The 142,503-nt window shown below is 41.3% G+C and overlaps 9 protein-coding genes across 17 annotated transcripts in view; 2 read left to right on the top strand and 7 right to left on the bottom strand.

Moving 5' to 3' along the window:
- Positions 1–22,099, top strand: part of LOC115368039 (myocyte-specific enhancer factor 2D homolog) — a 34,199-nt gene extending 12,100 nt beyond the window's left edge. Inside the window, exons 3-12 of one of the 3 annotated variants that reach the window (XM_030063998.1) lie at positions 1,019–1,222; positions 3,582–3,719; positions 4,828–5,044; positions 6,297–6,353; positions 7,295–7,476; positions 11,818–11,947; positions 12,710–12,896; positions 15,162–15,230; positions 17,218–17,268; positions 17,831–22,099. In XM_030063998.1, the coding sequence (XP_029919858.1) occupies positions 1,019–1,222; positions 3,582–3,719; positions 4,828–5,044; positions 6,297–6,353; positions 7,295–7,476; positions 11,818–11,947; positions 12,710–12,896; positions 15,162–15,230; positions 17,218–17,268; positions 17,831–18,317 (1,722 nt within the window). In that variant the 3' untranslated portion in view covers positions 18,318–22,099. The remainder of the gene's footprint in view (positions 1–1,018; positions 1,223–3,581; positions 3,720–4,827; positions 5,045–6,296; positions 6,354–7,294; positions 7,477–11,817; positions 11,948–12,709; positions 12,897–15,161; positions 15,231–17,217; positions 17,269–17,830) is intronic. The other 2 variants (XM_030063999.1, XM_030064001.1) reach the window with 2 other exon arrangements.
- On the bottom strand, positions 22,100–31,096 carry tmem79a (transmembrane protein 79a). Its single transcript, XM_030064003.1, has 5 exons — positions 30,380–31,096; positions 28,105–28,921; positions 26,781–26,975; positions 25,117–25,339; positions 22,100–24,445 (listed from the first exon to the last, which is right to left on the bottom strand). Exons 2-5 carry the CDS (start codon positions 28,784–28,786, stop codon positions 24,253–24,255), a joined length of 1,293 nt encoding a protein of 430 aa, XP_029919863.1. The 5' UTR covers positions 28,787–28,921; positions 30,380–31,096; the 3' UTR covers positions 22,100–24,252.
- Positions 31,097–31,211: 115 nt separating this feature from the next.
- LOC115368040 (serine/arginine repetitive matrix protein 2) lies at positions 31,212–35,241 on the bottom strand. The gene is made up of 2 exons (XM_030064002.1): positions 35,090–35,241; positions 31,212–34,117 (listed from the first exon to the last, which is right to left on the bottom strand). Exon 2 carries the CDS (start codon positions 34,066–34,068, stop codon positions 32,635–32,637), a length of 1,434 nt encoding a protein of 477 aa, XP_029919862.1. The 5' UTR covers positions 34,069–34,117; positions 35,090–35,241; the 3' UTR covers positions 31,212–32,634.
- Positions 35,242–71,309: 36,068 nt separating this feature from the next.
- LOC115367832 (40S ribosomal protein S19-like) lies at positions 71,310–74,856 on the top strand. The gene is made up of 6 exons (XM_030063779.1): positions 71,310–71,425; positions 71,689–71,759; positions 72,552–72,652; positions 73,825–74,008; positions 74,096–74,150; positions 74,286–74,856. Exons 2-6 carry the CDS (start codon positions 71,689–71,691, stop codon positions 74,310–74,312), a joined length of 438 nt encoding a protein of 145 aa, XP_029919639.1. The 5' UTR covers positions 71,310–71,425; the 3' UTR covers positions 74,313–74,856.
- Positions 74,857–74,926: 70 nt separating this feature from the next.
- LOC115368186 (trypsin-like) lies at positions 74,927–79,249 on the bottom strand. Of its 3 annotated transcripts, none has more exons than XM_030064203.1 (5): positions 79,231–79,249; positions 78,653–78,809; positions 76,929–77,182; positions 75,862–75,998; positions 74,927–75,076 (listed from the first exon to the last, which is right to left on the bottom strand). In XM_030064203.1, the coding sequence occupies exons 1-5, from the start codon at positions 79,247–79,249 to the stop codon at positions 74,927–74,929; spliced, it is 717 nt and encodes a 238-aa protein (XP_029920063.1). The 3 variants fall into 3 exon arrangements, with proteins under 3 accessions (XP_029920063.1, XP_029920064.1, XP_029920062.1); XM_030064204.1 differs by lacking the exon at positions 79,231–79,249 and adding an exon at positions 78,986–79,025 and having other exon boundaries at positions 75,862–75,982; positions 76,925–77,182; XM_030064202.1 differs by lacking the exon at positions 79,231–79,249 and adding an exon at positions 78,986–79,025.
- A 1,697-nt stretch (positions 79,250–80,946) lies between these two features.
- On the bottom strand, positions 80,947–113,370 carry kmt2ba (lysine (K)-specific methyltransferase 2Ba). Of its 3 annotated transcripts, none has more exons than XM_030064196.1 (36): positions 113,016–113,370; positions 108,467–110,045; positions 107,151–107,365; positions 106,688–106,774; positions 105,732–105,888; positions 104,664–104,928; positions 103,008–103,069; positions 102,575–102,802; positions 101,584–101,693; positions 97,834–98,673; positions 96,975–97,088; positions 96,548–96,694; positions 95,975–96,067; positions 95,462–95,579; positions 95,015–95,128; positions 94,209–94,399; positions 93,812–93,907; positions 93,554–93,664; positions 93,185–93,258; positions 92,705–92,898; positions 92,440–92,525; positions 92,077–92,211; positions 91,718–91,876; positions 91,198–91,315; positions 90,982–91,060; positions 90,551–90,711; positions 90,219–90,377; positions 86,921–89,273; positions 86,085–86,207; positions 85,162–85,280; positions 84,931–85,056; positions 84,369–84,621; positions 83,988–84,098; positions 83,745–83,828; positions 83,524–83,653; positions 80,947–83,188 (listed from the first exon to the last, which is right to left on the bottom strand). In XM_030064196.1, exons 1-36 carry the CDS (start codon positions 113,316–113,318, stop codon positions 82,913–82,915), a joined length of 9,570 nt encoding a protein of 3,189 aa, XP_029920056.1. In that variant the 5' UTR covers positions 113,319–113,370; the 3' UTR covers positions 80,947–82,912. The 3 variants fall into 3 exon arrangements, with proteins under 3 accessions (XP_029920056.1, XP_029920057.1, XP_029920058.1); XM_030064197.1 differs by having other exon boundaries at positions 92,705–92,874; XM_030064198.1 differs by having other exon boundaries at positions 97,834–97,938.
- An 823-nt stretch (positions 113,371–114,193) lies between these two features.
- On the bottom strand, positions 114,194–117,605 carry LOC115368185 (zinc finger protein 184-like). Of its 3 annotated transcripts, none has more exons than XM_030064199.1 (5): positions 117,495–117,605; positions 116,844–116,978; positions 116,515–116,630; positions 116,004–116,150; positions 114,194–115,760 (listed from the first exon to the last, which is right to left on the bottom strand). In XM_030064199.1, exons 2-5 carry the CDS (start codon positions 116,941–116,943, stop codon positions 115,038–115,040), a joined length of 1,086 nt encoding a protein of 361 aa, XP_029920059.1. In that variant the 5' UTR covers positions 116,944–116,978; positions 117,495–117,605; the 3' UTR covers positions 114,194–115,037. The 3 variants fall into 3 exon arrangements, with proteins under 3 accessions (XP_029920059.1, XP_029920061.1, XP_029920060.1); XM_030064201.1 differs by having other exon boundaries at positions 116,004–116,147; XM_030064200.1 differs by lacking the exon at positions 117,495–117,605 and adding an exon at positions 117,272–117,332.
- A 714-nt stretch (positions 117,606–118,319) lies between these two features.
- Positions 118,320–124,577, bottom strand: ndufv1 (NADH:ubiquinone oxidoreductase core subunit V1). The gene is made up of 11 exons (XM_030063121.1): positions 124,340–124,577; positions 123,565–123,674; positions 122,385–122,467; positions 122,000–122,170; positions 121,158–121,341; positions 120,619–120,808; positions 120,046–120,258; positions 119,470–119,636; positions 119,291–119,372; positions 118,838–118,983; positions 118,320–118,584 (listed from the first exon to the last, which is right to left on the bottom strand). The coding sequence occupies exons 2-11, from the start codon at positions 123,667–123,669 to the stop codon at positions 118,507–118,509; spliced, it is 1,419 nt and encodes a 472-aa protein (XP_029918981.1). The 5' UTR covers positions 123,670–123,674; positions 124,340–124,577; the 3' UTR covers positions 118,320–118,506.
- Positions 124,578–124,854: 277 nt separating this feature from the next.
- hcn3 (hyperpolarization activated cyclic nucleotide-gated potassium channel 3) lies at positions 124,855–132,954 on the bottom strand. Its single transcript, XM_030063120.1, has 7 exons — positions 131,983–132,954; positions 128,954–129,383; positions 128,511–128,672; positions 128,003–128,221; positions 127,309–127,455; positions 126,914–127,154; positions 124,855–126,704 (listed from the first exon to the last, which is right to left on the bottom strand). Exons 1-7 carry the CDS (start codon positions 132,426–132,428, stop codon positions 126,469–126,471), a joined length of 1,881 nt encoding a protein of 626 aa, XP_029918980.1. The 5' UTR covers positions 132,429–132,954; the 3' UTR covers positions 124,855–126,468.
- Between the last annotated feature and the right edge of the window lie 9,549 nt (positions 132,955–142,503).

Raw genomic sequence — 142,503 nt, 5'->3', positions numbered from 1 at the left:
TACTCGTACCAATATGCATATTTGTAAAAATTATAATACAAATGGTGCAAAGCAGGGGTTTTCATATGTGCCTATCTGAAGGTAATTACGTGTCTTGAACAAAATACTGTTTTATTTTGTTGCGTTGTACAACAGTTGTACTTAGTGACACACTCCTAGAAAGTCACAGATCAGATATATACATATCAGTTCCACAATCAGCCAAATATTGCCAGTATGACTAATATTGGACTGATACCATCAGTGCTTCTTAACGTTGATATTGCTTCCCTGTGCACCCAGTGGTGGCTGTGCCGTTCTGGCTGGCATAATGAAATGGTGATAAGTATGCTACTGCCACTGGACATTTCTCAGTGAACAATAATTAAACAATACATTGCGTGAAAAGGCCAAAGAATGAAACACTGTAGTTTAAAATGAACATTTGGCTACTTGAGCTACCCACCACAAACCACTTAAAATGTTTTGGCTACAGCAAATACAGCACAAAGACAGGTACTGTGCCCATTGGCAGCAGGCACTGCTTCAGATATGTCTGCATTTTAAATTTGTCTCAGAAGTAAATATTAATATTTAGTGCCACTCAGTAATACATGAGAAGTGATAAATTATAACTCTGTCTCCCTGTGAGGAGAGATAGCACTGAACGCTGTAGGTCCTTGGCCCAGAGGTGAGATCCAGGTTTGTACATTTACATGTAGAAAGGACATTCGGATCTTTTTTATGCAACACAATAATGATCTTGTTAGCATCCTGTTCAATCTGAGAAGGAACCTGCATGGAGAGAAACAGGGAGACATTGAAGTATTGTGTTTAGTATTGCACTGAAAGTCATAATCTGGTATACTCCTTTTTCATCTTGATGTTTTTCTGTATTTTTCAGAAAGTTAGCATCTGGAATTGCTGATATAAATTGTCAGGATGTACAACTGCTTTGAGTGAGTCTGTAGTCTTTATCAGACCCACATGTTCATGTGTCTTCCTCTCTCTACTTCCTCTCTTGTTCTCCCCGTCCTAGGTGACGTTCACCAAGCGAAAGTTTGGCTTGATGAAGAAGGCGTACGAGCTGAGTGTGTTATGTGACTGCGAGATTGCCCTGATCATCTTCAACCACTCTAACAAGCTGTTCCAGTATGCCAGCACTGACATGGACAAGGTCCTGCTCAAATATACAGAGTACAACGAGCCTCACGAGAGCCGGACCAATGCCGACATCATCGAGGTAAATGAGTCACGGCAGCCGGGTTTCCATCCAAGTGTTTTATGTGACTTTGAAAGTACCAAATTAGAAAGGCTGAATGGAAAGGGCAAATGTGAAACTGTCTTTAATGTTCACTTGAGGAGGGAAAAGTGTTTGTTGTCACTGAATAATTACATGATAAATAGCAACGGAAATAAATAATGACAGCATTTTTTGTCTGGATTTGTTGGATGGACTCTTTCTTGGTGAAATCTGTCATTTCCCAAATGTCCAGACAGGAGCTAGCCAGCCTCAGTTTTTGTCTTAGTCTTTGTTTATCCAAAATTTAAAGTGTAATTATGTTCCCAGTTTCTCCTTTTGGCCCTTTTTTATGGGTGACTCGTACATATAATCTTCCAACACAGTTTCTGAAAGCTTTTAATTTATAATTTTGTTGCCGGAGAGTGAAAATGGGTTCTTTGATACTTGATAAGGAGCCTGAATGATGATGATGGTAAACACACTTCGCGTTTTTGATATTTTTTTGATTAACTAGCAACAAACTGCATCTATCCATTAAATCAGACAAAATCATGTTATATCAGACTGATTTTTCTCGTACAGTACTCATGGAAAATAAGAACCTTTCCAGTTTTCCTTTAGTATCAAACAGCATAAAAGTTGCAGTATGATGTGTTTGAGTTAATTTGCCTGTCTTGACCTCGTGCGTCTGGCAGTGTAACTACTGCACGTGCACACATCGCAGTGTCGATGCTGAAATGATGGATCGTGCAGCCCGAACTCAGTCTGATTGCCTGTCACAATGTTTTGGAAAATATATTTTTTTGTGAAGTCCCATTAGTTTTTAGAGGAACACCCCACTCTAAAACATATTCCTTATTCATAGGATCCTAAGGTCATTTCATTTTATTACAAAATGTAATTAACTGTGCTAAAATAAATATTTTACTGTACAAACGTAATATAAATATAATCAGTTAAATAGTTAAAGGTTGTTCTTTAGTCATGCTAATATAATCACATTATGACAGGTAACTGAATGTACCTTAAAAAAAAAAAAAATCCAAGGATAAAACTGAAATGTACGCCTTGGTGCAACAGGAGAGAAAACTATTTTGTGTCAGTTTCACTTGACTATAAAGTCTGACGGCAGCTTACAATTCTTGATGACAAATTTACAGCAGTATTACTGATGGATTACATCAAAATAAAATGCCGTGAGCCCACTTGTTTCTTGGTCGCCTGGTTAGTTAGATTGGACATTACTCACGAGGAAAACAAGCAGACTTGTCTATGTATATTGTTTGCTGTGACTCCCATTTGGAAAGAAATAATTGTCATGGTTAAAAAGTAAGACGGGATTTATTTGTAATGGAGGCGAGTCATTATTTGATAAAGGGTTTAACTTGGATGACTTATTTATAGAGGAAATGAATAAGAGGAAAGGGGAAAAAATAGGAATTGAGGTGATGATAAGTGCAATTTAGGCTAAGAGCAGACAAAATAACTAAAGCTTTCCCTAATATAATAAACACTACACCACTAGCTTTGTGTCTTGGTTTATGTAGTTGGGTCATTCTTTGGCAGTCCCAGTCTGCTAAAGTCTCATCAGTGTTAAAGTCTTAATGACAGTTTCTGGTTTCAATTAATCTTGTTCCATTAGACAAAGTGGAGGAGTTCAATCAAACATCACACCCCATGAAAAAAAAAAAGTCCAGTATAATCAGCCTGAACTTAACACTCTCATGTGTGACTTCATCAGCTGGTTGGGCAACTCAAATATTTAACTATCATTTGACATTTGGGAACACAGATATAAACTATCTGAACTGTTCAAACACACAATTAATGTCACAGCTGTTAATTCACATGCATGCACGGCTCTCTTCACTTAATATTCTGCTGCTGGATGTGTGTGTGTGTGTGTGTGTGTGTGTGTGTGTATGTGTGTGTTTTTGTTACATAGGTGCAAAAATCCCAGAAAAAAAGAGAAAAATTGCAGTGGCCAGTAGCCTATTTGCACATGATTTATATTGCATGTTAAGGAAAATCTTTCAAATTGTTCAGACTGAGCGTTGGCATCTCATTTTCCACTCTCAAAACCTATTGGAACATTTTTAATTTGGAAAAACACACTATATGTGGGAAAGTTAGTTTTTAAGTTGTACTGTAAACCGCCTTCTTCAGACACAAAAAAAATCCCTTTAAGGATTTGTTGCCTGTCATGCAGCTGTTGTACATATTTTGAATTGTGTGTATGAATTATAAATTGTCTTGCCTTTCTTTTCACTGTATTTAGACCGCAAGACACAAAGTCTCCGCGGCAAGATTAACAACCAGACTTTAGTTTACTCTTTATTCATTTCTGTTGCCTTCACAGACGTTGAGAAAGAAAGGTTTCAACGGTTGTGACAGTCCAGAGCCCGATGGGGAAGACTCGATCGACCAGAGCCCCCTAAACGACGACAAGTTCCGCAAGACCACCGAGGACCTGGACATTCTCTTCAAACGCTACGGAGTAAGTCACCTAATCCTCAGTACATCTGATAATCCTTAATCCACCAAATAACCCTCATTACACTAAATAATCCTCACTCCGCCAAATAACCATCACTACACCTCATAACCCTCACTTTACCAGATAATCTTTACTCCACAAGATAACCCTCACTCTACCAGATAATCCTCACTGTACCAAATAATCCTTACTCCACCAAATAGTCCTTACTTTACCAAATAACGGAGTAGTACAAAGCATGTGCGCATTTAATCTGTTACATGAACTAAAAAATGTGTTTGATAATATGTACTGCTGCTGTAGATTAGTTAGTTTGGTTTTTGCACAGAGAAGCTGGACAGGAGATTTCATTTCGATTTTGAGCGCTGCCCCGGTGCTCACGTGACACAAAAGGACACGCAGATGTTGATAATTCTTGCACTGATGTTGATTTCTGCTTTTAGCAAGCAGCCACAGGCAACATCCTCAGAAAACACAAGCTAAATTGCATCAGCTTTTTCACATCGTCTCTTGGTCTGCTAATCCAGCTTCATCCATCAGTTTAAACCCCCTAAACGCTGCTTTAAAAAAAAAGAGAAAAAAGAAAGAAAGGAAAATGTGGTTATTCCTTTTGGCAGATATTCCAGTTTCACATTTTAATAGGCTACCACTGCCAAGTGAATTCAAAATTTGATTGACCGTTACTTAAAATACTGCTTTTTCATTTTGTTAATTATGGGCTGGAATTTTCACTGGGTGCACTGACGTGGCAGATTTGGACGGGACTGAAATGACAGATTTTCCTTTTTTTTTTGTAAATCTCAGAAACACATTTTTATGGATTTTTAAGTAAATACGATAAAGTTTTTTTTTTTTTTGTAGTATTAACTTTGTTTCTTAAGGCCCAGCAATTTATTCTTCTTTGCAGGCTGTTTTTAAATAAAGCTAAATGCAAATGAAATCAAGTCAATTAAAGACAACCAGACTCATTAGTATTAAACTTTTAAGTTCACTGTGATTCACCATTTAAACGAAAACAATCATTGTTTTTGACCCTGAATTTGAGGTTGTCAAGCGGAGATTTGTGCGATGAAGACTGAAGTGAAATTTGCTCTTCCTCATTCTCCAGCAGTCCACAGCCCCGCCCCCGACGTTCTCCATGCCAGTCACAGTCCAGGCGTCCAATCAGAACACACTGCAATTCAGTAACCCCGGCAACGCCCTGGTAACCACCTCCTATGTGACATCGTCATCGCTCTCTGATCCCCACCTCCTGTCGCCACAGCAACCGGCTCTTCAGAGAAACACAGTGTCTCCTGGGTTGCCACAGCGACCAGCCAGTGCAGGTGAGCAAGTGTGGTAAAACTGAAGTCATGTAATCAGACGGCGAACCGTCACTGAGTCTCCTCTCTCCTCTTTGGTTTTTCTTCTCCGTTTATTCAGTTTGACAAACCAGCGAGTAAAGTTGTGTCTGGCTACAATCTTTTTGGCCTTAAACATAATTTTGACCTACGATGCGGCGACTTTTCACTTTCTGTCAGAAAAGCAAACAAACAGTAAAACATTATAAGTGAAGCTCATAAAATAAAGTATTTAAAATTTGCTCATTTGTCTGCCAAGAGTTGACAGTGGGGAAACTCATAATAACAATAATCATAATTCAGCCGGGGTTGGTGATTTATGCTCAATCTAATTGTCCATGAATGACATGAAATTATAAATTCAAATTTCTCTGTGGCCAGTGTCTGAATGTGGTTTAAACGGGTGATTTAGATACTGCATGAATATTATGATTATCCTTTATTTCTGGCTAAATGTCTTTCGTTGGCTCAGATCTGGCAGTCATATTCTGACATGAATTTTGCTTTCATGCCAGCAGTCCATTTGTCAGAACAGGGTTTTTCTTTTCTTTTAAATGACACGCATCCTTGGAAACTCACATTCAACACACACAGCAGAGTGGACTGTGCAGGCCGGCGCTAAAATACCGTCTGTGTACAAAATATAAGGGAAGGAGCTGAAATCTGTCCTCCTGCTCTACACCTTAGGGGATGAATTTATCTGTATTCATCGTTCAGATAATCATAGGCCCAGATTTATAACTCCAGATTATAATTTGTGCATGTAAATGTGTCAGTGCACCTCCAGCTACTCTGTTCCCAAAGGAGTAACTTGCATTCCTTCACTTTGGATTAATCTTCCTGACATTTCCTGTACTGTTCCTCCCAATTGGACATATTTTATGTTCTAATCTAATTATCTAACTTCAGGCAATCCTTTGGTTCTTCTGTTTTAAATACACAAGTGCAATGGCTTTCCATTGACAGACAGATTGAAAAAATCTGCAAGTCTTTGTTGTTGGTTTTTTCTAACCAGAACTGTATTATTTGGCATTGCAATGTTTAACACTCCAGCTGCTTCCTCATTTTTCAGATTTAAATACAAGATAAATACAATGCAGATATGTTATGCTTTTATAAAATGTGTTAACATATGTCTTTTTGTGTCTCCCTAAAGTGCTGATTTTTCTCAGCTGCGCTGTCGCCTAATTCTTTTTTTGTTGTTGTTGTTTTTTTCCCCATTTCATCTTTTCAATAGGCGCTCTTCTCGGAGGCGACCTGAATAATTCAAATGGAGGATGCCCAAGTCCAGTCCGTGAGTATTATTGTATTTGCTCAAAACTTGGACATGCTTTTGAATTATTTTAAAAGTATTGCTTCTTTCCTGCTTTTATCTGGTCTGTGTTGGAGTCGATCACAAATCCTTTTCAAGGTAAATTCCTGTTTCCTGAGTCTGCGCCTTTGAGGGATCAGGGATTTAGCGCCAATAACATTAGGCATGAACTTCCCAACACTTCCCTTGGGACATTTAGTTAAATTTACAGGTTGTATTATTATTATTATCATTGCATCAGTTTTGTTAATATGTCAAAAAGCATGACATTTTTCTCAAAGGGAATTTTACTTTTGTGTTTTGACTTAAAAAAAAACAAAAAAAAAAAAACACTACCCCAATAATTACTCAAGTTCTGCTCATTTTCCAATCATTTTTCAAAAAATTTGACCAAAAATCCCAGTTGATAACTTTATTTTTAAGATATTTCTGTAGGCTGCCAACTTCAATTTATTATTTTGAATTGTTTCTATATCAACTGTTGATATTTTTAGCTAATTGTGTAAACATGAAATGATAGGTATAGTCTGTACACACAGTTTGTAGTGGTAGGTTTTAATCGCTGTGGCCTCAGAATCACATTCCTTCCCAAATTTGTCGTAGACATCTTGCAAATGACGATAGAGATCAGGTTGTATAAAAGGTAGCAGGTTTGTCTTGACACTTTGCACAATGTCACTTACAAAAAGACTTTAACATCATCTGTTCAGACTCTTGATGTTGACAAGTCTTTTTACATTAGGGACACTCAGAATATAAAAATATAAAAAAGAGAACTTGTAAAGATAATTTTGACTCGACTTTGACTGTACTCAGATCGAGCTTTTGCTGAAAGCGCCGTCTGCGTGCGTATCCTGCTGATTTAATTCACCTGGTTAAATTTGCTCTTGATTTCTGTCCATTCTCACCTTTTTTCCCTGCAGCAAATGGTTACACTAGTGCCAGGGCCTCCCCAGGCCTCCTCACGGTTTCCAATGGCAACAGTCTGGGGAAAGTAGTTCCGGCCAAGTCTCCACCCCCACCTCCCAGCCCCCAGATGGTCAACAGCCGCAAGCCAGACCTCCGAGTCATCACCTCACAGGGCGGAAAGAGCCTCATGCAGATGGTGAGCTTAACCGGGCCCGACTTGTCCTAACTGGGACCCACTGGCCCGACTGGACCCTCTTAACATCCTGAACCTCTAACAATTAAAGAAAGTAATTCCATACGGCGGACTTGGTCTGTCTCTGAGGAAGCTGCTCTCACCTCTGTTGGCCAGTTTACTTACTTGGAATAACAAAACAAAAATGTCAGTGTGGCTTACAACACACTGCAATCTGAAACTTTGAAGCGTTATTCTGAAAAGACATAGAAATGATTTTCATTCTTTCGCCACAAAAGTATCCCATCACTGTCCAACGAATGAAAAGGAACCACACAGGAACAAAGCAAATTCGTGTCAGTGTTATCAAATGCAAAATTGAAATGTGAAGTGAAGGTAGCCAGACAAGGCTCTTATTCAAGGTTTCTGCCATCATTTGGCTTCTTTTAACTAATGAATCTGGGGAAAATTCAGTGATCTGTGCTCGACACTCAAGGTTCAGTCCTACATTTCAGCGTTTACTCTGGCAAATGTAGAAAAGACTTTGGAGAAATTTGCCAATGCTCACTTCCATACTGATGAGGCAGGTATTGATTTGCATTATAACAAACAATGGCTGGAGACCATTAAAAGCTGAACAGACAGATCCGCACACGGAAAAGCTCCCGTTGAAAAGATTTTTATTTTTTGCTGTGGGTCTCCTCCTGAGACTTCTGATGAATAGAAGAGACGCCATGCTAAATACCCAGAATCCTCCCAACACCTCCCTACAAACACATGTGGACCTAACACACGTTGCATGTTGCCATTAGTCAGATTATAGGAAACAATAAATTTCATACATTTATGTAGCTTTTTGATATATGTATGCAGCCCATTTGTATATATGAGCTATTCTGTGTGCAGATCCATCTGTTTAAAGCTATTTTTTTGATCCAGCACCACATCCAATTGGGCATTTGGGATGTGCATGTTTTTTTTTTTTTTTTGTTTGTTTGTTTTTTTTTTTATCATTTCTTATTGGAGAGAATTATATGCAGTTTTCAGTTGCAAAAAAGTAGAGCCATTACCTATGAAATGCCTCAGATTTTTTTCAACGTTTGATGTATTTTATAGTTCAGTTTCCTCAAAAACATAAGGTTGCCAGTCAACAGCGTAGCGGCCTAATGAAGGAGTTTTTAGTTTAGTTTTTTAGATTTCTGTTTCCATACGTTTTTCATGCCTATATTTCTTGAACGGTAATAATCTGGGTTCAGAGTTGTAACCCTCTCTGTTGCCACCCTTTGCAGACAGAGGATGAGCTGGAATTGGTAAACGAGGTGAATTTCCCCATGTCAATCACTCGCATGAGTCGATGGCTATCAGTTGCCCGCACATTAGCATGGTTACAACGCCCTCATGCGTGCGCCTGAGAAAATAGTTGTTTATTGTTTTGGTCTTGTTCCGCTGGCATTTCTTGGGATGGTCCTCAGTTTGTGGTTACCTCCTGACTGCATGTGGTTCAAGTTGTCTTGTTCAGCATTCTCGTACACAGTCCTGGGATCATACTTGTATGATCTCGCTGGTGAAAATCTACTTCTCCATTTGCAACACAGACATCCACGGTAACCAGTGCACAATGTGTTGGCAACACTTACAGAATGCATTGTGCTTGAATAATCCTGTTATATTTGACCCGGGCCCATTTACTTCATCATATGACACCACTTGAAAGCATGGATGTCTTTTCATGTAGCAGCGTGCTGCAAGCACTCAGGAGCATGTTCCTTGTTCACTTGAAACCCACACAGACTTTTCATTTTCACCCACCACCAGGAATGCAAAGAAGGGATGCAAAAAAAAACAAACAAAAAAACAGGCATTACATTAAAGGCATTTCACTCAAATGTGTTTTCCTCAGCCACTTTACTAAGTATACTATATTAGCTCAAAATATTTCGCAAAAACAAAAAACGTGCGTTGTTTAATATTTCAGAAAAAAAAAATTCACCCCGTTGACAATATGATGTATAATAAAAATGATATATAATAATATATAGTGCCAAAAATATTTTTTTTGATTGTTTATGACACAAATAGCAACCACTTGCTGAAAAAGAAAACTCAGTATCATGTAAAATCTCATTTTAATTTACATAAAATTGACTCCAGGAGAGGGATGGCCACTGCTGTCTGCTGCTGATTCTGCTCGTCATTTGCCCTCACAACTCCACTGAAAGTTGACAGGCGGCTGTCTCATTTTCCAGAAGATAGCGAGTCATTTTCATCACTCGCACTTCTCTGCCCCTCATTGCTTCTCCTCATAGGCAACAAATTAAATCTGGCCTCTCTCCTCAGCCAGTCCTTTCTTCGTGCAAAAACAGCGTCATCGTGTAACTTGGGGAAAATGTCTCAAGACAGATGAGAAATTCTGGACCATAATTGTTTTGTCTTTGGCTTTTTGTGTTTGTAGCCTGTGTGTGAGTGTTGTTTAGCATCGATTCTCAGTTGGTTCAGCCTGTGACGTGATTCAGCTGAACAAGACTCTGCGGTGTTACGGATGCTGTTGTTTCCCCAGAGGTTTTTTCACAGCTTTGGTACAGCGCTGCCACCATGAGGTTTTGGACCATAATCCGCTATGAAGGAGAAACACTGAAGTCTTTATAGGACAAGGAACTTTCCTTGAGAACGGACGTGACCTGAAAATATTTAGCTGGCAGCCGTGACAAGGAGCATCCAAATTGTCTTTTTCATGAGGGAAAGGAGACAGTTCGGTTCTTCATTGCTTCCTTGCAGCAGGGAAACTCAGGACCAACCTTGGAGGAAAGGACGATCAGTTATGGACCAAAGTCCTTTGCAGCTTTTTGAAAGTGAGATTGTGCCCTCAAAACAAGCAAACAGGCGTTAAGAACTGTTCACGTTATTGGTGTTTAATTAATTAATATGTAGGCTGTACACAGTCCATGTAGCTGCCTTGAGTTTGTTGAAAAGTACTGAGATTTAACAAGGGGAAGCCACTGTAGATCATTATCTTTTTTATTTTATACAAATGTTTGCTTATGGCTTATAAGATAGACCTACAATAATCACATTTTTGCAATTCCTGCCCTTTTCTTTTCTATCATATCGTGGCGCTATTTGTTTTAGATTGCGGGCGATGGAGCATGCGTGCTGCTTCTGGGCTGCATATGGATTTTGGATGTGCATTGGCTTTATATTGCTTCAAAATGATATGTGAGGTGTTATTGAAAGTGTGCTTTATGTAGCCACGTTATTGGTGAAGTTGGATTTTTTCCTGTTGGAACAGTCACATCATTATCAATAGTCATTGACTTCATTCAAGTAAAGGACATCCAAATTTTTCCAAAACATGTCCAAAGGTAACTTTCCATTCTCCTTGTATGTTTTCCTTGACCTGTGTGTTTTCAAGCGAGGTCAAAGAAATGTGAACAAGAAAGGAAGAAGGCTGCATGTTTAAGGGAACACGGATGCAAGCTGAATATTTTATCATTGTAATGATTAACTCAATGTACAAGTCCTGAGCAAGCAATACATTTGCACCTCAGTGGCCTCATTTATGAGTCCATGAAACAGAAATGTGTGCTTCACCATTGTGGAGAGCTTTTAGGTGGCACGGGGCCTCTGCTGACGTCCGCTGGGGAAGACTGATGGGAGCAGTGCATGAAATAAAGCCAAAGTTGAAACTAGATCTGGGTCACAATAGTTGCAAATATCAGCTCATGCCTGTTTTATAATGCTTGCACTACAGCTTGAGTGTATTTTAGTGCACCAAGCCAGTCTAGATTATGTCTGCAAAGATGTCAGTCACAGAAAAACAGTCTGCAGTGTCTCAGTTCTTTGACACTGATGGTACTGCGTAGCCGTTTAAAATATTTGCAGCGTTTTGGAGCCAGGTGTTATGGTCCAGAATTCCTCACATGCATCATAGGAGACCCTTAAATGTCATGTATGACTGTTAAACAAAATTGAATTTTAATAATCTGATAGCTGATTTATAGCAAAATATCACAAAGATCTAAATTTGAATAGGATGCGACTTGAAAAGAAAAAAAACCTCAAATCACTAATTATGTAATACTTTAACTTGGTGTAAATTGCCTTTAATGTAATATGCCTCTTGAAGGCTCACTCACAACAGGGACACACTGTTTTAATGCATGTCAACAATCCTGATCATAAATCCACTCAATTCCTGAGGTTTACTCGACCCAGTTTGTCAGCCACATGCACATTGTCATTTCCAGCATGTCAAAAGTTACATTCATTGAAATAACTGGATTTTTAAAGTTTTAAATCCACACCACATTTGAAATCTGTGGCCACTTGTGTTTGCTGTGACTCACCTCTTGTTGTCCTCTCTGGCAGAACGCCCAGCGATTGGCAGCAGGAGCCCAGGTGGCACAAACCCTCACCACGCCTGTGGTATCAGTAGCCACACCCAGCCTCCTGGCACAGGGGCTGCCCTTCTCTGCCATGCCCACCGCTTACAACACAGGTGATTTAAAAACACACAGGCAGGAACATGTAGGACTGAGGCGCTTTAGAAGGGCAGCAAAGTAAGTTTTTAGTTTATGGGGAAATAGAGAAAATCAAACAGGCTATGTGACTGCCTAAGGGGGGCAGCACAAAGACCTGGGGAGACCACCACTCCCACCAAAATTTTATTTAATACTGCCACTGCACTCCTACCTGTGCTGTTTATCAGATAAATATCGCACTGTCATCTGAGCCTAAATGACATTTAGGATAGAGTCACCGTGTTAAAGAACTGTTTGACGAAATCATTTAAATATTGAATACAGGCCCTAGCTCTTCCTTGCTATTTTTTTTTTAATTTTGCAAGGTTTCATACTTGCAGGTGAATCCCCTTTAAATTGATTTTCTGACAGCCTCTCTTGTAATTACTGTTCATTACCCAAACATTTGATGGTACATATTGGCTTGTTTTTTTTTTTTTGAAAAAGAGAAAAGTTGCTAAAAGTTGTGTTGCCAAAACTGTTTCTTTACAAAGAAATACTGTGGTTCCGACAGCTTTACCACTTCAAAACTCGTTTTATCTTAATTTTGGGGGGAAATGACTGCAATGTTTCCCTCTAATGTGAAAGCTATTGTCTGCATTATTTTACCAACATGGTGGGTGTGATGATAGGACAGATTAGATCAAGGTTGAAAGTTGTGTTGAAAGATGTCTGAGTCATTTAAACACGGAAATGATGAGCTTTGAGTTGTGACTTCCTTTACCTCTGGCCTCTCTCAGAGTATCAGCTGACGAGCGCTGACATCACTGCTTTACATGCCCTGGCGTCACCCGGTGGCTTGTTGCCAACCAACGTGTCCACATGGCAACAGCAGCAGGCCGTTTCCCAGCAACCACAGCAGCAACAGCAGCAGCAACAACAGCAGCAACAGCAACAACTTAATCTTGCGTCACTCAGCAACTTGGTGTAAGTCTTTTCTTCACTTTCTTATCGCTGCTGAATGTTTCTCCAGTGTGTGGGCGGGGGTTTTCAAACAGCTGCCATCACTCATAGCCCGGGAATGAGACAACTTAAACAATCCAGCAGCCTCAGTGCAGTAGCTATCAGTCCACTGGATATTTTTTATTTATGTTAAAATACTATGCTGTTGACCCTCCATGTCAGCTTGCATGGTATCTCATACCATGACTCTATATGCAAGCAATTCACATTCCTTAAGTAGTGAATTGGTCTCTCACCAGCATCTCACCATCTCAGTTTCCTCATGACTTCACCTTAAACAGTATTCAGTTATTTTTCACCCGGAGCAGATTCACTTCGATAGCGTGAACCTTTGTGCAGTGCTTGGAGGGAGCAGATACAGATGAAATAATGTTTATAATTCTGAGAGAAAACTGTCTTGGACTCATAATTCTACTATAATATAAAAATAAATCTGATCATACAAATATAAAAGCTGCATAATAGACAAACAATATACACCTACCAAACACTATATACATACACTGTTTACAGATCCTGTATAGTGAATGTTGATGTGAAATAGGGCTGGGCAATATATATCAATATTATATCGATAATATCGATAATTAGATATCGTCTTTTCCTGGTTCTAAAAAAGGATGAATTAAAGTGAAGAGATGCAGTTTTCTGAACTCAGTTGTAGATGTTCTATACTTTTTTTCTCTACCCGCTTGGTCTTCATATCTACGTTACTGATGATTGTTTTTCAAAAATATCATTGTGCAAGTTTTGCAAAAGCACCAGTAGTCATCCCCACGATATTGTCACAATATTGATATTAAGGTATCCGGTCAAAAATATTGTGATATTTGATTTGTTTTCATATCGCCCAGCCCTAACGTTAAATGACAATGATTATTAGCTCTAATTTGAGGGTATTTTTAATGTACTGGTCCCGTCTGCTTTCATGGTGCTGAAAGCATTTGGTTCTTATTTTATTGGAAAATAATGACTCCATGTTCTCATGGAGTCACTTTTAATTGTTTTTAAAAGTCTGCAACTCAGAAAAATCACTGTGCTTCACTGCCTCGTTTCACCATCACAGATAAGATAAGATGATATGGTGCCTATAGGGGAATTTGACTGCGAAATTTTCTTTATTGAAATTAAGTCCTCTCAGGAAGGTCGGAGTTCAAGGACCAAAGCAGAGCAGCACTCCTTGGCGGGGATGCGATGTCTTAATGAGACACACTTAAACAGACAAGAGGGCTTGAAGCGCGGCCCTCTAATTGTTGATGTGTGTGTGAAGTCTCAGCTTTGATTCTGCTGGGTTGTGTTTGCTCTGCCTTAGTGCAGCAGGTGATTGGGCTAAATGGCTGCAGTTAATTAAAGGTTTAAGTTATCAGCAGAGCTTTATACCACTTAATTAAGTACTAATTAAGTTAATTTATGCTTTAACCACCATGGAATGTGGGACCATGTACAAAGCTGCTACTGCTCATCCAGTGCGGCTCAAGATACCTTCAAATTACAGCCTGCGTGTCATTTCACATCCAATGTAACAAGAGTATGGAGCCGTGTTATTAAGCACTGTGTCCCTCACAGTTCTCACACTGGTGAGACACACCCACACATATTTCTACACACACACACACACACACACACACACACACACACACAGTAGATGCTGTATCTTGACCTTGTCTCCTGTTTCTTTCACAGTTAGCAGCCTTATCTAAATGGCTACTTTGCAATTCATTGCAAACAGTACAGTTCCCACTGCTGGCACACACACACACGCTCAAAAATGCCCATCTTAACATTTCGTTTATTGAGTCATGAAATCTTATATGTTTAAAAGAAGTGAAATATATTGTGAGAGAATTCCACCTGGCTTCTGATTCCAGTGCATTCTCATGTGTTGCTGGAAACAAGATTGTAACAAGGCAGAGAAAAAGCAGATTACTCCTCAAATATTAAGACAATTGTGCTTGATAAAATAAAACGCAAGTTCAAGTTTAGTTACAGTGGAAACTCCATATCCCATGGGGAGATATTTCCCTCTTGTTCCCCCAAAGAAAAATGAAAATGAGATTTTAAGACTCGACACCAGATGAAACGACTTGTTAAGATGGGACCCGTTTTTGCCGTGCAGCTGCAATGTGACAAAAGGGAGAGGAGGGTGACCGTACTGCGGCACGAGTCGGGCTGGGGGATGTTAGCATGGACACCAGATCCTTGAAGTGTGTTCTCTCCTCTTGTCCACAGCATGTGGGGCGTGGACAAACAGAACAGCGAGCTGTCTAGCCAGGTGTCCAGTCTGGCTGCCAATCTGAGGTGAACAGCCACTAGTGTGTGCGTGTGTGAAATGTCATGACCTTGTCTGATCTGTGGTCCGCCTTGCATTTGAAAGGGGTCCCTTATTGCGTCTAACTTTGACGCTGGTGTTTCACATTAAAAACTTGCATCTGTCCTACACACACTGTCTGCATTTGTGTTGCTGTAAAGGTAGCCGGGAAACACTTTTTTTTTAATCAACTGTTACGAAGGACATTTACTAGAAAGACCTGGCCTCGAGGAGTTAAATATTATCCATCTCTAAGCAAGATGTAAGCAAAATGGAACGCATGCGCCATGACATTTATTAAATATCACTTGACTCTTCTGCAAATGTGAAGGTCATTATTAATTTTGTTGACAAAGATCAGCAGAATGTAAGGTTTCAGTAAGCCACCGTTGAAAAAGATTCACCCTTGTAAGGATGATGGAAATTGGACAAATGAGATGCCATGAAATTTATTTGACTGGAATAAAATGAGACCAGTAAAAAAAAAGAAATCTATTAACAGACCAGGAGCGCTGAATTTGCTGAGGCTGTTTTACATGAAATTGCACTGACTGTGTTTTTTGCCGCAAGTCTGACTGAGACGTTTATGTGTAGAAATCGAGAGCCTCTTTTTTTTTTGCTGCCCTCTTCACAGCCACATTGGCCGGGTTTACATGCGTGGAGTAAGCTGGCTCAGGGCCTGACTCCAGTGAAGGTGTTATTCAGGTTAAGCTGTTCACATGAACCCTTGATGCTTTGCGAGTCCTACCCCCTTCCTCTTTGACTGAGCGAGTGCAGGTTCCCTCTAAGACACAGGAAATAAATGACGATCCATTAGAAGTACCAGCATTTTTGTTGACATCATAATGTGGCCATAATGTGTTTACACGGTGCAATAACCCAGCAGTAATATTGTATTAAGCAAAGCATTTTAACCACATTATTCATAGTCAAGAGGATGAAAGTATTGATTCAAAAACCGGTCACTTGAGTAAACAACATTGTTTGTGTAAATACAGCCAAAGCAAGTTTCTGAATTGGGCTTTTTACAGATGTACAACTTATTGATGTGCTTTCTTGTTTGGCACAACAGTTTTCATGTTGCCTTGTTGTTGCAACAAGGTCAGCATGAACTTGCCGTTCCCACTGTTGTGCCTGTTTCCTCTGCAGCTTTAAGTCGTTTTACTGTCTGTATGGAAACTGTACATCCGTTATTATGGATGCACAGTTAGTCTATTCAAGTGCACTGCAGACAACTACAGCTTTACAGTTGTTAATGGGTTTACTCAAGAGCACAAATGACAGATAAAGACCTTTTCAATGTAGATTTTTCCCACGGTGCACGCCGTATTGCCGCTGTGCGTGGCAAATTGGACCCTTACTCACTCAGGGACGTTTAGCAGGGACGTTTGGCGAGGGATTTTAGTAGGACACGTGCAGTACGCACCGCGGGTCTGCACGGTTTTGTGCTTGTTTTTTTGTTTTTTTTTCCCACAGTTAAAACACCCCAAATATAACAGCGTAACATTGCAGCCAAGGTTGCCTGTAAACAGAGTTTTATGGCTTGCCTTTCCAAGCTGTGTGCAGTCGACAGATAATGGTGAGCCTCTGGTGTTAATAAATTACATCCACTGCCAATTTCCATAATTCCCTCCTTGTATTTTGACTCCAGCCTTGGATCACTCACAAATACATATACAATAAGGCAGAAGTTCAAAGAACATTGCTTCCCTGATTGACCCATTTATTCAGCAGCAAATCTTCTGTGCGCTGTGTTAGTGTTAGTGCATCAGAAAACACGATTTTTGTGTCTATCTGATTTGCCTTTGAACAATAGTTTAGATCAGGGCCTGTATGTTTCAGATGCTTATGATAACAACATTATTGCTGTTGATAGACTCTTTGCTTGCAATAATGTTTGACAGATCTCCCACACATGCCTTCTAATTCACCTCTTCTCTTTGGTTTGGGCTCCAACATTTTCTTTTCTCCCCACAGTGTTGGCTCTCCGTCCAACCTGCTCTTGGGTAGAGATGAATGGTTGGGCCGGTACTGTATCACACTTCCTTTTTCCTGTGTGTCTGTGCGCTTTTGGCTGCGTCCCCTGAGCATGTATGGTTCTGTCTGCAGTCAAACAGGAAAGAGACATAGTTCCGGTTTCTACCATGTTCTCTAACCCGAGATTTCTTTGGTTTGGTTTTGTTTTGTTTTGTTATCAGTAGTTTCTTCACATCATAGCTGACTCATTGCGAACCACCCTGTCACACAAACCATTTCATGCTTCCTGGGCTGTTTTGTGGATTTTTTTTGGGAGCAGTGGGATGTTACCTATGCTTTGAAAATGCTCGGTATGAATTGGATTCTTGAATAATCAGGTGTGGCTTTTCCTTGTTGGTGCAATGCCTTGTAATGTGGGTTATTTTTTTTGTCTGACACCTTAGTGACCTGCCAGTTTCTTGTCTTTGTAAAGTGACTAATCAGTTGTTTGACCTGTTTTTTTCCTTGCCTTTCCTCTGTTTTTTCCCCTCTTATGTTCTCTCTCTCTCTTCATCTTCCATTTTCGTCCCGTCTCTTTCTCCTTTTCTCCATCTGTCTGTGACCCCACTCTCAGGCCCGTGACCCATATACCTCAAGGCGCCATGTTGACTGTCAACACAAACTCCAGTGTGAGCATTAAGTCGGAGCCTGTCTCGCCTGGCCGAGATCGCAGCACCCCTTGCCCTCCGCCCTCTTCCACCACGCCGTCCTCGACCTCGGGAGGCGCCATCTTGACCGCGCCGCCCCAGTACCCCGGCTCCCTGCTCTGCTTGGAGCCGCCGACCGGCCGCTCCCCCGCAGACAGTGTAAGCAGCAACGCCAGTTCCTTTGAAGGCAGCGATCGCGACGACGCCGGGGCGGTCGGTGGCGGCGGCAGCACGGGTGGTGGCGGCGGCAACGGCAGCGTCGCAGCAGCAGGCGCCACAGGAAGCGTGAGCGCTGCCAGCCGGTCCCTGCCTCCCGACTTCAGCCCCTCCGCCGAGCTCCTCAGGGTGCAGAACGAACCGGAGCAGGAGGGAGGAAACATCAAGCGCATGAGATTGGACACCTGGGTCACATAGAGGCAGCAGCGAGGATTCTCAGCACCCCGAGTGAAATCTCGGTGACACTTAACCACCCACCTGTCACCCACGACACACAAACGCACCCACACTCATCCCCTGAACCTCCACTGCCCCGACCCCCACTGCCATGTGACACTACCATCACACATCTGCCTCTGTCCAAAATTACACAACTGTCCACTCAGCTGCTTTACCCAGACTTAAAAGGCATTGCCAAAAAAATTACTCTGGGGATCACGCTCTGAGTGAAGGAAGGATGGCTTAAAGCTCAGCTGGATATTTTGTCCACGATAGGCCACTGAATAGACACAAAGTAGAATCTCAAAGCCTTCTTGCTTGAATGGACTCCCGTATAGTCATTTCTTTTTGGTAGACTTGAGGCTTAAGACATTTTGCAATCTGAGGAAACCTTAAGAAAACATTTATCTCTCACGTGGTTTCAGCGTTTAAAGCCGATGTGAAACCAAATCTACACAGGTAGATCATAGTCAGCAGCATCACCTTCATGTATTTACATCCAGCTCGGCGGTGTGGTCGGTGCCGCTCAGGCTGGTTGTCAACATTCATGGGACTTGACGCCATATTGACTGTCCACTCCTGCTCTGCGAAAATTCAATGTCATTTGCGACGTGCGCTGTCCATTCTTCCATAAAATCACTTCCAAAAAAGCACTTTTGGAAATAACTTTATTTGGACAAGCGAAGACTGATCATATATTATCTGGCACTGAGCAAAGACACCCCGACAGGCTCTTCTAGGTAAGGATAATTCACCACGAATGGATCTTTTCCGCTGCCACAATTACCAACCTCGTACCCTCGCCCAGCCCTCAGGTGGCACTCTGTCGTCAACTTGTGCTGCCAGCCAAGGCTAAGGAGTCGAGCACCTTGCCAGAGTGCCAATATCAACCTCTTCAAGAAAAAAAAAAAAATGCCAAATGCCTCTCACACACACGGTGCAGGGACGCTGAAGAATATCACTCGCACTGTCACAGCGACAAACAAACAACAACAAAAAAAAAAAAAAGAAAAGAAAAAAATACTATATGAAACTGTTAATGCTTTTCAGGCTTTGAATTTGCCATCGCTCTCTCTCCTCAGTTTGGGTGCTCCTCCCGTCCTCTCACCTCATCACCTTTGGAACTTGGATGGAAATTGTTGCACCAGAAATCCAGCCAGTCGTTCAGCTTAATAACAGGAAGTAGATGCCATCCAGTTTAATGCATAGTACGAGTTTTTTGAGCCTCTGGTGGCTTTTGTTAGGGAAAGTATTTGGTTCTTTCAGTCCAAGTGTTCTTTATCTGTTGGTATTTTAAATCTGTTTTGAAGGTCTGTTAGTTGTCCAGAAGTAGGAATTCTGACTTTGTACAAAATCACTCCTTATACAAAAAAGCTTTGATGTCCTCTTTAGCTCTCTCTAGCTCTCCTTAGCTCTTTGCGGTGTTTCAAAAAGTGAAAGGAAAAGACATTTTCTATATTTCTACAGCTTCAGTTGGCAACAAAGTAAAATAGCTTTTCAGCTTAAACAATGTGTATGTACATATGAGTATATTTGCATAGACTTTGCTAGGTATCCCTAAAACAAGCAATGTGTTGATTCTCAGTGGATCTGTTTGCATATATGAGTGTGAATTTGATATGTTTCGAGCTACGGTGCAGGGGTTACGCCACACTAGGTAGTGCTGGTGAATCGGACTCTTTCAGTAACCTATTGTATGCTAGTGTTGATGGTGTGTGCACTTTCTGTCTCTCACTCACAGAGGCCTGCTTGGTCGTGGTGTCATCCTAGTCTCCCGCCACACATTTTCCACCCCACGGTCAAAGTCCAATCAGCTGTTGTCCAAAACCACCATCACACGAAATATGGAAGAGATTCATTTGGCCACTGGCGCTCATGTAAAGGATTGTCAAGAGATACAACAGCTAGTTTCCTCATGGTAGCATGGTTGATAATGAAATCGTGTAAAACCGTTTTCACAATAAGCGAACATTCAGATCACGCCTCTCACTTTGTACAGCATGAAATTCAGTCAAGAAACTGACTGCAAAGTCGTGTGTTATGTTTTTCTTTGTACGTTTTTATAGTACAAGTTTGTTTTGATTGAACCATTTCAAGTTTTGTGTGGGTGTACACACATCAGTTTCTAAGATGAAGCTCATTATACAGATACTAAGTTTTCCCTGGTTGGGTGCCGTTGAGTTTGTTTTGAGACGATGCTCAAAGTGCAGACGTGTCCGACAACAGCTATTCATCGCCTGATGTTTGTATCCTCTTGCAACAATCCTCTGCGTTTGAAGCTTGTGTCGGTGAAACGGCGGAGCAGACGGGCCAGATAGCAGCCTTATGAATCGATGCCATTTGGTGCGACTCGTCCCGGCCCGCCTCACCGCGCGATGTGAAGCCACTGTTCGCTCTGCTTCTTCCTCAGCATCAAGCCGTCAGGAGCAGATGCTGACATTTGCACGCGTCGTGCTGTGGGAGGGTGCCGGGTGTGCGGCGAGGCAAAAAAAAAAATAACATCATGCTGTATGATCATTTCAACTTAGTATGTGCGCAGCATACTGAGGCCCCAAGGCACACACTTGTCTAGCATTTTAGTGCTGTTTGGGTCAGTTTTTATCACTCACAACTGTGATAAAATACGAATTTCATCGTAGTGTTTTCTTGTTTACTCAGTCAAACCTGATAAACAGTTTAACTGATGTTGGGGAAATAATTATTAAAACCTTAAGCGCCCGCTGATGAATGACAGACATCAGACGGGGCTTCAAACTTGACACTTTGACAGCCATCATCTCCATGCATCTGCTCAGTAACTTCCCCCACAACACGCAGTCGTTTGCTTTTTACAAAATTCATTTCCATGGATCGTGGGCGCTGATGGTTGACTGAAACTTGACACCACACCGATTGGCTTCGGCACCCTGCCGCACGCAGGTTCGTTCATGTACAAAAGGTTCTCTGTCCAATCTAGCAATGTAGTCTCAAGACAATCTATATGAGAAATGAAAACCTGCACCCCTGTTACTTGTTGTGTACAATGTTTTTTAGAATCTCACTATTTTTGGATTGTTAATTTGTGCTGGTGACAGTTCCATTGTCTATTATTATAATGATATTATTATGGAGCTTTTATTTTATTGCTATTTTGTGTAGAATAGCCAACTGTTTTTTTTTTATTATTATTATTATTTTATCTTCCTTATCATAAACATATAGTACTGGTTTCCTTTTTTGAAACAACTTGCTGAAAATTGCACGATCAGTTATTGTGGTATTAGCAAATGCAATGAAGGAAATACCAGTTAAATGCTGCAATTTTAATTAAGATATAGAATATATTTATAAAACGGGAAACAACTGAAATTACTAATTCATGAAATTTGAAACATGTAAATGCATGGGATACAAGTAACAGCAAAAGTTATGTTACATACAGTAATGATAAAGGACATGCATCACAAATGAGTTTAAAACAACTCAGAATAATGTAGCATATGAAATACTAAAGATGAAATTTATAGCTAATATATTGTGTTGAGCTAGTCTGCTTTGGGTTTTGATGTAAAGAAATATTTCTTTTTGTTGTTTTTTTGAGAATGATATACAGTTTGTGTATATTTTCATATACAAAGTATGCACTGATATGTTATTAAAATTCTATACCGCTTTTACAAAAAAGTGTTTGTTGTACCAAAGTATCCAAGTCCCTTGAAACCTTATCCTTTTTGCGTATGTTTTACCGTATTTTATATATTAAATAGACAAACTGAGTGAAATGGATTTGAATCTGTGGTTTATTCTCTAACCTGTCAGAAAAAAGCACAAAGGGGCATCATCATGTTTTGTTTTTTTCCAGTGACAACAGTTTAAAGGCATTTTATTGGAAAAGGCAAAAGCCTTTTAATATAATTACTAAAAATAAAGTCACATGCCAGGAGCCTCTCCAGTGGGACGCTGCAGACAAGAGAGATGAGCGAAACGTCCAAACATCTTTCCAAACAGATTGAAAACCCCAGCGGGACGGATGATTCCAGAGTGCCCTCTTCCTCAATTTGTCATCTTTTTTTTCCCACCATCCATTCCTTTTAATTGTCACACATGCCCACCATGACATGAGAGGTAAGAGGCAAATTTGTCCATGTGAGCAGGTCAACAGATAACAATCAGTCTGTCCTGTTGAAATGACAGCATACTCCAGCACTATAGCAATAAAAATGGTGTTTACCGAGTGTGAATTTCAGCCGGCTGTCTTGCTCTTTCACATACATTTCTTACCACTTCTCAACTTTGATTGCTGTAACTAGATGATATCTCAAAGCCAAAAAGCGTCATATCAGCCAATAAATGCAAACGTGACATCTGTGGCTTTTCTAGCTTTTGCCTGTGCCTTTGATATTCTGCAGAAAGTCAGTTTGTTTCCATTTAAAGTATTTGAGGCATGCCACTGTGCGTCACACTGCAGTGGATCATACTCTGATCTGTGGCAGCGGTGTACGCACGTGTGATCGAAGAATGGAAAAAAATGAATATGCTGGGCCAAATGTTTCCAAAAGCAGTTGTGCCATAAGCTGTAGCTCTGAGTTTGACTGCAGCACTTTCCAATCGGAGTGGATGATGTGAAATTCTCTGATCAGGTATGCACATCCAGCCGGAGCAGCCATATGTCTGGAGGCAGCTAGCTATATGAATATCAAGCACCAAATGATAAGTAAGGCCACTTAGTCCCACACTGGAGTGAGACATTGCACATTTCTTCAAGAAGGAAATCCTCCAGTTCTCTGAGAGCTGAAAGATATGGAAATTTATATTGCACTGTGCTCTCCAAAACGTCCTTTACAGCTTTACTGACGTATAGATCAGTGATCAAACCTTAGCTGGTGCTCCCAGTAAAGCACGTCTCTGTTTATTTAGCAGTACACACAGGGGGCATCATCCTCCTGGAACATTGGGAAGCTCATGCCTTATACTCGTGTGTAATCCCACATGCATGCACAGCAATCCCGGTCTTAATCAACCGCTGCACACTGCTCAATGTCAGATTTGGAAATCTAGCTTTATTCAACTCAACCAAGGCTCCAAACATTGATCAAATGTACTCTCAGTAATCATTCATACAAATAAGATCCTCAATAAGAAAAAGTAACTGTCCAAAAATAGTACAGCCATTAATGCTGTTGTAGACAAAGAAAGAAAGAAAAGCCTTTGATCAATATAATGCAATGTAAATTAATTCAACAGTGTACACTGTAAACATGTTATCAAAATACCATTTCTAGGACATGATAAAAACTGCAGAAATCCATTTGTAAGAGCTTAAGCTTAGTAACAATTTAAACTCAAAGCTTTGTACAATATTACCTGTTCATTATGCTAAAATATTTTTATTACAAAAAATGTTTTGCACAATGCAACCCTGAAATACTTACTCAGTACCCGACATTCAGAGTCACTGCAGGTTAGCTTGGATTAAGTCCATATAAATGACAGCTTTCTGATTTTAATGCAACACAATGAATGTGTTAATATTGGAGTTCCCTGGCACTCGGTGTCCCTCTGACAAGGACCTATGTTAGTTTAAATGCTTGTAATGGAAGCAAAGTGCCATCAAGGTTGTTAAGTGAAAAAGAAGCTTTCCTCACACTTCATCTGCCTTTTCATTTTAGCACGCACCATGTTTATCTGTTTAAGTCTTCCTTTCTCTTCTAGCATGTAAATAACGTAGGATGTCTGCATGTTTTTTTAAGACTAAGTTTCAAGTGCAGACAGAAATGTTGCACGATGCCCTTCACTGCTTTCGGATAAAGGCCAAAGAAACAGAGGTACAGAGAACAACCACAATAAAATGTCTTTGAGTTTTACCGTGTGTGAACTTAAAGCTACACAGGTGTCTCTCTCTCTCTCAGCTCCTCACCCGTTTGGACGCCGACCTTTAGAACCACCAGCGCTGCCTGGGAGCAGGAGGGGTTGTGGGCGGCGCCACGCTGAAGACCACCCCTTCCCCAAGTGACATGCAGATGAAGTACAGGTTGGTTCCCAGCATGACCAGTATGGGGAAGAAAGAGAGGCCGAAGCCCAGCGCCCTCACGCTGCTGTCCAGAGACAGGCACACCCAGTAGATCAGCCTGTGGCACAGAGACAAACAGGACAAGGTGGGTGTCTGGAATAAATAAATATAAATAAAAGCAGATCATATGGATGTGCCCAGTCACAGATCACATCCAGGCCACAGATGGGATGCTGCAGACTTAAAGGGCACACGTGTTGGAACGTCTGTTTGTGGTTTTAAAGTATGACAGCTCGTGTCAGGGTTCATGCGACAAACTGAGCACTGAACATTTCCACCCTACTCTTTTTTCTGTATATTTGAAACCAGCATGATGTTGACTGATGGACAGCTGGACAGAAAAAATAATCAGGATCACCCTCATTATGAGTGGGAGAATTAAAGCACAAATATACTCTATCTGCTACATTAGTTCATGAATGTCTGCAGTAGGTGCACGATGACTTAAAGCTGGATTAATAACTATAATGCTTATTAACTTGTCTAACATGTACGCCATAGTGCCTCATGGTCAGTTTTTTGAGCCAGGTGCACTCATATCTGAATCATCTCATAAACCTGCTGAGATGCAAAAAGGTTATCAAGCGACTGCTGGTGCTTATACACCTCAAACTTGACCGACTGCATATAGAACTATGCAGTTTGGTCAAAATGCTATTGACTAAAATGGTAGGTGGGTAGACTGGCTTGAAGTGTAAAAGTCGAACACTGTGTTGCAGAGGTGCACACCTGCCGAAAACGAACACGATGGTGAGCAGGGGCACGAGTTTCAGCAGGTCCTGCTCGATGTAGGTGGACATGACGGCGAGTTGCAGGAAGTGGAAGAGGAAGAGGGCCAGTGATTCGTTGACGTAGTGCCAGTGGACAGAAACCTCCTGGCTCTCGGGTTTACCGTGACTGAGGGGCTTCAGTGCACTGTAGCGCAGCCTCGCCACGCCCTGCACCACCACACCTGTACACACACACACAAATGACACATAGCAGACGGACACGTGAGAAGACATAATTTACAGTGGCGTACATATTTGTGTCATTTTTGATGATTAACACCGGAAAAAATCCCCATCGCAACAATGCATTTATAATAAATAATAATAATAAATTTTATTTAAAAGGCGCCTTTCTTGGCACTCAAGGTCACCGTACAGGACACATTTAAAAACATCAGAACACATTTAAAAACATCAGGACATATTTAAAGAAAACAGCAGCAATAAGAATTAAGAATAAAACACCAGAAAGAGGCAGAGAAATTAACATCAGGTGAGGTAAGCAGTTTTGAACAGATGCGTTTTGAGTTGTGATTTGAAATGGATGAATGAGTCAATGTCTCTGAGTTGGGGTGGTAATGAATTCCAGAGACGGGGAGCATATGCAGTGTTAAATCTTGTTTTTCCAAACCCTCCTGTTACCTTTACATTTACAAACATTTGTGTTGGGGTCAGTTTGACACCAATAATTTAAACCCCCAGAAAATGATTATGATAAAAATTGTTACCCATGTTTGTGTGTCGGGTAGTTTATGTGTCTCGAGGATTACCTAAACAGGTTTAGGGTCAGGTGAGGGAAGTTTTTTGAAGATTATAAATGGCATGTTATAGTATGGTTATAGTTGCTCCAACAACTAAAATGTTAATCTTTCTTATTGACCCCAAAGATAACAGAAGGGTTAAAACAAGTGAAAAAATCTGTTAGTAAGATGAGATAATCCTGCTCATTTCCAATACATTTTCACTTTAAGTATGAATATGTTCAAACCGGGCAGAATAAGGCAGATCAGCCCACTAGTATCAAGAAAAATGCACACGATTCAATAAAATCATTTTTTCCGACATGACTATAGAAAAGACCGATTTTAACACTGAATCTGAGACTGAATTATGTGTAAAGATGGAGATTTCTTGCAGTGTGGTGGACTATTTATATGGCTTGTGTTATTTTACAAAGTGAGTAATGCGTGGAGAGAGTTAACAGGACAACAAGCAGGACTTTTTCTCCATTCATCATCATTCAAGGCAAATGCTTGTAAATAGCTAGTTCCTGAGAGGCTGGGCAGGTTTTCATTAAGAATAAATCAACACTAAATCGCCTGACTAATGCTGACATCTTAAAAGCATGTTGCATTTTGGGCCACGCCCCAATCAGTAATGCCAAAGCAGGTATTTTGGGTGAGGTGAGTTTCAACCAACAGAGAGCCACTCACTGAGTCATTTGGTGCATATTTTGGTGTTGTATATTAATGTACAATTCATTATTGTTTCTGTTTTTTTTTTTTTTTTTTTTTTTAATTACCTTAGAAAGAGCAAGAATGTGTTTGGTTTTAGGGCTGTGCATAAAGAAAAAAGAAAAAACGGAACATCCTCTTTGGTAAAATGGTAGGGTTTGGGTCTTACCAAGAATGACGGGGACCATGGCAAAGAAAGAGCAGCGTAGTGTGTACACCAGCCTGAGGGGGGCGTCCAGAAGCAGCGGTGCATCAAAGGGGAGGAGGGCATAGCCTCCCCACACCAGGAGGGGGAAGAGAACAGCTGCAGCCGCTGTGGCCAGACCCAGTTTGATTTTCTCACTGCACCCGTTGTCGCACACATCTGAGAAAGAAGAAAACGAGGGTTCACTTTCTGCCGACACTTGTGTACTTTTTGTTGTTGTGTATATAAGAAAGTGGCATGTCAGCATCCTTATTTATCATTTAATTGGGACAGGACGGTGACAGGGAGCCAAACACACACGATGAGAGTGAGACAGAAGTCCCAGCACGAGTCGCGATTCATCTCCAGGCTGGTATGTGATTAAAGAGAAAAGGGATGAATGTGCTTATAGTCCCTTTATTCTGTCAGGAGAACTGAAGCATGGCCTGCCAGGCAACATCAGAGCCCCTTTTTCCCTGAAACCGTGCTTCAGTAGATGGTCTACCCTCCATAAATAAGAATAAAAACCAAACCATGTATTTTTCCACATCCTGCAAGTCACCCATCGAGCATTAAAGCCTGGAAGCTGTTTGTTCGTCATCATTTAGCACAAAGGATCAAGATTAAAAAAGGCGACTTGAAGCATGAAGATAAAATGACCATGGATCCACTTTTCCTCCCCATAAAGAGACACAGGACTTAAATATTTTAATGCAATCCAGAGATACACACTGACTGCTTCCTTTAAATTAATTTATTTATATGGAAGATTAATCCCACAGCTATGAAAATGTAAACACCATGAAAAGTTATCATCTGTCCTTACTGCTCATTCTCTTGAAAAACAGACAGGTGATGAACTAAAATGAAAAACCAACATAAAGGTGTTGGGCCACCATGAGCCACCTGAACAGCTTCAGTGCTCCATGGCAGAGATTCTCAAAATCTCTAAAACTGTTCTGGTGGCTCATGGTGATCCAACAACTTACTAAGACACTTTATGTCGGTTTTTCCTTAAATTAATCACCTATCTGTGAGTATATGTTAAGCCTCAGTAAATGACCTCAGTAACTTTGTAATTTCAATCTCATTTTCATATTTTATTCTGTTTTTAGGGTGACTCTGTAACATCTGTCCAGGGACTACAGATGAAAAATAGCTTCTTGGCTAACTCTGGCGCATTTACAGTAATGTTTATTAATGTGCACTGTCCCTGTCAAATAAACAAATAAATAAAAATAAATAAAATAAATAAAAATAAGCCTACAGCAGCACAGATCATACAGGTTCGTTCAGAGATGCTACTTACAGGTGTAGTTGTCGTCCTGCTCGGTCCACTCTGGGTAGTAGTGGACAGGCTCTGTCAGCGGCTCCTTCTCCAGCTCCTTCTCAATGTAGAGTGTGCTCTCCTCTGGAAGCTCTTTGCTGGATGGATGTACAATCTTGACCTCCGGAGTGAAAACCCGAGCAGCTTTCTCTGGCATCCAATTCACCGGACTGTCTTCCCTTTTCTCCTCCTCTTCGTCATCTGCGAGTGACCCATCCCCTTTATCCGCCCGTTCCAGCTCTACTTCGTCCTCCCTCCACCTCTCGCCCTCAGGCATGCTCTCCCTCCATTTGGCTTTTTGCTTTCTGTCACTTTCTGCTTGGCTCCGGTCCTCCGACAGGTCTTGGCTTCCTCCGCTTGTCCCCCTGTCCCTCTCATCTTCCTCTGAAACTCCTTTTTCTGACGATGCTCCATCGCCACTGGCCTCCAGCCTCTTCTCTTTATCTCCTGGCCATGGCAAAGTGCTTGGCTCTAAAAGGGCAGAGCCAGGTGCCTCCTCCTGCGCTGACTCTTCTTCAGTATTTTCCTGTTTCTTCTCTTCTATGCCATTGTTCTCAAGGCCTTGTTGATTTTTGCCTCCTGATATTTGGGGCTCAGCCACAGTGCCACTGGTTGCTGCAGCTGAGATTTCTGATTCTGGGATTAAATCACTTTGCCCTGACATTCTTGTCAAAAATTTCTGATTCAAGTTTCTGTCTTCTGTCGATGTCACTGTCAGTCTAACTGTTACTGAGGCCTCTTCCTGTTATAAAAACTCATTTTAGCCCATCTCTGTTCATTGGCCAATTTGAATCTGATTCTGAAAAGAAAAAAAAATACAGTCATTTTCAAGACTTCAGCCTTTAGTTTGAAAACATTCAAAGTTCATTGTTTATTATGGGTGTGTTGCTCTATTACTCATTATACCCTTGACTAGACCTGCACATGCAGCAGATTACTGCTGCACTCACTTACATTAAGGACAGTCTGATCAAATATTAAATAACAGCATTCTCCCAAAATAAGTCCTCTGTGTGTGATGCCGTCAGTACAAACATCTACAGCTGTTCCTTAAAAAAATATGTAAGGTTGGCAAAATAACAACAACAACAAACACTTCAAAAGGAAGAAGGAACATTTTACGGCTCAGAACTGATAACGCTACGGACTGAAGCTGACTTATGTGTGCTAAAACATTTAAATCACATTTACCAGCATTACAGAAACTTCTAATAAAATCTAAAATCATACCTAAATTAAAAGTATAATTAGTGATTTTACCATTACAAATATGCTTTTTAATGTATTTAGGATGTGGTAAGGATCTTATCCACAGCTTAGAGTTTAAAGGAGCATCTTCTATAATTTGTAAATGGAGAAAGAAACCAACCTTGAGATTTCAAGCAGTCAATTTTAGGCCAAGCACCAACATAAAATGCTTTTACATTTAAGCTGTTGTGTGAGTGATAAACCCTATAAATAGCATGTCTGCAGCACTACACTCTCTCAGCTCAGTGCTGAAATACACCAAGCAGTAAACACACTGTAAGAACAGAAGTTTGAGAATCCTAAAAAGTAAGATAATTAAGATAATGATAGAAAAAGTATCTTAAATTAAGGAGGCCATGCTGAATTTAGGATGCTTCTGTAATGGCAAAGCAAGACTTTGACCAGAGTTTGATTTTTGAGATCAATTCTCAGATTTTAAAATTTCCTCAAATCAATCGGTCAAACAATTAACATGTATCTTGGTGCTGCAAAAGGTTTAGGTGACAAACCTCGGCCCCCCCCTGGTTGGGAGAGAGTAGTTCCTGTTCATAAATATTTCCTGTCCTGTAACTACAGGCCTTCAGTAAGTGTTAATGTCCCTGCTTTATACTTTTGACAGGATATCGGTCTTAAAATAATGTGATATTGTGGTGCTTCATTACCAAACCAAAAGGCCGTAAATGAGAATGCGATTAAAGCAAGAGCTTCACCCCTAAATAGGGAGAGCACCGTGTCAGGTGAGCTTAATGAAGGCTGCAGCTCTTCAGATTTGAGTTATCAGCAGTCCAAAAGCAGCCAGTTTACGGTGCGTCGTTTGTTTGGCCAGGGTGTTGGCCTGTACAGCTTCTAGAGAGGTATTTCAGTCCGGCCTGGTGTCGGAGATCAGACACGGTGAGGAATGTAGGTTCAAGTTGGAGCTGGAACTTGTTTGGCGAGTCTCCCCTAAGCCGAGACCAAACCGTGTGCTACTTTTAAGAAACATAATGAATTCAAGATGAGATCGACTCACCTGTGGTCTCCTCTGCCGCACCAACGACTCAAACAAATCGTGGCAGGCCTACGAGATGGGTCCTCTGAGTTTGTGGAGTTGTTTCTCTGTCAAGGAAGTTACAGTGGAGGCGGTGGAGTTGCTCGGCAGGTGTGACCAGGTGCCGGGGCCGGTCCTCAGCCAGAGAGGAGGAGAAGGCGAAGAGCTGCACTCCGCCTCGGGTTTCCCGCACTGCAAACACCGTCTGAAGCTCGGCCTCAGTCTGCTCTGGGTGTGATATGGAAATACTGCCATACCTTACATTATACATACATCCACTAAATGGAGGACTATCCATGACTAATGACCTAATAGAACATTTTTTATTTGCTAAATATTTAATACTTAATTAAATAGCCTTTTTATATAGCTGCAGTAGAAAAAACTAATTTAAAAAACAATTTCTAAGAAGGAATTGCCTTCAACAAAGATTATGATTATCTTATTAATCACCACACACTACACAAAAAAGATGCTGTCTTTTTTTTTTCCCAGGACAAAATTAGGAGGTTAAGCCGCTGATCGCGTTATCAGACCCCATGAAGGGTTTATACTTCTGCTGGAGTAATTCATCTTCCAAAACATAAAAGATCTTTGGTTGAACGTAGTCAGGCGGAGTGACCGAACAGGACTGGTGAGAGGAGAGACCGCTCACTCCAAGTCAAAAACTATGAATCATGGCCAAGTGCAGCCTAAAAACAAAAAACAAAAGGGGCACCCTGTGACAGCTAGCTGCCCAAAACAGCCCCGGCTACTCTGAGTGAAGAGACAGTGAGCAGATCTGAACAAAATCCAAACATCACACCACACCATGGAAAATAAAACGGCAAGATCGACATTTTATTTCAAGACCATTAACTCACAAATTGGCTTTTTCGTTCAAAACACACAAAACCAAAATATGTTTATTCCAAATGGTTTGACTTCACAGAGCCAGATTGAATTTCTACAACTTTTGAAGCACAGTCTCGTACGCATTTCCATCTCATTTTCTTTAAGAAATTATACCTGGACACAGAGTAGCACATTTTGGCATTTAGTAATTTTTAACAAAAGTTTGACTCAAACAACTCAAACGTGTTATCTGTAATAACAATGACATACTGGATGTACAAAAAAATATACCTATAAACCAGCAACATGTCACACTCAAATTACACAAATAGGTATTCACAAACAAGTCAATCTGTGTTTTGTGAAATCAAACCACCCAAACCACTTGAATTTAATCTCATGACTTTCCAAGTTATAAAAAAAGAAAAGGCTAAAAACTTCACAGCTACACATAAACATTTAGAGAAAAAGAGTGAAGTTAAAATTACAGCTATAACTGGCTAACGGCTAAAAAGAAGGGAAAAAAGAGACAAAAGTAAATGGTGTATCTCGAGGAGCAAATCTTCAGGGCATGACTGTAATCATAAACTGGAGATTAACACAGAGTTGAGCGGCCCGCAACGCCTTTCGTTCTGTCAAGGAATGCATCTGACAAAGATGTGAGTCCAATCTGTGTGGAGAACTGGTTGATCTAGGAATGGTAACCGAACAGTACATTCAAAGCTTTGGCAATTAAGGCAAAATAAATGATGAAGACGTATTCAACTGTGAAATGACATTTAGAGAGATTAAAATGCATGACATCATTTAGACAGTGTCATATGCCCCTCATACCCAACCAACATCACTCAATATTTTAACTGTGTGTTTATTGTTAAGATTATTGTTTTGACATTTTTTTCCCCTCCAGAAGTCGTCCCCTAGTAACCGAGGGATTTGACTCAAAAGTTCAAATGTTATTACAGTAAAAGTGATGACTAAATTAAAATGGGACAGATCAGTGATCATCTATACATGCTTGTTCTTTATCTCCAGTAAAAGTTTTCACATCGGTTACCCAGATGATGAGACAAAGTACTAACAATTAAAAAAAAAAAAAAGAAAAAAGAAAGAAAAAAATCAGTTTCAATGAAGGCATCAAAGACATCCAAAGCACATTAAAAGAAAGTGAACAAGTTAGTCAGGAAAACAAAAGAGGAGCTGCAGAATATCTAGGCTACCCAAATGACAAAATGTTAAAAACATGTCTTTTCATTTAACAAGATTGTATTCTATGTTTTAAACAGCAACTAGGTGTTGTATTTTTTTCTTTTTTTGTTCGTGCTGTGTCCAATTTACTGCGCCCTTTTTGGTTGAGCCAGATTCCATGCCACTATCTCTGGGACCCTTACCAAGCCTACTTACTAACCTTCATTTATCGCTGTTTCAGTGCTTTCTGGCAAGTCATTACCATCAAGATGCCCAAAGCTTCTGCCATGATCCATGAATGTGTTTTCTGCGTCTTCTTCAGGCACAGCCTCCCCATCCTGCTCCACTTCCTGTTCCACTCGTTCTTCATATTCCTCCTGCTCACCTGTCGCACTCTCCAACTCTGTCTCACCTTCTGCTTTTGATTTCTTGCCAGAGCCTTTGGGGCGACCCCTTTTTCGTGGGGTGCCATCTTCACTTTTTACAGTACCTGCAGGACGGCCTCTCTTTCTCGGGAACCCATCGCTGGGGGAACGCGGGGATGATGAAGTAGTCACTGGCAAATGCTTGCGAAAGTGAGCGCCTTTTCTTGACTCTGACTTGCGAGGGCGGCCTCGGCCTCTGCGTGGGGTTGGTGTGACTCCCTCTGGAGGATCAACACGCGGGTATTTTCTCGGCCTTCCCAGCGGCTTCCATATTTTTGGTTTTTTTACCTCATCAGCTGATGGTAAAGGGTGCTTCCTCGGCCTTCCCCTTTTAGCCGTATGCTGTGCGTCTTTCCTCGGTCGCCCGCGCTTCCTTCGCGGAGTGGCCACGTCTAATATTATGGAATCCACTTTCCGTGGACGGCCTACCTTGCCACGGCCAGTCTTCTTGTTCAAGGAGCCTTTTGGCCGACCGCGTGCTCTCTTTCGTGGCGGGGAACCATCTGTGGCTTGGTCACTTTTGGCAACTTTTCTTGGCCTACCTCTCCCTCTGCGAGACAGTCTGGAGATACCATTCGTAATATCTTCTTTCGACTCGCCGCTTGCATCTCTCAGCTGGGTTTTCTTATTGAGAGAGCCCTTTGGCCGACCCCTTTTCCTAGGTGGAGCAGAACTGCCGTCGTTCTCTTCCTCGCTTTCTGCCTTGCGCTTCCCTGACCCTTTTGGCCGACCTCTTCCTTTTTTTGGTGGACCGGCCCCACCATTAGATAAGTCTGCTCCTGATTCATCTTCACTGGCAATGGACTTGTTGAGGGTTTTTTTGTTGGTCGAGCCCTTTGGCCGACCTCTTTTCTTAGGGGACTGGTCTTCGTTACTGGCCTGTTTCTTTACCCCTGACCCTTTTGGCCTCCCTCGTCCCCTCTGTGGTTTTGGAGTATTATCAGCGTTGTCGTCTCCTGATTCTTGCTCACTTTGCTGCTCTGTGTTTTTCTTGCCTTTTGGTCTCCCTCTTCTCCTCGCAGGCTGTGTGGACCCGCCGTTTGAAATCTCCGACCCCAGCTCCAGGTTAACATCTGTAACCCACACCTGCAACTTCTTGGATCCTTTCGGCCTCCCCCTTCCTCTTTTTGCAGGGCTGTCGTTGGCCATGTCCACCCCCGACTCCTCCTCGCTGCTTCCAGCGTCCGCCTGTCCCTTCTCGGTCATTACCATTTCTTCCTCCATACCTGCACGTTGATTTAGTTCAGCTTGGAAAAAAATTCTACGGCTGCACCTGTAAAAATCACAAGTTTACAAAAATATAATTAATAAGTAGCAATCACTAGAAACAAGAATCTTAACATAATTAAAGTAAACAAAATGTCACTCTGTGTAATTTATAATGTGGTTATGGAATTACTTAAATTTACTGAAATTCATATTTTCCTTAATTTAAATGCAACTAATTTGTTAACATGAATAAAAATTTTAGTGGGAGTTTTTAAATTATTTAAAACCTAACTTTGTTATTACTTATTATTTTGGTGGGCTACAAGTTATCTATAAGTTAGATGATAGTTTTATTTATTAGTAGAATTATTGCAGCAAGAATAATTTAAATGACAGCATAAAATATTTCTGTCCATTTCACGAATATGAATATTTTACCTTTTTCCTTTAAATCCAGCGTGATGTTGCTGAAACCTGGTTTATGGCCTGCATTTTTTTTTCCCCCTCTCCATATTAAAACTGAGCGGACTCAAATGAACTACACCAACAGGCTAACCTGCACAATAACAAGGCGTGCACGTAGGCATTAAATTGCACAATGTTATTTTAAATGCAATTAGCACGCATTTAGGTACAAAAATATTTCTACACATTTTTTAAGGCGAGACAAATAATATGGCTGTGTGTATTTGCTGGAGTAAAGCGCGGCAACAGAGGGAAGGAGGGTGCACTGTTAGCTAGCCAGCGTGCACTGTTTTATAGCTGCAAATTAATGCTGTGTATTTCGTGGTGTTTAATAGTTATTTTACGGTTACTAATGGATGCAACTGAGAGGAAGGCGTGGAGAAACTAATGCAATCTCAAACGTAACTGGAATATGACAAATTTCCAACAGTTTTCGTGGAGCCCTAAGCAGACGGCACAGTGTAGTTATGGTTTCCCAGGTGATAGTCGGTGACGAGTAGATGGCGGTAGAATAAGTACCTGGCGGCCCGGGAGAGAGAAAATATTACACTCGCCGGAGTGCACATCTTACCTTTAAATTTTCCTCTGCATGATTTTGGATTAATTTTTTCGAATCATGTTCTTTTATCAGATATCAGAATGACTGAAAGACCGTGTTTATTGTTGCCGTGATGGCGGTTTAAATTTGCGACCGTTTCCGGGCGTCCGTGACGTTTAGGAAGCTCTGACAGAAACCAGGAACGCTGAATTTCAGTTCCGCCTCATCACCCACTCCAGCCTGACTCTGGATGGCAACGCTGTAACGATGAAAGAGTGGATAGTTTTGGGGAGACGGGAAAACAAACAAACAAACAAACAATGTAACAGTGCGGTCCATGTGGTAGGCTGCGCGTATTAGTCCAGTAATTTTAGGCCAAAATTGGGGTCAACCTAGGACAAATTGCAAGAGAAGCAAACTCAACTGATTTTGTATCCTCAGTTTGTCCTGAGTGAGGGAAAAAAAGTCCCAAGAAATCTCATTGGTGGAAAGTTTTGAAAATCACCTATTTATGACTACATATTAGCAAAAAACACTGTTTTTAACACACGGGAAAGGGGTTCAAAATTTGACTTTCAGATATCACTATAAAAATTCACAAGATGATTACACACACAAAGACAAGAAAAAAAGTCAATTACAAGTTCTTTGAATTATTCTGTTTACACATGCATATCACACATTATCTGATTTGATATGTGCTAATAAGGAATATGAGGAATAAATGCCAGAAGAGACATTTAAACAGTGAATTAAAAAGTTACTATATATAAAGTAACCTTGAATTAAAACGTTACTATATAACAGTGAATTAAAAGGTTACTATATGTATAGTAACTTTTTAATTCACTGTTTAAATGTCTCTTCTGGCATTTATTCCTTATATTCCTTATTAGCGCATATCAAATCAGATAATGTGTGATATGCATGTGTAAACATAATAATTCAAAGAACTTGTAATTGGCTTTTTTTCTTGTCTTTGTGTGTGTAATCATCTTGTGAATTTTTATAGTGATATCTGAAAGTAAAATTTTGAACCCCTTTCCCCGTGTGTTAAAAACAGTGTTTTTTGGTAATATGTGGTCATAAATAGGTGATTTTCAAAACTTTCCACCAATGGGATTTCTTGGGACTTTTTTTTCCCTCACTCAGGACATACTGAGGATACAAAATCAGTTGAGTTTGTTTCTCTTGCAATTTGTCCTAGGTTTTTTCATAAAATGACTGGACTATATGCCGCCTTTTCGCGTTTGTCTTTCCACTTAATAAAAAAAATAATAATAAGCCACTCGTATTATTTTTTGATTTACAGTTAATTATCACAAATAACAACGAGCTAGGTAGTCCGTTACTCCTAAATATGCATTGTTTATTTAGTCTGGGATTTGTCCTCGACGTGTGTCTTTGCTATGAAGTCCTACAACCAGAAACACTAAGACAATTACTCATTACTATACAGTAGTATAGTATTGTATTGTGTGTGTGTGTGTGTGTGTGTGTGTGTGTGTGTGTGTGTGTTCTCCAAGTCCACAAACTGTTAGGTAGTCAATAAGACACATGAAGGACCTCAGTAACTTTTTATTATCATCATTCTTTGAAGGTTTAAATCACTGGGGTCAAATTGACTAGAAATGATTTTAAAAATGTTAGTAAATTTGAAGGTAACAGGAGGGGTAAAATAAAAAAAAAAAACTCCATACGAGCCAGAAAGCCAGGTAACATAAGCCTCTTGAGCGTGACGTCACTAGACATCTGTGTGTTACTTGGTACATGTTGCTCAGATTATAGAATATTATAACATCTCTTGCCATAATTCCCTGCCTTACATTCACTCAACACATGCACTGAATAAATTAATGAGTGGTTGTGCCAGAATGTTCTACAATTGAGCACAGAAAAAAATAATCAAAAGTCAGTGTTCACCTTGAATACATGACACTAAAATCAACAATAACCCTTAATGTATCTGTATGTCTCTGAAAAGCACCTTGAATTGCTTTGTGTATGAATAGTGCTATACAAAATACAAGAAGACAAAAAGCCTAAAGCCTAAAAGACATTGAACATCAGCAGAGGCAAGTGCAAGTAGATTTATGATTCCATGTCTGTCTGTAGCTGTAACACAGTTGCAATTATAGTTTTGCCTGAAAACACTACATGGCGGTGTTGAATTTTAATTCCAGAGTAACAAAGCTCACATGGATATAGGTGGAAATAATCGTGTTTACGTCCTCCCAAACAGCTTGGGCACATTTTGTGGAATCCTTGGGGATGTTTACAAATCTCCTCAGCTCATCTATCTTCTACTGGCTCCATGTTGTCTTCACTCCATCAGCCAGAAACATGTGAGGTGGGGGTTTGCAAAGCAGCCAAATGGACAAATGAGATTTCTCGCAGTCTTGCAAGGTATGACAGGTATGACAGGGTTCAGGTTAGGGCAAAGGATCAGCTTGTTTCCATGCTTTGCCCAAGGTTGTGGTATCATTTACATTAACAGCATGGCCTATAACACAGGAGTCTCAGTGGTGGCTGTCGGTATCTTGAAACACTCAAAGTTGAAATATTGAACTCCTGAGTGCAGCACAAAGTGGAAAATCTGAACTGTGTGTGCCGCCCGAGCTGTGCAGACCAGGCGACTCCACCCTCTCCACAGGACATAGGAGTGTGTGTGTTTGTCAGTATTTACATGTACTCTAGTGCCTCTAGTTGCATGTTGTAAAATTGCAAAATATGCTAGTATTGCGATTCAAAATTTAAACTTTTATACAGGAACCTGAGACATGTGAGACACGCTATTTGTATTGTTGTCTGTATTTCTTTGTCTTTACAATATGGGCCTAATTCGAAAATTTATACAGGAAAATTAATGCCAATAAGTAGTCTAATGATGACACCTCTTATTACAAATTTCTCATTTTGTTGAGGTAGATTTCAATGTGTTTTAAAGCTGCAATGAAAAACAAATAAATGAGTCAATAAATTTGCCAGCCACATGTAGCGTAGCATTATCCAGCAAGGATAACGGACTGGGAGCTGATAGATAAAGCACAACATTCACTGTATGGTTATTAACAAAGTTACTGTTAAAATTGATGGTAAATATGCTAACATATGCACTAACTTCATTATACATCTTATAGTTCAATTACGCATAACTTCACCAATTTTAAGAAAAAAAAAAAAAAAAGAACATCTGATCAAATCTTAATCCCAAAATGGCTTTTGTGCACTCAAAAAAGAGACAGGTGACTACAATCTGATTTGACTGAATCTGTCATTTGACAAGTTGACAGATTCAGAGACACTTAAAAACTTTTGTGTTATTTTAAATTGTAGAGACAGGGTTAAGATTTACTGATCTGCAGCAATCTTTAAAAGGTCTGCGTCACAGATGCAAATAAAACTCCTCGTAGTTGCTGATTGGTTATTGATCTTACAACACGAGTCCTAAGGGTTGTGACTTATTATTGAAGAGATTTGCAAATTCTGTGTATTTTTCTGCCCAGGCTTAGATTATGTGAGAAGCGGGGAAAAAATTTAGTAGTTGGTTGAAAACAATTTTCTTGAGTTGCGGCCATTCTCAGGAGTGATTTTTAAGAAACAGGCTCTTGAGGTGCATACAACATTGTTATATGCAGCTACATGTTCTTACAGACGTCCAGTGTGTACCACATGTCAGGGCTGGGTCCGGGTCCAAGCCCTTTGCTGCATGCTGTCCCATCTCCTGCCTCTCCTGTCTCTCTCTGCTGTCACAATCCAAATAAAGCACTTGACCAAAAAATCTTAGAAAAAGAAAAGAAAAAAAAGACAGAATGCCTGCTCTGCTGAGACATCTACGAACCACTTTCAAGCTGTGACCTCGTCTGCGTTCCTGGTTACAGCTAAATGAGCACTGAACGATACGCGGAAATGACCAGAAACATGGATCGATGCTCAACCCTTGTGGCATTACCAAAGTCAAGTGTATCACCATGGTTACGGGCGGGTTCAGTGACATGTTGAGTAAATTCCAGGCACTCTTGAAGGCACTTGAATTCCATGTCTTTCAGATGAGGGTTACTGTGGATATGAATGTTCACATCTCCGTTGAAAATGATTTGATCTCATGTGGTACTAAAAAGGGTGATCAGCTCAGGAAGTTCAGGGAGGAACAGTGAGGCTGGCTTAGGTGGTCTTTATCGTGCCCCACACAGACACACACACACACACACACACACACACACACACTGCCTCCCCCACATTACAACACTCATTTGCAGCACACAGTTCCATGCCCTTTCCTTTCTGTTTTATCTCTATACAAGACATCACTGATGATATCTCCATAATAATGTTCTGCATATGTGGTTTTCTTTTTAATAATAATTGTAAGTAGCACTATAGTCAGCATTGTATGTGCAGTGCTAACAATAGATGGACAGACAGTGCTGTTTTTCAAGGTAGGCTATTAACCGTTTGTATGATTCTGTAGCTGTTGCTGTTAAAAATAGTATTTTCTAGGGGCGCCCCGGTGGCTCACCTGGTAGAGAGTGTGCCATACACAATCAAGGCTAAAGAAGTCATTACAGCCTGAGTTTGAGCATTTTGCTGCATGTCATTCCCTCTCTCTCTCCACAGTCCTGTCTCTCTCTGCTGTACCTGCAATAAAGCAGAAACGCCCAAGAAAAAAACTTTTAAAAAAAATTGTACTGTCTGTCCTAAATGTTCAAAACAGAATATGGAAGTGGAGCTGCCAGATTTTTTTTTCTTCTCGTGGAGTGACATGCTGACAACACCATGCTACACATTTAGCATTTAAAAAAATGCTGTCTTGATTTAGACAATGGATTGTGTAACAATGGATTGTGTAACTGTGATGAGGTGAGTTACGATGACTGGGCATCTTCAGCAGGAGCCTGAACCTCCACCTGCAGCTGCCACGCTGTGTTGTGCAGATGTGGAGAACGAGCAAACCAGTTTTTTCAGCTCAGTGTGAGTGACAAGACAAAGCAGTGAAGTTATGTTAACTTATAGACACAAACACTTGTCATTGCCATTTTCCTTGGAAAATTTCTCGTCTGGCAAGCTAACACATTCATTCATCTTTGTAACGGAAATCATTAAGAGTCTAAAGTTTACTTGCTAACATGAATAGCAAGGAGAGTGACAGAACCATAGAATATATATCACTGAGTTTAACATTATATAAACAACAATGTCGCAGTGGTGTGTCATATGCTGAAGAAATGTCTCTGTATTTCTTGAAAAAAAAATCCTTGAGAAAAAAAAGAAAAAATTCTACTTTGGCCAATGAAGATAACCTTAAATAAATAAATGGATAAACAAAGAAACAAATAAATATATACAAGATGCAAGAAAACGTCAGAGGAAAAGTGTTGCTATTATCATTTTGTAATCTTTAAAAATAGTTTTTAGATGTGAATCTGCCCTTTCATCTTCACAAGCCAAAGTAGTGATGTTTAAAAATATTTATGAAAGGATAAAGGGATTTTCTTTCTGCAGGGGGTTAAATAAGGCTTTTCAAAATAAAAGCTCACGGGTTCCACAGATTTAAAGGCACCTACAGACATGCATCATTCCCTTACTGTTACTGAACCAGACCAAACGAGGACCAAATGCAGAGAGTTATTCAAGCTTAATTATTGTACTCCTGGTTCAAAGACAAGGTAAAGCGGTCATAAACATGGTGCAGAGGCAGCTCTGAACTCCACAAATTAAAGGTAGTCAAGAGCTAGTTTCATTCATGTCAGGTGTGAGTATCTTTAAGTAATCTTTAAGAAATGTTATTTCCTAGAGACAACAAAGGAGTTGGAGAGGAAATAAGTTACATTTTATTTTTTGGCTATAAGTGACCAGTGATTGCTGCTTTCCACCGGAGGAACAACAGACATCAACATTACAGTGCTACCTCATCAGATAGATAAACAAAACAATGATAACCCACAAACTATGCTAAATGTAAAATACATTTGCACTCTCAACTGCAACTAAACATAACTTTGTGTTTATTTTCTACCATAAAATAATGCATATCAAAGAGGAAACCTTTATTATAAAATACATGACACAGAAAAACCCTTTGTCATACCCTAACGAGTTAACACAAGCAGTAAACATGATGATGGAGATCTATGAACTTTGTGTTGTGGCTCAGCACTGCCTCCCATTGACTAATATGCTCAGTGTAGATTGCATCTCACTGTCTGATTCAACAATAACACAGAAAAGAGGTTGAACTCGGGGGGAAAATTGTTGCAGAATAAAGTTGGACATTTATATGAGAGGAGCAGTCAGAGGGAATCACTGATCAGCACAACTTGTGGGATCACTTTATCAGTCCCGCATCAGACGTGGTTTATTATTGTTAGTTTTAGCTGGTCTTTTCTCACTATCATCCTTCCCTCTTCGCTCTTGTCTTTATTGTGCCTGTCCACAGAGGAGAAAAACAATGACTACAGAGGAAAAGATGTGAGAAAAGGTTAGAAAGGGGGGAAAAAAGGCAAATTAGAAAGAAGCAGATCATGTTGCGGAGGGTGGGAGGATAAGGGGGTGGAGTATGAGGTAAGGGTAGAGTGATGAGGTCAGCCTCAATAAGTGCAGGAAGAATGCAAGAGCAGAGAAAGAAATATGCAAATTGTGTTAGTGTGTGAGACATAGAGAGCAAAGAGAGAGAAAGAGATAGAGAGAGAAGTTGTCAGTTGAAGAGAGAGAGAGAAGCTGAGAGAAAATGACAGACGTGGCCGGAGGAGAGGAAAGGAGCTCAAGAGAGACAACTCCAGAGAGACTGCGCGCTGAACCCGCTGCCCCGTATCAACCCACCGCTCCCCTCCTCCTCTCCCTCCCTGTGTGCTTTGCCATGGTTACCAGACAGGGCTCCCGATGCAGCCGGTTAATGTGTTTTTCAGCGGCAGGGGCGAGCTGGGTACTAATGTGTCTTAGTCTGTCTCCTGCACAATCAATGTCAACTGTCCTGGGATGCACAAACACATGGAGGCAGAGAGCCAGGGGACACCGAGCCACCCTGGCTGCATGTCAGGCCAAGGATTTGAAAGAAGGCCAGATCATTTTCATTTATTTGCTCGGAAAGTCCAAGTTCTGGTGATTTGTTAGGTGGTCATAAATAAAAGAGTTTAAAGCATGTGAGATACACAGGATGATGATAAAGTCCAATAGTTTTTTTTTTTTTTTTTTTTTTAGTAGACTGTTGTGTGCTTATTATTTTCAGTGGCAGTCGAATATCACAGGTTGCTGCTTATGTTTTGCCAAATTTAACAGTGAAAATCCTTACCCCGATATCGTGTGCAAAGAAGCGCACAATTAACAGCAAGGCATATAAACAATAAAAAATAATGCTATTCAACACAAATCATTACAAACTGACAAAGTGTTTAACCTTTTTTCGAAGAGGATTTATTATCACATTTTCAGAGCCTCGGGTGAATGCTCAAGATGAAAGCAATCTTGAACAAGGTGAAAAAAAGTACAGACAAATACACTATATTTTGTGTGGTTCATATTTTGACTAGTCTTTCATCAGGGTTATTTTCAGCACCTGCAAGCAGTGTTAAAAATTCCATACATGAATACGCATCAAGGTCATGACTCTCGGCTGTCTTTCTACTAAACGACAATCAAAGCTCTCCCCTGTCCTTGACTAGAAGACTTTTATGGTGAAAGTTTGAGTGCCTGTGAGGAGGTTTCAAAATCCCAGGTGGAATATTCATCGGGGTCACAACTCTTGGCTGTCTTTTTATTGAACCGTGTCAGTGTTCGGGACACAAAGCCGGCCAAAAGATCCTGCCCCCTCTGGTGAAAAGCACGCTGTCATTGGCTGTTCATGATGTCATGAAATTTGTACGCATTCTCTCCAGATGTATTCATACAGTCGCAACTTCAAACTCCAAGAGTCATTTCACATTTATTCTTCCCTGAAGCTAGAAAAAGATTATTACATCTATTGATATTCATCAATCTCAAAAGGTAAAAATCAAACATCTATAACTTATCTTTTCATATGATAGCAGCTAATCCATTTTGATGTGGTTTCTCTCAGTCTAATAACAGACACAGCTGTGGCCTCCAGATGCAAAAGTATGCAGCTTTGTTCCCAAGGACCTCACCTGTGACCTTTCATATCATCACAGGTTAAGGGTCTCAGGGACAATGATGCACACCTAGAGATACTGCTGGTTTGAAAAGGGAGTAGCTGTGGGTCTCCTCTTGAATCAAAATTTTACATAAGTTAAATTATACTCAGCATTTGGAATACCATGGGTAGCAGAAACTCAAGGTGAAATTAAATTTTAACATTAAGCATGCACTACAGTGACAGAGTACATTTATTAAGCTCACTGAAATGTAATTTTTATATTAAACTTGCTCTATGAATAGAATTTTAATTTACTGATTGATATACATCATCCCACACCGTGTACTAAATATATTACAGTGAAATATATCCAAAAATGAGAGACAGTTTATACATCATCTTATACGGCTAGATGACTGATTTTTACCGATGCGGATGCAGTCCAGCATTTTCTCGAAATCTTCCGTCCTCAAACCTCTGTACAGACTGGACTCGATCTCGTCCTGTGAAAAGAGGAAAAGCTTAGACAAATAAATGTCTTCTCTGAAAGCATTATTTATCCACATTTCATTTTCAGGGCCCTTTCACTGTTTGTCCTCATGACTTAGCCAGTGCCTGTTGTTCAGTCTGTGCAGGAAAGCATTCAAACAGAATGCCCCCTGCTGGCAGACAGACAGACAAAGCATCTGAAGAAAAGCAGACAGACTCAGAGACAAAGCGTCATATTTTATATGTAAATCAGAATTGACGTATGGGATGAACATACAGTTGCCAGGCCTGACCTGAGCTGAGCAAAACGTGTGAGCGGCAAACTCTGACATGGTGGCCAGTGGTCATACAGCACACAAACGCACAAGACTCTTGTTTGTGCACATGCATGAAACATCCATAGACAGCTGTGCCTAGAGACGCAGACAACACTGTCTTCTTATATTTCCTACAGGCCTTGTGATCTCATAGGATTATGCAATCACACCCCCATGACAAAGACGTTCAGCCTTGAGGGAGTAACACTGATTTACTCTTCCCCAGACAAATAAATGTCACACAAGCCTGACACTACAGATGCCTCATGAGGAAGATGAGCAAGGGTTTAAAAAACTGGTACACAGTTCAAGAGCTCAATTTGCATCACATAGCATATCGTTTGTCAGTGATCCAGAGCAAGTCCCTAATTCACAAATCCGACCACAAAAATATGTGTGCACAGGTGCAAACACATGCAGACAAACATGCGACTCAACAAAGGCACACAGAACATGGAGCAAGTGCTGCCTGTGTGAGAAATTATCTTTCTCTCTCTCACTCTCTCTCTCTCTCTCTCTCTCTGTATCCTCTTTGTCTCTCTGAGATATTTTTCTCTGTCCCAGTTTTATGAGCTCCTCTGTTGCTCTCAAAAGCTCGAGAGAGACAAAGAATGGAGGATGAAAACCAGAGGTGAGAGGGAGAATGAACATAAATTTTACTCATAAAAAAAAAACACTTTGTCAAAAACAATGAACATGAAGGTGGACACAAATGAGGGAAGATGGCGGGTAGAGGTGGTCAGTCAGAATACTTGTCTAAATTTGTTTGCTGGCCCGCTTAAGTAATTTCGAACTCACCATTCCGGCTTTGCCTGGTGTAGAATGTGTTCCTTACATGTGAGCACACACACACACACACACACACGCAGCCACATACACACACATTTTTACTCATGACCGTGTGCACATGCATACATACACAAGTGCATGCACCTAGCATGGGTCGGTACACACACACACACACACGACACAACACACTCTTACGATGAGTTATTGATCCGTTTTCCCCCTGAGAAAATCAACAATTAATCCACTGGTAAAGAAAACAACGCATGATAAAACCTATCCTGCCCCAATCTGCACAGTCTTCCTCTTTCTGAGCCGTAAGCGGTGGCAAACGAAAAAGCTGCCCGCACTGTTCCCCTTTCGCTACCCCTCCATCTCTCGCTCTCCTCTTCTTCTATCCCTCTCTCAGGCGCTGTCCCTGGCTCTGTTTGTGCCTGTCTCCCTCTGCCAAGTCACATCACTAATTCTCCAGGCAATTAGAGTCCGAGCAGGCAATGTCTATGAAGCAGGTAGGCTACAGACACACACACACACAGACACACACACACACACATACACATACACAAACACACGCATGCACACACAGACAATTGCATTGATTCCATTATCTGGTGCTGTACCAACACCCCCACTTCCCCCAACCCCCAACAACCAGCAGCGCCTCCATCTATGACCCCCTCCTTTCATAAATCTGTGTCACCTACATACATTACACTCACACACACACAAACACATGCATGTTCACACACACACGCATGCGCGCACACTTACACACACACACACAGACACTTATGCAAGCATGCAGTATCTCTCCCCATCGCTCTTTCTTCTTCTCTTGCCTGCACACTCTCTCTATCACTCTGTCCCCGCCTCCCCCTGCTCTGTCTCAGCCCTTCCCCTCATTTTCATCTTTTCCTTCTCGTCTCTCTCTCTCTCGCTCTCTCTCTCTCTCTCTCTCTCTCTCTCATACACACACACTCTCCCTCTCACTCTCTCTCCTAGTCTAACCCTTACATTTTTTCCAGGCGTGACGTCCCGTCTCGCCCATCTTGCAGTCTACGTTCACGCGCCCCTGTGTGTCTACACATGCATGTCTGTCTGTATTTCGGCATGTATGCGTGCATGTGTGTGTGTGTGTGTGTGAGAGAGAGAGAGAGAGCGTACACATGTGTTTGTGCACTGCTGCGCTCATGCATCTGGAAGAGAGCGTGAATGTGTGCGTGTGACACAGACAGAGGGAGGTGCGTGTGTGTGCATGTCCTCATGCACCACTGTGCTCATGCATCTGTTAGAGTGTGTGTGTGTGTGTGTGTGTGTGTGTGTGTGAGAGAGAGAGATACACGGAGAGGGAGGGAGGGAGGGAATGGGGGAAAGAGGCGGTGGAGGGAGCACACAGAGAGAGGCTGTGGATTTCACACAGCATGAGGATCAAAGCCACAGCAAGCCCAAAGGTGATTAACCTCCCAGCCATTCTGACCACAACACAACTGCTCCTCCTCCATCTTTCATTAACACACACTGTTATCTCTGCAAAATTTATTACACATTAATGTATCCTCCTTTGCAGTAAATATCAGATTTCCAGTATTGCATGTTGTGATAATTAAGCCAGAAGGAATGTGAAATAATGTACCTCAACTTTACACCTTTGAATGAAGAATTCTCACAATTACTTTCTATTGAATTTGATTTTTAAAAAATTCTTGACGCACATTTGAATGTCTAATGATTCCAAAAAATGTTCATATAAAAAGCAGCTGTGCAATGTGCAAATGCAATAAAACAAGATAAACCCAAACAATAAATGTGGTGAGAAAATGTAAAGCTGATTCAAAAATTAAGGGGAAAAACAGCAAAGGTCATTGTAAGAAGTGACACAGTAACTGGCTAAAAATTTTAAAATAGCAGGTGGCAGGCCTCTCTAATCGTGATGGTTATATTTCTTCTTGAGCAGGAACATGCCAGGGAGTCTTTTCTTTGTGTGCGTACAGAAAAGAGCAGCACTAGGCAGAGATTGCTGATATATGCTCTTTTTTCCCTCCTCACTAGAGCACTGCAACGCAATGCGGATACTGACTGTCTGAGCCACTAGCCAGACACACTGGGGGACTAGGGGGGGTGGGGTGGGGTGTGAGTGTGTGTGTGCGTGTGTGTGTGTTGGTGGGGAGGGTTGTGGGGGGTGGGGGGTGTTGGTTGGAGTGCTGGGAGGAGATGGAGGACAGGGAGGAGGCGGAGGCGGTAAGCAAGTTCACATACAGCCCCGGCGTCAGGACATACTGATACTAATGGCTGAGTGTTTGTCATACTCGGACATGCACTTTGAAATTTTTACATGCACAGCAGCAGAGTCTGTTAAGAGTCTATTAATTTAACACTTAGACGTGAATAACAGTTTAACATTGTACATTTCAAGAAATGAGTGAAATCCAGGAACTGACCCAGGAAGAAAAGAATATTTGTTACTAAATATAAAATTATAATAAAATGCCTATGTAACGTAGTCAGTGATCAGCTAATCATACTTGGGGATTTAAAAAAACATCTTATTAGGATGTTAGTTTTCTAATGGGAGATTTTCCTGTTTTGCTGCTTTCGGTCGTTCATTCCTAATCACATTCCCGCATAACGTTGTACAGGGAGATGTTCTCGGCATGCTAAGAAAGTGCAGAAACACACAGTTATTGATAGTTGACTCTGGACCCTATTGGACTTCACCAAATACTAAATCAAAGAGCACTGCAGAGAAAGGTGGGTATATTGATGTCTGGATTAGCGGAGCCTTGACAGCAAAATCAGATTAGTATTTCAGATTGATTAGATTTGGAGTCAATGAACAAATAGTTCTGTTCTTTGTGTTCATGTCATTAGGATGCTGGGAATAAAATCAAATTTTTTAAAGAGAAAAATGTATAATAATATTAGATTTGATATCAGCTGTGATCCCTGAGATATTAACTCTTAATGCATTTAATTAGGATTATACTTCAACATTTTTCCTTTAGTAACTCAGAACATGCATTGGAAAAACGTGAAAGAAAAGAGGTACATACCTAATAAATTTCAATAACTACACATTCAAATAGAGTATATGGTGTGTTACATTTAGTACACAAAATATACTATTGTAACACCCTCATAATACTGAGTTGCACCTTCTTTTACACAATCTGTCTAAAGGCTTAAAAGCTCCTTGTCCTCATCCTTGTCTTCATCACTTTTTCATAACCACCAAAATGGTTCGAGAAGAAGGTGTTACTAATATTTTTGTACAGAGTCCTTTGAAGAACTTTCTGTCTAAATGCTCTTTTTCTTGCCCGTCTTCATACTTACGACTTCACAGGGGATTTGTCTGAAGTTTGGGTGACACCGCAGGGAAAGCTAGAAGGTTGTACAGTTATCTCCAGGCTGTTTATTATGCGAAACCATACAACCAACTACCTCACACTGCAGAGCACTGGAGCAGGGTCATCACTGGAATCTCCTCCAACACGCCAGATACTTGTCCTTTTCCGTTGTCTGTCTGTCGCTCTGTCTGCTATCTGTCTGTGTGTGTGTCTGTCTTTATATTCCCCATCACCGCTTGTATCCTTGCTCCCACCTTCTATCCCGTATCTCATACATTCATTTTACAGCTTTTCTATTTCTCAGAATCAGAAATCCGAGAGCTAGTATACATTTCATTTGAATCATGTAATATTTATCCATATCACTTAAATCACACTGTGGTCAGCTCCACATGAACTCAAACATAGCAATGAGTCAGAAAAAAGATGATGAAATAAAAAAAAAAATTGCCACAGGATTAAAGACATTTACACGGTTTAAAGAATGCTGTAAGGCCAGGATAGTTGCAATATACAGCTGAAATTGGCTAACTAACCAGACATCCAATGTATTTTTGTGGACTTGTCTCCCTCTTGTGGGGAGACACAGAACATAGAAATGCCCCCCCTTCCCTCCCCCACCAGGGGCCAAGGCAGACCTTCACTGTCTCTGAACACAAAGGCAAGCACTTAACCTGCAGTTGCTTACTGTAGGCGTCAGCCTGACCTACTTCGGCAATTGAAGTGCAGCTTGTGGAATCTTCCATATCCTTGAACGCTCAATTCAGCACTACCATTATGTATTACTATTCTGAGGTTAAAGTCTAATAATCCTGCTGTGATATCATTCACTGAAACATTAGGTACATTCCAGTACAGTCACAGTGTTTTTCCTGAAGGTCTTTGTTAGATATCACATTCTCAGCTCTGTCAAGGTAAAATATTTTTGGTTTACTTGACAGTTCTGAGATTCTTCACTCACCTATGTCAGCTTATCATCTCGAGATATTGGACCACAATCCTTCCTCCAATTATTTGACAAAGGTATGTGATGTCATGTGCTTACAGCAACAGTCATGTACAAAAGAATGCCTGGATAAAGAGTGCGTCAATGTATTTTGGACACCAGGGTGTTCAAGTGCGTGCCAAATAATATGCACCTCAAGTTTAAGTATTCAGTTCAAATATACAGTATACTTTGGCTTGGCATGTGGCTCAGTGCTGTTTTTAATAACTGATGGTCACTGCTAAATACAGACCAGAATCATATAGTCACTTAGTGTTACCTAACAAAAAAATGACAATATTGAGCAGTAAAATGTTTCCTCTTGGTCATTGTCATGCAAAAACATTGTACATTCAGACAGAAAAGACACACTTATTATTTTGGCTAGATTTCAGAGCAACTTTACAATGCCTTGACTTCTACTTTATCACAATGTCAGGAATGGCACAAGATTTCTCAGTGCACTCGAAAAGGATCGGCTCATTTGCGCTGTCTATTAAGGTGTATTCAGGTTAATGCAGAAATTGGTACATCATAGTACAGCTCTCCGTGTAAGAAAAAGAGGCCCTAATGGGTAAGTAATTGGACGACAATTTGGAGTAACAGCACTATCAAGTCAATCTCCCTCATTATACTCCATAAATAATGGGGCGCACCCAGACATTCGACATCTAACTGAGGTGGAGATCTCTCATTCTCGCAAAAGCAGCAAATTGGCTGTTGTTAGCAGTCAATGGTGGTGTTTTGACACTCCTCCTGTGTGCCTCAAGGACTCATTGATTACTTGATAGCTGCTGCACAGCTGAGTTGCTAGGCCTCCTATTCAGCTTGGTCAATGCACCAAAAATACAACCTTCAAGTCTGAGATGACTGGGGCCTCACTGACAAAGCTGAATTCAAACCCACATAACTGAGAGTGGAATATGCCTTAGTCCTCCACAAATTACTTTCTCTATTGACCAGCAGGTGAAAAGAAAGCACCATAGGTAACTGCATACGAGGAAAGTGTGTGTGTGGGCACGCGCGCGTGTGTGTGTGGCGATGAATGGATGTGCGAGGTCCTGTTCAAGTACAGTAAGGCTATAAATGCCCATCATAATCAGTTTCAACTCGTGATTGCACTGATTTGACACAAAATGAATGAATAGGCAAAGCACTGTATTTCTAATAGACACACAGCAGTATTTTTCTACTTATATTGGACAGGTTCCAAATGCAAACCCATTCACATCGCCTCTATTCCTCTTTTTCGTTGCTCTCTGCCATACTAAAAGCCCAACCTCTGCCTACCCTTCATTTCCTTTCTTTGGCTGTCCTCTTGCTTCTCTAAGTGCCTCTTATTTGTCCTTGATCACCAAACATTTCAGGCCTCAAAATCTTTTACAACTTTTTTTTCCTCAGACAATCTCCCTGTTCATAGAAACTAAGTCTCCCCCCTTCATCCCCTTGATTCCACTCCTCCCCTTTTTAAATCTCTCTCACCGTCTCATTCGCAGTCGGATCACGCATGAATGCGGCATGGTTGTGCCAATGCCAGCTCTTTGCCAGTCTGCCTGGGTGTGTTTGTGTGCCAGTGTGAGTCTGGTGGGAAGCCCCTGCTCTGGATGCCAGGGCGGTGTATAAGCCCAAGCCCCGGTTGGTGTGGGGTCAGGTGAAGCTTTGTGAGAATTACTATTCACCCCCTTGAGTGAGCAAAAACAAATTAATCATCTTGAAACAATAGACATATCTGGGCACAACCAAAATCACCAAGATGTTCAGAAACTTTAAAATTGTAAAAAACAAGTACGTGGTAACAGTGCCTCATGGTTATCCAAAAGATATTACTTCGACTTCATCGAATTTATACACACCATGACGATGTGTGGCCAAAGTCAGGTTAGTTTACTAATGTACTTTTAGCATGTGCACTAATGTTCCCAAACAGTTTTACCAATATTGTCTGAGGTGTAAACAATTATACAGACATGGTTTAGAACAAATTATGGTAGGCTGAACTAGCTAGCTAGTACCAAGGACATCAAGATGAGTAGGATTAGTAATAGGACAAGAAATTGAAAAAAAAAAAAAAAAAATTCAGTGCTAAGCAGGCCTAATTATATGTCTGTAAATTTAGCCAAAATTACTTGATGACAGACTTTCACTAGTGGCTAGTTTCCCAAAAAGCTAATAAAAGGTCAGTTTTTAAAAAGATGCTTACAAACACAATGACTCAAATTAACCTACGTGTTACTAATGGTTATTAAAAGCAATGACTATAAGGCTGTGGATTATCATGCAATACTGTGTTAATCTTGCTTGAGAACTGTCACAATACTGAGCAATAACATCCTGCCTCTCATTATTACTAAAATAGTTACGCTGATTAAAAAATTAATGATACAACTTTAAGGTTTGATCTTTAGAGTTATAAGTATGAAGGTGACAGCAAGGGCTCTTTGGTCAAAGGAGTCTAAATTTGGCATTGCTCAGGACGCAATTAATATGTACAGGCACTTTCTATGCTTTTCAAAAAGTGGGTTTAAGAGGCTCATTCTCATCTTTGTAATCAACAGGTCAGACACGGAGTCACATTCGATAGAGAATGTATTAAATTTTTTGCTTGAAAATTTTAAAAAAGTTCTACTAAAATATATGACAGACATGACAAACGAATTAAGGTATACTGGAGCCTAATAGTCTGGAGAGGAACTAGACATGCAATCCACGGTCGAAAAAAAAAAAAAAAAAAACAGGGCTCAACTGATTGGAAAAATAAAACGTTACATGCCCATTAATATACTGGCAGTGTCATGGACCTTGAATCTTTGACAGCGATGAAAAAAAAATCCTCTCAATTTGAGAGCTAAATATTCTGTTCCTGATTCTTGAAAAACGTATGAATAACTTACATGAAATTCGTCCAATATCAGTGAACAGTCAGGGTGGGAAGCCTTCAAAGATGAAATGACTTGCAAGAATCCTACGGGGAATGTGAACAAATGAGTGCCTTGATTGACTGGAGAAAACCAAATAATTGAAGTGAGAATATTACTGAAATCAAATAAACTTCTGTCTTCCGACAATACATCTTTGTCAATTACAGAAACCCCTTTTCTTTATAAAAGTACAAAAAAAAATGCTCAGGTTCTGCTGTCACAGATACAAGAATATTCTCAGGTTATGGCTTCACCATTCACAGTCTTCAACACGATGACTACTTTGCAGTTTTGGTGCTGCACATAAAACAACGGCACCACCCAAACAGTGAAGGGGCACAGTGTAGCAAAATCTGCCCAGCGACAGCAAATAAACTGTTCAGCAGAGCCTTGAATCCATTGCCAAGTGCCACCTACCTTCAGCAAAGCAGAAAAAACAGACCAGCTTAACTGGAATGCAGGCCTCAGACAGTGGTTCTCAAACACAGGGCCAAGGATTGGTGCTGGTCCATGTGCTTTTATTTTTACTGACCGATATCTGATCAGTGAATGTAAGTAAACTACTTCATTGATTTTCAATGCTGGTGGCGAGACAACTATTTGGTGTGTACACTTGCCACAAGACAGGCATGTGGTTAAGATTACACAAAAAAGAAAAACAAAAGATAAGCAGTAAACCCTATTAGAAATGACTGGGGCCTGTGTATCAAGAAAACCTGAAATTCTGGATAAAAAACATTAATAATTACCTCCAAAACAAAAAGATCTCTAATCTCTGAAACTAAAATGAGCAAGTAATGCTGGTATAGGACATATTTTACTTCACCAGCACCCAGGGCAGATGGGGGCACGAACCATACGGTTAAGAGTATGATCATATCTTCCCCATTAATATTTATGAAGACATATGAGAACCGTGTTCCGTGACTGGAGTTTGGGAAGCAAGATGGAATGCTATTCCACTTTTGTTGCCTGCAAAATTGGGTCTGACTCTCAAGACCACTGAGGATGCTAACTTGCCACTTCAGTAAGATGGTAACTTGTTTCACGACAGGGATAAGTATCTGCAACTCAGAGACAATAAATTATCATTTCTCTCAAGATGGAATGAGATGCCGTAGAACAATTTTTCCCAAACCGCCCTTTTCACTCTCCTCGTATCTTATTTACAAAGGCAGAAAACGTTACCATGGGAACACACTGCCAGGCAACCTCAATGACTTGGCATGATGCCCAATGGTTGCTAGGGCACTGTTGTCAATGGCTATTGGGTTGTGTGGGCCAGTTTCATGGTGAGTGTGTGTATGTGTGTGTGTGTGTGTGTGTGTGTGTGTGTGTGTGCGCGCGCATGTGTGTGCACATATATGTGTGTGAGTAGGAGAAGCATGAAAATGCGCACAATGCAATACTCCTGTTCCATAGAGATTGTTTTTTATTTGAACCAAATATGTAATTATCTTAAATAATGTGTAAGATTCACTTTAAACAGTTTTTTCTGTCAGCTTATTTGACTCTGATTGAGAAGAAATATAAAGTGGGTGATTTGTTGGCAATATAAAATTTTGTCTTAATAGTGTGTGTGTACCTGGGGGGAGAGAGAGAGAGAGAGAGAGAGAGAGAGAGAGAGAGAGAGAGAGAGAGAGAGAGATGGCAATTTTGTATGTGTGTGTTCCATATAGTACATGTAAAAATACATGCTGTAAACACAATGCAGTGTGTGCTCCATAATCATGTAAGCTTTTACGAGGGTGTCCAATATGCAATTATGTTGCATTACATACATGATGGTCTCTGATTTGCTTTTCTTTCAGTGGGTTTAACCATGTGATTGCAACAGATGAGAAGTGTCTCATTTATAGTAGTGGAGATGTAACAATTTTGCCTCAGTACACACAACACAATCAATCAGCGAAACGCTATTTTTTAAGATGAATGAGAATGGGGGAATGAGAGACAGACAGTGAGGCAGGGAGAGAGAGAGAGAGAGGAGAGGGAGAGAGAGAGAGAAGGAGAGGGGGAGAGAGAGAGAGAGAGAGAGAGAGAGAGAGAGAGAGAGAGAGAGAGAGAGAGAGAGAGAGAGAGAGAGAGAGGGAAGTAGCAGAGAGATTTGGTCTATCCCCTAGTCAAAGGTCTGCATCCTTGGCTGAGATGCTTCTCTGATTTGGCTTCCTGTCTCCCTAGCTGAACACCTTCATTTATTAATGTTTTTATTTGTGAGAATGGAAAGAAACAAATGTTGCTGAAGCATTTACCTCACAACTGGGGTCTCGCTGGGAAATTTTTCCCATGGTTCCCTCTTGCTGGGGAGTTTCCAGGGTTGACCACAGCATTCCTGAAATCAGCAGAGCATCATGCAGATTCTTAGCACTCCACAGGATAGGAAATGGAACGTTCAGCCATGAAGTGGGAATAAGTAAACAAATAAAGTGAACCATTCAGACACAACTTTCTCTGGGCTTCTATCCAGGATTTTAGTCTAGTACCGTTTCCAAATAACATCTACTGTGTAATACGTGAGGGACTAAAGTATGTAGTAGTATGACAAGATAATTAAAACATGATGGACCAATTCCTGATCAGAGACATTTATGAAGGAGGAAGCATCAGACTGTCTGCAGAGTATAAAATAGATAAGCGGGTGTTAAGGGTGAAAGTGAATGCCATCAACAAAGAATGAATGAAGGTTGGTACCGAATTACATGCAGAGTAGAAATGATTAAAGACAATGGTGATGAGTAATACATTAATAATATTGAACAATACAATGCAATGTCATAAATTAAACAGCAGCTTGCCAAACAAATGCAATAATTACGACACGGCGGCACAATTAAAGACAGTGATGGAGATGGATAAAGTGTGTGCTGGTCTGAGCTCTTTAATTCCTGCATGTGTACGTATATGTCGTATATGTCGGCCTTGGTATTCCTGTCTGCCTGCACTTGGGGAAAGCATTGCCTGCGGAGCATCTTATCTAACGTTATCGGGAGGAAGCACGGCCACTCCCCCCTGCTTCTGTATCCAACCCCTTTGAACTGAAGCCACTGCTGGAGATGCAGTCTGAGCACAGCACGTCCTCAAAGGAGGTCAGAGGGCAGGACAAACAGTCTGGTGTCATGGCAACTTGATGCCACCAACCAAAAATTTGGGGTGGGTGATGAGGCCATAGGAAAGGTTGGCCAACCTGTCAGGGCTTGCTATAACCAGAGAGTCATCACTCTTGCAGCCAAAGCAAACACTGAGCCCTCAATTCACTCATCTGCTCATACATCATCACATTTCATTTTGGCATAAAAATGTTTAATGAATTGGGTTTGGCTCTGAGCTTTAATGTATCGTATTTTTAAACTTCTTAGTATTCTTTAATGATAGTTGGATAGTAGTCTATAAAGTGCATCAATGAACACAGCCCAGCCTTTTTGCGCCTGTTTGTGCTAAGTTATTGAAGGCTTTGGCTGAAATACACAAATAGCAGGATAAATTATACCATATCTTGCCTTCTCTCTCAATAAATGCCAACAATACACATTTATAACTGACATTTGGACAAAAATACAAAAGTCTTTGGGGACAATAAAGTTGATCTTAATTGTAAAAGACCTCCAATGCATTTACTTCACTAATGATTCTATGTTGGACTTTTCAGCAAACCTGACAAATGAACTGCAACTGTAAGTGTCGCCTGCCAGTGCCAGCTGTGGACTGACAGTTTTCATGTCACTCCTGAAGTGTCGGATCAGTATGGAATCCAGGCTCCTTTCTATGTCATTGGCTTGTCTGATGATTGAGGAGAGACTTCTCTAAACCTTCAGGTCTTCAACCTTGGACTGCAGATGAAGAGTGTGTTTACAGGCTTGTCTGCCTGGGTGGTTGTGTCAGTAAATGTGCGTGTTGACGATTGAGATGTATAACAGGTGTGCAAAAGGATGCTTCTCCCTCTCAATCAGTTTCTGTGTGTGTATGTGTGTGTCTGTGCATGTAGCGTACGTGTGCAAGGCTTGTGTGCACGCAGTGTGTGTCCTTGTGTTTGTTCAATGCGGCAGAGGGTGGAGTGGCAGATCAATAGGAAACAAATGAATTCAGATCAATATTAAGCCAGGGAGTGAAGGAGAGAGAAGGAGAGATTGAAAGCGAGGGAGTGGGGTGATGCACGACAGAGGAGGAGGGGCGATGGGCAGGAGGGCTGATGTGCTACCAGTAGCACACTGGCTAAAGCTGCATTCAGACCAAATCCGGCAATGCGGGTAAAACTCCAGTCATCCCAGTCAGTTGAATGGGGGTAGTGCGTTTAGGCTGTGGGAGTGTGTACTGCATGGGGTTTGGAAAAAAACACAGCAGCTGTCCAGCAAGAAGTTGAACCAGAATCAACTTTTACCAGAACGCATCACGACATAACATTGCAGTGGCTAATCACATAAACCGGTGATCAGACCTAAGACGTCGGATGGAAGAAGAACCTTGTTTACCATGTAGCGTTGTAGCATGAGTGGGTGCAAAGACATTACTAGGACGAGGCGAGTACTTTTCTCTTCATTTGATGACGTAAAAAGTAAAGTTAGACTTTGTTGTCGGCTTCCTAATTTGTTTTAAAAAGATGAGGAAAAAGAGCGAGAGCATGAGTGAGTTGAGAGCACTAGCAAGAGTGAGAGAGAGAGAGGGCAGCAGTGGTCGAGCAAGCAGGAGAGTGAATGAAAAGTGGGAGTGGCGGTAGTGAGAACAGTGAATCAGAGAAATAAAATGTTATATTCTGATTGTTTCATGGCAGTTACATTGTAGAGCATAAATAAACAAAACACCTCTGCACAACTCTGTAGGAAGGTGCCACATTTCTGGTTTTGGTCTAGATGCATGTTAACTGCACCCTTGGGAAAGACCACTCATTTCTACAGCCAAAACCTCAGTGCTTTGACGTCAATGACAGTTAAAATGGATGGTTAAGTTTAGTAGACAGAAAACGAAAAGAAACATGACAGCAGCAGTGCATTCCTGCATTGCTAGCACTATATCTTTCAATAGACTACAGTAATGAATTGACTGGATAGAAAACTATTTTATTTTGATGTATACATTTTTAGAAGATTTTGTAAGCATTTTTTGTCATTTGCTCAGGAAAACCTGGGATTCAAACCTACTGCATATATTGTGTTTTCTGATTTTTTTTCTGGTTGGCACCTTCTGTGCCATTAAGCATTATTTTTTATTGGTGTCAATACTACCACCACTACTACTACTACTACTACTAAGACTATTATCAATAATGATAATAATCTTCATCATATAGAATCATCCTAATCTTGATCATTACAGTATTTTAGCATTACATTGTTATGACAACCGTTTCTTTCGGTATTATATTTTTTATTTCTGCCATAGACTAATTTGCTGATGACTAAGGTGAGCTGGTCACGGCTGCAAGTCACCTCAATCCTCCTCTCCATCTCCTCTCAGGATCTCTGGTCTCAGAGCAGTGACATCTGCCACTGTCTGGAAGAAGCGGACAAACAGCAGCTGTGGGTAAAGTGAACTCTGACCCCATGAAGTACTAATCCATGTCTGCTTAAAGAGTATATCTCCTTCTTCCCCAAAACCTCCGATGGCATGTCGTGAATCAGTTTTGATTAGTAGAGCTTCACAGAGAAAACTCAAGCCTTAAAGGATAAAATTTTGACCTGGCAATTTCAACCCCCTAGAGGAGCTTGACATTTGAGGCCAAACTTGACTCAAACACCTAACCCTAACCCAACTGGACCCAATGGGCTGCAAATGGATTGCGTTAGACCTGATACTTAGCCTACTATTCTCACTGTTACACTCCTCGGTTTGGAATAAACTCAGGTTCAACACTTAACATTATTTATTCTTTGTTATTTAAAAAACAAAAAAATATAAGTTTAATCAGAACTTTGGGTCAAGATTGCGTCAGTCTCTTCACTCAAGCCTTCAGGCCTGAGTGAAGTTTTACTCCTTGCCTACCTAAACAGCACATGTAAGGTCCTATGGGGATAAATGATACGCCAATCTATAGGCGTCTAGACTATGACAGAGAAATTTTGAGTCACCAAAGATTGAGTATCACATTCCTACAGTTTAGAGTATTATATTGAGCTACATAAGCAATGGACTACGTCAGTAATAATATCATCCAGTGAGTGCTTTGTCTTCATGAGCACATTTAAGTGTTCACGGTATTCATACCAATAATGCAGGTCTACAAGTTTTGTTATATTTGCATTCTGTCCATTATCTCAGTTGCAATTACCAAAACTAAGCATCAAGCCTTTTATGGGTGAAATGTATCAGAGCACAGCAGTCATTTCTGTCTATACTGAAAAATATTTGAGATTCTTTTGCCTTAGAGTATCGGCTCAAAATTGCAAACAGGATTACTCGGCTTTGTGTATCTGCTCATCTCTCGGCTGTGAGATCAAAGCATCAAGAGCCATTTGGGAGTCGAAACTGAATGGGACTTTGAAGTGAAAGTGGTGAAAACAAACACATGGGTGCTGAGTGCTTCTGAACGGGCACTCTCCACAACTCAAGGTTCCTCAGCTCTTGAGATGGATTTTAATGACAAATGCCTCAGTTAGCTTGGAGTGCTGTATCTATAGTGCCTTAGAGAGGACATGCACGGTCTGATGTAGCCTAGCTGAAGAGGTTAGCAGCAGCACAGGGGCTCCAAGACTGAAAACAGTTTGGCCTTGCAGGGTTTTCCCTGGCTTCTCGGATGCCTTAAGCGCTTGGGGAGGTGATCCTGTGTGGAGTGAGTGTGCAAGAGAGAAAGAGTGTGTTTGCATGTGTACACATGCATGTGTGTGTCTTACCAGCTCCCCTTTGATCAATAAGGTAAATCTGAAGCCAGAGCAGGTTTTGGAACACTAAAGAATGGTTGTTGCCCTTGGTAGGGGGGTTCGGGTGGGGAGTGGGGGGTAGGAGGGGTTGTTATACTGATAAACTGTAACAAAGTAACAAACATAGCACAAAATTAAATAATCGTGGCTAGGGTTGAGCAAAAATCATTATATTGAGATTTCAACTTCCACAAATAGTGAAACATGTCACCTCTCTTGAAATAGCTACTGTAGTTAAAAATAGTCATATAGCAGTATATTGTGATATACTGCTATCATTGACTGATAAAATCTTATCAGATATGCCACTCCCACCACCATTACACACACACACACACACACACACACACACACACACACACACAGTACATCCAATATAAAATTCCTATATTTCCTATACCAGTTGGGCCCTAGATCAAACATCTTATTGTCTTTTATTTTCTGTATGCTACACAGATAGCTCTACTGCTTTACATGAATCATCAAAAATCACACATTTTGTAGCACCCAGTGGAGCAAGGAAGGGACTGGGTGAGAGGAGTATGCAGCCAGGGACAGCTGCCTTCTGAGTCAATCTATCACACTTATGTGAAAAATAATGTCCGTAGCAGGGAGCTGAGCAGTCCTTCAAACACATCACGGTCACTCATTTCACCCTTGTTCAGCTCACACTATCATTTTCACCTTTGGCAATTTCCCTCAGCGCGAGCAGCTTAGAGAGAGTGACAATGGATACAAAACAAGATAGGGAGAGATACGGCAAGATATATGTTTCAGATTAATTATACTGAGACAAAAAGCGTGTGTTTGAGTGTGTGTGAGAAAGACAAAGAGTGAGAGGAAAAGAGAGAACGCAGACTACAATCCTGAAAAATACATTGGCAACTTTTTTTTTCATGCTGGCCTTTTTTTTTTACTTTTAACTGAACTGCTAGAGGAAGCGAGAGAGAGAGAGAGAGAGACAGAGAGAGAGAGATACAGTGAGAGAGAGCCCAAACTCTTGCAGGTGGGTAATTTCTGAAAAATGAACCTCTACAATGGTCAATATTTATAATTTTTTTCTTTTAATGTGAGAGTCTACACACCAACAAAACGTGAATATAACACTTCATCACAAACGTCTCCTCTCATCTCCTGGTCTCCATTTGTCTGATACTAACCTCATGAATGAGCTAATCTAGCAGTGGCACCACATGTTAACCTGTCCCTGTGACAAATAACATGTAACAAACCTAGTTTGGCTGGCTCAGCAGGACAATCCAGGTGCTGAGACTAGATAATGCTGCTTTTGTGTTTGAGGAGAAACTTTTGTATATCCATGGTTTTGCTTGTTTCTGTGGTGTGTCCTGTCTCTACCTGTCAACTTTGCATATTGCTCACTAGGTAGGGGAGGGGCGATAGTGACAGCAGCAGGCGCCAGGGGTGGGACCAGACCAGATGCGGCTGCAGAGGGGAAAAAAAATTTGGGACTTTAGCCCTGTATGCCCAGGCCAGACAACGCCCCTGAGAGAAAGAAAGAGAAAGACATAACTGAGGCAGTGATGTAGAACTTCAACTGTGACTAGACAATCTGCTCAAAGCATGGAGAGGCTAACATTGCCATGTCTCTCAGCTTTTCTTCCTCTCTCTCTTTTTTAATCTGACAACTCACCCTGCCTGTCTCTCTCTGTCTCTCTGTCTCCCTTTCTCTCTGTCTCTGTCTCTGTCTCTCTCTCTCTCTCTCTCTCTCTCTCTCTCTCTCTCTCTCTCTCTCTCTCTCTCTGTCCCCCTGAGCTGTGTTCTGTGTGTCCCATCCTTGCCTCTCTCGATCTCCCTGCCTCTAATGTGCTTTGGCGTGTGTTACCCACGGGTCCCTGCGCGCCGCTGCCACCACCCTAAAGCCGGGTCAGGGGGCGGTGGAAGCGGCGCGCTGCCGTCTGTGACATCATCAGTCACTGCTATTACTCACGTCTCACCTCCCCTCACTGTCTGAAACTGCCAGGACTGCGGGGGCTTGGTGGCAGGCCGCACGAAACACTACCACATACACACACACACAAATACATTGACATACACACGTTTTCATCAGACCTAAGTGAAATAAAAATTTGGAGAGCTACATTCTAAAATGCTGTGAGGTATAAACATTCATTCATACCGATGGCTACTGCCAGACTAAATGTAGGGATAAAGATATGATGGGGTAACAACAGTGATCGTGATGCTGATGAAGAAAATGATTACAGTTTATGAAAGACTTGGGTACTTTTATCTTGCCGTGATGTCCTGGGTGATGATATTTATGTTCGGCATTTACCTCATGTATTTTGGTATTATGGATGTTTCTTCAATTATCTGGTCATTTGGGAACAATAAAGTAATAAAGTTGAATCTTAACACCATAAATCAGTCTCTGTTCAGTCTAACACAATAATGTCTCACACATATTCAAGACTGCTAGATGACCCTAATGTTAGACACAGCATAGACATAGACATAGGTCTTAACTTAAAACAGTAACCCATAATATGGTTTACTTTTAGCCATTTTATCATAAAAGGTCTACGTTTTTTAAATGGTAAATATTTTTTTGGGATGAAACTCCTCTCTTGCAAATAATTACATGTCTTAGTTTTGAGCTAAAAGGACTACCAGATGGGCAGGGTTCAGTGTGCCAGAGTATTCAGATACATAGTGAAGTATGCTAAATTGACTTTTCATTCATTGTATTGTAGGTGGAAAGCCACTGTAAACTGAAACCACAAATTGTAAAAAAAAAAAAAAAAAAAAAAAAAAAAAGACCTGGATATGCTATAAGCACTGTTCACATGTATAGACACAGAGCACAAAAGAAACAACAGCAGAATCCCCATTGCGGGAAATTGCCTGCTATTTATCGAGACCAATTATGTGCCACTCTATATTAACACTCAACATTAGCCTTTTTAGCCTTAGTGCACAGCTTCACACAAAATGCTCCTAAATTCATACAAATTCTTGACTATACAACTGCTGGCAGCAGTCAATGTGGCCATCCCTGATGAAGTGTCCTTGTGCAAGACACACTGTGTAACACACTGACACTGAGTAGTATGAATTCCAATAAATTCCCACAATTGTGATTGACAACTTCCCCCCTGCATGAGATATGAGACTGTGCATGCCCTACATCTGTGGGTGAGAGAGAAATGTGCTTCCATTCAGTGAGCGTGTGTGTGAGGTTCAGACTGTGTCAAATCGGCCCATCTGCCATGAGCAGAAACAGTCCTGTACCTGGGGGTCTGTCTGTCACTCCCACCGCCAGCCAATCAGGATGTGAGACTCTTTGAATTCCTTCACTCAGGAATACAGATAGCTGGTACGAAGGCCCTCGGCCTGTGTGGGAACGCACCTTATAAATCATACATGATCAGCACCACCAGGCACAATATGCATGCCACTGCACTGCATTAATAACAAGCCATGTCAGTGCCATATTCATGAGCACAGAGATACAATACACAAAATGTCTACATCTTTTCTCTCTAAGCCCCCGCCCCCCTCTTGTCAGCACCTGCGGCACTGAACTCCATGTGCCACAGACAAAAAAAGTGAGGGGGGGGGGGGGGGGGGGGGGGGGGGGGGGGGGGTGCAAAGACAGAGAGAGGGAAGTGATAAGAAGAAAAAAGATAAAGAGGTGAAGGAGTGGAGAATGGACAAAGCAGACATAACAATGGCAAAATAATGACGCTTGGAATATAAATACCTAAAGGCATGAATATTTGAAGAAGAAAAACAAGAACAAAAAGTGCATGAGGACAAAGATGGAATGAAGAGTCAGTGAGGAAAACATGAGGCAAAGTAGGACAGAGAAATAGGCAGCGTGACTGAAAGATAGACAGACAGGGACAGATTAACAAAAAGAGAGGGGAGAGAGACAGAGGGTGAGAGCGAGTGAGAAAGGGAGAGAAATAGACAAAGGGAGAGGAGAGAAAGCAACAGACTTAGGAATATATGGAGGAAAAGTGGGGAGAGAGAAAGAGAGGCAGACACATGTAGAGAAATATAGAGGAAGGCAGCAAGAGCTAGAGGTGCAGGGCGGCAGTGCGCGTGCTAAAATAAGAGGCAGACTCTTGTCAGTGCAGTGACCTACTCACGCAGGACTGAGGAATTCTCCCTGTCGACCCGGACACATTCCTCCGGCCGTCAGACATTAACCCATGCCACACCACCACCATATTGGACTGCGCTGACCATGCTGCACCCATACAAGCTATCTGCAACACGCTGCTTGCAGTACGCAGCGTTAACATTTCCCATGCTGACTGGGTGCTGTAAATCAATCTGGAAATCTAATACGAGACCTGCAGTTTACTCACAATGCACTTCATGACGGTGGAAGGGAAATTTCTGAACAAAGAACGTGTTTATCAGGTAAAGGTCTGTATTGTCCACGATCTGTGCGTCCAAGAGAGAAAATGTGTGTGTATGTGTGCGTACTGCCCTGCAAAAACACATTGTGAAATTATCAGGGCAAGAAGGGCTCTATTGTGTTGCGGTGGCAGAATGTAGCTCTTATTCTCCTGCTGCTGGACCGGGGGCACGGGGGTGACATCAGCACAAAGACAAAAATGTAATGTGAAGCATCTCCAAAGCTAGCTCCGAGGCTAGACCACAGGCCGCTCTTTATACCCACACTCTCTCACTTTTAAACAATGTCTGATAATCAGTATGTGACCAGCAGATGACCTTACCACTTGTTGCTTACTAAGATAAGTCACAGCCAACTGCGTTACACCAAACTGACTCAAATAGGCGTGCTCGCAAAAATGAAAAGATTGTCTGCTTGCTTCTTTTGCGTACACCCACAGCGACCACATATCTGTGAGGTGAATCACGTAGAATGAGTCAGGGAAGAGTAATTCAATTATTCTGATGGTGCATCGGCGTTTCGATCGGTCCAAAGGCTAAAATGGCTGACCAAGTGTTCCTAACTGCTGAGTGCCATTAAACTAAAATCTGGCTGGTAAAGCACTTGATTCCACACAAATCTATACAAATAGTGAATCCCTGAAGAGCCACAGTAAAGGGGGAATCTTCTGCTTAATGTGGATCCTTTTTCAATAAAAGGAAATGTAAATGCCTCCTTACCTCGAAAGACCATAGGTGAAGTCTTCAGTGAGAATTTCTGGTTGTTTGAAGGGTTTAATCTGAAAAAAAAAGAAAAACACATCCTATATTTTTTGCAATATTACTAATTTGAAAACTTCCATTTAATGGTCACATGTAAAAAATACTGTCTGGATACAATTTATGAGCTGACTCTGGCATATTCATCTTTAAGCTGGCCTAGATACAGCCCCATTCTCTATTTTAATTTGCATTTCACTCAGATTCAGCCATGACTATTTGACCTAAGAGATTCTAATTATTAGATGCATATAATGATATAACACGGCTTTATTTCGCTGTACATCTGTCTTCTTTTCAAGATCTTGTTTATTATCCTGTAAATATATCCTGTCTTGCATCCATTTAATTTTACTATTTTTATTTCAAAGATTGACCAGTAGGCTACAATATAGGCAAATATTCACTTGATCAGTTTCCTGTGGGGGGAAAAGCACAAAGTCAAACCTGCTACACACAAATGGCAGCTTGCATGGGAATTCCTGAGGTCTGTACGATCCATTAATGTATGCTGCGGTTGAATGTCATCAATTATGAATGAGAAACACAAGAGATTCACAGAAGAACGGAGCTGGTAGAGGACCATGGGAATGGTGCTTCACTGGAGAGTATTTCTATTCTGTTTTGTATGGAGACAAGGCCGTGTAGATGGATATTAAGCTAGTTCCTTGCCATTCTCAAAAGGCTGCACATAAAAATCAATTATTAGATTAGCGCTGGAATTCTAACTGAGATCAGTAAATAATTGAAAAGTAAGTCCAGACATAGGAGATAGTGTTCATCTTATACTGAAAGGATTAGATGAGACCGACAAATTGACAAATTGCACAAAAATGTCCCTGAAAGTGCAAAAAGAAGCAACACAGCCTATAGAAAACTGTTCCTGCTGTAAGTTAGGCTCCCCTGCTGCCTCCATAATATTCAGCCTATAAGTGTCAGGCATTTAAGGCCATATGTGCGCATACTGTAGTATCCCTATGCAACCGGGGCCTCTTCCCCTTTAAGGCCCAGGTATTCAGGAGTGTGTTGACCCTGCCAGTGAGTTCATACCATAAGCAGACCCATATAGCTTCTCCTTCCGAGCCCCTGATCACGAGCCTGCTGAGCTGCCGCCTCAGTTACGTAAGATTACATAACACCAGGTCTGTCTGAGTAATATTTCATAACCTGGGGGTCCCACTACACTGGCATTACTATCAAATCCCCTCAGGACTGGAATCAAAGGTGCTAGGTAGGTTTGGTAAAAGTCAAATGACCAGGGCGAATTTGAAAGCAAATAAGGGCAGTGGAGGGCACTGGGGAGCGTGAGGGGGAGGGATTTATCTTGCCTAGCCTTCCTGTGTCTTTGGCTGAAAACCCCAGACGTTCAGTTCCCGCAAAATTTGACATCAAAGACTTTTCATTTCTTTCCTTGAGAGCTGCAGTAGAGGTCACAGAAAGGTCAAGTCTGGGACGCCACTAAACAAAAGCGTCCGCCCCCCATGGCCTATCACAGAATGCAGTGATGCGGTCTGCCCAATAAATGTCATATTATTTTATATTAATCAAATCACTGCATGTGAACTCATTCATTCACACATTCAGACACTGAACATTATTACAGAACTAGGCCAGTAACAGTTACCGTAATGACCTCAGCTATACAATTACATGCATTCTTAAATGTATAATTATATGCCATGTATGTAGATTACGGTTCTTAAATATCTTGACACATTGTTGCAGAATGACCTTTTTAAAAAAAAAAAAAAAAAGAAAGAAAGAAAAAGAAACATTTCATAACTCCAATAAACTCATTTCATTCACGGACAAATATATAAACTAGACATCGATGCCAGAATGTAGCACACACAATCCAAAGGTGTTTCAAGGCCTATCTTTTAAAATAACACACACACACACCAGTAAAAAAATATGCACCACAGGACAACACACACCCGTATAGATGCACACACTCCCTTCAGAATGATAACAGTGAACAAACTTAGATATAGATAACAACTGTGGTGAGAACAAACACAGAGTGATATGGAGGAATTGTAGGCAGTGATAATAGGAAGCTGTATAAATAAAAAAGCAGAATATGCTGGTAGATAACACTCAGAAGAGGGTAAAAAGGGAAAGGAAAGAGATGCCCGAAGAGATCTGAATCTGATACTGCAGGAGAAAAGGGTGGACTCCTATACTGGATGTAGCTAGTAGCGGATGGACTGCAAATGGACGATAGAGGATTTGTGTCATATCGTATGCCTCTGCTCTAATTCATTACTGCACAGCATCATGCCCACTGTACTTACAGTACAGCAATGAATTCATTTACCCTACAGCTGTCGACATATTTTCATCAAAAATACACAACATTCGCAATAATTTGCACCAAAGCCTCCATCTTTACCTGTAACTTCTCCACATCAAACAAAAGTCATCTTGCCCGAATGTGCAGGTGATGAAAATGAACAAACTTGATCAAACCGACTTTATTTCCTCACTTAGTCCCAGCCTCTAATCTGTTCACCCCAATCTTTTGTTGATACCGAACCACATCTTGAACTATGGTTTTGTCTGAACAGGCGGACGAGCAGATAGATTGGGGGTACCCGGATGAACGGATGGAAGATGGGATAGAGAGGGGGAGAAGCATGGGAGGAGCGAGTAATGAAATGAGAGAAGGGACGACCCCGTAACACTTATTTCCACTTTTCTATTTCACCTTGTTGTGACACTTTGTCCACGTTTCGTCCGGTATGTAGCTTTTGTTTCTGTGGCTTTAGTAAACACACAGACATTGCACCATCATATCATCAGCATGAAACATGAAACATGATCGCGCAAATCCACGCATGCGTGAGTAGAGTGACCGGCCACCACTGCCGGTTCCCTTAACTCTATATCACACCTCCACATACACATAGATACGTAAGTGTGTATGTATGCTCACACACACACGCACACACGAACACACACACACACACACACACACACACACACACACACACACACACATATACTGTATATACCCATGCACAGATGCACACAGACGAACACACACACATGCACACACCCTGCCTCCTTCTTATGCTAGCTTCCCATGTCTGGGCCCCTAAACCTGGGTGCGCTCAATGGTCTCTTTCCAAAGCCCTCATCTAAATGTGACCAGAGGTAATCCTTCAAGGAGAGGCAAAGAGAACAGCATACGTGATAACTCACGATAAAGAGGAGCTGAAGAAGGAAACAGAGAAAGACACAGAGAGGGAGAGGTGGAGCAAGAGATGGGATAGACGAACAGGATGGGGGGATTAGGAACCAAGGGAACACATTTTTCAAACAAAAAAGCAGAGTTGAAAAATGAAGCCGGCGAAACAAAGGCAGGCCAGGAAGAGGGGAATCTTTAGAGGAAGAAAGCCAGAAAGGATGAGTGTATGAAGTAGGAATAGGACATGTACATATACTCACAGATGAAAAGGAGGGTGATCGAAGGAGTGATGAAAAAACACTGGAAAAAATAGGCAAAAAAGAAAATCTGAGGCGACCGGAAATTGCGAGCCAGAGTTTGGAGAGAAGTCCAATTTCTTGTCATTTTGGAGTTTTGTTTTTTTCTCCCTTTTCCCGCGATTTTTGCCAATTCCTATCCAGCCATCCCTCCTTCCTACTCTCTCCCCTACTGGTCCCCCTTCTCCTCTCCCCCTCCCGTTTTTTTTTTTTTTTTTTTTTTTTTGCTGCTAGTGCCGGTACTCTTTCTCCTACCTCTCTCTCTCTCGCTTTCTTTCGCTTTCCCGCAGAACATGCTCTCCATTTTCCCCTCATTCTTTCTCTCTGCTGTCCCCTTCATCTGTCCATTAAGCAGCCACTCTTTCTCCTTTTCTTCACCCTCAGCTCCAGGTTCAGAATACCGACAAGGTTAAAAAAAATGTAATCTTTGACCTAACAGAGGTCAAAATCTGAATTTAAAAAACTGCAGAAGAATAGAAAAAAATGTTTACAGGAAAGGACAAGCGTTTTGTGGCATGCAGTGTAATGCAGGGACAATCCCCGGCCTGCATTTTTCAGGGGCGCTGCGCAAAGTAGGGGTGAAGCGTCTGAGTCTCATGCCTCTGGTTACATGAGGGTATCACCAAAAGCACGAGCAGCGATAAAGAAAAACAGCAAAAACCCAGAGCTTGTAGCTCGCTGCGGTCTCTGGTGAAAGTGGATAGTAAGCGCGCGTGAGGGGAAGGAGTCGGTCCGGGTGTGTGCATGTGTGTGAAGAGGTGGGAGGGGAGAGAAGAGAGAGCTAGCAAGAGAGAGTGAGTGAGTGAGTGAGAGAGAGAGTGAGAGAGAGAGAGACTGGGGGTTCATGGAGAAATATCGAAGAGGGAGGGATAGAGGAGGAGTGTGTCGGTGGGGAGAGGAAAGGGGAGGGGGCTGGAATACATTTTTTTTTTTTTACGCTCCCAGTATTCGATTTTTGTACTTTCATTTTTTTCCCCCTTCATTCCAAGGCTAATACCTTCTCTCTGTGAGAAGGAAATAGAGAGGGAGTAAGAGAAGGAGAGAATGAGAGAGAGAGAGAGAGAAAGAGAGAGAGAGAGAGAGAGAGAGAGAGAGAGAGAGAGCTGCTGTGCTTTGTCTCCCGCCCCTGCCGTTCCCTTTCCTGGTTTCCTTTCTGCTCCGTCTCTCCTCTATTCAGCCTATTTTCTGCACGTGCACTTGAACTCTAAATCCTGTCTGCTTTCCCCTCCCCTTTCCCTCCCTCTCTCTCTCACTGCGCATCTGTGTGTCTCTGCCTGTCTCTCTCTCCTAGACAGAGGCTTGAAATAGTGCTAGCAGGCAAGAGAGAGTGAGAGGGAGGGAAAAGGAGAGGGCGAGGGGGACAAAAAAGGGGAGAGAGATGTTGAGAGGGGGGAGGGGAAGAAGCTTAGAAGGGCTGATACATAGAGCAGAGGGTGGCTCTGTGTGTGTGTGTGTGTGTGTGTGTCTGCACACATGCCTGTACGTATGTAAACACACATTCATCTACTTTAGCTTTATATGCACTGTTTTGCACACATAAACCATCAGTGATGTTAAACTACATCATGAAAAAGAAACATAACACTGTTTTGCAACTAGGGAAACGTCTAAAACAGCAGTGATTCTCAGTATTTTCAGTAGTTTCTAATTAATGCAAAACTAATGAGTGCAAAAGTGTAATAAGAACACTTTAAGTGCACTTGACTGAAAATTGAACCATGCGGCATAACATGTAACTTACATATTAACTTATGTATTTTTTTTAATTTATTTGTTTTAGGCTTGTGTAATAAGCCTGTAATAAGGGCAAAAGCTATTTCTTTCTTTGTTTATTTACAACTACAACTTGACCTTAGCTGGAACAAGTTTCCAGTTTAGTAGTACATTAGAAGTACAAAACTACAAAAATACCAACAAAATACAGTATCAATAGCCTGCACCAAAATCAAGCACTTTATTTTTTGTAAAGCTGCAGGAAGCATTGTATTTTTCAAGCTAACTGACAAAAAAGCCTAAACACACACCCCATGCACACATACAAATAAGTGAAACAAAGTTCTTTGACCCTGAAAATATGATAACAACTAAGCTACATTGCTGGTATTTGCGTTTCTTGAAATTGGTGTTCACAGTAAAGATGTATTGCACTAAAATGGCCCAGGCTGTTGTTTCATGACACACAACTGATGCATCATGAGGTACACCACATTAAATGTAGGGTAGGAAAAACAATACTCCATTACACACAGTGGAGTCACTCACTCTCAAGTGTGTAAACACATCACACTCAGGTGAGATTGTACTCGTAAATAACTTCTAGTGTTTGTTTTAACCTGCTGGGAGTCCCAGATTTGTGGTTTTATATACGCTCCCTTGTATAAACCAACACTGACTTGAAACACCAAAAGTGTTTCAGATACCGTTTTCTGGAAATTACATTTAGTGTAGACACATGCTGACAGTGTTCCCTCTGTAATGCCATGCAGCTGTGGGTCTTAGGATGATAATTCAGGTTTTGTCCCATATATCCGTTATGTAAATTATGCTTCAAGTTGAGGTTCTGAAGCAAAAAATCTGTTTTAATCATAATGTAGTGATTACTTCTGAAAGATTTTGACTATACTTAAGTTTAAGAAAATAATGAGACTAAATTCAAGTTCAAGTTAGTGTATTTTTTGGTAAATGTCTTTCTCTGGTGGTCCATCACTGATGAATGAATACAGAAAAATATTTATCATGAGGAGCAGTAGACATTGGTGCATGTAGATAGAGGGCAGTAGAAATGAGGATTTGAGATATCATTATCCTTTTTGTTGTTGTTGTTGATGTCGTTGTTTTTAAACTACTACTGAGATGCAATTAGAAAGGGGGAGCGGCGGTAGAGAAAGGAGGAGAGGCAAGACAGTCAGGTCATTGAACGCTGAAAGAAATGTGCTGAATACCCAGTCACCTTGGTTAACAAACCATCTCCATTCTTGCAAGCAGATGTAGCCACATTTCAGGATTAAAAAACCCAGCTCAGAATCAATGTATCCTATGTTGATTTGTCCCCCAAGGACAGTTCGGTTTGACATAAATACAGCCTTTTATACACTGAACATAAAAAGCAAATGACCTCTAATGTAACCAATAAAGCTATTATAGTTAAGAAAAGGATCAATTCATAACTCTCTATTAAATTATCCTTTCCTCATATGGGTTTTATACTGACTACAGTGTTGAGGTATCCTATGAATTTATATCTTAAAGCCTTGATAACCTAAAAAGGGAATAACTTCTATTTTTCAAGTAAAAAAAAAATAGATAAGTTGGCTTTAGGTGGGCGTTTCTTTCATTTTATCACCAGTCAAGGAATTTTTCTGTCACACTGGGTATCTCTTCTTTACCACTGACATGTTGCCTATGTTTTCAGATAGATACTGATGCTGGTAAAGAGAAACAGGGTTTAAAGGGGTTACCAAACCTCCACTGATGTCTTCGACTCAGGTCACTGCAGCACACTCCTTGGTAAGATTTGGGCCTGAAATAAACAGTAAAAAAAAAAAAAAAACAGAAATGTGTAAAAGATGCCACGTAACACTGCCATCTGCTGGTGAGCAACGGGAATGGCGCACATCCAGCGTTACTTTAAGGTGCACAAAACCTCCTTTTCATCCCTGTCTTATTTAGCAGCCAAGCAAAACACGTATCGTTTGTGTTATAAAAATAAAAATTAAGCATAATGTAGCACTGTGGTTGTGTCGGGTTCAACCTGAAAAACTGAAAAAGGTGGTGAATTAAGGTCAGCGTCGGGGTAAAATCAGGCTACAGTACATCCTCTCCAAATGAGGGCAGTCTCCCTCCGACCTCAGCATCCTTCCGCCTGCCGTTTCACCGCATTACCATCATCAAAAACTGGGGCCAAACTAATCCCACCACACACCTCCTGGCTGTCGGTTTTGCTGGCGACGTGCACGGTATATAAAATGCTGGATTTTTATTGTTTTTCGGTAATTTATGAAGGGCTATAAACAATGAATCCCTACCGGAGCTGCCACGGCTTGACCGTTGACTTTGTTTAGCTAGCTAACCGAAATGTCAAGACTTGCACCTCGCTGCATTTTGTCGCATAAAACCACTCCTTTATGGTCATTTAGGTGGTGTCTGTTGATGCTGTAGTGCTTACTCGTTTGTTTTCTTGTTTCTTCGGCTTACCTGTGTGTCACATTTGTGCCGCAAGATGCCCAGTGTCACGGTGAAAGACGTCAACCAGCAGGAGTTTGTCAGAGCCTTGTCGGCTTTCCTCAAGAAGTGAGTTAGCGTCAAGTTCCTCCAGAGCTCTGCATGATTTACTCGCCTCTTTAAAGACTTCCCGTCAATCACAGAGGCTCAACAGCATGCATGACATGGCTTCTGAAAATTATAATTATTTGGTGACCTTCATGAAATAATAAAATGACGCTGTCATCAATTTGCTGCAGTATCTGGGAGCCTCCTTTTGAAAATAAGAAAAGTGGGCAAGTGACTTCCTTCCTAAGGAAAGATGAGGGGCAGATTAGAGAAGGAGGGTTTCCTCTTACACAAAGAAGTTTCACAAATTCTGTAACATATTTTTGTGGTCTGTTTTTTTTTATTCCCCCAAAAATCAAGTCAATTCTAATGATGTAATGATAAATTTAAAAATATCATTTCAGTTTAACTTTTGTTTTATTAGAATGAGATCAATCACCTCTTTTTCAAGGGAGTTGTGGGGAAATTTACCAGCAGCACATGAAGTTTCAGACAAAAACGAGTCCTCACACACACACACACACACACACAAACATGCAAATTACATAGTGAAAAAATATACACCAAGGTAGCCTACAATATATTATCAATAAAACTGATCTAGTTGAAGCAAAGACAGCCTAAAAACTGTCTTTGCTATCTTCTGGATTCTAGTAGACCCTTCACCAATGCAGCAGTCACTGGGAATTCAAATTTCCTCATTGAAATTCATCAACAATACAGATAAAGTATTGCATGAACACCCTTTAATTTAAGTCCTTTGATTAAACTACAGACTAATGTGATCACAGCTACTGATAATTGGTTTTCCAGGTCTGGCAAGCTGAAAGTGCCAGAATGGGTGGACACTGTGAAGTTGGCCAAGCACAAGGAGCTGGCCCCCTGCGATGACAACTGGTTTTACACCAGAGTAGGTGGGTTAGACTGGGAGCACACCTGTTTTCCCCACACATAGATTCAGCTGTAGCTGTCAGTAGAGCTGCACAATAATGGCTGAAATGATAAATGATGTTTATTTTGCTAAATATTGTGCTGGTGACTATTCATCATCATTAGCCTCAGTGATTTGAGGTCCAGGATTATTTCACATCCTGGACCTCATGTGGGATGTTTCATCAGCATTCAGACTATTTTCAAATACATATCACAGTACAAGTGAGAGGAAACGTTCTCATTATTACAAATGAGATGGCACCATTGCAAAATCCTTCGAAAATATAACATGTTTAGTTTTGACAGTTTCATTAAATTCTCCTTCATCAAATTGATTTTTAAATGTGCCAGTGATCGTGCCCCAGCTGCACTCTGCTCGCAGGTGAAAGGGACAGGTAAAACTAGATCTACAAGGGGATCAGTGAATGGCAACTACAAGGTAGCAATGCGCACCACCGCATTTGGTCAATCGTCTTATTCAGTGAAAGGGATACATTTGTGGAATGCCCTACCAACTGAAATAAAAAAAGAAACTGATATAAAAATATTTAATGATAAGGTTAAACTCTGGTTGAAATCCAACCAAATGTGCGAACACTAATTGGCATATTTTAAATTGGTGATGACACAGCTTTAATGACTGTAATCTGGTGTAATTGATCATTTTTAATCATATATTGTAGATATTTGTATAGAAAGGCCCAACCAGGGACTGGGGTCGCAAACTAGCCTTGGCTATAAACCCCATATACAATGCAACGGTTTCATGTTTTATACTTGATACATTGTTTTTTGTATTGTCCCTGTCAAATAAAATAAATAAATAAATAAATAAATATTTCCATTGTGCCACTATTATAAATCACAATATATTATGGTGCACAAGTAATTGCATAATATCAAAGAGGCCTGCCAGAGATTTTCCAAACTGACAAAATATATAAAGTAAAAGCACATGTACACAGTCCTGTCTGCTATTCTGTATGTTATCTACCCAGGTATGTTGACCCCACAATAGTGTAAGAAACGAGCACATATTTGATAAGCTGGAATGTTTGGTTACTGATTGCCTATACATGTCTGGTGGCTGGTCGGTGACTTATTCAAGAGGATGTATTGCAACATATGCGCTGTCTGTATGGCTCAATCCCAGCATCCACGGCCCGTCACCTGTACCTGCGAGGAGGAGTGGGCGTGGGCTCCATGATCAAGATCTACGGAGGGCGTCAGAGGAACGGCGTGTGCCCCGCCCACTTCAGCGTGGGATCCAGGAACGTGGCACGCAAGGTTCTCCAGGCTCTGGAGGGTCTCAAGATGGTGGAGAAGGATCCCAATGGGTAAGAGAGGGGGCGTTTGTGTGGGTTGGACACAGAGCTGTGCATATTTGAATATGTGATGGTTGTTTTGTTAACGTGTGTTTACAGTGGGCGAAGACTTACCCCTCAGGGGCAAAGGGATCTGGACAGGATTGCTGGTCAGGTGGGTTGCTGTTTCTAAGCAAGATCCAAGTAAGCATGCTTTTCTGCTATATATGACTGTAACTCTGACTATCCCTTCTGTTCCCTCTTTTGTTTCTCTCTCTCTCTCTCTCACTCTCTCTCTCCGTATGTTCAGGTTGCTTCAGCAAACAAAAAACAGTGAAGTTTACAAGACGCCATCTGAGGAATGTGTGCAGATAACCCAGTCAAGTGAAGTGCTGTTAGGCCTTTACTGCTCATGCACTCCAGTTTGCCAGGCTCTGATATCACCACTCCCAGCCCCACCAGGCACTCCACAGAGATTCAAGTCAACACTGAGTATAAATTCAGTATCACTACATAATGTGTAGATGTTTCGCCACATTATTAGGTTTGCTCTTTGTCTGAAATTCATTATGACAGCAGTCGCCTTGCAACAACAACACACAATTATAACCTAGGCACACACACACACAAAATACAGGTTACTATCCATGAGCAAGTTGCTGAGATTATTTTCTCAGCAATTCTAGAAGTAATATAAAAAGGGAAATGGAGGAGAAAAATACATTTTGCATGATAAAATATGCCATTTTATTCATTTTATTGTTCAGTATCTTCCCTGAAATCTTGGTCCACATGTTATTACAAACAAATGTGTGTATGAATGCTACACAGTAATATATTAGGAGTCCCAAATCCAAATAAAACAGTTGTGTGATGTACAAGTACCTGAGTATGCTGGCATAATATAACCATGCGCATGTATGTATGGAAGCTATGAAAGTTTGTGTGTATTTAGTTGCTGCTCATGATGTTCCTGATCCAGCTGGTGTAGCGGCACACACGGGCATAGACACTGGGGTGTCCCTTCATGGCACATTCATAACCCCAGGATACCACACCCTGCAGCTGACCGCCACAGACCAGGGGGCCGCCTGAGTCTCCCTGCAAATGCAGATAGAAGAACAAGAGTTGGGGGTTTTATGCCTCTTTACCATGGTGCATAATACACAGGACTTATGTTGTCATAGCAGCATCTGGTGTAGATACACTGTACACAATCATTTAATTTTGGTGCAATGCAAAAACATTTTCTTGAAATCACAGTAATGTTTTACCATTTTCCCATTCAGAGTTCATATTATCATCACACATGTGAAGACAAGTATGTTGGCAGAGAAAGTGTCACTAATTAAAGCATAATCACCTTAATTAATTACCTTATTAGCATAGCTGGTTATGTTTAATAAGTCATGATGATTATGGGGCGACGTTAGGCAGCTCAAGTGCCTTTTTATCTTCATTTACACAGAGAAGACTGACTAAGCACTATTTCCAAGCAGCATCCTGCTACACACACACACACACACATACACACTTGGGAGCTGCCCAACACAGCCAGTTTTTGGCTGCCAGCTTCTGAGCAGCACTGAAAGAGGTGGAGCCTCCTTGGTGATTGTTGCTGATTGACCTGAGAGTGTCAGTCATTCAAAACTCCCGAGCAATTACAATGTTTCAGACCCTTTCCTCTAACCTTCAGGGTAGAATATACTCTGCTGTAAAACAGTAATTAAGTTAGAATGAAGGGAGAAAGAAGGATATGTTCAGATGGTACTGTGTTTCTCTCAAGACGGTCCCTGCAGTCACAGACATTCTGTACTAATGCAGTGGACACACACTCATGTACCACCTGACTCCCCCTGTTTCCTCTGTGAATCAGTCCAACTCACTTGGCAGCTGCTGGCACCTCCGTGCATGAATCCGGAGCAGACCATGTTCTCAGTGAACAGGTGGGGGTAGGCATTCCTGCAGATTCTGTCGTCGATGATGGGCTGCCTCAGGCACTGCAGCCTGTCAGGGAAGTTGTCTAAAGAACAGAAAGAAATCAAAACAGCCACACTCAGTTTAATTAATCATAAGTAAATACATGTGCTTCACATAACACGGCATAGTTTCAGAGATCTGGCGCCACATGTATAGATGGTGTGTGTTTACAAAAAATATGCCTGTGAGTCTTTAAGCACAAAATTTGAGATTTACAAAATTAAACTGTGTGACAATGTGCGTCTTATTTAGGTATATGGCAGTAATGTATTTGAGTAAGTGAAAAATTGGATATACTGGTAGATAAGTAGGTAAGCAAGTAAAGCAAATAAATAGATATAGGAAGAGAGATAGAAAATGGTTGTACAATGCACCTGATTTTCCATTTCAGATGTGTTCATATTTGACCCAATTGAGAAAGCCTATAATTAACATATTCAATGGAATGGGATCACACTTGACTTTGATGTCATTCCTTTGCATAAAATTAAGTGGTAACATTGTTATTTGTGTAAACGGCATTCCTTCTTATGGTGTGGAATATGCATGTTGCTTCAAAGCACCATTGGCTGACCTACATCTTGCAATATTTTATATTCTAACTGGAAATAAACCATCAAGCCTCAGGGATAGCATTGATTAAAGATTTGTTACACAGCTGCCCTGCTGCTTCATAAATAATCTTCACATTACTATATGTTTTTGAAATATTATATAATATATAATGCTCTTAGGAGCTGTTACCGTTACTTATCAAAATTTGAGAATATGTCTTCATTAGCTATGCCTTAAAAAAAAAAAAAATCAAAATAGCCATTGTGTTGCTGAAAAATTGAAAAACTTGAATTACAATCTCCTCCTCATCCTTCCATGAAATTAGTAAAATATCAAGTGCTTCATTTTAAAATGTTCAACTGTGGGAGGCCCCTTCCCGCTCTGCCTTTCAGCCGTAAAGCCCTCATGCTCAACTTACTCCCATTGGCGGCCATGTTGCCCCAGCCGGACACCATACAGTTCTCGTCGGCCACGGGGCACCGAGAGGGCAGGGCCACAGTCTGGACGTAGCTGTTGAGGGTGGCAGGGCGGCTCAGCTTGATCAGCATGATGTCATTGTCCAGGTTGTAGCTGTTGTAGTGTGGGTGCTTGATCAGCTTATTGGAGTCGATCCACTGCTCGGTGCCCTCGTTCACAGTGATGTCGTGCTCCCCCAGACGCACCTGGACACGACTGGCGGTTGTGAGGGAGGCAGATCCAGTTTAACTACTATACTAAGTATTCTGATAAATATATTGTCTCAGGATTTCACATACAGTATAATATAGAAGACTGTATGTAGGTCTGTTGCTACTGATACCAATGCTTTGATATGATGGCATTTAAGGGTGTTTTCACACATATTTGGGTCGACCCAGTGACAAATTTGGGTCGACCCAATATACAATGTATCAATTTTCAACTGGAGCGGCTCGGTTTCACATATGCTTTTTATCGCCGCACCAAGTCCACCGCTCTACAGAATGGAGCGTCATGTATCCATGGCAACCAGACGAAAATGACATGTGTAGCACCATCCCACCCGGAAAAGAAGGTTGAAATGAAGCCTCAAGATGTAAACAAAACACACGTGAACGATGGAGACTCAACAACAACGCCGTCTGATATGCCTAACGTCAGGGACGGTTTTTGCTACGGGCAGTGTGGGCAACCGCCCGGGTCGCAATCTACTTGGGGACGCACGAGAAAAAACAAAATCGCCAGTTTTCTAGATTATTGACCAACACATGCCGCGGCACCGGGGCACCATCAGTCGGCATCAGGCGGGCCGGCCGCGGCACCGGCCGCCCACCCGGTCAGGTCTGCCGGATCTGACAGGTGAGCGGTCGGCTCGCCTGATGCCGACTGATGGTGCCCCGGTGCCACGGCCGACTGGTGCCGCGGGGGCGGGGGGGTTGAAGAAGTAACATGAAAGGGCGCAAGCCAGTAATTTCGCCTAGGGCGGCAACATAGGCAGAAAGTACTGTAAGGCATAAGGTAAACATATCTGTACATACAAACAGTGCAAACCGCTCGCGCTGCGAGTCGTTCCCTCCGACACTTCCGTTTTCTGTCAAAATAAGAGTTGATCGGTCGATTTAAAATTACGGTAGACCCTTTTTGTAACGTTAGCTAGCTCTTATTTTGACAGAAAACGGAGGTGCCGCACAGTTATTGTGTGGCTAACTGTTTACTTCTGCAAAAATGAGGTGAATCGCCTTATTTTGGGTTTACCTCAACATAATGCAAATAATCGCCCTGGCGGTTATTCGGGTGGGCGTTTAATGGGCGTTTGTAGCCCAAACCTGTGGAGTACACCAGGCTTGGGCCGACTCGGGTTCGCTGCGCGTTCACACCACTAGTTTGGTGCGCCGCACCGCACTAAAGGGCTTGGTGCGCCGCTCCGAGACCACCCCTTCCAGCCGCTCTCGGTACGGCTGTTTAGGTCGACCTCGGGTGCGGCTAGTTGTGTTCACACTACTCGCACCGCACCAATTAGGTCGGCCTAGACAGTTAGGTCGACCTAAACACTGTATGTGTGAAAACACCCTAAGAGAATGTCTAATTAGAGTGCATTTAGACCAGATCGCAGTAATGCTTACAGAGAAGACATGAGACTCTGTGACTGAAACGGTCATGTAACACATAATTTCCTGCACTTACGACTTGTAGCAGTGAGCAGCTGAGACAACCCACTGGCTGGAGATGAGGGATCCACCACAGAAATGGTAGCCAGCATTCAGAGACACCTGGTAGGGGACAGAGTGTCTGGGGCACTCATACCCTCCAACAACCTTGTTATCCTCCTCAGGTACAGCAACTGAAACCGTTTTGGATGAGGAGTATAATGTGACATATGGACAAATTACAAATATTTACTCTTAACCAAAAATTGTATGTACACGTTGAAGCATTTTTAACTGTAGAACGATAAAACAAGTGCTAACTGCAGGTCAAGTCAAAACAGAAAACTCATTTTGGTTAGTTTCTCTTTACCTGCTGCTCCGAGCAAAGCCAAGAAAGCCAGCACCTTCATGGTGATGTCGGTCTGAACGACAGGGTGACTCTCACTTAATATGCCAGCACTTTATATACACACCAGTGAAGACTTCTACCTTCCCAGGCCTGTCAAGGTCTCTCAAAGACCAGATCTACAGCAGTTATGGGAAAGAGCCACATGACTGAAGCAAACAGCCAAGACCTTGGATGATGTGGAAACTGACGGGATGAAACCCTTTGGCCAGAGCCTGAGGGTCCCATCAGTTTGACAATTATGTATTTATGTAATTTTTCTTGAGTCTGGAAACAGTGAAGCTGATCTACATACCCAAATATACAGGAAATCATGCCCAAATTGGTAAGTTGGTCATTGAAATATAGAGTTAACTCACTCATTCATTTATTTGGTAGTGAGATATGTCGGCATTGGTTTGGCCCTTTAACCAGAGAGTTATATTTATTATAGAAAGTTCAGAGCATGTTGGAGTAAAAGATTTCATTTTTGAGCTGCTTTATTACTCCTGGAAAAAGTGGCAGTTCAAAAATATGTTTTGCAGACTCATGGTGACTGTACATTTAGAATAATGGATATCACTAACTTAACTTTAATTAACCATATCTTGCTTTGTGTCCCTTGCAGTAGGCCACCTTGCAATATGCCCCTTATGCACAAACAATAAAAATGCGGCAGGATAAGTGTTTGATTTTATTATCAACATTCTGTACAGTGCAGTATGCAAAGCTCTAGTTTCAGCAATGTGTCAGGAAATGTTGTGTCACAGTAAATCCTCATGGGACAGATGTCTTTCCCAAGTGCAATTTCCACAGTGTGATTATTGGTTAGGAAATATGTAGATATGATAGTGGCTCACAGTTTGCAGGTGTCACCTGTCTCAACTCGGCTGTGTGCAGGTGTTCAAGAGGTTTATCACAAATCCATAGGGAACCTGATAAGCTTGTTCCGAAACTGCACCAACAGCACTGGAGAACAGGCCAGGTGATGCAGCATTTTAAAATGACAGAATCTGGAAACATTAAAGATTTGAAAGCAGTGGAATGTGTCTGAAGCCATGAACAATAAAAGACTGTCATCATTCTGATTATCAAATTAAATGCACACCACTCTGTTGGGCTGTAGGAAACACATGCAGCATTCTGCCTTTCCCAGTCAGGTTAGCCACCTTCAAGTGGGTTTTTCTCCCAGACCATCTCGAGAAACAGGGTCACATATTCCAGCGGGACAGAGTCCGGCTCTGCACGGCTTGTAATGAGAGCACTTTGTACCCCTGGACGGAAGAGTGACACAAGTTTCTCATTTCAGTCTGACTCCTATACAGGCCCAGTTTCAGAATGAACAACATAACTAAAATCATCTTTGTCCATCAGCTTACTTTGATGGTAAGGTGCGGTTTTTGAAGCTGACCTTGACTTCAGACTGTCACTTCTTATCCAATCTCTTCCAATTATAAAACATCACAGTGAAGCTGCTGAGGTTTTTATAAATGCAGCACTGTGAAGAGGACTCTTTGGCTAGGGAATCAAATTGCATTCCTTCAAGAATCACCAGGACTGAACTCCAATGTTTAAATAAACCCTACAAGCACCTTAAATCAAGTAAACCCTAATACCTCCTGCATGGGGCTGAGCCACAACCACACTATTATATTCCAAATATTGACAGGCATTAATAATGCACTGTGCATCACAGGTCATCAGATATCATCGCATCCATTTTCTCATGGAAAGGGGAATAACTTAAGTCATGAGCAACACTGTAATTATGCTATATGGTACTGTGCATGCATATAATTAATCTCAATTTTGTGATTAACATTTTGAGGATTGACAGACATGCTAATAAGACAAACTGCTTATAGAGAGCACCATGTATGTAAAAATCTTTCCAGAATTGAGTGTTTACTGGCTTAACTAAATCTTTGGTGAACAAAAGCAAAGTGTTGTTTTTTTCCGGAACATGTCAAATTTTATTGGGCAAAAACTTCATAAATAAAAAAAAAATGTGTAGAAAATGCTTAACAGGTTTACAAATTTTGTATACAACTATATACAGGCAAGGATCCACTGTGAGCCGATAAAAGGAACAAAACTCAAATTAAATTACTAATGAAAATCAAAAGAATAACATCCACTGCATTCAGGACCCAGATAACCATGCCAAACTCTGAGGAAATATATGAAAAATGCTTGGTCAGTGTCCTACTTACATCCATCTGCTGGGTGAAGTGAATACAGCACACACTGAAAAATTTTGTTCCAAAATGAGCATCTGCCATTTAAAAACAAACAAACAAAAAAAACAAAACAAATCAGGGCCAGCTATTCTCATAATTGCACACATTGAAGCCATTGTTGAAAATTGAATATTGACGTTACTGGCTGCCTTTACACCTTTGCTTACAAAATAGTCGCATGTTCAACAGTAGAGTGATTCATGCTTTGCTAAATAGCACAGCAGTGAACTTCAGGAAACATTTAAAACATTTTCCTCAAAAATGTGTAATGAAATTAAACGTTTCAAATGTCATTCATTTCATAATAACTTTGAGGTAGTATCCCTGTGAGAAACAAAAGACAAGGGAGAGGGAACAGTGACATTAAAAAAGTGTAACTTGGGAATCGCTCTGTTAACACCTTCAGCTTCCACACGCACTGCTGTTTCAATTAGTGGGTCTTCATTAGCAAACAGAAAGCAAGGTAAGAGTTCACAACACATTTATTTTCATAAGTATGCTGAATATTCATTTATTGTTCAAATATACAAAAATACAAAACGATTTATTAGGGACTGAACAGAGTGCCATCACTATTTTCATTTTTAACCCTACACCAAAGAACTCCCTCATTAGACCTTAAAATACATGAACAGCACATAGAAACAATATGAAAACAGATAAGTGTAATAACGGGATAAAAACATTTTGGTCACAGCACCTCTGCTGTTACAAATAAAAACAAACTTCCTATTGAGTGAGTGGGAAGGGAGAAATGTTGGGGGTGCTTCCGTCAACTATATAAAAACTACCTTTTGGATAAAAGTCACCAGCACCTTCATAAAAGTAACAGAAAAATATCCAACTCCCTGCTCACGAGACTTGTATCCAGAGTGCGGACACAGTTAAAATATAGCTGCGCTAAAATGTACACAGGAGGTGCCTTGAGTCAAATTGTGTTTATTGTGGTTTTTTGTCTTGTCTGCTATGTGCACCAGTGCTAGCAGAGGTCATGGCAGAGTAAGGTGCTAAATAAATTTTCCTTCTTCCTTCTCCCGTTGTAACCCTGTAGTTACAGAGACACACTTCCGCAGGCATAATAAAGGGTCTCTTTTTTACGCAGAGCAATCCGGGAATAAACTGCAATGAGGTTTTTCAGCTTGCACAGTTTGTAGCAGGTAATAATTTGTCACCCGAGCGCCGGCTGGTGTGTGACCCCGGTTCCAGCAGAGGCCATTCACAACAGATTCCAAAACATTTAAGAATGCGGTGTATGAGATGGTCAACTATTATACAAGTCCAAAAATACTGCAGTGTCGTTAAAAACCTGCACTTCCTCGGAGATCGACAATCCAGTAGTCTCAGCAATTAAATTAAATAGCCTTCATCCCAACATTTGACATATGGCTCTGATTTGGCTTCTGTGACTGAAAACAGCAGTTTGGAGGAACTCAAGGACAGGAGTTAAAAAAAAAAAAAAAAAAAACAAACAACACATGCTGCCCCTGCGCCAGTCCATAAATTACGCTTCAAACAATGTGAAGAATTTCAATGGATCAGTTTGTTGTGTGTCAGCGACCGCTCTCGTATGGCTGCATCTCAACAGTCACCTCATCGTGTTTATTCAAGTCTATCGCGAATTCAAGTACTTTAAACAGGATGGCTGTTGGTACTGGTGTGCGTATTGGTTGCACTAATTCAGGAAGCGACGGCACCGCCTTGCCCCACAGTTGCAGTGCAGCTTATTACTTTCATCCTCGATGGGGAACTTGTAGTCATAGGTCAGCTCTTCGCCCCTGTAGATCTTCCTCAGGGCGAATATCACAATGTGCTTGTGGCCGTCCACATTGATGACACGCGAGTAGCAGTTTGGCTCACATGAGTGGTTGATGAAACGTGCCGCGTTGCCATGCATGGTCGCGTCCACCACGTCAAAATCATCGATGCGGAACATGTAGCACCCAATGCCCTGGTGGACAGCATGGGGAAAAAACAAAAAACAAAAAACAGGATTTAGTGAGAATCCTAATTTTACCACTTCAAGTTATTTCAATATCTTAAAGGAATACTCTAATGTTTTGGACAAAATACCCTTTTTCCAACGTGCCCAGACTGAGACAAGATGTGCAATAGCCAGGAACAGTGGCCTGGAGCAGTTATAGGGTCATTATCTTGCTCAAGGACAATTAAACAAGGATGGTGCTGTTCTATTGTAGCTGCGAGAGTCTCTCACGTCACCAAGCTACCCCACCACCATGATGACAGTGACTTCTCACAACAGTACTGTATGTAAGGTCTACTAACCTTGCTGTCGTAATATTTCTCCCGTTTATCTGTCAGGACAGACCGAATGACGGTACCAGCGTATTCGATCACCATCTCCCCTGACTCGATGTTCCTCTTGCAGAACAGGCCTCGACCGTGAATTAAAGATCTAGGGTAATTGCAAGGGGGAATATGGAAATCAGTTTGAACACAGAACCTTTTAATGTATTTATGTTTATTTACCATTTATTAGCCATTACCTGTAAACTCCTACTGCTTCCTTTGAAGTTTTCTCCAGGTGTCTGAATCGCATCGCCATGGGAAGCTCAGTGCTAGTAGCTCGCCTGTGGGAGCAGGATAAGGAAAACGGTTACAGACATGGCATCTGATGGGCAGTTCCCTTGTAGTACCATTTTCATGTGGTTCTTACGTGTAGTGTGCAGTAGGTTACAAAACAAAAGTTATTTTTTTTAAAAAGGCAGCACAGTTATCAATTTCCTGACCTGGAAGATTTCAGTGGGAAATCGTCATCCTCTTCATCACAGGGGCCTGAGAAGTCAGGGAGCTGTCGGTGTTGTGATGCCAGGAAGTTGAACATGTCAAAGGTTGACTTCCTACATAATGAAACATGAAGAGAGTTTGTCAAAAGATCATATCCAATTATTTCCAAGTGTATCTACTAAAGAATTTTTACCACACACACTACAGACAGAAAATGAGAGCAATAACAAAAGCAAGCACAGAAATTAATGTAACTGTTAACATCTGCCATCATAAAATCATTAGCACCAATGGCTTGGTGTTACTAATCCTTCAAAATCCTCTTCAAAGAAAAATAAATATTTGGTTCATCCTAATTTACTTATGGTAAGTTGTGTCAGTACCGTGTGTAGACCTCAGCACGAGCACAGCCACTTGGGTTGAGGGGCAGCTCTTCCTCCGTGTCGTCACAGCGGTGGAATCGGAAGCGGTGGTGTTTGCAGCTGGCAGCGCCCTGCAGCTGCTCCAGCAGAAAGATGACCGCATCATGGACAACACCCAACACGCGCGGCCCACTCATCCCGCCTAGAGGCAGCTGCTTCAGGTGGAAGCCTGCCCGTGCCTCAAGGACACCGTCAATCACCGCACGCCATGCAACTGGGGGAGGAAAGAAACAGGAAGGGTGTGAGAACCACAAACCCGACATTTTTCATGTGTCACTCATTACGTTCTTGGCAGCAGATACAGAAACCAAGACTGCTGAATGAGGCGTGCGCCTGATCCTTTAGCTACTTGGTTAGCAAAATCTTGGTTAGCATTAGGTTACCAAAGAATGGTAACCTAATGCCCAAATTAAACCTTCCTTTCCTTCATGTAACAAAATGAAGAATGCAGTGTTTCCTACACGTTATACTTGGGTGGGGCATCCAAGTATAAGAGAAAAAAATGCAAACAAGTAACTCGTACCTTCAATGCTATCGGCCTTAATGCTGAAGCCATCGTCACTTGTGATTTCAAAGCGCAGGTGGGGTTGATTCATGTATGTCCTGTTCCTGGGTTTAGGGTCTGGTGTTTCCTCTTCTGAGCTAAAACCTGTAGAATAACAAGGAATAAATAAGTGGAATCACAAACCTAAGTCAAGGCTATACATGCCACAACTATAATAAGGATGGTAATTCAGCTGTTATGGTCACACACCTGAATAAGGGCCCCATTCAGAGAGGTCTCCATGGCGAGCACTGACCCACATGTGTGTTTTACCCTGAGTGTCGCTGTCGTTCTGAGGGCAGGTAGGCGCACTCTCTTCCTGGGGAGACCTGGGCACAAAGTGTAAATGAAGTGAAATATTACCAATCAGCTCCATAGCTCCTGTGAGCTAAATTCAATCAAAAGAACTCGTTTCTAGGACTTGTGTTATTGAGATAGAGGCTTAGCTTGTGTTAGGGAATTTATGGTAGTAATATCAGCAAATACTGTCAAATCTAGTTAATATACAAGAATAGTTTTTACTAAGTCTATATAAATGGTACATCAATTTGTTCTTAGTAGTTTGTTCTTAATAGTTGATTGAATGATTAAATACAGGTCTGTATTTAGGACCTTAACATATCATTGAACTTTGACTCTTAACCCCACGCAATGTCAGTGAGTTATAGCTGAATACAATACAATAGTTTCTAAGATACACTGTACTACAGGGGAAACTTAATCAAGCAAGTAATTTTATACGTTTTAAATATGTGATTAATCGATGATTATCTTGTAATTAATACATTTTTTAAAGCTATCACTTGAAAGCCATACTAAATACATTTAAATCATCATTTGAATCAAAGTTTACTTATATACATATATTTATATTTATTTAGTCATGGATATAGTCATGGAGATTGATATTTTTTATATTTGGATTTATTTGTTATATAGTACAGAGTACTGGAGTAAACAAATCATTGCTCTCTAAATGAATTTCTACCAACAGTGACTGGCATCCAAGAGACCAGGAACATGCCATGCTACTTTAGAGTAAAGTGAATTTGGCATAGCCACACAATGTATCACAAGTAAGATAGTCAAGAAAGAATTTACAGTAAAAGAACAGAACAAAGACACTAACTAACCTGATGGGATTTACAGATGCTGGAGTATTGATCTTTGACTGCTCAACCTCATCAGGTATCTTCTCCTGGTCAAGATCAAGAATGTCCTTCATCGATGGTGCCTTCATTCTCACACCACTTGACCTATGGCCAGAGAGCAAGATGATCATCACACTTTTTCCATCTGGCAAGCTTCAACTGTTCAGTGGCCTAAACTGGACATTTTGTGCATTTATGAACCCAGACCCTTCTGAAATGCCGAACTTGGAGCTCTGTAGACTACTGTTGATTTGAAAGCACAAATCAATTAATTATTCATTCCTGAGACCAGCGACAAAGCAAGTCCCATGAACAAGTGATTCTCTTGCTTTAATATATACAATGTTAATGTTAAAACTTAGCGATTTATACATCCGTCAGACACTATGCATCCTTAGGACACACATTTTTGAATAAAAAAGTGACATCAAAAGGAGTGATTCCACCTCCCCCCTTCCTAAGATTTTTAATTGTGGGCCATACAAAATGTCAAAGCTCCCCACAGGAAGTCAGGTTCTCCTCAAGGTTGAAGCCCAGTAGATCTTCAACCTGGGAACCTTATCCTCAGATGCACTGAAGGAGGAACTTGACTTATTAAGTTGTTCTGTGATCTCCTATGATAATTAACCCAGTTCAAAAATAAATGAATGCAAATGGAACTGAGTTGTGAATATTTTCTCTTGGTCCTTAATTGGTTGACTAAGATTGGACCTTGTTATATTTATCAGAAAACATATTGTCTGAAAACATACTTAACCCCTTACTGTATATAATGCAGTAAGAAAAAGTAAAAAACACCATCTGTAATCTTTCCATACCTGGCTTCAATTAGGCCATCCAGCTCGCCTGAAGGATCCTTCAAGAAGTCCATTTTGCATCTCTTCCTGCCAGGCCTCTCAGTGAGAGATGACACTCTCTTGATGCGCACCTGGGAGCGTGATGAAGCACACACGTTGACATCGGGCTCACTGAGGCCGCTGCCGGACTGATCTGGGAATGCAGCAGGTGACTTCTCCGAGCAGTGTGTGACCTGGGACTGGGATGGACTAAGAATCCTGGTGTTTGGCGGTCGCCGATTGCTGCTCAAGATGATGGGCTGTGTCTTGGTGATCTCTCGGTGGCTAGGCATAGCTCTGTCAATAATAGCTTGGGCTGTGGATCCCTGGATGTTGGAAAGGCCCGGCTCAGAAACCTTCTTGACAGCAGCTGAAGTCTGTCCACTGTTCATGGGCAGCACTTTAATAACGACTTTACCCTCATTTGTTGTCGTGTGGTTGCTGGCAGGGGTGATGTTTGTGCCAGGGAGGCTGTGTCGAGACCTGACTAACACACGGGGGACAGAGTGCTGCAAGACATTGCCACTGTGAATCAATTTGGCAATCTGGCTTATTTTGCTGTAGGCAGGAACATTCACGTCAAGTGACTGGTAAGTGTTCGATCTCGGGTCTTTGATCAGGATCTGACCTTGACGGTTTACCAGCAGGACCTGAGGGGCGGGGGCGGGGGCGGGGGATGGGACAGAGTTGGAGGCACCAGCCTGAGCGGGAACCACCGATGGCTGCTGAGTTCCTGGTTTGGAGTTATCTAAGCGGATGGCAATGGTTCTGCCTCGTGTTGCTCCAGGCTGTATCGGTAAAGAGTTTAAGCCGTTGATCACAATGGGGGACGTGACTGTCCGCGGTACCGTATTAAAACCTGTAGTGGATGTGGAGACATTATTTACAATCTGTACTGATCGAGCTGCCAAGGGCAACTTGGGAAGTTTGCCCGGTGGAATACATGGTTTTGGCGACAGGCGTTTCAGGTTACTTTTTGCTAAAGGTTTCACAATAACAGTTTTCACATTTGTTACGGAAGACTTTTTAGCTCTGGGTTCGGGACAGTAGTCAGGGTCGGCCAAATCATCTTTATATCCACCAACTGAGTCGGAAGATGAACTGTTTTCGTCTTTATCAAGACCTGCATTGTTAGCTAGGTATACAACAGAGCCATCATCGGCAGATATTAAATGCCCTGTAGCTGGATTCAAAGGAACATCTTTTTTGGAGGCTGCTGTATCCAAGTCCATCAGAACCTCTTCTTGAACCGACAAGCTGGTATTTGAGTCACAAGCTTCAGGAACAGGGGTTTGTAAGGCTTCTACTTTCGAGTCTGGCTCACAGTTCATTGCCGTTTCTTGTTCAGCTGAGGATTTTGTCACTGTGTAGATTGATTCCAGTCTCTTCAGAGCAACTGTCAGTTTTTTTGTGTGTGTGTTTTGGTTAGTATGAATTTTAGTGTCCTCACTTCCTCTTCCTGTGTCCTGTGCATCATCATCATCATCCGCATTATCTTCGCTTGCATCAGTCTCTGACCCACTGTCAGCCCCATCTAACTGTGAGATGGATGGTGTTGGAGGAGGGAGCCCTGAGTGCTCCGCGTCGTTAGAGGCCTCACAGACCACCACAGTGCGTGAAAACTGAAAATAATGACCAGAATTTTCATCTGCAGAGCCGTGCTCCTGATTATGTGCCTGTGTTTCCTCGCCTTGCACTTCACTCTCCACCTCCCCTCTCCCTCCTTGTGCTCCACAGTCAAGTGCCACGTTCTCGTTGAGCAGGGCCTCATCAAACTCAAGTTTAGCATTCAGCACAGAAGCCACTGTGTCAGCATCAAACACAGTGTAGGGCAGTTCCTGGGCCATTAGGTGGGCTACTTCCTCCTCGAGGCTATCAGGAGCTAGGGAGATGCCGTTGGTTGTTGCCACTGCTGCATCTTCTGCCTCAGATGATGCTAGGAAGTCTTGGGGAACCTCAGCAGACACTGGTGTAGTGATTTTGAAGAAATGTCTGCCTTTAGGGGAGTGAGTGAGGGCACCTTGCCGAGGTGACAGCCCTGCAGAAATGCTAGAGGGAGATGTGGGTGGGGAGCTCCAAATTGGGGATGCAGAGTTCCGCCCTCGCCGTGATGAAGGAGGTGACGTTGACATAAGTTCAGGTGATCTCACAGGGGAACTAAAAAGGGGAGATCTGGAGTTGAGGGTGCCACCCGAGCGGAGAGTCATAGGTACAGAGGGGTCATTATCTGTGGGGGAGGAGCTGCAGCGGCTCCTTGACGACAGCCTGCGAGGCCGACGGGTGTCCTCCAAGTCCCTCATGGTCAGAATGTGATGTGGTTTGGGAGGAGCAGAACCTGAGAGCAACAAATAGCCTTATTAATCAGAACTGCTCATTAAGATGATAATATAACATGAAGCAAAAAAATCTGTAACAGCTGTAGCTCATCCATAGAGAGTTCAAACTCATGGCCCTTGGAACAAATGTAACATACATGAGTTGATTTTGCAAAAGGATTGTTGATCAAAGCGCCATTTCCTGTGTTTTTGACCCGTTGTCGCTTTCAAACACATGTGGCACTGCAGAAGGGCAAAACTCAACAGCTGGGCATCAGCAGGCGCTGCCATGAGGTGTTAGTGTGTAAAAATGTGCAATGTGACCTCAGGAAAACATCTGAATATGTGATCTGAGGCGAACTTTATAATTTTCCAGGATCACATGATTAGTTCCAGGACATTTCATAAGTTTTTGAATTATCCAGGTATTTTTCATGTCTGGAAAACTAGACTATAAATTTCCAGGATTTCCAGGACACATGGGAACCCCGAATATATCCACCATTTACTAATGAACTTGAAAAGGGGCGTGACATATCACCAATTTGGCCATAGCTCAAAAACAGTTTGCCTGATTATTACGAAATCAGTTGCTGACTCATAGTAAATGCACATAGGGAAACATGCCTGTAATGCATCAAAAATAAATAAATAAATAAATAAATAAATAAATAAATAAATAAATAACACAACAGTCGGTACCCACAACTGCTGAAACTCTCAACATGATCTACTGATTGTCATCAAAGTGGGTCAACTATGTGTTAGTGGGAAAAAAAAAAAATCAGTAACCCAAGAAAATCTGGGATTATGGTTCTAAAACATTAAATATGCATCATGTAAATCTGTTTTATGCATGGACATACTAACTACTGTTTAAATTTACAAGTTTGTCGTTTTCAACTACATGGGATGATGCTCTCCTTAGATAGCCTTTTTCCCCACTGTTGAGTGTTGTACTTTACCTGGAGATGGGAGAGGTCGTGATGATCCTCCTGCTGGTCTCCTGGACTTTGTGTAAACAGGCGTTCTGGCTCCAGTATTGTGCTGTTTTGAGTTGGGTGATGGGGTGCTGGGATTTACCTCCATGGGTGAAGTGCTTAAACATTCTGGAGACTCCATGTCTGGCAAAGAAGAAGCAAGTGTCAACAAACTGTGCCACAGTGCAGCTTTTAATAGCCTTTATCATGATAAGTATTTATTTTAACAATTTTAAAGTGTAGCAGTTAAGTGAGACAGCAGACAGACAGAGAGCTAGACCGACAGGAAGAACAGTATGCTGTTAGTGCTCGCTCACCCTTGTGGTGCTTGGGACTGTGGACGATGGTGTGGTTATCATCTCTGTCCCACCTCGGATCGCGTTCTTCACCTGGGAGAGGGGTGCTCACCTCTGTCACTTTACAGGTGTACTTGCACCGCTTACGGGGATCCACCGTACTCCAGTACAATCGAGAACACCTGAATAATCAAGGCAGGAAAGGTGTGTTCAAAAGACAGGAGATGGAGAGATTGTGTGATGGATAACAGGAAGAGAGAGGAGAAACAAAGGGGAAAAATGCAAATGGTCCCGAGTAACAAATGCTCCAATGTGTTGCTGTAAAATTTACATACTATTATTTCTACTATACTATTATTTCTATACAATAAATGCAATGTATGTATCACACTCTATAGAGTAGTATAGCATTTCCATGATCATCCTATTACACAATGAGAATGATCACTTACTGATAACCAACAGGATAAAGCATCCTTCCATGTGACGACAGCTCTGATAACACACCAAGTTTCTGGATCTGAAGAGAGCCTGGAAAAACGTTTGGCAGATTTCAGCACAATGAAGACAGTCTTCCTGAGCAGTTCACACTCCCCTTCCCTTATGGAGATGTGTGCTCTGTGCAAGAGTCAAATGATTCACACCCACATCACCATGGCGTAACTTACCTATGGTCATGTTTATAGATTCCGGCTCAAGGCCTGTGAGGAACTTCCTTCTCAGTGTGATCCCTTCAAAGTCGACGTAGACCCGCCGAGGAACTTCAAACTCATTCCCAGAAACCATCTGGCAACAGAGATGAAGGGGGTGTGAAGTGTAAATCAATATGCTACACAGAAAATCAGCAGGTGTGAGATACAGAATTAGGTACTGCTGTTAATGAGAAAATTGTGCCCTCTTCTGAATAATGGCGGTGTGAGTGAATGGTAATTGGTTAAAGTGAGTAAGTAATCAGCTCCCCTCCCTCAACAACACCATAAAAACCAAAGTGTTCTGCAGTAAGGCCCTTATTTAGACTTAATTGCTTAATTGACTTGAAATTGAGTTGAGCTCCTAGGTATAAATATACGTTAACAGTGTGAAACAGGACTGTGCTGGGAAAAACATTAAATTAATAAATACATAAAAAAGGTAAAAATAAATAAATAAATAAATAATTTTTTTTTAAAAAAGAGTCTCTAAGCATACCTTTTCACTGACAAGGTCCCTGTGTTTGTAGCAGTACACCTTCCTGTCCTCTTGGAAAACACAGTTCTGTACACGAGCGCACATGAAGTGGAAGTTGCTTTGACAGGTGGAGAGACAGCAGCCCACAGTGGCTCCTGACTGTCCGCAGTGATCACACCGCTAGGGAAAGAAAGGGGGAAAAAAAAAAAAGATTCATTGGTGTGAGAATTATGACATTTTTCACACTGACTTAGCAGAAAAAGATGTGCAGATTGTGTAGCCAGAATTATAGTGGCAAATAAATCAAGTTTCCCATCACATCTTAACTTGCTCTCTTTTCAATGTTTAATTTCCTGTAAATACGTTTACTACTTCCTCACCAGGTGGCGCCCCCTTGAGACGGCGCTGTGTACTTGCAAAAGAGCACTGTTGTCCTCGTACACCTCTGCAGACCAAAGGCAGCAGTTAACATGGGCCCACTCGTTCTGCCCCAAGTACAACAGCCGACCTGCATCCTGTGGGGATGAAAATACACTGTCAGCTGATAGGCACATAAGTGTAGGATTGGTGTCTCTGAATGTATGTGATGCATGAAATAACAAAGGAATATATGGACATTGAGACACCAGTAAAACAAGAATATAAGAGCAGTAACAATGCAAATATCATGCTTCCTGTTGAAATGTTTGATATTATTAAATCTTTCAAATGCAGGAGGGACATAATAGGACAACAGGACTCACATTGGGGGCTGAGTCTCCACAGTGTTGGCACAACGCACACTGCCTTGCATCTTTAGCCCTCGTGGATTCCACATTATTCATTATATCTGTGGGAGGAGGAGTTGATGATGAGATACATTTATGATGCCTATTTAATCAATCATAATATGTATGTGATCAGCAACATAAGGGAAAAAAACAAGAAAACAGTATTTTCCCCATTAGATATCAATTAGGGTTGCGTGTCCAAAATAAATGTAAAATCCTGGCAAAACTGTTTCCATACCATCTGAATGTGCAGCACCAGACTGTTGTGTAGTGACTGAAAATGGAAGAGAGTTGGTGGTCGCCTCACGGATGCCCCCAGACTCCTTGGGAAGCTGGTACGTCCTCTCCAGCCACTGTGCATAGCTGTGCTCCTTCGACGGGGGCACGACTGCCTCAGGAAGCATGTGACTAAAATAGCAAGAGACAAGGCGACTGAAAGACAGGGAAGGACAGGAGAGGACATCTGAGACTGATGTCCAACCTACCACAATGTCCTCTTTCCTGACTGGCATTTTTATGTGCTACAATTCAACTGAATAAAGTTCAATCCATAACATTAGACTTCCTTTAATGCTGTAACTACATGCCTCACTGCTCAAGCACACATAATGAAAATTAAGTAAATTACACCAAGATGAATTCATGTGTTGTAGTTTGTAATGATTTTTGTGCCACAGTTGATAATTGAGCTACAAAATAGGTGAGGGGTGAAGCGTACCTTGGGAATTCTTCTGAGAGTGAGTCCCCTATTTTCAGATGTCTATGGAACCAACTGAAAACCTGCTCCATCACCTGCGACAAAAATCACAATTTGAGTCACATCAAAGGTAAGTTTTCCAAAGAAAGGTATAAGTGCCATGCAGGAAAACCTTTCCTATAGACATCTTTAATTAATTCAGAGAGCTATTTGAGTCAAACAGTACTCTTTCTCTGTGTCCAGTCAATTAATTCTACATTTTCATGGCCCAAAATCTGCCGAGGGAAGTGATCAGGAACACAGAAGCAGGAAAATGTAGGGAAAGGGATCGGCATTTAAAATAAATACAAATAAAATAGTCATTCCTGGGAGTGAAGAAAAAAAACCTACTTTGAGGTAGTGTTCCCTGGCATGACTGGTGGGTCTCCGATCCTCAGGGAGAGCCTCTTCCTCCTCCTGCCATGTCCTCATCACAGAGACGACGTCTTCATGGAAAGCTTTCTGCGTGGGTGAGAAGAAAAGTGAGAGAGTTAGAGTAGCAAGTAATTCTGAGTCCACATAACTTGACCAATCACACTGTCAGGCTAAAATCATCGATTGTATAACAAAGCATACACATAAATTAATAATGGACCAGGTTATACTCACTACTGAGGTGTAATGACCCCCTTCAAATTTTTTGCCCATGGCGTCGAGATCACAGACTGGCAGCTGCTGGTCCCTTACATATTCAGCTTCCTCACACTGAAAGACAAAAACATACAAAACAAGTAAGAACATGAATTCAGCTACTAAGTAGAGAAAAGGAAATAATACAGCCAATGATGACAGACTGAAAGAATAATAATGATAATAATAATAATAATAATACTAATAATAATGGAATAAATGTCAAGTGACTCAGAAGACAATGTAACAGTTACAAACCTATTGGCTTCATTGTGCCATCTTTAATTAAACTGATTAAATTAAGTTCGTAGTTGATAAACATTTCTGAGATATTTTTCAAAACTGAACACGTCACAAATGTATAGGTAGCTCTTACCATTTTACAAGTGATGAGGTGCCGAGTAGCGCTGGAGGAGAGGAGGTCAGACAGCACTTCCTCCAGCCCGGATGTCAGCCTGACTTGCAGCTCGTCTTCCCAGTGGATGGGTTCAGACAGATGTTTGCGGCAGGACGAGCAGGTGAACGCCACTCTGTGTGGTTGAGCTGACATCAGCCCAATCTGCTCCTCTGGAATGACACACAAATCATGGATGTTAGGAATTTGGTTCCAAAATAGGATTTGCACAAAGCGAAAACACGGACTCTGACACATGCTGAATTATAACTGCTGCAATAAAAGCAATATTCACTACAGACTTGAAATCATATTATCGCCTGCCTCAACACTTTTGCTTACAAAACTATGAGCATTAAAGTGTCCAATCCTTTGCAAAATTAGACAATACCTTACAAAATAACGACTATGATGAAAATGACACCTACAAATTTGTAATACCATTTAAGCTGGTAATTGGCCATTTTAGGAAGAAATACCTACTGTACTTACAGCAAGTAACATTCTGAAGGATAAAATCATGTATATTTTCATTTTTTCAATATGCATTTACTGAGGAATGTGCATCAAGCAGCCCTGGAATTACCACCTCACGGTTGTATGCCTCTGCCCACAACACACAACAAACAAATAGATGTTTCATCATAAAATATTTGAGTTATTTACATGTATTAATTAACTCTAACATATTAAATCGTTTAACTTCACTGAGGGCTCCTTTTCCACTTATTTAAATTTGACCTTGCATGTAAATTCTGAAATCTAATTTATGAATAAACATTGCTCACCTGAGAGTCCTTCACATTTTGAATGAACCCAGTGGCTGCACCTGCAACACTGAATCGTCTGCAGGTCATGGCTGTTGTCTTCATAGCACTTGTGGCAGACACTGCAGAAATTGCCTGTGGGGAAAACAAATCAAACGACAGTCATATCAACCATTTAAACAATACGGCTATTCAATCTAGTTGAGGCCACCATTATGAATAAAAACATGTATTCAGATGACCCATTCGTTGCAAAATATGAATACAAATTTAATTTAGAGTCTGGATTCTTCTCAACTCAAAGGTAATATAACATGCAGAGGGCAGAAAAAAAGGAAATAAATCAATTAATCATGTCCTTACTGAGCAGTCACAGTAAACAAGTTCACAGCCGTGACCATAATCCTGATGATGCTGTTGACTCATCTAGACATTCAGTGTGTCTGCCGTGACTGTCAGAGGTCTAACCTTTTTTGTAGAGAGAGGTGCACTCAGGACAGAGGGCCTGCTCGTGGTTCCAGGCCAAATCCCAGGTCTTTCCAGGTGTCACACCACAGCTTTTACACCGAATGCAGGTCATGCACACCTGCAGACACACAGCACGTCGAGTAAATATATTAATCCCAGTGAGTTCTGACCTTGCAACGAGGCTTCAGTTTTCCAAACAAAAAACAAAATTCCATGGCCGTTTCATGGCACCATGCAAGGATGAATAATTGTTAAAAAAAAAAATAAAAATTTCATCGTTGTTAAATAGCTGATTCAAACCAGATTTTGCCAGTGAAAGAAGTTAATACTTAACTAGAATGTAAAAAAATAATAAACAATTTTCAATGTCTCTGGATATAAACCATTCTATCTACATTCTCCTTGAAAGAAGACATTTTCGTAATTCCATGACATTTCAGGTCTTTTGTTGGAAACCTGCATGCCCACCTATATCAATATATAATAATAAAGATTATTAATCCAAGCACTTACCCAGGGTATGGTACAGTTCATGGGCTTTGGGTAGGTTGGTCCCAAGCATGAAGGGTGGTAGCAGTTTTGGCATCTCCTGCACTGCAACACAGGCTAGACATGGACAGACAGGAAACAGAAATACTTCAGAAATCTGATCCTGTTGGCTGAGTTAGCTAAGGCACACACAATGCACTCATGAGGTCCTGGGTTCAAATCTGGTCGCAGACATTTTGTCATCCTTTTTCCAGTCTTTCCTGATTTTACTGGTAACTCATTATAACAAGACTAAATATAAACATGAGGGTGACATTAGTCAACATGTCTGTGAGCCAGGCTCATCCAAACAGAATATAAAACATTGATGTCCCCTATCCCCTACCTGAGTCACTCCCCATCAATATTATTTCTTTTTAATATTCTTCGCAGTGTGGGCAGGCCCAACAGACTGCCAACTAAAGCTTAACATTAGCCATTTTTAAAATATGTCTCTGTATTCATACCATTTATATAACATTTTGTGGCTGTTGTTAAATTAACATGCACGTTAAATAGATCGATGTGATAATAATCAAGCTGAGTTGCGATGCATACCTTTGTGCTCTTGCTTTTGCGGCCACACACATGACAGAATTTGCAGCGCCTGCAGCACCAGTTCTCCTTGTTCTCCTCCTGGGGGCGCTCCTCTGGCAGGAGGCAGAAACTGTGAAAGGGCTCACAGCAAATCTGGCAGTATATCATCTGATGGAAGTGGGAGAGGGTGACACACTTGTTTAGTCATAGAGCACACACGAAAATACAATGTTTACAGTTTCAATGGCTTTCATGCCATTTCATATCTTTATAAAAATCAGTGTTTTTCAGGCTGCTGGTCAGACTAATTCCTTGGGCTCTGATAACTCGTGATAGGCATTTTTTTTTAACATGTTATAGACAAATGATTAAGTAATTACTGGAAAAAATAATTCATGGTTCACCAATAAAAATAATGATTGGTTCCTGTGCAGCAACTCTGCATTACCTCATGCTGCCCTTTACTGGCACAGAGCAGACAGACGGGCTGCGGCGTGGTAGGGACAGAGGTGAGGACGCTGAGGCCGCCCATCAGCCACACGTTCTGGACAGCACAGTCCTCCTGGTTAAAGAAAACCAAACAGACAAAAACAGCAGGGAGAAAGTGAGAAGAGTTTATTCTCTGCTAGTTTGCAGTTAGTCTGTAAATGAGACAGTTTGCTCAGGGCCAAGTGTTTCTCACAAACACGAGCAACTGGGTCATTAACATGTAATCATTTTGAGTCTTTGAATCTTTTCTGACTGAACACTTATGTGTAGGCAGCTTAAGTGGCAGAATCTAATAAGCAGATGTTTCCAAGGTTTTTAAAAGGCTCTTACTTGATCAGGATAAGTAGTCTATTTTTCCATCCACCTCAAAAACCTATGAGCCATTTAGTGGACCCTTATTCTTTTTAGCTTGAATGGTGCTGGTGGGATTTGAAACTCTCTTCCTCAAGCAGTTCTACTACTGCGCTCTATCTACTGAACTACAGGACTAGATTTATATTTGCCTTGCACTGTGTTGCACTGTGACGCAGTCTGCATGAGTGCAGATGTGTCAGGTAAGCTTTTGCTCCTGGAAGAATTTTATGGGACACCTGTGGCTCTTTCATTTCAGAGTTGTGTGAGGGATGGCTTTTAAACAGACACAATGCTCAGAAGTATATTTTAAAATTTAGTGCTGTAGTGGCACTGCTTTCTCTTATAAATGATTCACTGAACAGCTCTGTTTGACGTAGAAGGTAAAGGAGAAAATGTAATGGTGATTATATTTTCTGATTACAGTATAAGTAGTAAAATTATATCATATTTTCTATACAACGCACCTTGAAGTCCACGCGGATCTTGTGCTTGTTCTGCGACAGGCCCTTTTGGGGGAATCCATTAGTGAACCCCACCAGGGTGTTTACTGATGCACACTCTGCAGGATTCTGGGAATGAATGAGATAGTCTGTGTCAGTTCTTGGTTTGCTTTGCAGCTCTTTAACAGAAGTGTCCTCGTCTTCTTCAGACTGATCTCCCTGTTCGTCCTCCTGCTCTTCTTGTGTGCCCTTCTGTACCAGTGAGTCTGGATCAACAGTCTGAGGGTGCACTTGCAGTGCTCTCTGCACCTTCATTCCTCTGTCAACTCTCAGTCTCTGTGACAAATTTTCTAGGTGCTGCACTGCAGACTCAGGCAGTTGTTGCAAACCCAACTGCAGAACTGGCTGTTCTAGCAGCTGAGGCACTGACAGAGCCTTGTGCATAATGGGCTGGGGGGCTTTTGGAGGTGAAGGTACAGACTTGTGCACCTGCAAAGCTGCCTGCACCACAGACTGGGGAAGACGGTGCAAACGCAACTGCAGAGACGGCTGTGGTAAAGACTGGGGCGACTCTGGAGGTGACTGTGACTGTATTATGGAATGTGTTGAGTGTGGGGTAGCAGGCTGTGTGACAGGCTGGGGACATTTTGGAGGTGACTGTGTTATGGAATGTGGTGACTGTGAAGTACATTGCTCCCGACACTGAGGTAACTGCTGAGGGAATGGCAGAGCTGACTGCACCATTAAATCAGGCAGACGGTATAAGTGTATTTGTAGCTGCTGCTGCAGCCTCGGCTTTGGGCTCCTGGGTGGACTGGTTTCTTGGATAGGTTCTCTGGGCTCCCTCACTTCCGTCTCCTGTTCCTGTGGAGGAGGGGACTGCCTAAGCCAACCAGCAAGATAGACTCCAAAGTTACACTAGTACTAGTCACATGCAGAGGCGGCGACCGGCAGCAGCGAAAGCGAAAGAGAAAGAGAGGTGGACTATCAACACAGACACCTTTGAGTATAATCTCTTACTCACAATTAGGGAGTGAGAGAAGGTAAAGGAAGGATTTACCAAACCCACTCATAGCAGCACGGATGCACACAAAGATGTGGGGTGTACATGACACACGTGCTAAGTGCACATTTGTCTCTAAGTCATGGACTGCTACCAAAAACAAGGATTTCAGATCAGTCATCCATATCTAAATACATCATAGAACAGTCATAACTCAGTATTTCCCCCATCACTAAAGAAAAGCAGATACGTATATTTTTTGGGGGGGAAAATACTGCTCTATAATTTGTACTAATGTTCCAATGGTTGCATTATCCACCTACGAAACAGGGGCTGAGTTCATGGTAAGATGCACAGTTTTGTTCTCATTTTGCTAATTGTGTGGTTAGTCCATTTCATGTTTTCAATATACACAAGAAAGGATTCATGTTTGAGTGCTGGCCTTTACATTCTCATTTTTTACATTCTCCAAGCTTGCATATTGAATTCGATATTACCAGACTATCAAGGATCTCTGTACTTCCTTGAGTGAAGTTGTCTTTGGGCTTATTCACACAGGATCAGGCGTTGCAGCAATTTGCCACAATGCCGTCAGACAGGCCGTGTAGCGAAACACTCACACGGCCTGTCTGCCGGCTTTGCCACTGGCCGCTGACGTTGTGCTATGTTGGGGCAGAAACTGATTCGGGCTCAACTTTCTTGCCTGAGGCTGCTGCGTTTTTTTTGGCTAAACCCTTGAAGACATGTACTGCTGCAGCCAAAACGCACAACCCCCATTTAAAATGAACAAAATTCCTTACATTTTTGCCGCAGTGCCTGATCCTGTGTGAATAAGGCCTTTTGGTAATATGTGCTTGATCTGTCTTTATTCCTCAATGTAGTTAGGCCTGTAGTTAGGAGCTGGATATTCAAAAACAGATATTGTGGATATGATACACAATTTAAGTAGGAATGACCATTTTTGCAACAATAATTTTCATTTTCACATAAAGAATACGATTTGTGGGCCAGGGCATCTCTGTTGCAATAATACTTCATTTGTAATGTCACCTGGTCACATATTTTACCTTAAAAAGATGAATGAATGAATGAATAAATAAATAAATAAATAAATAAATAATCAGAAATGATATGGAAAAAATTCCCAGCCAGTTTAATTACACTTTGATCATCATGTGTAAATTTGCAGTAATTATGCATAAATTAGTGATTATGCATTATTTAAACCTCAGTTTCAGTCTCTCCATTTGTAATTTTAATGAACAACTTTGATTGCATTCCATTTTATTTAAGTTTCCATTTATATGTGCTACCAGGTTTTAGTTTGTTTGAAGTAGAAGGAAAGCTTGGAGAAGAGCTGACTAACCTTGGCTATGTGATCATTTTTGATTAAATGGAGACAGAGAAAGAAATGAAAGGAAGATTAATAAAGCCATTCAACAGAGAAGTTCTAGCTCCACAGATAAATAGGCTGATTACACTCACAAACCTACTGGAGCACAAAACTTGACACTATAGATAAACTTTCCAGTATTTATCGCAGCAGAATCCTTGCACTCTTGAATCTTGACGACAGCCTTCACATTTTTGATAATTTTCCAGTGACAAAGGTTGTGCTCAACATGACACACTGTGCCAAGATAACTTTGATCATGAGGCTCTAACAAGTTGTGAAAAGTTTACGTAAGCGGGATTTCTTCTGAAGAACCAGGCTGCATTTTACCATGAACACATCTTAATTCATGCAAAAGGGTTAATGTGAATGGCATAACGTTAAGTTTCTACTGTAAAGGCAGTTTGAATGGAAATGATAGCTAAAGACAGAAGTAAAAGATTAGAGGGCCAAATCAGAGGACAATCAATGTAATAACTGAACATGCCTACACATGTAAGAGAATATTAAAATCAGTAAAACTTTAAACTGAGGCACAAACCTAGACAAATGACTAATTTGTAACTAATTCTTAAAAAGATTTACTTTGATCAAGCTCAGGAATCAGATCGGTGGATGTTTGTTGCATTGTGACTAAGGGGTGTAACAAAGTTCGGTTCATTTAATTCACAAAGTGTTACATTAATGTATAACAAGATATTAGTTACAATTGGTGTTAAGAAGTTAAACAGTTACTTAACATAATAGAGCTTTAATGCCCCAGACTGTAACTCAATGCAACCTCTCTAAACGATGACGAGGAGCCAACAGCAGCACATTGAGACCCGGGTCTCTTATGATCCTCGTCCTTGTTCAGTCTTTTGACTCGGGCTTGTAGGCCGACTCGGGTAAGATGCAGTTCTGTGGTCGTGTTGTGTGATATCTGCGATAATCAGTGCCCACTGCTCACTCTCATTAAACATGTGGAAAAACACGATTCTGACCACATGATACTGACCATTTCCCTGGTCAAGTGAAATGATCGATACCATGAGATCAGAAATCAGAATCGTGTTTTTCATGGGTCTCACATCTCAGTACACAAATCATGGTTTCAATCTTGGTTTCAGAACCGTTACACCCCTAATTGTGACTATTAGACAATATCCAGAAAGCTGTTAAGTACAGAAAAGTAATTTAAAATGACATTTTTTTTAAATTACAAGAATGTTGCTTTCTGGTTCTAACTGTGTTATTTTGTACGACAAACACCACCTATCTGAAAATTTAGTAGACTAAAAACAAACAATAGAGACCATTTTCCAAAAGCATTATGTGATCCGGGCTTGGTTAGGTGCTACAAAGCAGGCGAGTATAAAAATCTGCTGACTGTTATTACCTTGAAAGCTCTGAATCTGCCACCAGCCCCTCTGGGGAGGGGCCGACGATGCTTCACTGTCTCACTGGGAAGGTCGCCTGGAACTGATCCACCATCTTGAGGGGTAAGGTCTCCAAAAGAAGGTAAAAACATCTAAGCAACAGAATTCTACAGCCTACATATGCATTTTAAAGCATGTTTTTGGTGTTGGATGAAGACATAACTACTTCAAATTTTGGTAATATTGAATGCGTTTTTATATGAAGTAAAAGGTTACATAATCCTCCATGGGCTGAGAAAATTTCATGCCCATTGGACTTGTGAAAACCTTGTAGAACAAATTTCTGCTTTATTGAGCAGACTACAATAGAGAAGCAGGAAAGGGGCGGGGAGTGTCTAAGATTCAAGGTCCCGAGCCAGATCTGAACACAGACTGTAGACCCGACTAGAGTGCAGGCCCACAGACTTCAAGCACTACTGTGGGTCCAAGACCAAAAACATGATGGTGGTTCAAGTTTGGGGGGGCTGCACTGTGACAGAGTGAGCCTGTCTTTTCTGGTTTGAAGACAACTGCTTGCCAGCAATTGGTCCACCAATCTGTTACATCTCTGCAGTATCAAATTTCTTGCAAAACAATTAATTCCCAGCAAAAACATAAAATCCTTCATTTCATGTTTATAGCTGAAGTTGCCTGCAGTTCTCCTGTCCATGCCATGATACATTTGCTGACCCAAGCAAAATTGTGACCTATGACTTATTTGAATATTTCAATGGGATCAACCACATACAAGTTGTGTCTGGTCTATATACTGTGCTGTTTTTGCAGGAGAAAACGGTAGCATATTTCATAGGTCATGTTGTCATTAACAATGTTTGCATAGGAAATAAATTTGCCTTAAATCGTCAGCGATAAAGTTCTGAACTGAATGTATAAGTCATATCTGAGTACTAATAGAAACACAGGAGGGGGGTAAAAATGGGAAAAACAAGACAAAACCAAAGCCTTGGTTACCTTGGTTGCTAGGTGTAGCAGCAGCTGGCTTGGCTGCGGACTCGTCGGCAGTGTCCTCGTCTTCAGAGTCGGATTTGAGCAGGTTGCTGTAGGAGCGCGGTGTGATGTTCCGCCGCGACTGCCTCCTGTCTGCAGGCGTTAACGTGGATGGCCCCTCCTCTGCCATTCCAACGCCCCACTCCCCGTCATCATCGCTTGACATGTCGCCCGAGAACCGCCTCGCCTGGACTGAGAAAAAGGAGACCCATGATTAATTGTGAACAGGAACTAAATACTTTGATATCTTGTGCTGAATTGGTTTTGCTCCTGTTTTAACAGAAAGAGAGAATGTATTAGGATGAATCAGTTTGGTGAAACTGTACAAATAAGTTGCTTTGAGGTATAGAAAACGACAAGATAACATCTTAAGCACCAGCTAATCACAGAGACATACGTTTCAATGGTTTGATGATGCGCTCATTTTTCCCCTTCTGAATCCGCTCACACTTCTTATATCTGGTGGTGGGAGAAAAAGAAAATTTTAATTTTGAGACAAGTCTCAGATGGAAAAATGCATGCATACCCCTGTATCAGTCTGTTACACTGAAAGACTTGCTCTGACTTTATTAAGTGGACTGAGTAGTATGTTTTACTGGAAAGAAATTAAATACTTTTCCATATTTCATTATTATACACAAAATGCTTAGCCAAGAAAAACAAAATACCACAGTATTCAGTCCTGGCATATGATTCTTGTTCTATGGCTCCTGCCCATTTCCACTGTAAGATGAGCAAGACTAAAATGGGGCTTACCAGCAAATTCAGACCTTTTAAAACTCAACTTGCACTTCAAGCTGCTTGGCTTAATGGTGAGTCCTTGTGTTAGTGCCAGCCAAGGAAGCCTTTGGTATGTTTTTTTTTTTCCCTCACAGACTAGCCAGCCACTTTATACTGGCTGTCCTTCAACAAATGGCATGAAAATAGAGCTAGCTTTGAGGCAACTCAGAGAGCTGGTTATTCACACTGCACAGGTGACTGGCATTAAAGTTAGATTGTTTATTACAAGGTTCAGCATTAAGAGGTTTTTCCATGGCTTGCACCTGGTGTATTTTGACTGTCATGGCATGAGAAAATTCAAACAAATTCAAGCCATTTATTACTATAAAATAGCAGTCACAGTTCATATTATACAGCAGCAAATCACCTAAAACATAAATAACCGATTGCTGCACTTACTGTATTCAAATAATGAGGCTGGAAAGTCATTTATCCATCTAGTCCACACAGTAATGGTTTCTGATGAGGCTGTCAGCCACCTGCTCTGCCAACATACAAACTAGGTGCTGCTGGCTCCTGTTGTGGGTAGTAAGTGTGTCTGTAGTATCTGTCTGTGCCTTAAAAAGCCAGGCAAAAGAAAACACCCCCAAAAATTATGACAATCCCCTCTTACCATTCATTATTAACAAATGTCATTGTTTCTTTTTACCTGTGATTAAAGACAATCCTTTGAATGAGCAGCATAACTCTGAAATCATTTCATAGAATTTCCCAAAGTTTTGTCAAAATGTGATCAGCAGTGTGAGATATAACATGTGGCACATGGATGAATGAACAAACAATGTTGTGTCCCCTTGGTGTAACTGTTGTAATTTAATGCTGGCATGTATTTGTCACATGCACTCTCACTCACCCCCTGCAAATCAGTAGAGACTGAGATAATGTGTGTGACAATCAGACAGACAAACAAACAGACAAAGAACAATCCAGTGCTCCCGGGTTGGGTATTACTATGCTGATAAGCCTAGGGCCAGTGTTTTTTAGTAGACGCACAGCCCTAGTGCTGCAAAGCAATTTAGCCCTAGTTGTTTAGCTTGAGGCGTGAGCTCCTGAGGTGAAATTTCAGGGTTTTTCGGCTACAGCATAAAGACGTGCTATGGAGAGTATAAAATACCATTTAAAATGAGAACAAAGATTGGCCCAACGGCTAAAGCCTGTCAAACAAAGAAAAGTTGCACAAATTGACCTGCAAGTTCATAAATAATTCACCAGTGTGTCCAAACAACTACAAGAATCTGGATTTGTGGTGCATTTAGCTCATGGTTAAACTTACATGCAGCACTGTCGCTTTGTGTTGGGCCCTCCAAACTTGGGCTTATCACGGCAGTTGATGCACCTGCCACAATCTTCCTCTATCAGGCAGCCCTCGCAGGCTCCACAGCGGCGGGCCCGGACACCTCCAGGTGCATACCGAGTCAGTAATCTCCGCTTTTTAAACCTGTGGCCCTTCCTCCTTCTCCTCTTATGGATGTGTCCCTGAGGGACCACCCACTGAGGCCGATCCCGATCAGACATGTAGTCGTCATCGTCTGCAACGTCTGCAAGTGAGAGAGAAAGAAAGGTTTGAAAGAGCCAGAACAGATTTCTAAAGTCATTAATATCAAGCTGCTTCAGTGTAGTACAATAAAGGACGTTCACATATTGATCAGTTGGGTGCAAAATGGGGCTCAGTATCTTATCGATATTATGATATGAAACTGTAATTGTAATACTGTGATATGGCTTAATGATATGCCATTGTCTTTTCCTGGTTTTAAAGGTTGCATTACAGCTTCTCTTCCAGGTTTGATATTCCAAACAAAACAAAACAAAAAACCTGCACATTAATACAATGTTGTTTTGCAGCTGCCTCTGTACTGCCTGCTGTTGGAGCTTCCCACCAGCACATAGAAGCACAAAAAAAAAAAATCCCAATACTGCAGTATATCCAAACTCAGTGTTTTATTTGTCCTTGCATATTGTACAGAAAAGTCAGGGAAAAAAGAGACAAGAACACAGAGTGTGGGTGTTATTTGAGTTAGTCAGCCACTACACTCTTGACTAACACAAAGTTGGAAATGCTGACAATGAAATGGGGATGCAAACACTGGATCAAAAATAATGCTCAAGATCATTTTAAATTTGGTACATGCTCACCTTTTTTATCTGCACTAGGTGAACTTAAATTATAATTTACAATGTATTAGCACAATTTCCCAATTCCAGATCACGCCCAGCCGTGCTCTGAATGTGTGTGCTTAACACCTACACTGAAAACATAAACAATCATCCTTGCCTAACAGCACAAAGGGTGGTTATATCTTGTGTCCTGGTTCAAAAAATACATGCAGATGGACTGCACCTTCTGCTGCAGGAGAAGGGGTGATGCCCTCTCTCTCATGGAGCGGTAGGGCACTAAGCCTGGGAATATCATCTGGCACCATGGCGCGGGGCTGCCCCAAAACCACCGCCGCCGCTCGACATACATGTTTGATCCTTGGACCACCCAGCGGCTGCTCCTGCTCATACACACGAGAAAGACACAGAAACATTCAGATGAACACTGATTACGTTATTGTAAAATTAGTTGTGATTATGACTAGGTATTGAAACACAATGCCTAGTGATAAAGATTTTTGGTATCCAGATTCATTCAAAAGACTAGCTTCAAATGATTATATGCATCAAGTTCAGTTTTTTCTAGTTTACATGGGTTGTTATTGAACAAACTGATTATGCGTGGCCTTTTACTTTTAGAGCATGTGATGCAGGCCCATAAACGTTTGCCTGAAAGTATTCTACTGTGTAATGAAATATTATTTAATTCAACAGTGGATATAATAAATGTTGTACTGGTACTTAAAAAAAGGCACTAAAAACTATAGCACTAAGCACAGTTAAAAAAAAAAACCACTCCATGACAATGATAACAATTTCTTTATAATTTAGACAATACTGTACACAGTGTGTTTGCTTTTTCTCGGTGCTCAAGGGGATATGCGTAATTGGAGTGAGTAAAACTACAATGACTTGAAAAAAAAAAAAAAAAACAGCTGTTACCATCAACTTGCTGCAGTAGCACCATGTGATATTTAATTCATGTGTTTACATACCGAGTAGTTATCACCGAAATATTTCCTGGTTTGCGGGTGAACACCACAGTGTAGAGCTTGTTCATGCTTCTGTTTTCTACCATAATATGTAGTGTACAGGCACCCGTGTTTCTTCCCTTATGCAGTTTTCTTGGAGCTCTGCACCACCTAAACATACTGTGATACCCCTAAGCATAATGCATGGCAAAAAAAAAAGACATTTTACCTGAGGACTGATAACTTTGAGAGATGCCTCCACTCTTCTTCTCCTCCTCCTCCCACCTGCTGCTGCTCCCAATTCTCTGGATCCCAACTATTCAGAGATAAAAACAGAGATATGTGTAAGAGACAATACCACATCATTATGTTACGATATCTTACAAGGCATCTCATACTAGGCGAAAGAGACAACCCAAATGTTTCAATATACAGTCCTATTCAGGGTTCATGCATATTTCTCTTTTCAATGGATATTGTGGCTGGTGTTTTAATAAGATGTATGCTGACAATAACTGAGCAACAAGGCTGTCAATTAGTTTATATCACTCCTTATCTGGAGAAATGTCACAATACATGAGATTACCATGGACCTGCAGTGTTTCCCCTTCCACTGCCTCGGGGGGGTTGCCAACCCACCAAAAGAAACAAAATATTAAATTTGAGAGCCACAAATTAAATTTTTTTCAGACCTGCACAGGAACTTTGGCTTTGTACTCATGCTGATCTCTGATGCTCACTTGTGACATCTTGAGCTGTTTTTGCTGGTCAATCTTGATGAGCTGGACTTTGGCTTTCTTCAGCAGATGGAGCATCCTCTTATTGGCTCCACTCATGCCAAGTCGCTGGCTGGGGCCGCTGACCTCTAACGCCTCTCTGCTGTCCCCGACTATGGACTCACCTTCATCTGTGCCAGATGACATGAATCAAACAACTCTTGTTAGCTGATGAACAACACAGAAGAACTCTAAAACATAAAATCAAAAAAAAAAAAAAAAAAAAAAAAAAGAAGACCAACACAGCCAAGGCAACCTTTTCAAACTTTGTGGGGCATTGTGCTGACTCAGTTAGCCAAAGGCTGGAAAGAACTAGAAGTCTGTTTTAAATCTTTCCCAACTTAGACAGTTCAGAATAAATGCTTGCCCTCTGGTCAAGAATCTGTTCACACAAGCCGACCACACAGAGATGAAATGTCATGCAAAAAGATGATAGATCACACGCTACGTGAATCTGTCATTTTACAATATTTTCCCATTCCTGAACAGTTAAATGTCCAAATACAATTAGAAAAAGGAGATTCTGCTGTGTCCTGGTGCAAGGTACCAAAGATACAGTTTACATTTACACTATAAATGTATTGCTAAGAAAAAAATCCTCAAAAAAATTTGAGGAATAAGATAAGCAAGAATTCTGTATCGGATTTCAATCAATAAATTTGTAATTGTTTATGTATGTGGACTGATCTTTGAGCATTTCCTTGTTATATGTTACTGTTTTAAAATGAAACTATATAGCAACTAATCAAAAATTGAACAAATGGAGCTGGGAATCTTGCTGATATAAATTATCTACATGAATGGCCACTTGTTAAAAGTGACATCTCTTTCTGCTTTTTGTTCTTTTTCTTCCACCTGAACCCAAATTCCCATTGGCTGGTGCCAGTGTCATTTTAATACACACTAGACAAGCACCAAAAAGTAAACAAACAAACATCAAAAAGCTGCATAATTATTATTCCATTATGAAAATGCAACCTAATCAAATCATAGCTGATTCCAAATTGAGACAAATGGTGAGGTTCCTGCTGGACTCCAAATCCAAATGTTTCTCTATTTTACCTGCACTTAAGAGGGAATTTTTTTTCTAATTAAATAGACCTTTTTCTCCAGGAGAGAACAAGGAAAACAAATGACATCAGGATGAAAGATATCAGCTGCTGACAAAAATGACAAAAGATCAAAGTGGCACCATTATCACGGTTCATAATATGAAAACAAGATGTCCTTACTATTATTTTCCACGCGGTCTGCTCCTTCCTTTACTGTCCTGCCCAGTGCAGTGTGAGAGGATGCTTGTGCACCAGCGTTCACCAGCACAGCGAGTTTCCGCACCACACCGGGAGAGTCCATCTCCTCCATCATGATCTTGGACCTGAGCCTCTTCCTAACTGAAGGCATCAAGCTGGAGCCATCACCTGTAATATCACCCTGAGCTTTCGACTGACCTTTCTTCTTCTCTGCCAGTTTGGAGGTCAGCCTTTTGAGGTTCTTGTAGACCTCCAGATGGCTAGAGCTTGGACTGAGCTTTGATGAGCTCTTCCTTGCGGCAGACGGGCTGCTGACCAGGGATGAAGAGTCACTGTCTGAATGCAATGAGCTGGCAACATAACTTGACTCATTACATGATGGGCTCTGTTTGCCCTCCTCTTTCAGCTGACTCAGCCAAGTTGACGGAGAGCCTTTTGGAAAGGCTATCATTTCCTCATCAAGGAACCTCTTGGGAGCCTTGATGACCCTGGAGGACCTTGCACTCACTACAGGTAAAGAGGATTGGTTGGAGCATGGCTGGACCTGTTCGGAAGACGAGCTAGGCTGATCCGCGGACAGTGTGACATTCTGGCCCTGTGACTGCTGCTGCTCTCCATCCTGTTTCTGTGTCTCCGGAACGAACTCAGGTACGTAGGTGTAAAAGACACGCCTGGTGTGAACACGAGTTATTTTTGGACGTGAAAAAACACCAAGGTTTTGAGATGGAGGCTTCCTTCTGTATCCATATAAAGATTTGCGTTGGCATTTTCTGGGTGACTTTTTCTGGGAAGATTCTCCAGCTTTGCCCTCTAGCGGCATCGCTGCCTCCTGTCCACTCTGGGCACCAGCCTCAGCTCCAGCCTCGGGAGAGGCACCCATATCCTTGGTTGTTCTTCTCCTCTGTTGCTTATTAAAGGATTCAAGGGACAGAGAAACTGCTTGAGATGTGCCACTGGGACCATCATGTTGAGACCCCCTCATGCTTTTAACAGACCTCTGAGGCTGGGCCTGCTCCGTCTCTGAGTTCAACAACTCCCCTGGCTTTTCCACCCTGGAGGCCTTTTCTCTGCCCTTAACCACCGCCGGAGTGGACACCAGTTTATCTTGCTTGGTGCCAACAGCTGAGGTAGTGGTTGTTTGGTTTTGCGTGCTGCCTGTCCTACTTGCTAAAGCTGAGTCCGTCTTTTCTCCTGTCTTTCTAACAGAGCCGTCTTTTGTGCGGCTCTGTGTACCTGAGGCCTGCTGGTCTTCACATGTGGCCCTTGGACTGGGAGCTGGCCCTTTGCCAGGCAGTTTAATTACTATCCTGGGTACTGGTTTGTCTGTTACTGAACTCTCTTTTGCACTCTGGCTGTCTTTAGGTACCCTTTGTACAATTTTTCCAATCAGAGTTGGTTTAGGTGTCTTCGGAACAATTTTTCCAATCAAAGGCTTTGGTGCCAGAGATACGTCTGGAGCTGGGGGAGGCTTTGCTTGGCTGAGTAATGACGACTGAGGAGGATTGCCAGGAGTTTGCTGTGGACGAACCGCTGTGGTCCCAAATCCAGTGAATTCTTCCTCCTGGAGAAAAACAGAGACAACTTATAATTTTTAAAAAAGTAGCATACAGATCTGACAATATTGAGATTTGCTCTACACTGGAAAAGTCCAAATCATTATGAAAATAGTGTGTGCTATTATATGTAATTTATGTATGCATTACTACAGCATATTATTGTTTAGAACGCAGGTGGATTTCTAAAAGACTGATTCTTAAAATAAGACATAAATGGATATGACAAATGGACACAGAAAAAAACATTCAGCAGGCTATAAATGAAACCATGGTATTGGAGTGGTCGTGTGATGCTGGCACAAAATGAAACCATTAACTACTTTGCCCGCACAGTCAATATCTGGTTACAATCAATGATAAAGAATGGGTCACGCAGGTGCTCGCATTTCTGCGGGTGTGGGGGGGGGGTGAACGCTGTCACAATGCTGTCTTAATTATATGCTGAAGCACAACCAAAGTTTTTTTCAGCTCTTTGTAAATTTCCAATTCACACAAGCCTCTGTGGGTATCTGCAATATCTGCTCCAATAAAAACCACAGGAAACACGAGAGACAATATTTTATGTTTTTTCAGCTTTTCAATAAAAATCTTAAATAAGCTCTCATCCAATTCTGTTTGAGTTTAATAATTAGGTACTGTCCTACTGCTTACTCTGTAGACATATGGTACAGCACTGCTCTCGTCTCTTACTAAGTGTTGCATCAGTATACCTGTAGCACTGAGTTTTTGCACCAAATGTAACTTGAATCTATTAGTAAACTATGAATAATAACCCTGGATGTTTTCTGCATGCTTACTTTCCCTCTGCATGTGTCTCAGTTTTGTAGGATACATCACAATAGTCCTCTGTAATCAATGAAAATAAGAGCAGACCTTACAGAGTTAATTTAGCCTAATTTTCCTCTGAAATAAAAAAGGCAAAGAAATATACACCTACATTCTGCTGCTACATGGAGTTCCAGAAGAAAAGCACAACACAATGCCGCCTAACACCTAATTCAGGCACCAATCTATCTAAAATCGAAAGAAAAATTGCACATTACAGCAGCTGAAGTGGAAATTTTAGCAGTTTTTTCTTTTTACTGACCTCCATCTTCAACTAAAATTTACAACCCCTGAGACTCTCCTCATGAAAGCAATGTCACAGCATCCCAGTGCAGGTGAGTGTGTGGCAATAATTGACATAGGATGTATCAGCCGGGTGCTGACGGGCTTAGCATGAGTCTTGTGACTCTGTTACAGTCCACTCTAAAAGATTGCATCAGTGCAGTTCGACTGATGTCAGGCACTAAAGCCCCTGCTGTGGAGATTGAACTGAATTGGGCCTAAACAATCTCATGTCATCCTATTTGGATCATCATGATTGCCATGATTGTAGACGAAGTAAACATGGGAGTCAAAGTGAAAGTGAGTAACTTCCAGTGAACTGGCTGCTATGAAAAAACAGTGACGATAAAAATATAATGGGCTGGATAAAGTCCGTTATTTTATTGTGGGAAAATGATTCCTGTTCTAACCAATGACTGCAAAAAGCACAGCTGTGCACACTGCATCTGCAGCCTGTGAACTACCCAACCACTCATACTGGGAAGTTTATCCATCCCACATACTTCCCTTTCCAAAATGCCATCCATTTTCAATATCCAAGTTGTTGTTGTTTTTTTTTTTTGTTTGTTTTTTTTGTTACTGCATCTTTAGACTTTGGTCAGTGTTCAATATCATGCAAACTGAAAGTCATCACACATTATGACCATCAACTATGCAGTACTACTCTTCAGATAAGATTGTTCTACAGAGACACAAACAAAATGTGCGACAGCAGAGGGTCCCAAACTATTTGCATTATGCTGTTCTGTCTCAGTAGTGAACTATCTTTTTCTACACTCTCATGCTATAAATAAATAAACAAAAGTTATAGTGCTTACAGTGCATATTCATTCCTGTCTACATAGGACAACTACTGTGGAATAATTTACATAAATTTATAATTTGTGTCTAGACATACTTAAACAATATGACTTCACCTGCTGACCTAATGAGGCATTAGGAAAATAAGATGCATGTCCCTTGTAAAACAAAACAAAAACAAAAAAACAAAAAGAGAAGTCTACTGTGAGCAAAATGCATTGTTACCAAGAAAGCACACCTGTTCTTGCCATGAAATAGACCAAGCACGTAGCCTAAATCCAGGTAAAAACGTTTAAGTCCTTATTGATTTTAATCTTTAAATCCACCTTTGTCATGAAAGAAAGACGAGGATGAAGGAGAGGGAAAAGGTTAACAAAACTCAGAGTTGTAGAAGCCCCGGGCAGATTTTGCTATGCATCATATCATGTAAACTTCCTCAGTATAATGTCTGTGCAACCTTTCAGTTCCCTGTGCCGTGAAGTCCCACGTTGGACTGACGTTCAAAACACCGAGCGGTCAGCTGACGAGTGCAACGTAGATAGTAACGTTATCGTCACCCAAGTAGTGGCAACGTTGCAACTACGATAAGATTAGCAGCTCCTTGAGGTACAAACAAAAACCCTCCAAGATCTAAGATGTAACAGTTTTTAAAAAAGCATTTTAAGTGTCTTCCACATAAGCAACCCTTATCTGTGAAAGCTGAACTAGCGGCAAAGTTTCCGTCTATTTTCATACAAACAAATCGCTGGACAGCCACTTAACCACAACTCTGTGCAGGTGTAGCGTTGGTGTGGCCGCTCTGAATAACTAAGTTATGCAGAGGTAACGTTATATACTGGAGGACTAGTCATTGTTGTTCCACTACGCTAAGCCGAGCTAACCCTGCTAGCTACAAAGCGTATTTTGGCGAAATTGTTCCAAGCTAACTGTAGACCAAGTGCCTTTTGCGAAAATGTCCTTTAAATGTCGCCTTTAAAATGTCGCCTTTTGCGCACAAGCTGGGTAAATATGCCTCAGTTAGTGCATTGTTTACTTGTTGTCTGACAAGTTAACGCTAGCTTGTTCACCTCGTCACTGTCGCTCGAGTAGAAGCCAGCATCTTTCTGGCGCCCGTGTTTCTCCGTCACCCCGAGGAGGCGCAGCAGGGACGGATCCTCGCTCAACGCCAGGCCGATGTTTACGGGCCTCGGCCCTCCGACAACCAGCTCTGCGCTGTCGGAGCCCAGCCTTCCGCGTTGAGGACGTTTCTCTCTCCGCAGCCGGCTGCGAGCTGTCCACGGGCGGCCCGGGAAGCGACCCCGGGCCGGAGGCTGGCTGCTGATGCCTGCGACATTAGCGGGCGATGATAATCCGCCTCCCGATGCCGCCATTATTCTCTACAACAAGGACGGTGCGCTGGCTGAGCCTGACTGTAGCGCTGCGAGGCAAGATGGACCGCTCCGCTGGAAAGGCGCGGGATAGGAAGGAAGCCCCATAGCATCATGGGAGAAATACTCGGTGCACTGTTCACCCACAAGTGCTGCATGATTTCTTATAAATAAAAATCATCAATAAATGAATAAATACAACAAGAAAATATCCTTTCCGTCTAAATTTACTTCCCTCTCGCTTTGGGTATTACTCTACATTTTTGTTGAATCTGTTTGTTAAATCTGTTTAATAAAATTGCTTCTTGAAGAAATAGGCCTGTTTCTATTTGGCTCACATAAAGATGCTGCATGATTTTTATCCCTGCTTTTTTTAAAACACGTTCAAAGCTGAAATAAAATGTCCCTCATGTAATATATTTAATGTACTTCTTATTTATTATTTTGGATATTCCTCTACATTTTTTAAACAAGTTAAATGTATTTTTTATTGCTCACAATAAGCTTCTAAGTATAAAATTGTCCAGTTTCTATTGAGTAACACTGGTGCTCAAATGATTGATGATTCCATCAAGAGGCTGTGCCTGTTAAACTTCACATTCATAAATCAAGGCTTAGCCAATCTAAACATTGCATTACTATTGTTAAATATGACCTTTCTATAAATCACTGAATGTCATCACCTCAAATAAAAAAAGGCAGCTAAGATTAAGATTTTGGAAGGGATTCTTTAAAAGACAGAATATTAGGAGCTTTGATTATATTAACTATTTTTTTTAATTCCTTTTTCTTTTTCTAAACATTAACAAGCGTGCATGTTTTGTCCCTTAAAAGCAGAAACACAAATAGGCTGTTAAAAACCATAGGCTATAGACATGTTATAATCGTCTTTGTTGCATAGCGCTCGTATTTATTGATCACACAGCTGGTCAGAGTATGATTCTGCACAATTTACAGCATAGGCACTTTCAGCTGGTCTCATCCTGAGTGACACGGGTTTACAGTGTTTGGCTTATAACTGGCACATTAGATGCTGGTACCTTCAGGTTATGGGCCAGACACTATACGCACACTAGGCCATACTGTCACCAAGACTGACTACAACGACACACAGTAAAATGATAACAAGTTTAATGCAACAATTGTTTACTTTTGGAAGAAAAAAAAAGATCCCCAGATAACAGCAATGAGGTCAAATAGTACAGAATTCTATACATTGGCCCATTTTTGCATTTTATGAGTGACTACAACCGTAATCAATTTGAAATCAAAGACTTCTACTTATTTGACTGCCTAATTTCTGCTTACAGTGACCAGTTCAAAAACAGTCCCACACATTGAGGGAAATAAGCCAGTTACTCTACAATGAATATAAAAAAAGGTTTAAAAGGTGTAATAGAGGTAATATCGAAAGCAAATGGTGCCCTGTGACATGTTCTGAAGGGCCATTACAAATCATAACTATGTACAGATCAGTATAGACTTTTATTTACAATTGTCTTTTTAAAAGCTCAATTGTCTTGTACAATTGTCTTTCTAAAAACAATTTAAAAATAGCCTTCCATAAACAACCTCCATAATGCAAGTGCTTGCATTGCACATCCTCATTATCCCATCATATCCATGTAAAAAAAAATCCCATCTACTCTGAGTAGAATACAGTAATCCATATTCTGACAACTGTTTAGCTGAGTGATGATATTGCAGTCCTTTCCCCACATATTATCTTTTGTCTGTGTCTTCTGCCTCCTCGCCCTCAGTATGGGTCTTCTGGTGGGCCTTGAGGTTGCTCTCCCGACCGAAGCTCTTCCCACAGGTGGGACAGTTGTGTCGGGTGGAGCTGTGAGCTCTGGCCACGTGTGCTTTGAGCTGCTCTGGTCGAGCATAGCTCTCCTCACACTCGTTGCATGGATGAGCCTTGCGAGGGGGTGGGGGAGGCCCATGGTGTACTTTCTTGTGGGCCCGGAGGGCTGCAACAGAAGGGAATATGAGGTCACAATCTGCTTCAGGACAGGGGATCTTGAGCTCCGTCTGAGCCTGCTGCTCCTTGGGGGGCCGTCCCCGTGACTTTGTTGATGATTTATCATTTCCTTCTTCCTCCGCTGCTGCTCCCCCTTCTTCCTTGCTCTTCTTGTTGACGGTCATCTCTTTCTCGGCTGCTTTCTTGGGGGGGCGGCCCCGTTTTCTGAGCGGAGGCTTAACATAGCATTTCTGCTTGCCAGCAAAGGTCTCCTGATGCTGCACGAGTTCCTCCTCTGTCTGGAAGCCACGACTACACTTGCCGCAGCGGTAGGTCTTGGTGTCGTCAGCCTCCTCCTCCTCCTGGGGCTGGGGGTGCGTTGCGATACGATGGGTGCGGAGTCGTGCGGGACTGCGGAACACCATGCTGCAGTCTTTGCAGATATACTGTCGCTCTGTGCATTCCTGCCTCCGGTGTGACGTCAGCTGTGCAAAACAGACAATTACAAAAATGCGGTACATCACATTAAACCAGTCAACTAGTGTGGGTTGACCTTAACATGACCACTTTTTGATAATGGCTTTCTTACTGGCAAACAGCATTATTCGACACATGTATGCTTTAGAGAAGAAGAAGAAGCTGTGGTGTTATCTTACCCAAATACAAGACCAAATACAAGATACAAATCTTAGGTTCTGAGTCTTTTACAGGGTTTACAGGGCGCTCACCTCAGAGAAGGTGCGGAAGGTATCCTGGCAGTAGGTGCAGCGGAAAGGCTTGTCCTCACCGTTGTGGGACGCCTGGTGCTGGGTCAGAGCCTCAGAGCAGGAGAAGCTCCGGTCGCACACGTAGCAAGTGAACACTCGGTCAGATTGCTGAATGACAGAGAGAGAGCAGCGGTTGCTCAAGCAAAACAACGAAAATCCTTATATTGATCACAGGACTTGCACATGACAATTAGTTTAACCAGTGAGAATTATGTGCTAAATGGCAACGTGGAGAAAACTTCTTCCTTATATTCAAACCAATGAAATCCCACCTACAAGAGTCTCATTTTTCACCCTAAAAGGTGTCTTTCACACACTGATTGTAAATAAATAGAAAAAGTTATGGCCACGGTGTACTGCAATTTGTTTATCAGTTAGATGTAGCTCTAGTTGAGGCTTGTGTTGATATGTTTCTTTTCTACTTCAAATCTAACCTTTTTTTTATTATTATTGTTTAGTCTGATCTCCATACCTGCTGCAGTTGCTGCTTGTACTCCTCCCGATGGCTCTTCCTCATGTGCCTCTCCTTGGCCTTGGAGTTGCAGAAGGTAATGAAGCACTGGAAACACTGCAGACTGTCATGCTGATCTGCACCACAAAGAGAAAACGTTCTCAGTTGACGGCCGATGATGCGGTTACACAAGGTGATGCAGTTCATTTGGGGGCAAAAAGAAGACGGAGAATCTCAATGCACCATACTCAGCTAATCTGTGGCAGATACAATGGAAAATGCTGCAACCCTGGAACAGAAAAAAAAAAAACCTTCACAGTATCTCTGCACTTTTTATGCTTAGTGCTTACAAGACGGCAGAGAGGGATTCACAGGTTCAGGCTTGGTCTCTGCTGAGGTGGACATCATCTCACTTCCTACGATGACTTGCTCTATCTTCAACAGTTCCATACTGTTGTCACCAGCAACCACTCAGCCACCCAAACCTGCAACGTAAAAAATAATAAAGCCCATGAGTCTCGGTTTACAAAGCAGTTTGTGCATGCATTATGGATGCAATGGCCAAAGCAGGACCGACTTGGGTTACAGAGGGAGAATCTGCAGTGACTGACGTAACTATATTAACCCGCGTAAGGGGGCATCACCATATTTCATTAGAGGAAGAAACTGTCAAATTATTGTTTAAGACTGTATTCAGGGCAACCACAAATGCATGAAATAAACACACGCATGGGGGAAGTTTGAGTTGGCTCGCTATGGAAATAGAGACAAAACATACTTCACAGTGGAGAGAGGCAGCGGAGATGGAGGAACATGCATTATTAGTGAAAACGTGATCTGATTGTGCGTTAATATAGGCTATTAAAAAAAAAAAATGAACTGGTGCCTGGTGCTGATTTTTGTACAACGTCCATAGACAGAACCGCATACCACATGTAGAGAAATGAGTGTAATTGTAACATGACTCGTTGTAAACAATTCAAAACGCAGCCGTTTCTTACCTTTTCGGGCATCCACTAAAATGAAGCCGTAATGAGTATTTTGCCCACATCACGTGACGTGGGAACGCTTGCTGGATGGCCTTGTTTTTTCCAAGCGTGCCTCTCTGCAGCCTGCAGCCATGGTAAAACACGCCCCCTCAATGCGACACATGACCAATTCAGTACAAGACACGCCCACGGCAGATGAAGACACGCCCTATGCTGGAGGTGCGTGCAGCGGTGGGCGTGTCTTGTACCAGCACTGCAGGCGGCAGCTGCATTCCGCGAAGACCCGCCCACCTCTGCCCCTGATTGGCTAATACTCGTTGCGTCCATTGGTTAAGTTTTGGTTGGGGTTAGCATTAGCCAATCCGAGGCAGCATAGGCGCGGCCGTTCGCGGAATATGGATAGGGAAAAAACCCGCTGCTGCTGGTTGTGCTGTGCAGCCTCTTTATACATCCATGGTGCTGTGGCGCCGCCATTAGATGCAGCCTCGACCCAGTGCCTGGCCAACTAACGCGAGATTAGGGAACAAAGCAAATCTGAGGTTAATTGGAGATTTTCTTGGCCTGCAGCATCGGATTGCTTGTGTCACCATGCTTGTGGTTCATTATCACAAGCCCATACGAGGCATTTTTAAAGACTGAAAAATGTGAATTTAACCACTTTAAAAGAAAAAAAATATATAATTTGTATGTATAAAGAATTTGTATGTGTACTGGTACAATATTCTTCTCAACAGGGATCAATCACCAATAAAAACACAAAACAAAAGTCATTACCATATCCTTTTCCAAGTATGATACAACAAAGATAATAAACACACAACAGCTGAACACTAAATGTAAATTTAAGGTTCATAGAACTTTATTGATAACTTGAGACAAGGCAGACATAGGAAGGCATGAGTTTGTCAACAAGGTGGATAATAGCACATTATCGTTTAAATATCATTTTTTTTTTTTTAATGAGAGGAACATAAGGTAAGGGTGTGTCAGGCAAGGGAACAAGGCCATGGAGTCGATGAACCGTTTAAGCCCTGGCCTGCTGCTGCTGCTGGAATTCAGCAATTCGGCTTTCCATGACAGGCCTGAAGTGCCTGATCAGTCCCTGAAAAAGTGGAGTGAATGGAAGGAGGTGGTTATTCATCTGCACATTGCTTAAAATATAATTTTAAGTAAATTAAATCAGAAAAAGGGGATATTAATACTCTGATTCACTGAGTATTTTGCATGAAGTGAGGTAAATATAGACTTCAGACAGCTGTTTTTGTGGCTTTATCCCAGAATTGGATTGTCCCTATGCGGTGACAATCAGTAATCATTTTAGTATCCGAAGGTAAAATGACTAGGTATGTGTTTACCTGCACTGGCCAAGCAGCACCGTCACCCAGGGCACAGATAGTGTGTCCCTCAATCTGTTTACTGATCTCCCAAATCATGTCGATCTCAGCTGTCCGTGCATCACCCCTCACAAAACGCCACATCATATTGTTCATCCAGTCCACTCCTACAGAGGCAGAGAAAATGAGAGAAACTCAGAATTTAGGGGTTTATTATTGTCTACTGTCATCTGTCAACTACCCATGTTTGTTCTGTCCACCACAGAAAGACCATCGACGAACATGGCTAACAAAACAGAATAATTGCATAATATAAAGAGAAAGATTGAACATTTTTACTACAATACAACAATTGGAAAACATATTTAAAACTGAAAACTGAACTGAATCACGATGGGGACCAAAATGTACCAAATATAAAGTTAACATCGCTGCCTCACAAAGTAGCAGATGAAAGAGAGAAACGGTCCTTACCCTCTCTGCAGGGTGTGCACTGGCCACAGCTCTCATGTTTGTAGAACTCAATCAGACGGGCAATGGCTCTGATAATGTCAGTCTGCAAACACATAGCATTCATTCAATTCAATGTCAGATACTGGTGATTTCTTTAGAGAGTCGGTTAATGCATGATTTTATACAGATGGTAAACTCACAGATTTGTCCATGACGATAATAGCAGCTGTGCCCAAGCCAGTCTGAGCCTGGATGAGGCCATCAAAGTCCATCAGCACCTCTTCACACACATTCTTGGGAATGAGCGGTGTTGAGGAGCCACCGGGGATTACAGCCAGCAGATTATCCCAACCACCACGCACTCCGCCTGAAAGATGGATGTTCATTTCATGTCAATATGGAAAAAAAAATGTAAACATGTTTTTTTCCTGCATGACCCCTGGTGCAAGAATAAACATGCCAGCTCCATTAATTCACAAGGAAAATGCAGATTTCCCCCAATGATTAGGCCTAAACATACTAAAAAATGTGCACAATATAAATACATTTTTGTTTCCGTTCCATGCCAAAACAACCTTAAAAATATTCTCATGCCTCTTAGTCTTGGCCAATCCAAATTCCTAAGTTAAAGGATAAAAATGCTACATATTCATTCATACATATTCATAAATAATGCACACACTTTTTTGTTACAAATTTCTCATGGAAATGTGTTTCTACTCCTTACTTCTTTTTCTATTTCTTATAATTTCATTTTATAATTTCATTTTTTGTACCTGCGTGCCTCTCGATAAGATCTTTCAGGGGGACGGACATCTCCTCCTCCACTGTGCAGGGATGGTTAACATGACCAGAGATGTTGAAGAGCTTGGTGCCTGAGTTCCTCTCTCTGCCAAAGCCCAGGAACCAGGAGCCTCCGCGACGGCAGATGGTGGGTGCCACGGATACAGTTTCCACATTGGCAACAGTTGTTGGGCAACCAAAGACACCTTTGAGACAGAAGCATTATAGAGAAATTAGTACAAGCTATTGCTGACATGACACTGATGTTTCATTTAGCAACCCCAGTAACTATTGTGCTTTTGGATTTAAGTCTCTGAATATAGTAACTAAGCCATAGTAACAGCACTATAGCAGCAGCTGAGGATTAAACTTCCATTTGACTATTGTTACTAAATTTAAAACTGTCTCTCTCTTCATTTTGTGTTGGCACAAGCACTCCACAACTCAATGATGCACAGGTACTCTACATTAAACATGTGCGTGAGTTACAACATGCGTGTTTTGTCTTACAGGTAAGTGGCCATATATTTTAAAGACCCTCCTCTCTTCTGTACGCTGTAACTCACCCACATCAGCGGGAAATGGGGGCTTGAGACGGGGCTTGCCCTGCTTGCCCTCCAAGGACTCAATAAGAGCAGTCTCCTCTCCGCAGATGTAGGCTCCAGCACCACGCATTACAAACACATCAAAGTCGTAACCAGAGCCACAGGCGTTCTTTCCAATGAGCCCGGCATTGTAGGCCTCATTGATCGCTACCTGCAAACAGAGAAAGCAAAGAGCTGCAAACATGATGCTGTAATAGCCTTGATTCATTTGTTGTTTTGAACATTCATAGATAGCTTTAAGTAGACTGTAAATGACCCTAACATCACATTTATAAGAGTACTATCCACAGGAATACTTAGAGCTTACGTTTCAATTTTCAAGACTGATGTCCACAGCTTAACCTTCAAGTAATCCCTTATGTTTGTGTTACTTATTCCAGTAAAAGTTCTAAATATTGCTGACATTTGTTTTTTTTTTCTACCTAATGCACCATTTTTAACTTCCTTGCTCTATAAAGTGCATTTCAGCATTTTTGTTTTTCCCATTCTATCCATTTCACCTGCAGGTTGGAGGACTCATTGTAGAACTCTCCTCTGATGTAGATGTATGCAGCACGGGCCCCCATGGCCCTCCCTGCCACCAGGCAGCCCTCCACCAGCTTGTGTGGGTCATTACGCATGATCTCCCTGTCCTTACAGGTGCCCGGCTCTCCCTCATCAGCATTCACCACCAGATACTTAGGCCTGAGGAATGAGCAATGACAGCATTAGAGCTTGAGGAAAAATGGCACTGAGTGGATCGACCCTACACTCTGAATTTTATTAGACAAAATGAGTGCAAAACTTACTTACAACAGATTGTCAAAAACACTTGCCTTATAACTGATTAAACTGACAAGGGAGTCAGCCTCCAACTAAAATTAATCAGCCTTTGGCTTGGATGGCTGATGTCACAGCTGCACTAGTCAACTTTGCACTTCAGCATTCTCAATTGTCAACAATAAATAACACTTCAGACTTTTGAAAGTTTGCAGGACTTAATTACCAGAAATCATGTAACACAACAGACATCAGTAAACTGCACAGTGAATAGACACAAAGTTTCTCCTTCTCTGTGATGAATAGGGTTGGAGATCATGAAAAACACTTTTCAAAGCAGTTTAAGCCATTATTAGCGAGTCCAGTTTTCTCTGCACTTGTTAGTCACTTAGAGAACAAAACTATTTTTCACCCTTTTGATTCAGCATTTCCTGAGACTCAAGAGGATGCCAAACTAATTAATTTGGGCAATGTATGTTTACATTAAATTCTCACCTAGTGAAGTTTTAATTTCTCACACAGGTTGGAGGACATGAAGACATCAAATGAAATGAGAGGAGACATCTGTGTCTCTCATGCTGACCTGCCGTCACTGGGCTTGTTCATGAAGCTCCACTTCATGCCAGTAGGGAACCCAGCTCCACCTCTTCCTCGCAGGCCGGAAACCTTGATCTCATTGAGGATCCAGTCGACCCCTTTCAGCAGGATCTCCTTTGTCTTGTACCAGTCTCCACGCTTCAATGCCCCCTTCAGCCTGTAACATAACAATGAGTGACAGAAAGTTGTGTTATGTGTCTAAAAATTAACAACTTGTGTAGACGGGTGTATACTTATACTTGGCATTTGTAGTCAATGAAATGCATGTAAGGGTCAAAAGTGTATGCAATCAATGTTTCAGTCTTCTTCTTCTCTATTTTGGCTTTTACAGCTCAGCTTGTCATATTGTACTAAAGGGTATATATTGTTACCTCCAGTCATGACGGCCATAGAGGTTTGTAAAAATGCGGTCCTGATCAGACAGTGGTCCGTATGTAGTTTTCTTAGGTGCATCCTGAAAAGATTAGAAGAAAATCGTATAGTCACAACTTCAAAGTATAATTTTGGTTATTTTACACCTGGGCCTCATTTTCGTAGTTACTGCTATCATGACACTAATGTAAAATACACACACACACACACACACACACACACACACACACACACAGTGATCTCAAACACCTGAATCCAACAAGCAATTGAAATATGTCCTTTCAAACTTGCCAGTGAGCTCGCGATTTTCAAAATAATATATGTAATATCACCATGTAGACATGTTTCAGGTAATAAGTAACTGGACATTGACTGTAGTTACGGAGCTTGAATGGAGCACAACAGACCTTAACGGTTTGCCATGATCATTTCCCTAGTACAGAATAAAATGGCGATTGCGGTTAGTTGCTGCAGTTACAACGCAGTAACGTACAGGCGTGTAAAATGTTCTGAAACCGAAACCGAGATACACTCAACTGAGACACATCCAAACGAACCATGGCTCAGCAATCAAAGTCTGAACTGAGGCGGTGGTTAACTGAATGCACCAACCCTACAATATTCTTTTCTCACTGGTCTTCAGTGGAGTTTATTTATTTATTTATTTATTCATTTACTTTGGTATGATTAGTAAACTTACATAAATTTTAAAAGTTAGTCTATCATCATATTGTTCTTTATGTTCATGATGCTCAAATAATAGCTGAATTAATAGAACACATTTGTAAAGAATTTTTTGTGTGTTTTTCCTGTTCTAACCCTGTGTTTATGTGTGTGTGTGTGTGTATTTTGGCTAGATAGATCGATATAGCCTATTGTCCTGCAGGAAATTTGTTTTCACAGCCGGTACAAACACAGAAACATGCAGATAACTATACTGCAACATACACACATGCATATAGATAACCTTTAACCCTCTCTGTGTCCCAGCTCATGTACATGTATCACACACACACACAGATAAGCCTGGGTCTATCCTGGGTCAGCGAAGCAGTGTATTTGGTGCTGCTATGGCAGAAGCGACATAACTTTGCCCATTTTACTCGCAACTGAACTGAAGGCAACAGAGTGATATATGGGTTGAGAGGTTGACACGCCACCCTGGTTGTTATACTGTACCTGTGCCGTGCTGTTGAACCGGACCACCGCAGTCACCGCACCTTGACTGACAGCCGCTGGCACGCGCGCCACCCCGCACAGCGCCGCTCGCGACAGGGACAGCATCCTCACTGTGTGGATGAAAACATGTCATTACACCTCCTGGATGCAGGAGTCACCATTTATCCCCCAAACACATCTGTTCTTAAAATAGTCAAACTGCCTCACACACGACGTCACGTTACTTCTGTTTACTAACAAGGTATCACCAAAGTAAACAGCGAAATAAACAAGCAGCTGAGTGAACTGAGTGCAACGTAAACTGGCCTTAAGACAGGTTAAATGTCAACTAATGCAGCAGTTTGCAATTTCACTGGAATAGTTTAATAAAAAGGGGTTTGACCCCTTGAATAACAGATGTTATGTATCAGCTGTTATGTCAGCCTCGACAGGTTAGCCTCAGTGCTGGCTAACCTGTCCGCTCGACCTTCAATACTATCAGCCAATACACCACAAATAAACGATGTAATAGACAAATATAGAGCTTTCACTGGCACTGTATTGATAAGAGTATGTGCTGGTTATGTTATATGACCTCCATGCTCACTTCATGCTAACCTGACGTTACATCGGCTAGCTAGCCAGCGGTTAACGGAAAGAGACTTATAAAACACTAGTCAATCAAACTTAGCATCCAAATCCCAATATGACAACTTTTGAATTCATTGTTTAACCCTACTGTATTACAAAACAGAAAAACCGAGTTGTTGATGCGCCCAGTGTTATTGCTTCTTACCCTCTCTCTGTCCGGAGTTTATGAAACACAAAGCGGAAGTGAACGGCGGCACGTCCCGGATGCAGTTGTCAACAACACCGAGGAGGAGTGCCCTATTTAAAAGTTCACGTTACACAATGTTTTCTAATCCGTCCCCTTCTGCATATTGTCTTTCACTGGCATTTCATAAGAAAGGTTACCCCTTACAATGAGCTTAAACTTTTTTTTCCATCGTCAGCAATTATGAATAATTATCAATCTATTTCTACGGTGGCACTAAATAAGATGTGAAATTAATCAATAAATAAATCAAGCTTAAAAAACAAACAAAAAAAAAAAACAGCTGAAGTAACACCTAGTAGCCCCGTGCTTGCAACATTTTATCTTTTTTTTTTTGTAAAGGAGTATCAATATGTAAATTGACATTTAAGACTTCACTGTGTGTATATATGCAGTGCGTATGAATTTAGCCCATATGTACATATATAAGTGTATATGTATGATAATATGTATTGAAATATGTCCGCGAGACAGTGTTGTTAGTTACACAGTACGTTTCTGATTTTTATTTCATGTGGTTGTTTTGTCTGTAATTGTCTTTTCTGTTGTCATGATTTTATGTTTTGTGTTGTGACCCCGAGAAGAGAAGCTGATGTTCTCAATCAGCTAATAAAATCCTGATACTAATTTTAAAAAAAAAAAAAAAATCATTAAAAAAAAAGAAACCTCCTTGAAATAAAACACAAACCAGTTAAACATAGACAAATACAAACATATTTCATTTCAACAGGGTAGAAACAATTGTTTTTACATTACATATTTCATATATGTTGTCACTTGAAGGATCATTTCAAAAATTAAAGTGGGTGAAAGCAATGGAACAATATGGGATATGAGCATTTGACATGTACTTGGGTTAAAATCGAGCATCCTTGACAAAATGATAATCACATTATTGTGACACTGTTCATACAGAGTGGGAGTCTATTCCAAAGTGAATGACATATTTTCAAATATTATAAGGGGTTTCTTTCCCTAAAGTTACCTGAAGAACTGCACTCTAGCAATCTACATAATACTCACGTGGAAAGATACTAAAACAGTAACACACAAAAGCACTGGAAAAGGTGACTATGTTGTGATTGTTTTCCCCTCAATCTGGATTATTGTGCAGATAATTATCAATCTATTGTTGACAAGCCTATTTGAACAGGGAAATCATTTTTTTTATTGTGAAGCAAAAAAAAGTAGAAACCAAGCACTGTGTTACAAAGAAATAACACTACCATCTGTCAGTGCACTGAGCCAGTACTCAAAGTGATGCTGGATTTTTAAGAAAAAAGCAAGATATTCTACTATTCTATTATAAATTAGCAGCAACCTACGAAACATATGCTTGTAAAATTACCAACAGCACAAAAGTAAATCAGTCAAGGAATAGTGAGTGCCTAAAGTATTGATAAACCTGGATCCTATGGTTATTAATAAACTCTTGAACTGGCTATCTTTGTCTAGCAAACAAATCCATGTAGTAGCATCCATACATGTGTTGACATCAGTAAAAATCTGTGTTTGCATAGTTAGATTAACGTAGCTTTACAGCATCTTCCATCACTGTAGCTTATCATCTGCAAACATTGTTATTTCAGCCTCTCCAGACTAGACAGCTGAACTATCATTTGAATCTGTGCTACATAATACTGTATGTGGTATATCTGGTGCTATTATGTCCCTCCACTGTTCTGTAATGATAGAGCAGCCACAGGAAGCATATAGGCCACGTAAACTTAGCAGCAATTGCATCTGGAGAGCCCAGTGCTGGTGTTGGACAACAATCTTTCACTCTTTTTTTGTGAGCACAGGGGTCATGAAACGGTCCTAACACACAAAACAACTACATACGTTTCTTTAGTTTCAGGTAACAAAGTGAAAAACAAGCAACTACAGACTCAAAGATTTCAATCAAGGGCAGCAATAATGTAATGTATGATAATTAATGTTGGGGGGCCTTCATGAAGTTGTCCATCTCTGAACATTAAAGTCAGCAGCAATCTGTGAAATTCCCACCGATGGCTTCTTTGTTAGATGATCAAGTTTGGTTAAAAGTGTGACAAATGAGGTATCCTCCACTGTTCTGGCGCAAGTTAGAATCACCTATTCCCGTCTCTAGATGCTTCGGGAGTGAGTACTTTGAAGTGGGCTTCGTAACTGGGTCTGCGTGAAATCCGGTCCAAGCGGTCCACAGCCACGCTTTCGAAGGCCCTCCTCATCAGAGGATGCTCTTCCAGGACGTCATTGAAGCTGTCCACACTTAGGGAGTATAGACGGCAATAGGTCTCAGCTCTCACCGAGGCCGTGCGTCGCCCTTGTGTCAGCAGGCAGATCTCTGAACCAAGAGGAGAGTGACAGTCGGTTTTGTTTTGACAGTGAGCTTTCCAAGACTTTTGAATGCAACAAAGTGAACAGTGAGGGTGAATGGACTGCAACAGGGGCAAAATAATGCATGGGGGCTCTTAAGAAGGAGAGAAAAGAGTTTACTTGAGGGATTAAAGGAAAGGGAAGTCTATTTCTTGGTTGAAATGGTAAACAACTTACCACCAAAATACGATCCATCACTGAGCTTAACCTCCTTACCGCCACGTGGAAGCACAGTGACACAGCCGTGTTGGATGAAGTACATTTTCCGACCCAGCGTTCCTTCCCGGATAACTAAATCCCCGGGTTGGAAGACTTCAAAATGGAGCTTTGTCAAGATGACTGTGACAAAATGAGGGTCAGTGTTGGCGAACAGTGGCATGTTGGCCACCAGCCCACGGCAGTTATAGCTGACAATCTCCTGGTGGTGAGAAAAAGTGGAGAAGAGCCATTCATCTTTGTCTTTTTAAGTTTATGTACTACATTCATGGACAAGCAAAGATTTGCTTACTTGTGTATGTGTGTGTGAGGAGTACATGTGTCAGTGAAAGAGAAACAGAGTGGTAAAATCCCACCTCCTTGAGTGGATCGCTGAGTTCTCCGAGGATGCTGTCCTCATCGAACATCTTGCCTTGGAATCGCTGCTCATAATAATCATGGATCCTCTGCCTCATGTCTGCTGGCAGTTTGTGGAATGACATGTACTGCTCCACTTGTTTATACTGAAAACGGCGGTGCAGATGCAGAGCACATGGTCATTTGACCACTCTGGGACCCCAGTTTAAAACTACACATATGAGTAATGCCAAATGTCTAATTCGGTCACATTTTGCACCATGTGTTTGGTGAACCTATTACGCCAAAGCACAGTAATTGTACATTCATTATATTTGTTTCACAAGCATTTTGTCTTTTTAAGTAGATTACAGAATTCATTTCTAATGGGCATTAGCAAGCAGTTATCCACAACAAAGGTGCAGCCATTTGTCTATCCATCCTGCTTTATCTTGTGAAAATCCCCTCAAATGGGTGAAAAGAAGGGCACAGAAATCCATTAGATAACGCAGATATTCGCTTGGCGTTCTGACCGATTTTAAGTATAAACATGTACGCAAGCATATGATGTGAAAAAATGTCTATGATATAATGTCATAAAGCCAGAATCACAATCTGTAAGGCTGAGGGACATGCTATATACTGTAAAATGGCATACACAGTTGTTAAGGGTGTTTCATTGTCATCTTTGCAAGTTAGAGTAGATGTGATAACCTTTTCCTGATACTGGCGACGTGATGCATCCAAGGACTGGACCAGGTTGGTTGCATGACCCAGGAACATGGCGTAGCAGGTGGCCCCCACTATCATGCTGGTTATAGTGAGCCAAACATCGCTCATGCCCTCTGGAGGGTGGGCACCATATCCTATACACAGCATGTGGCTCATGGCCATGAATAATGCATAGGAGTACTGTATGTGCCATGTACCATTCTGAAAAACACAGTGTAAACAGGAAATGGGGGATGAGAAAACAAACAATCAGACAACAGACAACACAGATCAAAAATGAAACTGATGGAGAAATATGAAAGGAGTACAGCATAATTGACATAAAATTAAGTGGCTGTTAAAGGGTATTTTACAGGAGGAACAGTAGGAGAGAGATTTAAGCACTATTTTCATTTGTTTCCTCCTCCTCATTTTTCAAATGGTTTTCTACCTCTTAATACATGCAAACTGAAAACAATAAAATAGAAAAAGAGTATTAACTTGCACTCACCACCAAGTTTGTCTTGGATACCCAACATTCTGGGGGGAAGTCTTGCAGCATTGGTACCAGAAAAGTCATACAGCCATCCCAGTGGCACAGCAGCAGCATCATGCCAATCAAGTTGACTATACGCACCACAGCACTGGCCAGGTCATAGGTCATATGGAAAATCTGGCAGGGACCGTTACATGGAGGGAAATTACAATGTGGCCATTATTAAAATGAAGTGGTGAATTATAAAGTGCCCCGCCCAGCTTTATCATTTCTCTCTAAATAAGCTTAACAGCAAGTGATAGGAAACAAAATAGCATCAGTACCAAAATAAACTGCATTTAAGCTTAACCTTTCTTCTAAGAAATGTGTGTCACTGAAATATGTTTACATGCTGTCTCTCCCTTTTATTTCTTCCTCTGTGCCCGTGTGTGCATGCCCTCCTCATCCCTGTCCTTTACCTCTTCCCACTGGTGGATGTAGCGGATGAGACGAGAGAGCCGGAGAAGGCGCAGCAGACTGAGGATCTTAGTGAAGCGTACGATGCGGAGGGCACGGGCCGTGCGGTACACATCAGACGATGCCAGGATGGACTCCAGGTCAACAATGAGAAAGATGTAGTCGACAGGAATGGAGGAAACAAAGTCCACCAGGAACCAGGATTGGAGGTAGTGCATGCGTATCTCCTTGGGGTCCAGGATGACGTGGCTGTCCTCTCCAAGGATACCCGTGCGGAAGTTGAACACCAGGTCCATTAGGAAGAGGGTGTCAGAAATGACGTTGAAGGTGATCCAAGGTGTGGTGTTCTGGTCCTCAAAGAAGGTGATTCCCCAAGGCAGGATAATCAGGTTGCTCATCATCAAGAAGAGCATCACAATGTCCCAATAAAACCTGGAGACAAGAGGGTTGGAGAGGCACTGAAAATGAAAGGCTACATGCATTTCTTTGCATCCTTGTGCATCTTAACTCAAAATTTTTGAATGCTACAGAGACACATATCCAGTTTGCACAATCTGGTGTAGCCCACTGGATAGGACACGATTAAGGCTGGATAATGAACTTAGATACTTTTATGGCACTGCATGAATTGCTTAAGTAATATCGAGTATCAAAAAAATGCCATGGTACCAAACTTCAATACTTCAGGAGTAAATCCCATCAGCGTCACTGAGCCAATAAGCATGCAGCATGCTTGTACCAAGATCCAATAATGCTGACGATTTGATTTCTAACATTACACGTTATAGAGGCATGCAGGGAAAACACTAAGTTACACCCAGAGACATTATAAAATTGATTTATAATGATATTTTATAAAATTAGTATTGAAAAAAGTATTGTCAGTGCCGAAGTATCGAAGTCAAGCTATTGGTACCAGTATCGAAAATTTCTGCACAATACCCAGTTCTAGACATGATACTAACATTATCTGGATTATAGGCTCCATTCTTATAGGAACCATGAAACCCAATGCAAGCACAGTGGGAATGGACCACCCACCCTTGAAGTGTATTTAAGTGTCAAATTATAAAAGGCTTTGGATAAAAATGTCCAATAAATGGCATTTCTTTTTTGGATGAAGTCCATTGTATACGGTATCTTCATACCTTATTTACTAGATAGTGAAAGTCTGCCCAATTGTACACATTAGTCATGTTAAACAGAGTAATTGGCACACTGTCACTTGACATATTTGAACCAAGGTGAGGTGAACCCATTTAATCAGGAGGGCAGTTTGCATTCCGGGAAACGACCCTTACTCTCAAAACAGCCCTTGTCACAGGAGGAACCCCTCTCATTAAAAACGTACGACATCTACCTCCTGTGGCCCAGTTTTTCCTGTCAAGGCCAGACTGTACAGAGGCACACATGACTGTCAGTGGAAATATCTGGCCGGTGATACACACCGTTGGCTGCTTCAGGCTTCAGAACACTGAGTCTCTGGCATCTGCACATAGCTGCTTTGGCCATTGTCTGCCACACGTTACACAAGTCCCATTTTCCTATGGGTCTCAGTGTCTGGGCACACACCATATAGGCACACGGTTAGGGTTTCCTTACAGAGTCAGTCTTTCCAGTTAAGTGTCAATCACTTGTGGGTTTTCTCTCTCTCTCTCTCTCTCTCTCTCTCTCTCTCTCTCTCTCTCTTTGCAGACAGAGGGTCAGAATATGAACCAGCTTTTGTTTTAATTACCTCTACTGTCCAATTGCTGCAATATGAGCCCTGTGAGAAATAACCTTGCTCTGTAGCCAATCAGATTACAGATAAAGGAAGCAATAGATAAGTTATTTTTCTTCCACAGTGATCTTTTTGTCAGTCTCTTGCACCCTTGCCCTCTTTGTTTTCATTCTGGTTTTAATGCTTACTTATCATCTGCTCTCATGCTGCAACAGATTAACAGTGGCTCGCTGCATTTAAGTTCACCAAAGACTCTGGACAGCATTATGACTGTCACTATAAAGTGCTCACATGACTGTGTGTGCACATGTGCGTGTGTGTGAGTGTGTGTGTGTGTGTGTATGAGAGAGAGAGAGAGAGAGAGAGAGAGAGAGAGAGAGACAAAGAGAAAAAGAAAAAAGTATCTGTAGCTCTGTCAAAACCATTATCACAAACAACAGAACATTACCCCATTAAATGGAGACATCCTAAAATGTGTTGTTATTTCTGAGCCATTTTAAAGAGAAGTTGTAACATAAGGTTTAAGGAAAGCGGGCATTCGGTAATCCCCCCTCAGCTGTCTCTGTATTATTGCATAACAGCACAAGATTGGAATTATGGGGATTCTTATGGGAAATAATCCCTCTGCACAGATTTATCCCCACTGTTTCTCATAGGCCTGATGTTTAAAAATGTTTAAATTTGATGACAGCTATTATTAGGGACTAAGCCAACAGATTGCTTGGCATTGCAGCAAAGATATGTTCTATAATGGGTCATTTGGCCCAAAAACGGAATGCATTAACAAATCCTCCTCTAAGTGAAGCAAGATAGAGCAAGAAATTCTTGGATAGCATTACAATGTAACACAGTGGCAGCCTCGGTGTTCAGGATAAAAGTATTTCTCCTTCCTTACAAACAGGGTGAAAGACAGGCACCAAGGGTACTGTTAATCCAGATGATCTAGTCCTATATACTGTATCACTAATCAAATCCCTTCATCGCCTTATCATGTGCTGGGAACCATGACACCAGCTTACGTACTACAGTCTGCCCTTGGAAATATTGGATCCAAGTGGGGTCAGTAACTGTTTGGGTTGAAAACTGTGTGTATTCAACAATGGATCACAGGAGGTCCTTATCCTAGTGGGGAATCTGTGGTTGGCACTGGCATTCGGACATAGACTAGTCTTTTTAATCCCTTCAATTTTGCCCATGCCTATCCAATTTCCAGACTCCTGTGTGCACAATAATAATGCCCAAAACTTCGTAATGAGACAAAGAAGAGACTGAGGTAGGGAAATAACAAGAATAATTCCTCTGCTGTGTTACCTGAAGTCACTGTACGGGTGAATGATCCACACCTTGAAGGACTTAACCCTAGCCTGCTCGGCAGCGACACCCTTATGGCTGCCAAACATGCGTAAGGAGAACTTGTTGACCCCGGGCTGCAGCCAGGAGCCAATCCGCCTGTTGAAAAAGCCGACACTTTCAGCATTCTCAACCAATTCACTGAAGTCGGGGTCATTCAAGCGGTCGGGGTCCGCCGTGTAGTCGTCGTTGTGCGTCTGGACCAGGGAGAAGAGAGTCGAGGTCACATCGCTGACCTGCTCTGGCTTCGAGGAGGGCTCGGAACTGGAGTAGCTTGTCTTCGGGGAGGTGGATCTCCATCCTGAGAAGTGGAGGCCGCTCCAGCTGCGGTTCCTGGATGCATCTGATTTGCAAGGACCCTCCTTACCTCCGTTCTGGTCGTCAGCACTCTTGGAGGGGGAGTTCATCTTTACACCTTGCACTTTCTGCAGAGCAAACTGTCCAGGGCTCTATATTGCTTGATTGGACTTGCTTACAAGGTTTAGCCTACTTATGAATAAAAGATAACTTCAGATGCCATCATCCACTACTTAATTACCTTTACAGCTAAAAACTATCTCGGCGAGCTACTTCACAAAAAGCAAAGCAAAATCACAAAAGATTCTCTAGTATATACCACAGCAGCTAGAAAACACTAAGCACCAGGCAGCTCACTATTAACTCACTACAGAGTACCACAGAAACATTTTAAGTTCGTATAGGAATTGCATATGCATAAATAGTCGCCTATAATGGCTTTTCTTTTCTATAAAGCGTCGCAAAAAGTAAATCCATTAAAAAAAATCACAGTGTCCACTAGTCCCCTATGACGAGGTGAAGTCCAGGTGAGGAAACAGGGGGAAAAATCAGCGATGAACTGTCTCTCCCGCTTGATCCTGCAACCCATGAGAGCACGGAGTGAAATTGACGGAAATGCTTCAGTAGCCTATAATAATCGGCTTGGAGGCATAACGGCGTCCACTCACCTCTCTCCTCCTCCTCCTCTGAGGTGGAAATGCCCTCCCTCAGCTGGGACGGGTGGCGGCGGTGTGGCCAGGTCAAGTTGCTCAGTGCCACCTGGCCGAGGTGCCGACAAAAAGTAATGAATTACTCATTAATTCACCACCGTGTTGGTTATTTCAGTCTGCGAGCAACATGCACGCTTCCTTACCGCAACAAATTATTCAGTTACTGTCACTGAAACTAAATGTCTCTTTATGTCCCCTGGTCTGTCATCCTGTTGCTTCTTAAAATAAAAGTATTAACAGGTGGCCTACGCTTCCTTACTTTCTTTCTTCTTTCATTTCTTTCTTGGATATTTGTTTTTTTATGTATTAATTAATTAATTTGCTTATTTGTTTTGTTTATTTGTTTGTTTGGCCCTTACAATTTAAGAAGAAAATTAATATTTATGCAGACAATAAATCAGGGGATGTGGTGGGAGCTTTCACGCTTTCTCCTAACCTTTATTTGCCCTTGAAACAGGTTCATGTTTTCCTTTCCTTTTTACTTATCCTTGAAAATGTTTTTTTTTCTCATTTATGTTTTCCTTTACTCTTTAATTACCTTTGAAAAAAGTTTTTTTTTTTTAACTGATTCGTGCATTCTTTATTCGTAATTTATTTAGTTGGTGATGTATCCTATTTATTTGCTGGCTTGTAGCTAATGTAAGACAAAAACAAGAAAAATTATTTATGGAGAAAAAAATCAGGGGGTGCGGCGGGAAATAGTTTTTCCGCCCTCTTCTTAACCTTTATCGGGGAATCCATGAAAAATTCACGGCAGTTGTGTTTTTTATGTTTACTTGTCTGTCTGTTTATTGGACCCACTAGTGTGAGAGGAAAGCAATTATTAAAGAGGAGATAAATAGAAAGATGGGGAGGGATATATTTTTCTTCTAAATCTTTATTTGTCCCGGAAATAACGCACTCCAGTTTGATACCTAATTTGTTTGTTTAGATAAGCAATACTAGCATATTTCTAACTTGTAACAACGGCATAATTCCTGGAACTGAAAGAGTAATTTGTCATCCTGCTCCTTAATGGTAAAATGCCAACATGGACAGACAGGTTAGATTAATTGTCTGCTTTAGAATATCTTTAAAATCGAACAATAATGTAGGAATATAAAACTATCATTTTTATAAAAAATACACCTGATATATAGACCATTACAGGTGCGCGCGCGCACCTGTAATGTGTGTGTGTGTGTGTGTGTGTGTGTGTGTGTGTGTGTGTGTGTGTGTGTGTGTGTTAAGACTCATGCAGTCTATTTGTTATTTAATCCCGCCGGCTTGTACAAAGTTGTTCTGAGCTGCTCACCCCTCTCTTGTATGTGAAGTGACCTGGTCAGTCTCTGAAACCCTATACGGACTCCAGACTGCGGATCACATTTCAACATTGTCAGGTATTGTCTGAAGTGGCAGGTGTCATGTTCGCATTTACACCAGTGACTCAGACGCCCTGACACGCACACTTGAGAAGCTGCAATGATAATGAGGCCGTTGCCTTACTGGGTCACTCCTGGACGGCCTTGCTAAATGCACAAGTTTAGTGTTGGCCAAGATCATCGACATAGTCCATTAGTAAGCCTTTATTCATCTTTTTTTTAAATTAATGTGAATTTTATAGATTGAAAATCAGTGGAAGTATTTAAAATATGCATTTCAAGTGAAGGAGCAATGTACAGTAAATTGTTGTCATTCTTCTTGGAAGAGATTCCACACATTTCAGTCTTGCATGTGGCTTTGTTGTGTCAGGGTGATTCACATTGTCATATATAAAGTGTCAATATATCAATATACTGTAGTATACTTGGAGATGTTTTGTCTGCAGCTGTTGACATTTTGGGCACTGATTGCAATCGCCTTTGTGGCAATCCCACTGATCTGGTAGTCCAAGCTGTCTGAGACAAGACACTAATCAGGTAGGGGATCAGGAACACATAAATGTCATGAAACGATCAGCAGAACGGAAATCCTCAATAAGAAATTAATCTGAGTTGATTGTCAAAGTAACCTGGGATGCTGCTGGTGAGAGGAAATATTCCATGTACACTGTAATCAACCAGGGCAGCACATTTTGTAAGTTGAGGCTTCTGTGTGTGTGTGTACATGTATGCAACTTTTAATTTTGATTTGAGTAGTTTTTACTTTTGGGCTACTGCTTTGATATATCCTGCTACAACTTGTTTTTATGTGTCTCTTTGTTTAGCTTCTTTGTGCTGTGACTGACTGTTTACCAGTTCGACCTACAGGGAGGATCAGTCTTCACAAAGTCATCTGAGGCCTAGCTGCTTCATGAAGGGTTAAATAAAGAAACAAACAAGTCTGAGCTGTCCAGAAAAACCAGTGCAGCCCTTCACAGCCTTATATTTCGTATTTATTGCATCATCTGCAACTTTTTTTTACCTTTTAATTACATTTTCACCCTCTGAGCACCTTTTAGCATTTATTTTTCTACAGTTGTTGGCAAGTCCTGCTTATTGCTTTATTAATTGTTAAAGCAATATCATATCTGACAGGTGCCTATTAACTGCACAATGACATAGCTGAGTTCCTTGAGTTTTCATATTAAATCAATAAATAATTTTCAAAAGCATACCTTCACAAGACAGATAGATAGATAGATAGATAAATAGAGAGATAGATAGATAGATAGATAGATAGATAGATAGATGAGGTATGGTGGCAACAACAATTATCCATGGGACATTAAATTTTTTACATTACCATAAGAATATTTAATGTTGCATTTATGGCACAATAACATGAGGTGAGAAGTTTTTTCCCCCATTGCATTTAAAAAAACAACACTGCAATTTTCAATGAAAGATTTCATTAGATACCATATAGTCCAGAAAAGAAAGGAAACATGCTTTGGATTTGTTTTCATACAGTTGAGAAACAGGGCAAAAATGTAAAAAATTGTATCAACTACACAGTTAAATAATAATTATAATACTAATAATAATAATAGGAGGAAGAAAACCCATAAAATACCAATAACAACACCAGTACCAGAGTTAACACACCTGTTAAAACATTAAATACAGCATTGAAAAATAACAGCAGTAATGATCACATCATGAAAAACCTACAAATGCTCAGCACAAAGTAACACTTAACACAATACACCACTCACAATGTGCTGATTATTGTAGATTCAGAGCAGCAGCGTTGTTTGGTCACCCAGATTGTTTTTGTCATCCACAGCAGCTGGTACTCCTCAAGCGTTTTCACACAGTTTCCTATGGGACATGGCCATGTTTCATTATTATGTAAACCCCAATCTGACATTTGTGCAAATGTGTGGGAGAGAATGGTTGACTTACAGTGCCGCTGGGTCCTGCCGCACAAAGCCACACACTTTACTGCGCTGCTGAAGCTGCTGGCGGAGACCGTCCATCTCTGCTTTCCAAGTCTCAGTCTGTGTATTGAACTCAGCTGTGGGACAAACAAAGCGAGAAAGGGATAGCCAAACAATATTTAGTTAATTAATTGCTGCATTTTACCACATGATGGCACTGTTAACTGGGCATAATTTCTCTGGAAAGTTGTTTTGTCTCATACTTGTGGAGTCAAGCTGCTCCTTCTCGACGCCAGCCACCTCTTCATTCATTGTGGCCTGACAAAGAAAAGAAGAAAATTAGACAAAAGGAAATATATTTCAACATAGCCCTGTGATTATATACACTAATAGGCTGATACTATAAGTGGGTTTACTTTTACTGTGTAATTCAGGTTCTATCTGTCTGGTCGTTCTGTCTTTTAGTGTAGAGGTCAGCCCTACTTACAGGGTCAGAGACAAGAGGACACAGCAAAGCAGGGCTGTACACAGCAAGGCTCTTACAGCAGGATTGGTGAGCTGATCTACCAGTGACCAAGTCTTTGTAAACGTCTTATTCATAATCGCAGAGATGACAAATAAAATCTTGTTAGGAAAAGGGGAGCTCTGCACTCCTATCCCATGCCACTAAGACCGACTCGTTAGACTATCGGTGGAAATCAGTTCCCCTCAGCTCCACCTTGCCCTCAGCATTTTGTCATGCTGGTGCTGTAATCAGTGCTGCTCAACAGAAATGCCAGGGGGCATACTGTGCACCTCATGATTTTTTTTTTTTGCATTCCTCCATAATCTCCCCCTCCTCAGGCATCTGTACATTGCAGAAAAGTGGTAGAAACAAGCTGAACAGGCCAAGCGATGGAGAGAGTTTCTGGCTACGTCATCCCAGTTCTAAATTTGTTCTGCTGAAAAGAAGGCTAGAGACAAGGCTATTATTTCAAATATATAATATAATAAATCACCAATTCTGCATGACAGGCTTCAAGATCAGTCTTCTTCGCCTCGTTGTCTGGAATCAGCTTGGCCATCTCAGCATCCAAATCATCCGTCACCTTCTTCTGCTCGGCCAGCTGCTTGTCCAAGACAGCTTTGAGAAACTCTCTGTCCTTTATTGCAGCATCAAGTTTGTCACCCTGGTTGGTCAGAGTTGAGGTCTGCTTGGCCAGAGAGGTCAACAAGTTGTGCTGGCCAAAGGCATACATTGCCACTCCTATGGACACCAGGACGGACAAGCCGCCAAGCATCACACAGTGTTTCATTGATGCTGCTTGGTGTGACACAGAGGGGAGAAAAAAAGAAATAGGAGTGAAAGAGAAAGGCAGGGAGAAAAACAGATCTGTGGAACAGTAAGATGCCTGGCTTCAGATCAGCTGTTGAGTGAAGCTCTGATCAGCTTAACTTGCTTGGTGTTGTATTTCTGTCACCAGTCCCTCTTTCCTCTTCCTCTTCTTCACTCTTCCAGCTCTTCAGTTCTCTGCCACGCGTCTGCACTCACTGACAGCTGAGTCATCAAATATCAATTCCAAATTCTGATGTTACAGCCAAAACAAAGCGGCAAGCTTCAGCTGTTTGTGTCCATTTATTTCCTCTTACCCCTCTCTCGAGGATTTTCCCCTTCCTTCTTCTGTGGTGTTGAACCCCAGGTTTATAGCAAAAAAATTGAGACTCCAAATGCTTAAAAAGAGATTCCTTGTGCCTGATGTAAACCTGTGTGCAAGACAGAGAAGTGTGTGACTTCATTTACTACCGCTTAGGTTTGGTCTCCTCTGCTTTGCCGCCTCCTTCACTCTCTAAGCAGGCAGTGGATTGTCTCCTGTAAAACCAGTCTGACTGTACAAACAGGATGAACAGCTACATACAGTTGTTCGAAAGAATTACTTAAATCTATCTGAAGAAATTAATGATTCATGAGGGAGCTTTTTTTTTTCTTTCACTCTGCATCTAAGGAAATAAAGTGATTGAACCATACCCTGCATATGTTGTGAAAATGTTTTGCTGTGCTTTTGTTGAGATGCCAGTGGTGCAAAGGATCATTTATGCTGCAATCACTCATTTTATGCCTTTAACATAGTATCTCTCTCTCTGCCTCTCTTTCTCCTCACCTCCCTCTTCCTCCCATTATTGTTAAACAACTGACACCTGATACAACCTGATCCATGTTACAGTTCCAATCCTACTAAGTGGTCACCACACTGCCTGTTTTTGAGCTTACTGTTGTATCAGGTCCTTAAAATAATATCTCACACACTCTGCAAAACTGTAAACAAGTTTGAGCACTCATATGATAACACTGTGTCGTCAGTATCATACTACATAGATAGCATCATATTAACATGATATTGAGAGTCAGGTTTTTCCTGCTGTTGACCAGGCTGGTTGAATTGCCTCACAAGGGTGGAGGTGGGGGGTGGTGTGTGTGTGTGTGTGTGTTTGGGGGGGGGGGGGGGGGGGGGGGGGGGGGGGGGGGGTAACTATTACAACTATGGTTTGACCATTGCAGGGGCCAAGCTCCACATGAAAGACACTGAGTGCATTGTCTGTGGTAGCTATAACATTGTGATTTCTGCTAAATTAAATTTTATCACCCTTACCTGGCCAAATGTGCATTACACCATGATATTTATCAGCATGTCACTCTGATAAAGATTTAGTAAATATTTGATACCACCTGAAATGTTACATAATGAAATGAAAAATTTATACATTACAACATTTGCTTTTGCTTTATGGGTCTTCACACTCAGAGGAGGAAGGAACTGATTAGATTTACTCATATTACTCTTACTGAGTAGCTTTTTTGTGCACTTTCAGTCAGTAATTTTGCTTTTGCTTGAATAGATTTTTGGTTGAGTGTCATCTACATTTTAAATCACGTCCTTTACAGAGAATCAAAAAATCAGATTGTGAAACCTTTCAAAATAAAAGCTCAATGAGCAAAGATGAGAAGAGGAATCTGCTTTTACTTTGTTGGGTTTACTTTTTGTCATTTACAAATTTCCAATAAAAGTTGAACTCGGTCTATGGAAGTGAGAACCATTTAGACTCAACTGGCAAAAAAAAAAAAAAAAATGGTTCTCCTTTGGAAAAAAGGAGAACCATGTAGACTCAACCATCATATTATGTGCTTATTCCACATTTGTCAGTCGAGGCTACAGGGTCCTCACTTCAATCACCCATCTGCCGTTTTTTCTCCTATTTTTGTGCAATGCACCTTTAAAAGAATCTAGTGTGAACTGTTTTTTCTCCTCCTTTTCTAACTGCATGGAGAAGATCACACCTGACACAGTTTCTGTTTTGAAAAAGTAACTCAGTAACTTCTACTCCATTTTAAATGAGCTACTTTTTACTATTACTTAAGTAGATTTTCAAAGCAGAACGCCTACTTAGGAAAAATATCAGTGTTATCCAGGCTGAATGATGTGCAGTAGCTGAAATCAGTCGAGTCCCTTACAACTGAGAGCATTTCAGAAGGTAGTCATGCTTGTGAAGGGACTAGGTGTCGATGAATTATTTACCCTTTTTTTGGCAGTGCATGTAAAAGGTTTTACAAGAAGTTTGTTTTAAATAGTGAAATGTGTAGTTACCTAAAGAGTTACCTAACATGTATAACTGTGTAACTGATTAATTCAACATGTGCAAACACTTAGTTTTGGTCCATTGCATTGTGTTTTTGAGAGCTGGCAGGTTGAATAAAAATGGTCAGATAAGATCTTTATCTCTTTACCTCAGGACAGGGCTGGTACCGGTCACATACTGAAAGCTGTGGCGCCATTAAGAAACAAATCCTACACATCACAATACCTCTGCTAAGCTCAGGACAACAGAAAAGCACTTCACTTCAACCTTTTGAAAATGTACAATGGTGATAGCATTGAGGTGGCACTTATTTATTATGTATTCACAGAGCCCACACCTAAAAATTGTTGACCATGTGACCAAAATGTCAACACTTTAATCACAGCTGTTGACTGTTTTACACAAAACTGCAGATTAGTGTCAAAATGTCTTGGCAAAAGCCCATTGGACAAATCACATTATAGCTGAAGAAGCAGCCATGATCACAGGTTTTTTATTATTATTGTGTGACGCAGGGTCGCAGTAAAGAAAATGATCAGTATTGTAACTGTTACAGTAATTTATCTTAAAATAAAAGAAGAGCTCTACTAACTGTATATATTGTTGATGCTTATCTGTTTTTCTTGATTTTTAATTGAATTTCTCATATTCTCTATTTGTAACCCTAAAAAAAAAAGGTATGTATAGAAAAAGCATTTAAGTATGTGATAAATTGTGTTCAGTCCATTCCATGCTTGTCTCTCAGTCCCTTATCAGCAAAGGCTAAAACACATTTTCTTGCTGTGTCACGTGTCGGTATAGAATATTTGCCACCTCTGGCAGAGGGGATGCTGTGCCAGCTGTAATGTGATTGGTTCGTTTGTGGAGACCCGACGATGATTTAAGCATCAGGAACCTGAACACCTGCACTCCTGCCGTCCAGCTCAGGTGAGGGCACCTTTACATATATCTGAAATATTTGATAAATAATTTCCCAGCTCTGTTTTCAGTTACTGAAATATAAAATAAAAGGTGTCCGTTTGTCACTATATTCTGACATTTTGTAATGAAACATTTAATCTGTTTTTCCTCCTTTTGCTCTTTAAGCTCCTCTCCACTGCCAGCCATGGGGATTTTTGTGACAGTCCTCTCTGCTTTCCTGCTGAGTGGTAAGTTATCAAGCCACTACCTCAGATTTTGTTTCATAAATCACACAGAGTGAAAAGAAAACTCTGATTGGTCTGTGCAGTAGTGAAAATGTATTTTATATTATATGTATTATATAGTATGTATATTGTCTATGCATAATTGACCTCTGCATAACACTACATGCAGAGTGCATGGACAGACTATGGTGAACAATTGTGAGTTCCACTGAAAGTTAAAATCAAAGACATGTATGTGGTTCAAATGTGTTAATACCAAATTAATAAACTGTACATGAAGGAGACAAGATTGCAAATTAACCCTAACCCAACCATAAAAATACATAAGTGGGAAAAATAGAAAAGAAAAAAGATTTGTTTTTTTATGCAGGATAGTAGAAAGAAGTTGAAGAATAGTGTGGTTATTTTAAGTTTTTTTCTGTTATTTAAAAAAATCTGACCTTCTGAATCTGAGATTTCTAACGAAAAAAAAAGTATCTTTTTAGGCCAAAGTAGCATTTTTTAAAATACTTTTTAAAGAGAATTTTGTTCAGAGGATTACATAAAACATTTCAAAATAGCTCATCCCTGGGCTCCTGGGTTTCAGAGGTAAAAATGTGGAAATTTATACCCCCAATGATATTCTGCAGAACTTGACTGTGCAATAGAATGACTTTTATAGATTTTACACATATGACTAAACTCTTGTGGACACTTTTCAGGATTCTGCGCAGGAGGGCCAGCCGCTGTGCCGCCTGAGACGGGCACCTGCTGGGTGACGGGTGATCTCCACTACCGCACATTTGATAACTATTACTACAACTTCATGGGCAACTGCACCTACACCATGACCAAGAACTGCCATGTGGATGGGACTCACCCAGCCTTTGAGGTGGAGACCAAGAACGTGAATCGTGCCAACTCACAGGTCCCAGAGGTGGAGAAGGTCACCATCAGTGTTTATGGGACCACCGTTGATATTGTCCACCTTGAGTTTGGTCTTGTCCGGGTAAGTCAGTCAGCATTAACTCAAATGTTTCATGCTTCATTTATGGGCTTTGGGTGAATGCTGAAAATTTATACTCTCAATTTATCTCCACTCCAAAGTAGCGTGACTTTTTTCTGCATATTGTCCAAAATTTTCTAAAGCTAAATATAGCTGATTGATTTTCAGGTGAACTATCAGCTTTGGAGTCTCCCCATCGACCTGGACAACGGCAAGGTGAAGCTGTTCCAGAGCGGCATGTCTGTCGTCATGGAAACAGACTTTGGTCTGACTGTGCAGTACGACTGGCAGCAGCAGCTTGTCATCACAGTGCCAGGCAGTTTTGCTGGCATGGTGTGCGGCTTGTGTGGCAACTTCAACAGCAAACAGGAAGACGATCTCACAACTCCCACCGGATCGCTGGCCAGCAGCGTGGCGGCCCTGGGAAAGAGCTGGAGGGTCCCCGGCGTGCCA

The sequence above is a fragment of the Myripristis murdjan genome, chromosome 11 (assembly GCF_902150065.1).
Source record: "Myripristis murdjan chromosome 11, fMyrMur1.1, whole genome shotgun sequence".
Taxonomy (NCBI): Eukaryota; Metazoa; Chordata; class Actinopteri; order Holocentriformes; family Holocentridae; genus Myripristis; species Myripristis murdjan.
The sequence above is the reverse complement of the archived record's forward strand: the minus strand, read 5'-3'. Positions and strand labels throughout refer to the sequence as shown.

Excerpts from the sequence above, each read along its gene's own strand:
- tmem79a (XM_030064003.1), bottom strand. The coding sequence starts at position 28,786 with ATGTCAGGGCAAAGTGATTTAATCCCAGAATCAGAAATCTCAGCTGCA. Across the intron at positions 26,976-28,104 it reads GCAGGACGACAACTACACCT|ATGTGTGCGACAACGGGTGC; the intron begins GTAAGTAGCATC and ends CTTCTTTCTCAG. Across the intron at positions 25,340-26,780 it reads CATGGTCCCCGTCATTCTTG|GTGTGGTGGTGCAGGGCGTG; the intron begins GTAAGACCCAAA and ends GTGTGTGTACAG.
- LOC115368040 (XM_030064002.1), bottom strand. The coding sequence starts at position 34,068 with ATGGAGGAAGAAATGGTAATGACCGAGAAGGGACAGGCGGACGCTGGA.
- LOC115367832 (XM_030063779.1), top strand. The coding sequence starts at position 71,689 with ATGCCCAGTGTCACGGTGAAAGACGTCAACCAGCAGGAGTTTGTCAGA. Across the intron at positions 71,760-72,551 it reads TTGTCGGCTTTCCTCAAGAA|GTCTGGCAAGCTGAAAGTGC; the intron begins GTGAGTTAGCGT and ends TTGGTTTTCCAG. Across the intron at positions 74,009-74,095 it reads GTGGAGAAGGATCCCAATGG|TGGGCGAAGACTTACCCCTC; the intron begins GTAAGAGAGGGG and ends GTGTGTTTACAG.
- LOC115368186 (XM_030064202.1), bottom strand. The coding sequence starts at position 79,025 with ATGAAGGTGCTGGCTTTCTTGGCTTTGCTCGGAGCAGCAG. Across the intron at positions 78,810-78,985 it reads GGCTTTGCTCGGAGCAGCAG|TTGCTGTACCTGAGGAGGAT; the intron begins GTAAAGAGAAAC and ends AAACGGTTTCAG. Across the intron at positions 77,183-78,652 it reads GCTGCTCACTGCTACAAGTC|TCGTGTCCAGGTGCGTCTGG; the intron begins GTAAGTGCAGGA and ends CACAACCGCCAG.
- kmt2ba (XM_030064196.1), bottom strand. The coding sequence starts at position 113,318 with ATGGCGGCATCGGGAGGCGGATTATCATCGCCCGCTAATGTCGCAGGC. Across the intron at positions 110,046-113,015 it reads ACTCGAGCGACAGTGACGAG|GAGGAAGAATTCACTGGATT; the intron begins GTGAACAAGCTA and ends GTTTTTCTCCAG. Across the intron at positions 106,775-107,150 it reads AAGCCAAAGTTCCTGTGCAG|TTGGGATCCAGAGAATTGGG; the intron begins GTCTGAAAAAAA and ends ATCTCTGAATAG.
- LOC115368185 (XM_030064199.1), bottom strand. The coding sequence starts at position 116,943 with ATGGAACTGTTGAAGATAGAGCAAGTCATCGTAGGAAGTGAGATGATG. Across the intron at positions 116,631-116,843 it reads GAATCCCTCTCTGCCGTCTT|ATCAGCATGACAGTCTGCAG; the intron begins GTAAGCACTAAG and ends TTTGTGGTGCAG. Across the intron at positions 116,151-116,514 it reads ACAAGCAGCAACTGCAGCAG|CAATCTGACCGAGTGTTCAC; the intron begins GTATGGAGATCA and ends TCTGTCATTCAG.
- ndufv1 (XM_030063121.1), bottom strand. The coding sequence starts at position 123,669 with ATGCTGTCCCTGTCGCGAGCGGCGCTGTGCGGGGTGGCGCGCGTGCCA. Across the intron at positions 122,171-122,384 it reads TATGGCCGTCATGACTGGAG|GCTGAAGGGGGCATTGAAGC; the intron begins GTAACAATATAT and ends GTTATGTTACAG. Across the intron at positions 118,585-118,837 it reads GTGCTGCTTGGCCAGTGCAG|GGACTGATCAGGCACTTCAG; the intron begins GTAAACACATAC and ends CCACTTTTTCAG.
- hcn3 (XM_030063120.1), bottom strand. The coding sequence starts at position 132,428 with ATGAACTCCCCCTCCAAGAGTGCTGACGACCAGAACGGAGGTAAGGAG. Across the intron at positions 128,222-128,510 it reads TATCCAAGACAAACTTGGTG|AATGGTACATGGCACATACA; the intron begins GTGAGTGCAAGT and ends TGTGTTTTTCAG. Across the intron at positions 127,155-127,308 it reads TCAGCGATCCACTCAAGGAG|GAGATTGTCAGCTATAACTG; the intron begins GTGGGATTTTAC and ends TCTCACCACCAG.